The sequence below is a fragment of the Mytilus galloprovincialis genome, chromosome 8 (genome assembly GCF_965363235.1).
Source record: "Mytilus galloprovincialis chromosome 8, xbMytGall1.hap1.1, whole genome shotgun sequence".
Classification (NCBI taxonomy): Eukaryota; Metazoa; Mollusca; class Bivalvia; order Mytilida; family Mytilidae; genus Mytilus; species Mytilus galloprovincialis.
The window spans coordinates 32,018,951-32,151,007 of record NC_134845.1 but is presented as its reverse complement, the minus strand read 5'-3'; the positions used below and the strand labels follow the sequence as shown (position 1 = coordinate 32,151,007).

The following is a 132,057-nucleotide window of genomic DNA, read 5'->3' as shown; positions in this document are numbered from 1 at the left end:
TCGTTGTGTTGATATCTATCGTAGTAAACTATTCTTTAGCTTTGTAAAGAAACCATACTTTATTATCCAATAAAATTAGTTTACACATGCGTATATTGACTACGGCAGAAAAATTAATTTTATTAAATTGATATATACGCATTTAATGTATTTCATTAACTTGGGACACTTTCAAACACTAAAATATGATACACATTTTGTTACTTATACTTTTACAATGACAACAATGTGTTACAATTCAAAATTGACATATTTGACCTAGATACCGCAACGTTCATGTTGGCTGTTCTAACTTCAAAACCCCTCCCACTGAAAAACACGTTTCATCTATCTTGTTAAAAGGCATGTATATAATAATTTCATTGAAACATATGATCTGACGATAAAATATAAAATAAAGTATAGGTTAATTATAACTGTTGTACTGAAATGACAAAATTGTTTCATATTTATGATAAAATGGATTGACCCTAGCAGGGAATCGAACCCCATTCTCCTATAATATAAACAAAAATAGACGTAATTACCAATATACCACCAAGGTTTCCAATCCATTTTACAAATGCAACAAGATTGTCTCTCAGTATTAATTTTAATCATCATGTAATACAGAATTTGAAATCTTCAGATGCACAAAGGCGTACGTGCCCTTTTATCAACTTTACAGGGTGTAGCTACCGCAAGTTTAGTCCAAATAGTTATGACGTCTGGCAAGGCGTCCCAGAAAATATTAAAATAGCCTTGTCAGACGTCGTAATTATTTGGACTACCGCAAGTATAAATGAATCTCTGTCAAAGAGCCCCTCCTGACAAGTCTCGAATGACAGCACAACTTTATCAAGGAATCCTCTATCAGATATGAACATATTTACCAATGTTACAATAACCGGCGGAACATTTACAAAATTAATTTAGTAAATAAAGATCGACCTATCCGATTCTCCTTGTGCGTCCACCGCCATTGACAACTGACTTGAAAATGTGCGTGTCAGAAATCGACCTCAAGGAAAAAGACGTTGAATTATAACTGTTCTGTTATTTTGTGACTCAAATATTGTTTAAGTTAATAAATTTGTTAATTTCTGTTTCAATTTTAAATTTTAGAAATACACAACTTTGCGAAATTAAACTGGTTTAAACTAGTTGGATAAAAATCGACAGGGAGGTTGATGGAAGAGCCTACACAAATATTGTACCCTTGTACACAGCGAACATAGAAATTACCCTAATTGTCCTAATCAGAATCGAAATAATTAATGCCAGCTATACTTTATTTTAGTTTTAACATGGGTAGGCATTATATTCGTGTTATTTTAGCCCTCGCTATCGCTCTGGCAAAAATAATCACGAATATAATGCCTACCCATGTTAAAACTACAATAAAGTATAGCTGGCATCAATTATTTCTTAATTCATTGTCCTATAGCGTGACTAAACACATGTTTAAACGGACATTAAAGTGTCAGCAAATCCACCCCATTAACATTTATTTAGTATTTTGAAAAAGAACCCAGACATATTGTTATTCCTTTATGTAGATTAAGAACGGTTAATGATAAAATTGAGAATGAAAATGGGGAATGTGTCAAAGAGACAACAACCCGACCAAATAAAAAACAACAACAGCAGAGGGTCACCAACAGGTCTTCAATGTAGCGAGAAATTCCCGCACCCGGAGGCGTCCTTCAGCTGGCCCCTAAACAAATATATACTAGTCCAGTGATAATGAACGCCATACTAATTTCCAAATTGTACACAAGAAAATAAAATTAAAATAATACAAGACTAACAAAGGCCAGAGGCTCCTGACTTGGGACAGGCGCAAAAATGCGGCGGGGTTAAACATGTTTGTGAGATCTCAACCCTCCCCCTATACCTCTAACCAATGTAGTAAAGTAAACGCATACCAATACGCACATTAAAATTCAGTTCAAGAGAAATCCGAGTCTGATGTCAGAAGATGTAACCAAAGAAAATAAACAAAATGACAATAATACATAAATAACAACAGACTACTAGCAGTTAACTGACATGCCAGCTCCAGACTTCAATTAAACTGACTGAAAGATTATGATTTCATCATATGAACATCAGGCACAATCCTTCCCGTTAGGGGTTTAGTATCATACCATCATAACATATATGAGAAGAACATAACCCGTGTCATGCCAACAACTGTATTTTAGAATAAATGTGTTTAGTTCCGATGCAAAGACCTTATCAGTGACTCAATATTAACGCCAAAATATGCAATCTTTAATGACTTGACAACAGTATCGTAATTATATCCCTTCTTAATAAGTCTATTCAAAGGTTTTGTAAGTTTCTGAGGTGAATACTGACACCTTTGTGCTTTATAAAGAATGTTACCATAAAAAATTGGATGTGAAATACCTGAACGTATTAGAAGTCTGCATGTTGAGCTATATTTACGAATGATGTCTTTATACCGATGATAAAATTTAGTAAATGTTTTGACTAGTTTGTGATATCGAAAACCCTGGTGTAATAATTTTTCAGTAATACATAAATTTCTTTCGTTAAAATCGAAAACATTGTTATAAACGTATAACTGGTAGGTGGCAAATCATTGGAGAGATTTCTTTTAATGTTTTGTTTTACTCAAGATGGAAACATCGGATAATAATTTAATTATAAAATTATTATTGTTTGCATGTTAGGTATTTAAACATGGCCGTTAACACGGACACTCTATGTATATAGCCTAATATTTTCCCCATACGAATGTTTAAATCCGCGGATTTGTATTGACACAGTGACATAGTTCAAATTCAGTAGGAGTTGTTCATAATCATACATGGATTAGAATAGCCCATTTTATTAAATATAATCATGATCGGATTACATTTGAAAATTTTCTCGGGATTTTCCAACATTTGGAAAATACACGTGATCATGAAGGACCACGTGATCATTTAATAGACCAGCAGAATTAAAATTTCACGAGGCACATAAGTATAACCGGAATTGATTGTCTTCTTGCGCATGAGTAAAACATGTAAGTGTAGGCGTAGAAATTATTGGTCTCAAAATTATATTATAATTATAGGCAGTACTCGAGCTAGCCAACAACATGTATGTATTACGGAGGCTCGAGGGTATAAAATTTCAGAAAATAAAAAAAAACTTCCTTTTTCATTTCAAATTTTATTTATTACTTTATAAGTTGTTACTTTATCATATGGTACACAAATGACCGTTTTGGCACCAGATGACTTTTAAAATGTAAATATCATTGAAAAAGCTCATAATAATCTCCATTGTAAAAATGCCATTTTTGGCATTAAAATTGAAATATCGTTTTTAAATCATCGGTAAACTATATTTTTTATTATTATTTTCAAAAAAGCTGTACTTAAACTAAACATTTGTAAAATTTGAGTGATTTCTGTAATTTAGTTCTTTTTTTATTTCGATATTACCTCTATTTCTCCTATTTACTAATAGTTCAACAGAAAAAAGTACCTTTACAAAAATGTATGCTTTTTTCGTAGGCAGATTGTGAGAGTAAATGATCGATGACCCCGTTTTTTTTTAATTTTATTTTTATATTAAGTATATTAAGATAAAGTTTATTTATAGAAAAATATAGCGAAATCCTATATTAAGAAAAAAAAAATGATTTAGACCCACGAGCCCCCTTAAGTGGAAAGAGGACAGGTAGTATACATCGATAAACTTCGACGGCATTACCTTGCAAAATTGTCAATTATAGTTCAATGGACAAACTGGAGTAGAAAATACTATTAGATAATGTTAAGAGAAAAAAAATACATAATCAACTGGTAAAATATTTATTAAATTTCTAGAAAGCAAAACTATGAACAAATTAAAAACAAAAACAAAAGAAAAAGAAAAAGCCAAAAAAAGCAGTGGAACATATTTTTAATTGTTTGACCATGTATATCTAACCTCAGTTAGTCTACATTGAAGCGACATGTTTACCACACGTAACTTAATTCTATTTAAATCTCATAAGGTGTTGTATAAGTAACCTTTAAAAGAAAGATAATCCTGGTTGACCTCATGGTACGAAACTATTCAAACACTTCAGAAATAGAACGATGTAACGACATTTGGGAATTTTTACAGTTAAATCTATAAAGGACAATATCAGTTAGTCAAAATCAGTTTCCCAAAGATATTTGGTGAGTACTATTACAATTATAATAAGGTACTATGTCGTAAAGTGCAAAGGGCGACAGGTAACCTATTGCAAGTTCTACAATAATTGGAAGTAAATACATCATCAACCTTAACTATCATCATCATAATAATACTGGTGACATATTATATTTTGTGTGCTATATAACATTCAGTTATTCCAATGACTTGTCTGTTCACTAAAATGCAATTGTTTGATCTTTAAAATGTTATATGTAAAAACTTAAAAGAAAAGGGAAATTTTAGTTATAGAAAAGAAAAATTAAAGTTTAAATCATGTTATGAGGTAAATATTATTAATATAGCTTTTGTGATACTTTTTTCAGGAATATCTGACGATAAACAAAGCATACTCATGTTTCATTCATTGAAGTTAGTTTGTGGAGAACAAAAATGTTACAGCCACTATTTGTTCAGACATTCTAGAAATAAACTATCTTTACCTGGTTTCATATTTTAAATAATTATATGACAGGAAAAAGGTAATTGTTTTGAAAAATCATATGGTGGTACACTTCCTTTTTTGCTATGGTCATTTGAAAGTTCACAATTCTGATGAATTTGTTTCACAGATTTAAGTTTGATTATAATTTTTCAACGAGACTGAAACGGCAGAAGAATACTTCCTTAAGTCAGTCTAGGGTATCGGTGTCTTTAAAAACCAATTGCAATATATTTGTATGAGGAATGGGGTGAGGAAGGAGAAGGTCTAAAACATCTTTTTGAACTTAATTCTTTTTGGCACTTTCTGTTTGAACTTAAGATAAAATGCGCATCAGCGTTCAGGATAGATGTTATTTTCTGTAACATTAAATGCTTTTAAGTTTTGTTTATGTTGATCTGTCCATCTCTGTTACATCTTCCAAAGTCATAGGCATGTTTGTAATAAGATTACACTTTGGTCTTAAACGACCAAGTAAGGAGTCTGTAATTCAGTGGTTATCTCAGGTGGTTGTCACTAATGTTATTGTGTTACACGTTTGTTTTTCCCGCCATTTTTAACACGAAGAAATGCCTGTACCAAATCCGCAATATGACTGTTATTTTAAAATCGTTTGATGTTATCGAGCCATTTGTTTTATAGGGATTTTCTGGTAACTTAACAGAAAACCCTTGCCGTTTTTGGCACAACCTTTTTGATCTTTTGGTCCTCGATGCTGTTCAACTTTGTACTCGTTTCGGCTTTCAAACTTTTGTATCTGTGCGTCACACATAGGTCTTGTGTGGACAAAATACACTTCTGGCGTATTAAAATTTTGAACTTGTTGCCTTTTGTTGGCTGTTGTTCGTGTGATTCTTTGTCAATTGTGTTCTCCAATTTATTTATATGGTAGTCCTGTGTTGTCATGTTGATGTTATATTTCATATGGCCATAAAAGTGCGAGGTTTGGCATGCCACAAAACCAGGTTCAACCCACCATTTTTTCCTTTAAAAATGCCCTGTACCAAGTCAGGAATATGGTCATTGTTATATTATAGTTCGTTTCTGTGTGTATTACATTATAACGTTGTGTCGTTTGTTTTCTCTTATTTTTTAGTGTAAATTCACATTGCGATAAGACGTGTCACGGTACTTGTCTATCCCAAATTCATGTACTTGGTTTTGATGTTATATATATATGTTATATTTGTTATTCTCGTGGGATTTTGTCTATGTGTGTTACATTTTAGTGTTATGTCGTTGTTCTCCTCTTATATTTAATGCGTTTCCCTCGGGTTTAGTTTGTTATCCCGATTTTGTTTTTTGTCCATGGATTTATGAGTTTTGAACAGCGGTATACTACTGTTGCCTTTATTTAGGAATTTCTGTATTGAATTTACCTTGGAGTCCGATTATTTTGTTATTTTACTTTTTGTCAAAGAATGACATTGACTTACAATCATGGATTCGGTAAAGATGTGTTATAATCTTAATTATTATAAAAACAAACAACCTTGGCAACAAAGACAACCAAAATGACATGTAGACAGTCTATAGACAAAGCACATAAGAAAAAATGAAAGACAGGAACAAAAAAAAAGATAAATAACACAAGGGTAACACAAGGGTCTCGCCAAAAGCGTTTTGTCAAAAATGGACTAAACAGTAAATGTTAAAAATATACAAAGACAAATTAAAAGAATACAAAAAAGAGTAATTCAGATGATAAACAACGTCAATACATATATTCTATACTTTAAGACCATCATCTATTGTATGTTAAGGGCATACGATACAGAGGGGAGGTAATGACGTTGCTGAGTTAATAAACGTAAATTGATATTTTCGCGACGTCAAACTATGACTTATCGGGAAAAGATTCAGCTTTCGACTGTTTTTTTTATCATTCAAACTTATCGAACTTGAAAACGAGTTCATTCACCCCTCAATTTTCATGAAAACGTAAATAGTGCAATTTTTTTTTAATTTGATAAAACATGCAGCAAAAATGACGTTTTTTTTTTAATTTTTACTACATTCGTGAACATTTGATAAATATGAGTTATTTGAAAAACAAACTGCACAAATTTAAGACATGTATATAAACTAGGAATTTACAAATAATCAAACAAAAAAACAGCTTGTATTTATCTTTTAAAACAAAAAAGTTAAGTATTTCTGTCGAAAGGAAAGTACGTCTACAAATCTGAATTTTGAAAAAATATATAAAATTTGGACTTCAATTACTCAAAAGTAGCACATGAAGGTATATTTTTTTATTACATATTTGATTTTATTGGGCAAAAAAATAGCCTCTATGCAAATTGTCAGCAAAATTTCAATATGGAATCAAAACAGTATCATATACCCTTTAGTTGAGACGCAGTATTAATCAATAAGGTCTTATAGTATATTTCGATAAACTTCTTTTAAGAAAAAGGACGAGACGTGAAACTATTAGTCGTATTACAGAGACACTCAAGTGTTTACTTTTGTATGCCACTGATGCTACAAATCAAAGACAATGACAAGCAAAACCAAGGAGTAAACAAAGACTCGAAAAAAACAAATGACATTTACATCAACATTTAAAAATTATAAATAAGAAACAACACGAACCCCACTAAAATCCGGGAGTGAAATGTCTACACATGTTAACGATTGAAATAATAATCAATTCATCTAACTTATTATTTGTCTTACTGTTGACTTTATGAAATGCCATTCCCTCAATAAAAAATCACAATTAGAATATCTATTCCATCGTTGGTGCACTAGACAATCGAAAAGAACAACATTTCAAACTAAAGGTAGTCTGAACACAACAAAAAAATAAAGGTATTGATTTATATCATGCAATAAAGCGTATCATGATACTTCGATAAAATCAATGATGTGTATAAATCGAATATAAGTCTCTAGATAAAAACCTTTAATATCTTTTGGCGAATCAGATATAATTACACACATATATATATATAAAATTATATTCATTAAATAAAATAATAAGATAAGTAAAAAGTTAACAGTTCCATTCTATCGATTTCATCCTTCCATTCGGACTCTTCGGGATGACTGATGTTGTGTCGCTATAGGCGACGTCTTTAAGGAGGTTTATAAAATTATGTATATATTTGTATAGTGGTGTATATACACCCTTGATTTATGTATGGTTAACCCATCAACCCATTTAAATTATAATTTATTATAATAATAGACATATTTTAGCGCTGATGCAATATAGAATATATACCCTAGTACGTGTTTTATAAATACATGCTATTGAATATGAAGGTTAAAAAGAATATTTGTACCAACATAGTCAATGCAAGCAACATTTAGTTATATTATTTTTGCATATCATATAATATTGTTTTTTTTTTGTTCCATTCTTGCGTAAAATGAACGAGCTTTTTTTGTGTTTTCTAATAACATTAACGGTACCATTTTTTTGTGTGCACCAGATGCGCATTTCGACAATACATGTCTCTTCAGTGATGCTCGTGGCCAAAATATGTATAATCCAAAGCATATAATTATTATATAAAAGATGAAGGGATTTTCCAAAAGTTCCAAACAGTATAGTCAAATCCGTGAAAAGGAATCAGAGCTTTGCATGAGGCAGATACATTCCTTAATTTATAATAATTTTTAAAATGTTGTAACAGCAAATTTAATAACACAAAAGAATCCGTATTTTCATGCCAGTACCGGAATACTGGCTTGGCTGGTGATACCGTCGGGGACTAACAGTCCACCAGTAGAGGCATCGACCCAATGGTAGTAATAACATTCTAATCAGCATGGATGATCAAATCCGTGTTTTACCTTAAACTTAATGAGCAATATTTTTATGAAAATAATAATAGTAACGGAAAGTGTCAACTACATCTACCCAGTTCCATTCTTTTAGTATGTAACCTAAAATGAAACTCATATATTATAGCTTAAAAAAGTGTGCAGGACAATTCGCCGTCCAGAATGGGCGAATCTGACTTTGCTATTTTACAAGATAACGAAAACATTTTTTTAAGCTCAGTGATAGATAATTCAAGATATCCCATATTTTTCAACTTGTCACTATCGTCAATGATACCACCACAGCTCATTATAAAAATTGAGAAAGGAAATGAGGAATGTGTCAAATCGACAACAACCCAAACATAGAGCAGACACAAGTATATTTCCCATTAGAATATTTGAAGTTCCCATGGGAAAATATAAAGGTCCATACTTGTCAACCGATGACAATAAAAATGCAGGTCATGTTTACCTGTATTGAAGAATGCAATCTCAGGTTATAGGGCGTACAAACGTTTTCGAGATGAATTTCAGTATTTAGGGGACATTTTTCTTATAATTTAAATCAAGTATTTTCCAACACATATGCAATTTCAAACTGTAGATATAATAATTTCATCGCACTTGAATTCCATTGATAGATTTGTGTTACACTGCCTTAATTCCTTTTCTTATTCCTTTTATGATATATATACAATGTGAATTTGATTTTTTTAACAAAATTGTTTATTTTTTAATCAACTTTCAACAATTTTTTACAGTAAAACTAGTTCACTGTTTTTTTTGTTTTTTTTTTATCTTTATTACTTTTCAACAATTTTTTACAGAAAATCAACTTATTCACTGTTGTCATTTTTTTTATCATTATCTAATTCACTGTTTTGTGTGAGACTCAATCAACAAGGTTTTAGTATCAATCGATAAATATTTTAAGAAAAAAAAAGGACTAGACGTGAAACTACTAGTCTTTTTGCAAGAGACACACAAATGTATTTTGTGTTTGCCACTGATGCTACAAATCAAACAACACATGTTGACGAAAAATAATTATCAGGTCGCAAAACTTATTATTTATCTTACTGTATTATTTACGAAATGCCATTCCCTCAATAAAAATCATTAATAGAATAACTATTTCCGCGTTGATTCACTAAGACCACCGAAGTGAACAAAGTTCCTTCCTTAGTTAATCTCTGAAAAAAAGAATTGATCTCTATTTTTCAATTTAAGCGTGTAGTGACACGTCACATAAATCAATGATTTATATAAATCGAATACAAGTCTTGAGAAAACCTTTAAAATAATTTTTGTTGAGTCAGATATAGTTGCACACATCTATATATATATATATATATTTGTATAGTTGTGTATTTATTGAATGGTTTATGGTTAACCCACAGACCCATTTAAATTATAATTTCAGATAGACATATTTTAGCGCTGATGCAATATATCTATATAGAATATATACCCTAGTACGTGGTTCTATAAATAAATGCTACTGAGTAAATAAGTTAAATACATCATGGTCAATACGAGCAACATTTAGCAATATTATGTTTGCATACATGCAATATACAACTTTAATTTTTTCCTTTTTTCCATTCTTGCTTAAAATGAAGGAGTTTTTGTGTTTTTGTGTTGTTACAAATCTGCATGAATGATTGAGTCAGTGTTTCACCTTATACTTGACAAGCCCCCTTTTTTTTATGAAAATAATAGTAACGGAAAGTTTTAACTAAATCTACTCAGTTTCATTCGATTATGATGTAACCTCAGATTACAATAACACTCATGTATTACAGATTAAGATTTTGTGCGTCCGCGTTTTCGACGTGCTGTTCTTGCCTTTTATCTTCATAACGAACGCTCACGCACACACACAGTTAAGACAAAGCTAATATCCCAATCACTAATATTTAAGATATGCACCTAACAATACCCGAGACAGAGAAGAAAAAAAAAACAAAGACATTTCGGACCGCAAAACTATTTATTGATTTGGTGGTCCAGACATATATTATCTTTAAGATATAAAAAGGGTCCCTTTTTGGGGAGTATCTTTTAAAGAATTCTTATGTAACATTCAAAAGCCTGGGGCTTCATAATCATTAAATTGATAGTATTTATGAAATGACAAAAAACAAGGACATTCCAGACACAAAACTATTGATTAATTTGGTGGTCCAGACATGCATTAAGTTTAAAATATAAAATAGGTCCCTTTTTGTGGTATTTTTTAAAGAATTTTTATGTTTAATTCAGAAGCGTGAGGCTTCATAATAATTGATTAAATAGTATTAATGAAATGACAAAAAAAATGATTGAAATGGAAAGTGGCGGATCCAGAACTTTTCCTAAGGGGTGCGCCATGCTTCAATGATTCCCAATATAATAAACCAAATTTTCCCATGAAAAGGGGGAGGTGCCAGCCCCAAGGTCCCCCTGGGTCCGCCTATAGAAGCAGAAGGAAAATCAAAAATATCTAGGGAGAGGGCCTATGTATAACACGTTGTTAGAGTTCCGGTGCCGACGGGAGAGCCAGTCGCTTTGATATAAACTCTACATGTATTTTTGATATTCTGGAACAACAGTCAGCCATCAACGATTAATTAAAGTATCAGTACTTGAAAATTCATAGTCGTTAGTTATATTGGATTTGGATGGCGAGGCTATTGAAAAATAATAACAACAAAAAAAACCCCCAAAATTTGGAGATTTTTTAGTATATCGCAATTTGAAAGAAGTAAACGCAGATATCTACATGTTTATTGAATTACTGTGGAAATACGGGAACCACGAATTTAAATGTATCACGAAATACATATTTTCTATTGAATGTATGTAAACTTTTTCATAAACAACGAATTAAAAATTCCACGAATATGCTATTTTTCAGCAATCCACGAAAATTGATACCCACGAAAATAAATGAATCCACAATAACGAATTTTGAAAAAAAACAAAAATACCAAACAAAGCTTGCGCGCCATAAAATCTACCTTCATATCCCAATGCATTTTATTATTTATGATAAGACGTGCTATCACAAAAAAGTTTTTTTTAAAGAAATGAATAATAAAAATTTTCATTACCTTAGCATGAAATGTAATTATAAGTATTGGATGCTTCTTTTAAATTAGTAATTTCATTAAGTTGTAAAAGCGTTGAACGCGCTTCATACAAAATGAACTTCGGTCAACGCTTTTATACCCCAATGAATTTACAAAAAGAATCATTCAGTTCTTAAATATAGACTGTCATTAACTAGTTAGAGCATAGTAATTTTCTTTTTGATTTGCAGATAACAACGTTAACTATACGTAACAACTTTATATAAAAGGGAAGAAAAAGAGAAGAACAGAGATTCAATAAAGTATATACATTTTAGAATAAGCCAATAACACTTTAACCAGAGCATAATCTTCAGGTCTTCTACACAAGCATGAGTCTTAGGAAATTTATTAGGAAACGCCGTAAGAAAGATGTAGAGGATTGGTATACTGGTGATTCTGAAACTGAAGATCAGTCTTGTTTTGTCCGGAATGGAACCCTGAGAAGATCATACGGAACACATACGGAGTTTATACGTAATGGTACTACAAGAAGAAGTTTGGACAATTACCAAGGTATGCTCCATTTAAATACTTTACAAAGAGGAGAATTAAAGGATTTAAGACAACAAAACGAGTTCCAAACAAAAAGAGCAAATATGTTAGAAGCTTTTAAAGAAAACCAGCCAAATGTTTTAGGACGCGATAGAGAAGACGAACACCAGAAAGAGCGGAGAAAGTTAGAAATATTATACATGAGTCAGGAGAAAGAAAACAAGAAACTCGAAAAAGAATTGGAAAAGTATAAAAAACTATGTCATGCCTCGGAAAAAAATCTCAAGGAACAATGTGAGCGGTCCAATAATTTTGAGAAACAGGCAAGTATAATATATCCATAATAAAGGACACTTAAGAATAACAATAATATATATGATATTTTTATTAATATAAAAAAGAAGATGTGGTATGATTGCCAATGAGACAACTATCCACAAAAGACCAAAATGACACAAAAATTAACAACTATAGGTCACCGTACGGCCTTCAACAATGAGCTATTAGGAATAATTGTCCTGTAAACATTTGTACAAATATCTTCATCATATACATCATAAAAGTTAAATTGTTCAATATAATGACTACAAATTATCTTCGAACATTCTAAGAGGGTTTTAAAGCCAAACCCATTTTTTAAAATCAAAGCCAAAACAACAGTCCACAATTGCAATAAAGTACATAGAAAATGAAAATTGAGCTATTCGAATTGTACTGAATATCGATAAAACATAAGCTTACAGATGAACATTAAGCAGTCCCTTCTGCACTTGCGATACCCAGTGACATCTTCCTTTCAAAACTTGTCTATAAGTCATAATCGATGATAAGCCACCACCATGCAGAGTTTTGTTAAATGTATTTTGTTTAAGAAATTACATTCTCTTATGTTGTTAGATGGTTGTTGTACTTGGCCATATTTCAAAGTTGGATACAACTACATTAGTAAAAGAAGACATAGAACAAGTGATTCAAGGTGTAACTTCTCAGTTAAACCAGCATTCCAAACTATTATCAACGATTGATGAGAGAACGTTGGAGACAAGCAACGATGTCAAAAGTTTGAAGATACTTGCTCAACTTAGACCTGAAATCATCAAAAAGAAAAAAATGAAATCACTGCCAGAAGATGTAAAGTCGGCTTTACAGAGACTTGCAAGTCTTATTGGTAATTATTACTCTGTGTCATTAATAAAGATTTAACAAGTTAAAGCATTAATCTTGATTTAAAAAAAGCCTTAAGTATTCAAAAGTACTAATATAATTAATGCCATGTTTGTGTATATCAAAATAAGTACGGAAATTAAAATATACATCTATGCAATGCTTAAACACTAATTTTATAACCGAGTTAAACAAAACCTTGTAAAAGTTATACCTCGGTAGTTCTTTTCTGGATAAATATTCCTTAAAAAAAAACGCTCAAAGCAGAATACTTGAAACCCAAGCGTATGAAAGGAGACACAATTGAAGACATTTATTTCCATTAGCTTTACAGAATGATACTTATTTTCTTCTAATTACATAATTTTGATTCAGGACCTCGATGGCAAGAACTAATACCTGCTCTTGGTCTCTCCCCAAGTTGTAATGAGCTAGGAAATAGTTCTCGTACATCATCGGAGAAGTTTTGGAGAATAATTCAATACTGGTATAATTCCGACCAAGAGGTGTCGCTGACTAGCCTAATCACAGCATGTAGGAAGATCGGCATCGACATAGTTCGAGGTAAGGTATTTAAAGATTGATATCGACACCTACGTACCATAAATGCGCCATGTGTGTGTTTTGAGCATTACAAATCTGAATACTGCAATACAGAATGTTTTACTTAACGTTTCTTCAATAAAGATAGTTCGAAAAAGTTAAATGGTTATCTGCCCCTTAAAAGTTGCCTTTAGTTGGTATTTTTATTGGCTCTGTAGGTTGCATTTCTGTTAATATTGACAATGCAATTTCCCATGGGAACTCCTTTTACAGCTTAAACTGTACCACTTTTACTAAGAAGTTTTGATTTTTTTTTTATCCTAGAATTGAAAGTTTATATGCACCATATTTTTTTCAAAGGGTAAAATATAGGGCTGTGCGGCATATTTTCAACGTTTATATGCCCTGAACTTGTCAGAGTTTAAACCAACACTAATTTTCGTAACTACCCCTACCTCAAATGAAAGGTTACCACAGATTTAAATGTAAACAATATGCACATGTTTATTTACTGGTAACATTTCCAAGTTATGTTTCTGTGAGATGGAACACAGAGAGCATAACTGGGAACCACTATGAAAACAAAATTAATTTTCTATGAATATTCAAGAGTTCATCTCCCAAAAGAGGCGTGTATTGAGAAACAGCTGTATTTACAAAGTACAACATGTAGTAGCCGATGCGCATTTAACTCAAACAATTCGACATGATAAGCAACAACAGAACACTATTGTCCTAAACCAGATAGCGATAAAAAGTATTTCAACTAAACAATTGTATTATTTATCTTATTGTCCTGGGATATGATCATGAAAACAATGAAAATTGTTTGTTTTAGTATTCCTTTTTTTACCAAGATACCAGTCAAAGTTTATCAAATTGACGTATTTGTTATTTTCGCCTGAATTAAACCGACTGAATTGACTAAATGATTGATTCAAGACGTTTTCAAGTATTCTTTCTTTTTGATTTTATATACCCAAAAAAGTGTCACTCTAACTTTACAAATAAAAATATTCTAAGTCGGATATAATTCTATTGAGAAGTGTGTACAGTAGATCCTAAATTCTAATGTATATTTACAGATAAGCCAATGCCGGAATACCACCAACGAATCCTTCAGAGACAAACACAAGGACTTATCAATGATATCATAGACGTTCATCATGTAGTTCCATACCTACAGACAGATTTGGTTATGTCAATAACCATGATAGAATATATTTACTCAGGTGCTGACAGAAGTACTCGAATACTCAGAATGTTAGATTCTCTAACTGTTCTTGGTGAGAACGCTCTTCCCGTCTTTGTGAAAGCCCTTAGAGAATCTGGCCATGATCATCTGGCAGAAAACTTTAAAGGTAATTGATATGTAAATAAATAATCACAGCTTTCAGTTTTTGAACAGTTTTCGATACCTCGTAACACTGTCTTACCATCAAATTTTAATTGTAAACATGAAATATAAATAAAAAAAATGTGTTATGAGTGATCATAAGACAACTCTACACGAGAGATTAATAGACACAGACATCAATAACCATAGGTCACCATAAAGCCTTCAACAATAAACAAAACACATACCGCATAGTTAGATATGAAAGGCCATGAAATGACAAATGTAAAACAGTGCAAACTAGAAAAATTGTAAGCCTAATGTTGTTAATTGTGAATGGAAAAATTTTATAATTCACAGCCGAAAATAACAACCACAGACTTACATGGAACAAGCACATACATAATGTAGCAAGGTTTAACTAGATTAAAGGCGCCTATTCAAGCCCACTAGACTTGGACAGTGGTGTAACAGTACATCATAAGACCAAACTATAAAAATCAGTTGTAAAAGGCTCAACTCCTAAGAAGGATGCAATTAGAAATCCACATAGTGGGCGTGACAGGATATTTATACATCCCCACATCAAGACACTAAGTAATAATTTTACTATAACAACGTTGTTACAGTAAAATTATGAAATGCCAAAGACAAAATTTTAATATCACATATACAACACTTCGTATAAATTGATACCTTTTTTATATTATTATTGTTGGACAGTTTAGTTTCCTCATCTGAAGTGCGAACCTGAAGGGAAAAATCTCTGATAAGAGATCCAATTTGTTTCTCGGGGAAATAAAAGTTAGCCTCTTTATCTAGTTATTTTGTTTTAAACTATTTCTTTTATTAAGCAAGTGTTCTACATCTTTTTTTATAGTTTCGATATCTTCAAATGGTCCGTTTTTTTTAAAATACATTCAAACCATTCGACCAATAACACTCATTTCGATACAAAAAAAAAATTAACTCTTTATTTCATACTTATTACAGATTGCCTTGAGAATGGGGCGGCAGATGAAAAAATGGCTTTACCAATAATAGATAAAGTCCAGTGTTTTGAAAAAGATTCACAGTGCATAACAGTCCCTATAAACATAAAGGAATTTGCAACAATGAAAACCAAACTTGAGTTATGCTATGCAGAGATTTGTAAAAATGAACATATGAAGACAAATAACATTAAATTTGAAGAGAGATGAATTAATATCATCCAGTTGTTGAAACGTTATTTGATTTATTTTAAAATTGTAAATATAAAATTGTAAGTCATATTGCATTCAAGATATTTGTAATTTTGTATATATTTGTTAGAATTCTGTTAATTAAGATTGTCATCAATTTCACCCAGGTTTTTCATTTTCATCTTCATTAAAAAAATATCAAAATACCAGACTTATAATATTGTGTGCCAGAAACCAGACTCACCAGATGTGCTCGACTAAAAACAGTTAAACTGCAAAATAAAGTACCAACACTTAGCCCATTGAAAATTACAGAAATGAAGGAAGACTTTCATTTATGTTTAAATATACTTTGTAACTTTTTTGGTCTTTTGGAAAATGTTGTTTTTGCTGTTTTTATACCCTTCTTCAACGAAAGTTGTTTTACTTGCACACGTATAAAAAATGCAGTTTTAATCCAACGCAAACACAGGCTTGAAAGAAGTTTCAATTTAGACTCGTATATCTATAACTCGTCTAAACATCAACCCAACAATGTTAGATCTGTAAATTTTTGGTTCTTCCCTCGCCGGGATTCGAACCCATGCTACTGTGATATCGTGACACCAAATCGCCTGCACTACAGCCGTCCCGCTATACCACACGACCACCTGGGCCCTACATATGTATATTGAAGTTGGAAGCACTGCAAATTTTGGTGTTTTATTTTTCAAACTTCTAACCGGATTAAGACAAAAAGTAGAACAAACAAAATATTTCTTTATCAAATAGCAAAATGAAAAATCTAACGCATCTAACGAATCTAACGAACCTATGCGGTATGGACTTTACTCATTGTTGAAGGTCGTACGGTGACCTATAGTTGTTGATGTTTGTGTCATTTTGGTCTTTTGTGGATAATTGTCTCATTGGCAATCATACCACATCTTCTTTTTTATACTTCAGAATATACTAAACATTTTTTGTCGAAGTTATTTAGAACTTGTTTTCCCCCTACGATACAGGATAAAATGTTGTGCCCGATAACACCCATTTTCATTTCCATAGAAGCCTAAGACTTCAATAGTTTTCAAAAAGAAAGAAAAGACATCTGTATGAATGTCTATGTAATTGCCTTGGGTTTTTAAGATTAAGATTTACGTTAGATGTTGGTACTATTTTTCAGAAAAAAATGAACCAATACACACAACCAGACTTAAAAATGAACATGTCATCACAAAGTTTTAGTTATTCATTTCAAAGTCTTCCACTGATATAAAATGAGAATAGCAATGGGAAATGTGTCAAAGATACAGTATCCAAACTAAGACCACGGATGGGTTTTCGAAAGAGCGAGAAAACCTAAGTCAGGAGCTTCTGAATTTTGTTAGTTTTGTATGATTTCTAATATTAGTTTATTTATATGTTTTGGAGTTTAGTATGACGTCCATTACCACTGAACAAGTACACAAATTTGTTTAGAGGCATGCTGCTGCACGCTTCCGGGAACGAGATCGCTGTGTTGAAGAATCAATGGTTGCCTTCGGCTGCTTTCTGATCATAGGTCGGGTTGTTGTCTCATTGACACATTCACGATTTCTATTCTCATCTTTATTAGTCTTTATGCCTTTTTGTGTTTCTATGTTATATTTTTTTTATAGTGATTAAGATAAAACACAATGTTGACTGCTGTACTCATATTTTTGACATGTTTACCTATATCGTCTGTTTGTGTTGTTCATACATCGTTGCCAATATAATGGAATTGTATGCAACTTTCAAACAAGGGATAGGTTTAGCTAGCTATAAGACCAGGGTTTAACCACCATTTCCTATATAAGAAAATGCCTATACTAAGTCATCCTTTATAGGTAGATTTCACATCGATAAATAAAATCGTAGAATATAAGCAAAATGAAGTGGTTGTTAAATTTGATGTTTGCCTTTTTGTGCTCCTTCTTTACATTTGTTGTTTTTATAGTGATTAAGATGATAACACAATGTTGACTGTTGTACCCCTATTTTTGACATTTTTACTTATTGTGTCTGTTTGTTTTGTTCACACATCGTTCACAATGTAATGGAATTTGATGCGACTGTCATACCCATACAAGTGAGAGGTTTAGCTAGCTATAAAACCAGGTTCAATCCACCATTTTCTACATAAGAAAATGCCTGAACTAAGTCAGGAATATGACAGTTGTCATCCATTAGTTTGATGTGTTTGAACTATTGATTATGCCATTTGATTTGGGACTTTCCTTTTTTTTAATTTTTCTCGGAGTTCAGTATTTTTGTGTTTTTAATTTTCAAAGGCCTAAATATCGACTGGTAATTTGTCCTGTAATATACTGTCTACATTCTGTACAACTAATACAAACAATGACATTATGCCAAAGCGTTTTTCTGGCTTAACCTTTATCAAAAACACGCAAAGCTGAATATTTGAAAGCCTTAGAAGTATAAAAACCAAAAATTCGTAAGGGTTCCGTGGAACCCAGTGTCTCGCCTACTCTTGCTGTTAATCCCAGGCTCAACAAAAATGAGGAAAAAAATCAATAAAATGATTCCTGTTGATACTATCTTTTGATCGTAAAAAGCTTCTGTCCAGGTTTGGTAAAAATCCAAGATAGTTTATGAATCTAATAAATGTTTTAAAACTTTAACTGCAGACTGTATGTAATGTTAACTGGAAGAAAAACTAAGTCCATTTATGAGTAAAATACAGAAACACAGGTACAAAATTTTAACAAAATTTCCTTCTCGATACTAGCTTTTGATCATAAAAAAGCTTCTGTCCAAGTTTGGTACAAATCCAAAATGGTATAGGAAAGAAGAAAGTTATTAAAAAAATTCAAACTACAAAGTGCATGTGTTGTTTCCTAGCAGAAAATCTAAGTCCATTTAAAAGTAAAATACTGAAAAAACTGAAATTTATTTTTAAAAAATTTACTTCTGGATACTATCTTATGATCATAAACAAGCTTCTGTCCAAGTTTGGTAGTAATCAAGTATAGTTTAAGAAAGTTATTTAAATTTCAAAAACTTTAACCACAGAGTGAATGTAATTTTTCCCGGCAGAAAAACTAAGTCCATTTATAAGTAAAATACGGAAAAAAATGGAAATTTATTTAAAAAAAATTAACTTCTGGATACAGTCTTATGATCATAAAGAAGCTTCTGTCCAAGTTTGGTACAAACCCAGGATAGTTTACGAAAGTTATTCAAATTTTAAAAACTTTAACCACAGAGTGAATGTAATGTTTACCGGCAGAAAAACTAAGTCCATTTATAAGTAAAATACTGAAAAAATGGAATTTTATTTTTACAAAATTTTCTTCTGGATACTATCTTATGATCATAAACCAGCTTCTGTCCAAGTTTGGTAGAAATCCAGTATAGTTTAAGAAAGTTATTAAAATTTTAAAAACTTTAACCACAGAGTGAATATTTGTGGACGCCGCCGACGACGACGCCGACACCGACGGAAAGTAGGATCGCTATGTCTCGCTTTTTCGACTTAAGTCGAAGGCTCGACAAAAACAGTGAAATAGCCTTATAACAAAATTAATTACTTAAGATGACCACATTTATATTAAATAGTCGAAATAAAAATTCGTTAATGACATTACTTGTGCAATCAACCATATTAAAATTCTACCAACATTACAAAATATATTTCATTTATGCAGGAATGGCACACGATTTCCATGTGACATTATTTAGGGCGTATACTTCATCAAATAATTCATCAATATCCATCAACAGATACATTCTATTTATATATCAGGAAAGCATTATTTCAAAATGAACGTTGATAAATATCCTTTAATACCGTTTATATGTAGAACATCACAAAATGTGTCTTTTTCTTCATCGCTGCAACTGCTTCATAAACAACGCAATTAGATTTTTCTGTTTCCCATCTATTTAAAAAAAGACGTTTTATGTGAAGAAATCGCAAACATAGTTTCACTTTTAAACACAAATTATCAAAGGGTTTATACTTTCTTATGTCTGGTGGAATGCCATTGACGATAATTGATTTTTGTCAAAATTTTATTTTTTATATAAATTTTATGCTTATAATTTCGTAAAATATATAAAATATGAAAAAGTGAATAGTAAATGAACTGGAGTGAAAACAATTTACTACCCAGTTATTCCATAAACAGCTCATTTGTGATCATTTTTAATTTTGGTTGAGAATGTGTCGATGTACCGTTAGTTCTGTGGACTCACTAATTTGGTTTATCAATGTTTTAGTCATAAGCGCCAACTTTTGGGGGTTGATTTTGTTTGCCCTGATTATGTGTCAAAAACGTATGTATGGAAGAGGGGGACATTTCAAAGGGAAGTTTTAACTAAGACGAAAATAAACTGAGAATGCCATGGCTAAAAAAGATAAAAATATCAACAGAATAACAATAGTACACAAGACAACATAGAAAACGAAAGAAATAGCAACACAAACCCAACCGTTAACTGTGGGTGATCAAAGGTGCTCTGAAAGAGTAAGCAGATCCTCCTCTACATTTTACCGGTTATATTGTTCATGTTAGTACAAACTTGTACAACATTGATATAATCCGTCGATGAAAGATTCATACTCTTCTAATTTTTGTTTGTACCATTTGTTCTGAAACTTTTGAGCTACTGTTAAAGCGAAGTTTTTAAATATTATTTCGGATTTTATCAAAAGAATTAATGATATCATTTATGCGTAACATTAATATGAAATAACAATGTCCGTATATTTTAAAGGTCTTATGATTCTTTAATTAAAAAAGATTTAGAGTTTCGAATATTTCTGATATGATGTATAAAATTGAGAATGGAAATGGGGAATGTGTCAAAGAGACAACAACCCGACCATATACAAAAACAACAGCAGAAGGTCACCAACAGGTCTTCAATGTAGCGAGAAATTCCCGCATCCGGAGGCGTCCTTCAACTGGCCCCTAAACAAATGCATGTAGTGTTATTTTTACTTTCTTTAGTTAAAAAAATATTATCTAATTCGCAGACTGTTTTCGATTCATCTATTTTTCGCTTTCGCTCATGCTCAGTCGAAAGTACTGCCTACGAAATTCAAAAAGACTTTGTTTCAACACTTGCCAAATTGTACGTCGATTTTACAGACATCGTCTAGTATTGTCAAAATCTTCATAAAAACATGTACACTTCTGTTGAAATATTGTCTTCCTGTACATTAACTCGAAGATATTTTGCTATACAATCACTGAATGAAATATTTGTTTTCAATAATACCTTTTCAATTGCGATATAAATAAAAGAATAAAAAAACGTGCATACTGATATTAGTTGTGTATAAATATATGCATTCATTGGTTCAATAATTTTTATCAAAAATAAAAATTTACGAAAAAATATATGACTTTAATTTTGTAGTTTGAGTCGATTTCAAGCGATATTCCATTATCACTTATTATGAAACCTTTAATAAGTTCTGTAGTAAATATTTTTGTTGCAAACATTCACTATTTTTTTTTATCTACAACAGTTACACAAATTCTATAAACACATTAATCTATAGTCTCGTCGTATTCTAGATACATTATCTTAATTGTCATTAACTTCTACGACTCCACTGACTTTGATCACTTCGACTTCGATTTCTTCAATGACTTTGATTACTTCGACTACGACTTTTTCGATGACTTTGACTACTTTGACTACTCCGATGACTTCGACTACTTTGAGTTCTTCGACTTTGACTACTTCGACTGTGACTTCTGCGATGACTTCGACGACTTGAATGACTTGGACGACTACGACGACGATGAATTCGACTACTTTGACTACTTCGATGACTTCGACTACTTTGACTACTTCGACTGTGACTTCTGCGATGAGTTCGACGACTTGAATGACTTGGACGACTACGACGACGATGACTTCGACTACTTTGACTACTTCGACTGTGACTTCTGCGATGACTTCGACGACTTGAATGACTTGGACGACTACGATGACGATGAATTCGACTACTTTGACTTCTTCGATGACTTCGACTGCTTTGACTACTTCGACTGTGACTTCTGCGATGAGTTCGACGACTTGAATGACTTGGACGACTACGACGACGATGACTTCGACTACTTTGACTACTTCGACTGTGACTTCTGCGATGACTTCGACGACTTGAATGACTTGGACGACTACGACGACGATGACTTCGACTACTTTGACTACTTCGACTGTGACTTCTGCGATGACTTCGACGACTTGAATGACTTGGACGACTACGATGACGATGAATTCGACTACTTTGACTACTTCGATGACTTCGACTACTTTGACTACTTCGACTGTGACTTCTGCGATGAGTTCGACGACTTGAATGACTTGGACGACTACGACGACGATGACTTCGACGACGATGATTTCGATGATCTCGACAACAGTCATAACAATAACCATGGCCATAACCTGTTAAAAGAGAGTAAAAAAACCTTGAGTAATACCAACTATGTAGGTTAAAGTTTTTGAGTTGAAATAGATATACTCTGGTCACGACTGTACGGTAGAAATAGCATTTTGTGATGTAATCCAAATCACCAGCTTTTCGCAATAGTAAGCGAAAATATGCAAGAGTAATTCAACGATGATCTAATCTCGTTGAACCATTAAGAGGAACCAAATTATTAACAGACACACTTAGGCCATGTTCACCTTGAAATATACTCGGTGATGTAAATGTCTTTTAACGGGTCTTTTATTCAACACGAACATTATTTTCACAAAGAAATGCTTACATATTTGTAGTAAAAAAAATTCATTTGCATTATTTCTTTAATCGAATTGGACGTGTACCATTCCTGACTATTCCTTTCCAAAATCATTCCATCTGTGGCTTAGAATATAAAAAGTGTCACTCAAATCTTCTTTCGATAGCACGTATACACATGCCAAAGAAGGGCTTCGGTTTGTCTGTGCGGGATGTACAAGTACTCAGCCATGTCCATGTTCAACTCTAACGGGGTTTTAAACAGGACATCCCTACAGAACTATCGTGCATTTGTTTTCGTGCTGAACATGCATTCAATATTTTCCATTGAACATTGATCATCAATCAATCAATCAATCAATCAATCATTATTTTCGTATTCCCTGTTTGCCCATTGCGCTGTTTTAGCAAGCATATTATAATCGTGATATACATGGAACTCTCTAGGTTAAAGATACTACCCTGTTTAGTCCGACTTTAGAATTGTTCTTAGATGCGCATTTCGATAATTATTATCTCTTCATTGATGCTCGTCACTAAATTCTAAAAACATAATTCAACCATCGAAGAGTTGGTAAAACTAAAATGGTTTCTACAAGATGTTTACGAAAAGCAGCTTTTAATGTGAAAGAAAATATATATAGAAAAATATCTATATATGTAAGACAGTTTACTAGTTCAAAACATATACACTCCATCAACAACCACTATTTATGCATACTCCTTTTTTTGTTGGGGAAAAGGAGGTGATGCTGCATGGTATCGTTTTAATTTAAAACTAAAGAAAACAAACTTTTAAAGTCTTTTAATATAAAAAAAAAATCCATGAACTTAGGACATTTTGTAATACAACTGTAATTTTTAAAACTACAATACAATACAAATTCTAATAATAACTACAAGAGTTGTAAAAAGTACTTACTCTTCTTACAAATAGGAGGATGATTATTCCAGGTTCCATCAGCTTTACAAGTTCGAGTTAAATGACTATCATGCTTTGGTTTATAGCCTTTGGCACACGCGTACGTTATTGTGTCCTTGAAGTTTTTACCAGTCTGGGACGTTATTCTAGCGAAGTTAACTTTTGCAAGGCCTCGACAAGCTACTATCTCTGTAAAAGTATACAACTTCAAAGTTAAATTTTTAGATTTATCAATTATGAGTTATTGTGATAAATAAACTCATCAAAGATACCAGGATTAAATTTTGTATTTACTTCAGACGCGCGTTTTGTATACGAAAAACGTTTTTGCGACTCTCGAATATAAAAAAGTAAAATTATTTAAAACAATCATAAATGATTGGCCTTAGCAAAAACTCACAAAATCTCTTTAAACAGAGAGTGAATAATGGAAAATATAGTACACTGAAGACAGTTTAAAACTCCGGAACATACAAAAAGTAGACAAAAAGTAAACAATCAAGCACTGCTAGAGAACGATGCTTAAATTTATTTTCTCGCCTAAATTTTTGCACGATCTTTGATAAAACCAATTGATAGTTTTATAATTCGAAAAATTTAAATAAAAACTTCACATAACAGAAAAAATGTATTTTACACATGTTTTCCATAATTTAAGCACAATGGCATGCTCTTTCTAATTTGATCATTTAATTTGACAAAAAAAAAACACTACATGTAATTACAAATTGCTAGAGAATGATCCCTGATAAATCATTGTTACCTTTCAGTTAATTATTCATAATGAGCCGTATAGCGTTTTTTTTCTTTTTTAAATAAAGGTAATCTTCTATTTTAGGTGGTACCTTATACTACAGGGAGATAACTATGTAAAGTCAGCTAAACGTTGTAATTGCGTTGTGTTGTAAAAGGAATGTTAAGCTTCTCAATGATAACAATTGGTGTTTGTCAAACTGCTATATAACTAGTGTAATTTTTCTGACAAAACAGTTGGTTCAAAATTTTTGAAATTTTTACTTTGACAAAATTTTATGAAAATTAAACGAGCCAAATTAATTTTAGTGAAAGTGTTGGGTACCACCTTAATTTGAAAGACATTTGACTGATTAAATTTGGAATCTACCTCAAAAATAAGAAATCTGCCACAACAGATTTTTAATGACTTTAGGCATAACATGCTTTACACGATGTGCTTCATAAGTGGGTTTCGTTTACTTCCCCGTATAAACGGTTTTACGTATCATTCATTGGGCCCTTAATAGCTTGCTGTTCGGTGTGAGCCAAGGCTCCCTGTAAAATACCGTGCTGTACCCTATGATTATTTTCTTTTACAAATGATAACTCGGATGGATAGTTGTCTCATTGGCACCCCTACCATGTCTTCTTTTAAAGGATAACATATCATTATTGATCATAATGATAAAACTTTTTGAATTTTTTTTTTACCGCAGACTGGATGACTTCCATCCCAGGTTCCATCGGCCATACATTGACGAGTCAAGCTACCAGACGTCAATTCATACCCAGTGATACAAGCATACGTCATGATGTCTTGGAAATTTGAACCAGTCTGAGTAGTTATTTTAGCGAACTTCACGTCTGCAAGGCCTGGACAAGTTACTATCTCTACAAAAGAACAGTAAAAGTTTGAGTTTTTTATTAATAAGTTAGTGATATATTTCGGAATATAACTATAAATGTTGGGCCATTAAGTTAAATTCAACTCACATAAGCACTTCAAATATAGAATGAACAATGGAAAACAAAGAACACTCAAGACAGTACACAATTTTGGTAGATATATTGTATTTTATTTTTTTAGCAAAACGTTGCCATACTGAAAAATCACAAGTTGCTACAGATTATCTCTGAAAAATAATTAATTCTTTGCACAGAGTTATGCAAAATATAAAATATAGATGTTTGTATACAAACCAATTAAAACGTTTTATAGTCAACTAAACTAATCAAGCATTTGATTATATATGGACAATCGCATTGTTGATAATCTGTATTTACTAATATTCATTATTTTAAGCACAAACGGATAACGTGTCTACTTGTATCATAAAATTTGTCAAAATCCATAAAATTGAGAACGGAAATGGGGAATGTGTCAGAGAGACAACAACCCGACCAAAGAGCAGACAACAGCCGAAGGCCACTAATTAGTCGTCAATGTATCGAGAAAATCCCGCATCTGGAGCCGTCCTTTAGCTGGTCCATAAACATATGTTTACTAGTTCAGTGATAATGGACGTCATACTAAACTCCGAATTATACACCAGAAAATAAATTAAAAATCATACAAGACTTACAAAAGGCAGGAGACTCCTGACTTGGGACAGGCGCAAAATTTCGGCGGGGTTGAACATATTTTTAGACTTTTTTTTAACGATAACAAATATTGTATTCAATCATTTCCACATACATAAATACCTAAGTAGCCAAGGTTGCATACTTAGGGGCCCCTGTATTTTAACAGCCTCATTTGACCAGGGAAAATATCAAATGCGTTTATACAATAATTTAACATACATAATTCTATTTTAAATAACCAATACAATTGATTTTCACACCTGATACGCATCGCTATATTAAATCACTTTCGCATTAAAATAAAGTCTGGAGGTAGGTATTGCTTTTTCTTTTTCTGTTGCATTATTCGCACATTTACTGATTTCAGCAAGTCAACACGGCGGCTCCGTGTTTACAAAATGTCAACATTGAATTTGACAAAAGCTTTCGAGAGAAAAATGAAAACTATAATTTTCAATTGATACATTTAGGAATTTAAAGAATCGATCATATTTTTTCTAGCGGTTATTTAATAATTGATTATGCAAGCTACAGGTTGCATTTCTGTAAATATACACAATTTCCCATAGACACTCCCTTTGCGTCTAAATGTGTGACACTTTGACTATGAAGTTTCGTGAAAAATAATATCCCAGAACGGTAAGTTGATATGCACTACTATTTTATTCAAATGTCAAAATATTTTTAACATTTATATGCCCTGAACTTTTAAAAAATTTAAACATATACTAAAATTTTAAACTGGGACAACATCCCTTATGCGCCTCGCAATGAAGACCTCAAAAGTCACGTGTAAAGAAGAAATCTCTGTGTAGTGATATTGGACATGTTTCTATTTTTAACAAATGACTGAATTTAATTATTTGTGGTGATTAGGAAAGTAGAGGAACATAGAATAAAAAGGGGGTATTTTACCACAAGGAGCCGCATCACAAAAGGATGTTCGGTGTTAAACGAGCCAAATTAATTTTAGTGAAAGTGTTGGGTACCACCTTAATTTGAAAGACATTTGACTGATTAAATTTGGAATCTACCTCAAAAATAAGAAATCTGCCACAACAGATTTTTAATGACTTTAGGCATAACATGCTTTACACGATGTGATTCATAAGTGGGTTTCGTTTACTTCCCCGTATAAACGGTTTTACGTATCATTCATTGGGCCCTTAATAGCTAGCTGTTCGGTGTGAGCCAAGGCTCCCTGTAAAATACCGTGCTGTACCCTAAGATGATTTTCTTTTACAAATTATAACTTGGATGGATAGTTGTCTCATTGGCACCCCTACCATGTCTTCTTAAAGGATAACATATCTTTATTGATCATAATGATAAAACTTTTGATTTTTTTTTACCGCAGACTGGATGACTTCCATCCCAGGTTCCATCGGCCATACATTGACGAGTCAAGCTACCAGACGTCAATTCATACCCAGTGATACAAGCATACGTCATGATGTCTTGGAAATTTGAACCAGTCTGAGTAGTTATTTTGGCGAACTTCACGTCTGCAAGGCCTGGACAAGTTACTATCTCTACAAAAGAGCAGTAAAAGTTAGAGTTTTTTATTAATAAGTTAGTGATATATTTTGGAATATAATTATAAATGTTGGGCCATTAAATTAAATTCAACTCACATAAGCACTTCAAATATAGAATGAACAATGGAAAACAAAGAACACTCAAGACAGTACACAATTTTGGTAGATATATTGTATTTTATTTTTTTTAGCAAAACGTTGCCATACTGAAAAATCACAAGTTGCTACAGATTATCTCTGAAAAATAATTAATTCTTTGCACAGAGTTATGCAAAATATAAAATATAGATGTTTGTATACAAACCAATTAAAACGTTTTATAGTCAACTAAACTAATCAAGCATTTGATTATATATGGACAATCGCATTGTTGATAATCTGTATTTACTAATATTCATTATTTTAAGCACAAACGGATAACGTGTCTACTTGTATCATAAAATTTGTCAAAATCCATAAAATTGAGAACGGAAATGGGGAATGTGTCAGAGAGACAACAACCCGACCAAAGAGCAGACAACAGCCGAAGGCCACTAATTAGTCGTCAATGTATCGAGAAAATCCCGCATCTGGAGCCGTCCTTTAGCTGGTCCATAAACATATGTTTACTAGTTCAGTGATAATGGACGTCATACTAAACTCCGAATTATACACCAGAAAATAAATTAAAAATCATACAAGACTTACAAAAGGCAGGAGACTCCTGACTTGGGACAGGCGCAAAATTTCGGCGGGGTTGAACATATTTTTAGACTTTTTTTTAACGATAACAAATATTGTATTCAATCATTTCCACATACATAAATACCTAAGTAGCCAAGGTTGCATACTTAGGGGCCCCTGTATTTTAACAGCCTCATTTGACCAGGGAAAATATCAAATGCGTTTATAAAATAATTTAACATACATAATTCTATTTTAAATAACCAATACAATTGATTTTCACACCTGATACGCATCGCTATATTAAATCACTTTCGCATTAAAATAAAGTCTGGAGGTAGGTATTGCTTTTTCTTTTTCTGTTGCATTATTCGCACATTTACTGATTTCAGCAAGTCAACACGGCGGCTCCGTGTTTACAAAATGTCAACATTGAATTTGACAAAAGCTTTCGAGAGAAAAATGAAAACTATAATTTTCAATTGATACATTTAGGAATTTAAAGAATCGATCATATTTTTTCTAGCGAATATTTAATAATTGATTATGCAAGTTACAGGTTGCATTTCTGTAAATATACACAATTTCCCATAGGCACTCCCTTTGCGTCTAAATGTGTGACACTTTGACTATGAAGTTTCGTGAAAAATAATATCCCAGAACGGTAAGTTGATATGCACTACTATTTTATTCAAATGTCAAAATATTTTTAACATTTATATGCCCTGAACTTTTAAAAAATTTAAACATATACTAAAATTTTAAACTGGGACAACATCCCTTATGCGCCTCGCAATGAAGACCTCAAAAGTCACGTGTAAAGAAGAAATCTCTGTGTAGTGATATTGGACATGTTTCTATTTTTAACAAATGACTGAATTTAATTATTTGTGGTGATTAGGAAAGTAGAGGAACATAGAATAAAAAGGGGGTATTTTACCACAAGGAGCCGCATCACAAAAGGATGTTCGGTGTTTGCTTATTTACGGAAAAAGTAATCCCACTTCGTACCCCGAAATACCCTTACCTCCATTTTTGGACTTCCTTGACATCCTAAGAATTAAAATTTAGGCGCTACCATGTTTTTTCCTAAACTGGTTACATTCACAAGTGATTAAGAAAGTATAGGAACATAGAATATATGTGTTAAAACTATGCAGCTATTGAATGTGTTCAAAGTATTAAATTTTCAAAGAATTTATTGTCTTAAAAAGGGGATATTTTATCACAAGGAGCCGCATCACAAAAGGACGTTCGGGGTTTGCTAATTTACAGAAAAAGTAATCCCACTTCGTACCCCGAAAATTTAACCACATATGTGAAAATGTCACAGCTTCGAAACGAGCTATCACATACCCAACTATATCAGTCCTATTCAGGACCGATAACTCTGTCGATATCATAGATAATATTGGATACATACAAAATTGTTAAAACCAAACAAATCGTATTATACGTCTCTGTTGGAATGTATACAATAACTATATTTTTACACAATTTAAACTTTATATCGATTCATTGCTTGGATTTAGCTTTAAATATTGAATTAAAAAATAAATAACTATAAAATGATATTCAATGATCGAAATTCATTTAAATTAAAATTTGAATCGGATTATTTCTTTGAAATAATTATAGAAACATAAAAATATTAGAATGACTTGTAAGCAAAAAATATTTTTTTGAAGAAATTTTATTAATATTCATATTTTCCTAAAGTTTATTATGAAACATACTTCTTCTGATTTGACACGGGAAGGAGAAGATATTTATTTGTACATTTATGAAAACTTTTGTATATCACAAAATTTAAACTCTGGTAATACATGTATACACACTGACAGGATGTTGAATGTCACCTGGTTGCTTTTGGTTTGCACGTTTACCTGACAATATATTATGATGTAACATTATAAGATTTGATTTCACCTGTCCGGTCAAGGAATGATATTTTTAAGGTATAGAATATTTATCTATTATAATTGGACATTGTTTTATAATCTCTTAGGATGAAAACATTTTTTGTTTGTTTTAAAAGGAATGTATTAATATATTTCTAAAGAAAGATAAAATATATAGAAAACTTGAAAACACCTTTAAAAAAAAGGAGAGATTTTTTTTTATTGAAGATATTGTAAACTTTTTTCTGGTAACAGTATCTCCTGGATGAATATCTGTCAAAATAAATGTGTCACACTTAAAATAATTTTTTTTCTTTAGAAATTTTGAAATCAATGATATCGAAATACATCACTATAGGAAAATAACAGAAACATCAGAGATTATTTATAGAATATAAAATATAATCTAGGAAAGTCTTACTATAGAAATCATTGATTTGATGCAACATTTCCATATGATACATCAGCCGCCATTTTGAAAAATCTCGGAAAATTCCCTTTTTTAAATCGATGTTTGACCGAATTTGCCCTGAAATTAAACTGTTTTAAGTAGTAATTTTCGCCAGCTATATGTTTGAATATACTTAATCGATTTGCAAAGTTTGTGTTTTATTTACATAATTTCTTTATTTGTTGTAAACGTAGACATGGGTATCGGTAATTTAACATTGAGTCAACGGAGAAATGACGAGAAAAAGTGCATATTTTACGATTCCGTTTTGACCGAATTTAATCAAAAATTAAACTGTTAGGTCCAACATTGTTTGATAGAAATATGTATGAATATCAAGGATTGATTTGCAAAAGTAAGAACACGGATCAGGTTTATGAGAAAATTAAACTTTATTGAAGCATATATGCATTTTATATGGGGAAATATAATACAAAATGGCGGCTATTATACGTCACAAAAGTCACGTGATGTCTAACTTAGTTGGATATGTGCATATCCAAGTTAACGATATGGACTGAGCTACAGAAAAAAAACGTTACCATTACCGCCAATTAAAGATTTTGACCGAAATACCCTTACCTCCACCTTTAGACTTTCTTGACTTCCTAAGAATTGAAATTTACGCGCTACCATGTTTTTTTCTAAACTGGTTACATTCACAAGTGATGTGTCTATGAGATGAATTACAGAGATCATATATGGGAACCACTTAGTTAACAAATTAACATAACATTAATATTACAATCCCCCTCCAAAAAGAGGCGTGGTCTGTTAAAGTTGAGAAACAGCTGTTCAGCCTACAGATTTTTATTTTTTTTGGCATTTATATTACAGTTGGTAAAAAAGAAGATCCCCACACACGGCATACTCACCCTCGCTTCAAATTTCTAATGACCATATTTGTCCTATTTGAATCAGACAAATTCATGGAAGCCATAAATTTTGGCCGTGATATTCCAATTTTATCCTGAGCGTTAGTATTGATTTCCAACAAATCTATGTCTTCCATGAATTATTACTTAATCATCCTATTTGTTCATACAAATTAAAACTAATAAAAAATATCTTTACTGCAGACTGACAGACCCCCACTCCAGATTTTATCCTTCATACATTGTCGAGTCAGACTACCAGACGTCAATTCATAGCCAGTGTTACATGTGTAAGTTATTGTGTCTTTGTAGTTTGTACCAGTCTGGTTTGTTATCGTAGCAAAATTTACTGGAGTAAGGTCCGGACAAACAATGAACTCTGCAATGGTATGACAGTTGTAGGTGTTTATTAATAGGAATAGGGAATTGTAAATAAATATAAATGATAGAGATAAAAAAAATCATATAAACAATTTAGATAAAAAAAAGATTAATAGAACATAAAACATCTGGATAATACAAACAGAAATTGTTTTGTGTTTGTTTACATAAAGTTGATAAATCCAACCATTGATGCTGGAAGATTATTGTTGATTTGCACAGAATTGTTTATGATATTTTTTTTTTTAATCATCGATCGTTTTTTTTTAGTTTTCAATATAAAATATTGGAGCATTTATTACAATTATTTTCAAGGTTAATTAATGTTCGAGTTTATTGTTTTAGGTGTTGGATTATTACCACCTCGTTAAAATCAGGAGTTGAAGCTCATTTTCAAGTCTATCTCAAGAATTATATTCAACTTACGTTCCTCACATGGACTTTCACAAGGCGTACACAAACGTGCATCATTTGGCATGACATCGGTTGTACCTGGAATAGATACAGTAATATCACATACGAATATATCAAATTGCGAGATTTCATTTGCCCGCTAAATGTTAAAATATAAATAATGTCTGTCTGTTTAACATATGATCAATGTCTTTTTTATAATTTCATAGTCATTAACAATAAAAAGCGGCCGTTCCAACAAAAAAAGGATAATTATTCTAAAAATATCTGAACCATAATTGTTAACAGTATACAATTTCATCTAATCTCTTCTTTATTTCCTTTCATTGCTTCTTACAAAATTTTAACTTTACGTCGAATGACAACTGTTTCTTATGCTAACATCGATAAACATCACACACAATACATTCCAGAGAACAAATAATCCGCATGCAACCACTGTAACTAAAAGTTTATATAAAAGGCCCCAATGTCACAAAAAGATGTTTCGCACTTTTCAGTTGCTAAATTGTTGTGAAAAGCATCTAACTTTTCAGATGTTTCTCTTTTCGTGAAAATTAATGTCATTGATAACTTCAAGTATGAATTGTTTTTTTGGCAAATGCACGTTATGAGTTATACACACTTGTATGCACAATGGTTATTAAGAATAAACAGAAGATCTTTACTATATTCGATGGACACAGCTGTAATTTACTCAGTGTAATAGTTTGATACATAACATAATATGAATGCAAGACAATGTCTGTTTGGGTATATATCTTTTTGCTTTTATGACAATAAAGGAATCACGGGTTTTTAGCAGATCTCTGCCCTACTAATATTTTATTTTATTTATAAGTTTTCTTTTTAAATATTGTTTTATTGCTATCATATTGGTTTGTTCCATTGATAATTTGCTTTTATAAATGTTAAATTTTGTTAAAAGAATTATAAAGTTTCTTATGTCATTTTTATCTGTTTTTGTTAAAAAAACAAATAGAACCAAATCATTGCTTAAAGTTAATTTTTATTTATATCTTCTCAAATATCCAGGATTAAAGGTCTCCCCATACTTTTGATATATACGGAAAAAACCTCACATAGCTTTGATATAACATTCCATTTGTGAATTTCATTTCTATCATTACACTTTGACTCATACAACTGTCTATCAAAACACAAAGCTTTAATATTATATATGAAGAGGATATATAAATCTACATCCATGCATTAATAAACCAATAGGTTGGTGCAGCATTGTGCAAACAATAATTGTACTAAATAAAAAAAGGCAAGAGTAACAAAAATCATGATTGTCATATTATAATATGTTGTCTGTTATATTATAAATAAAAATAAAATTTGAATTACCTGTTTCCAATTAAAACGGTTCAGGGAGAAAAACCCAACAAATGTATACCCACTCAACTTAATTTCAACTATCAAAGAGAGACAATTCAAATTCAAATATATTATCTTTCCTTAATTGTAGGATAACAAAACATTTGTTATAGTCAGTATAGCATCTGTTCATATGATTAATGAAACCCTCTAGGTAGTATTAAAACTTATTGAACTTGCGAGTTGTGTTTTGTTCAAAATTGAGAAGTCCGTTTCATCATACTGAGGTTTACTATATAGGAACTACATATACATATACATGTATATATACATATTTAACTTTCAGTAATGGTTATTATCTTAAATGCAATGACATGTTTTGTAAAATGTTGTCTGTAGTACTGGACAGGGACATATTTATTCGATCAAAGAATTTTTCAAATTGAAACAATGATAAATTATGAACATGGCTTAAAATAAAATTTCTTTTATTTTGCATTGCGACCCGACCCACTGAAAAAGTTGCCGCCAACATTTTTTCATTTGCATTTCAGATTTTGTTTTTGTATTAAAAAAAAATGGGAATCGTGCCGGAATTTTAATTGTATCCGTGGAGTTTGATCCGGGCTTTACTTATTTCAAATCGCAATCTGTAAACTGTTGTGAGAACCAACGTTTAAATGACACAGAACAGAAACACGACTGCCAAAAGTAATAATGTCCAAGAGGCCGGCAGTAGAAAGCATCCCCCTATGCTGCAATGCATCAGGTTAAGAGAGCTCAACATTTTATCAAAATTAAGATTTTCAGCTATTCTTTGGACGAAACATGGGAGGATGTTCTGTCTTTGGTAAAGCAGACACTGTTGATGTCTCTTTGACGTCGTCGCTTAATAAGGGCATACGATACAGTTACAGGGGAGTTAATGACGTTGCTAACGTAATTTGTTATTTTCGCGACGTCAAACTGTGACATATCGGGAAAAGATGCATTTGTTGACTGATTTTTATCATTCAAACTGATTTAATTTGAAAACGAGTTCATGGACCCCTATTTTTCAAAACGGCATTTTGTTTCATTTTGCAGGGAGATTATGTGACCCAAATTTTATAAAACTGTAAATAGAGGATTTTTTTTTAATTTTGATTAACATGCAGTAAAAAATGACGTTTTTTCCTCTATTCATGAACATTTGATAAATTTGAGTTATTTCTGAATAAAATATTGCATATATTTTTAGGATATTTATAAAATACAGAAATTACCGATTATTTAACAACAAACAATTTGTGATTATCTTTTATAACAAAAAAGTTATGTCTTTCTTTCGAAAAAGAAATTACGGCCACAAATCTGAAATTTGAGCAAATATACAAAATTTCGACCTAATTTTACTCAAAAAGTAGCTCATGAAGGTATATTTTTTATTACATATTTGATTTAATCAAGTAAAAAATAGCCTATATGCAAATTTTCACGAACTTGTAAATACAGGATCAAAACTGTAACGTATGCCCTTAATGGGATAGAAGCTTTTCACCCGCACATGACAGAACAAATATCTGTGGTTTCAACTTTTGATAAATCTCTTAAATATGTGAAATTTATTATTGACAAATTTTGCCCTGAACCAGAGAACAAAGCATCTACTAGTCAAAACCAAAACGATGCATTCAAGATGATGATAGCTAAAAGGATTAGCTTCACGAAAGCATCAAAGCTAAAAGACCAAAATGTTCCCAGATTTACAGGAGCGCCTTTTTGGTATTATTGAATGTTGACAAAACGTACTACACAATGGGTCTGTATTAGCTTGTACACTATTTGCTGGTGGATTTAATATCCTCTCGTTGAATACAGTTTTATCCACATCTGAAAATTCCAAATTAAATTACAAACGAAGATTTGTAATTAAAATTTACTATAAATATTGTTATGTTTAAGAATGTTTAAAACATGAAAGATATCTGACAGCAGCATATTTATAAATGTATCTAGTGTACCACCGATGCATAAATCCCCACCTCCCCAATTGTTAAGAGCTCATGAATCAATCTGTATTCATGTCATGTATGTCCAGAACCCTGTTTATCAAACAAGCATTACAACCCAAAATTTATTTATCTGTAAAAATGTTCTGTCCTGCGGCATATTGTTACGCCCCTGTGATTTGAAAGCTAACATAGTTTTTACCGTGTTCTCCGTTCCACACTTGATACACGCAGATGTCCGTTGTAGTTTTCTGATTTGTATTTTACAGAGAAATAGCATAATTTGACCTTAAATTGTATACTGACTTCTTTAAATCTATATATCTACTTTATTTATATGTGTAATTGTTCTTTTTGTATTTGGTTATGCTTAGTTTTGATATAACGCGCCAAATGTAACGTTACGTGTTCTTGTTTACGAAGAACTTGTGTATTACGTCACACATGGTATACAATAAGGTACGCATGTTCCTACGTTGAGCGTCTCTTCCAAAACCTCCATGCAGTTAGCTGTCTCTCTTAAACTAGAATTAGCTGCACCAAGTAAGAGAACTTGGTGATAATGCAGTGCACCAAGTAGATTTGCTGCACCAAGTAAAGTTGCTTGGTGAAAGTATATAAATTCAGTGCACCAACTAGATTTTCCTGCACCAAGTAGATTTGCTGTACCAAGTAAAGTTGCTTGGTGAAAGTATATAAATGCAGTGCACCAAGTAGATTTTCCTGCACCAAGTAATGCAGTGCAACAAGTAGATTTGCTGCACCGAGTACGCTGAGTATTTGAATGCCGTGCACCAAGTAGATATTCTTGCACCTAGCAACTGTTTTATTAATCTTAGTGCAAGTAAGGGAGCTCCGATTTGATTTTTATTGGGTGGGGGGAGGAGGGGGGGGGGGGCTAGGATGAAATTTGAAAAAAATAGGCAGGACAGGAGTTTTGAGTAAAAAAAAGGCAGGATGAGACACTTGCAAAAAAAAAAAAAATTCAGGATGACATTTTTCCATCCTAGCCCTCCCATCAAAATCAAATGGTAGCTCCCTAATGCACCTTGCCGTATTTCTTATTGTATATAGTTATTAACTTATTTTGATTCTTGAATCGCTGTATTTGATGTTTTGTTTAAATAGAAATAATACAATGTATGAACTTCCATTGTGATTTTTATTATTACTTCCTTCACCAGAGGCCCACAAAAGTAATTACGGGTGTAATATCCTGACAAGAAAACCCCGGAACGTTACAATATTCCCATTTTGAATTTAGCATACGTGCTCATTTAACACAGTCATTGAATGACTACATTCAAAAGCTTTTTATAATATTGCATGACGGTTGACAATCTTCCTGAACATCAAATTTGAGACACTGAAAGTAAAGCTTTTAAATTCCTAAGCATGGAACACATCTGACTTTTACCCCATTTTCATGGTTTAGTAAATTCGTGTTTAATAAGTTATCATGTTTTTCAGATAGCTTTGTCATACCAACTTTTTTATTTTGTTTATAAGAGATACATGGCAAGGCTTAGTGTTTGTCAGACTCCAACTTAGTTGCACCTCACTAATAGAATTTCCCTACTATTCTGCTAACAACACACGAAAGGACATATGTATATGCTGCCATTGTGCTGCAGAAAGAAAACAGAAAGATCAAGAACTTGTCAAAAAAATAGGGTTCTGTTGCCCGTGTGTATGCAGTGCTAGGCAGCTGGAGGTGAAATCCAAAAGCGAAATCCAATAAAAAAAAAAATAACTTTTGAAAAATTAAATAGTTTGAAATGTGGAAAACATACTGCTCTTTGAAGACTCTGTCAAAAGTGTCAGAAACTTGGTATACATATACATATATGTTTTTTGTACCAAAAATAAACATATGGCAGAGTTTAAAATGTTTAGTTTAAGTATAATAGTTTTATTTTATTTTTAAACAAGTGTATATTATAGATATACATCATATGAAGGAAAAATGCAAGCATAACCTCTAGTCACTATTATTTAACTACTAGTCTGCAGTGAAGTACTGTATTTTGTTTGAACATTATAATTGTTAAATGTTAGGCACTTTGAATGTTTTATTTCTAACACTGTCAGATGCTTCATTAATGTGTGGTGTTTAATACACAATATAATCATATTTGCTTTTCAATCAGTGTCAGATTGCCAGGTTTAATAGATAGGGGTTTGATTTCAAAAATCAACTATCTAACAGACAGACAGAAAATGTTTTTTCATGAAAATAGAATTTAATTTTTGCTGTTCCCTAATATGTTGCATTAAATTTAAATCGGTAATGTCATATCTTCCTCCTTTTTCCTGTGAAAAAAACAGTCTGAAAATATAAAGCTTTTGAATGTAAAAAGAACATAAAATTTCCCTACCTATCGACCCACCTGCTGATAGTGTGGGTCGGTAATGCCAAACAAACATTTTATAAGGGTGGCCCATTTGTTTTGAAAACCGCGATTTTATGAAGAGTAGTAGGGGCAAACAATTGTATTATTACTCCTTGCAGATGTTGCACATGTGTCTTGCTTTTTTCCATTCAAGTATGTCAAAGTCTATTACAGAAAACTATAGTATGTGATTGAGGAAAAAAAATCATGAAAAATATTACCTTTCTTTCGTAGTGTGCGCCTTTTTGGTATTGTTGAATGTTGACAAAAGGTAGTACACAATGGGTCTGTATTAGCTGGTACACTATTTGCTTTTGGATTGAATACCCTCTCGTTCGGAAATACAGTTTTGTCCACATCTAAATATTCCAATTTGAATTACAAACAAAACTTTGTAATTAGAATTTACCATTATAAGGGTATTGATGATGTATACATTTACTTCTTTCGTAATAGACAAAGAATAATAAATTTGTCGTAAAAAGATGTAGGTTTATTTAGTTACAAAATGTAATAATGTCGATAAGAACCATAGTTTTAGCAATTGTACTATTTTATTAGTGTATATGGTAAATAAAGAAATAAAGCAAACAATCTACAAAATATATTTTCGCAGTTCTGTTATCGTGATTAATACAATTGAAACAAGTAATCCATTCTCAATTTCAGTATTACCGAGAAACGCAAAAGGTTACCCAGGAACAGTTGTTTCACTAAGATACACATAATTGTTTTCAGAAACAACTAGTATTACTCAGAGACACAAAGAGTATTCAAAAACACATAGCATTATTCAGCCGTTGAATTTTCAACATTGAGAAATTTCATGGTATACCTGAATTTTGAAAGGTTTTGAAAGATTTGTGATAAACAGATAGGTTAACATCCACAATTATTTGTTTTCCCTGACAAACAGAATTTTGATAACATTGGTCCAGTATATTTGTTGAGCACGTTGTCTTATTAACTCACGTCTGTCTTTTGATTCTTTTATTACTTTTTGAAAATTTGTTCGACTAAAAAAAAAACTTTTTTAAAAATCACTTTTCAATATAAAAATGATCATCTGTTTTTAAAAAAAATTCTCTGCTTTTTGGTATATATCGCTTCAAGATAAAATCAAAGACAGCTTTTAATCTATAGAAAGATAAAAATCCCTAAACGAAGATAAATGACAGTTTTGGATATAAAAAATATACCTGACAATAAGTAGAAGTAAAACAAGTTGTCTGTGACCTTTGTGAGTTTCATACAAAGATATAACCATCTTTGTGCCGAAAAGGGCCCAGCTGAATGACTAGTATCGCTTCTAAAACAGAAAAGAAAAATTGACAAAAAGAAATATCTGAATGACCTTACCTTCGTCCAAGCATATGTCATCGACTTAATGTGATTTGCTGATTGTATCATATAAACTGTGTAAAGTTTAGTAACTTAACAATGCATTCTTTAGAAAGAAATGTATTGTGTGATTACTTTATTATTTAGTTCCAAATGGTGAAGTTGAAATCATACCTTCGTAAATTTTACGGACGCCATCACGAGTTGGTTGACCGTTATAGAATAACCGTATCACAAATGATATCGGATATGTTCCTTACGTCGTAACTACAATCCCCTTCCCTTTCATGAATGTGACCTACCGAATTAGACTATTTACCAGATTTGTAATCACATAATCAACACGACGGGTGCCACATGTGGAGCAGGATCTGTTTACACTTCCGGAGCACCTGAGATCACCCTTAGTTTTTGGTGGGGTTCGTGTTGTTTATTCTTTAGTTTTCTATGTTGTGTCATGTGTACTATTGTTTTTCTGTTTGTCTTTTTCATTTTTAGCCATGGCGTTGTCAGTTTGTTTTAGATTAATGAGTTTGACTGTCCCTTTGGTATCTTTCGTCCCTCTTTTATTCTTAACCAAGTTTTTTACATGCTTTCGTCTTTTTATTTGTCGCTTTGGAAGAAGTCTGTATAACTCAGACTTTGCTTTTCTTTCATTTGTCTATCAAGTTATTAGAGGAACTTTCGTTATGTTTGTTCTTATTGTGCCATGCTCTTCGATTTTTTTCGTTGTAGGATTTCGATCGTCCTTTTTTGGTTCTTTTGAATCTTAAAATCAAGCACTTTCCCTAGCTATAACAAAATCGATGGACATTGGGAATGTGTTATAGAGACAACAACCCAACCTTAGAAAAAAACAACAGCAGAAGGTCACCAACAGGTCTTCAATGTAGCGAGAAATTCCCGCACACGGAGGCATCCTTCAGCTGGCCCCTAAACAAATATATACTAGTTCAGTGATAATGAACGCCATACTTAACTCCAAATTGTACACAAGAAACTAAAATTAAAATAATACAAGACTGAGGCTCCCGACTTGAGACAGGCGCTAAAAATGCTAGTGAGATCTCAACCCTCCCCCTATACCTCTAGCCAATGTAGAAAAGTAACAATACGAACATTAAAATCAGTTTAAGAGAAGTCCGAGTCTGATGTCAGAAGATGTAACCAAAGAAAATGAACAAAATGACAATATTACATAAATAACAACAGACTACTATCAGTTAACTGACATGTCAACTCCAGACTTTTATTAAAATGATTGAAAGATTATGATTTCATCATATGAATCAGACTTGGGGTAATTGTAATTGTAATTGTTAATCAGTTGTAATTGATTACAATTTTTCAAGTAATAATAATTGTAATCATTAATCAGCTAAAAATCTTATAATATGTAATTTAATTTAATCAATTACTTCTCAAAATGCCCTGTAATCCTGATTACTTTATGATTACAATCTGATTACAGTGAAAAAAATCTTAAACAGTATTTATGTTCAATTTTGTTATTCTTCTTTAATAATTATACAATATGTTAAGATAGTTTTATTTACTTTACAAATCATGGTAATTGTTGTGTATACCTCTGTAAAGAATAAACTGTTACAGTATTGAAAAGTCATCATTAGCACAAGAAGAGACATACAATACAATTATATGCCTCTCTTATTAAAAGATATTGTACATATATTCACAATTTAAAGATGTTCATACATCTATTTGATAATAACTTTTATTTTCAAGTTCTACTTTTCTCTAAACCTGAATGATAATCTTTTGCTAATTTTGTGATTTTTGTCAACTTTGAATTGACAGGTATAGAAAACAATAAATGTTTGTTTTTATTGCAATTACCAAATGAGTATAGCTGTAGGACAATATACATGATAAAAGATTAATTAGACAACTGAGTGAAAACTTATGTAATTAGCACAAACTAAATCAAAAGTTGGACACATATCTTGTTTAAAATAAGCAGATGTTTGTATGTATTTGGACTGGACATGTAAAATGCAACGATTTTTAGTACTTGTATTTTTTTTAAATGTATATCACAATTCCATTAAAATTTTACATAGTTTTTAACTGATAACTTTATTTCATGATATTGTAACCTCCATAACCTGCATCTTGAAAGACATATAAAACCTGGAATAGGTTTGAGGACAAACAGCATACTTTTTATATTTAATTGAATTCAAAATAATTCAGAGATCATTGATGATAATGTGTAATGGGTGATTACCAGTGACACAATGTTCATGTATTTATGTACAGGGAAATGTTGTGGTTTATTAAATAGATGAGTTTGCAGTTAACATTTTATAATATATCAAACAAAATCCTTTCTAAAAAATGCTATAGTTACAATGTATATTAAACGTTTATTCATTCACATCATTTAAAATGTGTGTTTAAAAAATATATCATTGTAATCATATGTAATCATGATTACTTTGCCAATGTAATCATTAATTTAATCAGACACTTTCAGAAATGATGTAATCATTAGTTTAATTTAATTTAATCGTACAAATAACAAAGGTATTGTAATTTAATCAATTACATTGAAAGTAATTGGACCCATCTCTGATATGAATATCAGGCACAATCCGTCCAGTTAGGGGTTTAGTATCGATAATACCATCATAACATATATGAGAAGAACTTAACCCGTATCATGCCAAAAACTGTTTTTTTTAATAAATGTGTTTAGTTCCGATGCAAAGAAGTAAATTAATAATAACGCTAAAATATGCAATCTTTATTGACCTGACAACAGTATCGTAACTATATCGCTTCTAAATAAGTCTATTTAAGGTTTTGTTAGTTTCGGAGGTGAATACTGACACTACATGATGGCGACCTTTCGCTATTGTGTGTAGACAAAAATATGAGGCTTGTACTGATTCCGTTTTGCTTTTACTGGAGGTTATAACTTCCAGTTGCATGTGTATAATAAAAATGTCCAAATGTCAAGCGCAATTAGCAACTTGAGTAAATATTTTTCAGAACAGTTTTTTTTCTGTCTTATCTAAAACAAGTATCCAGATTTACATACTTATTTGAAAAAAATTATGCATACAATACAAGAATTAAAAATAGTACAGAGTATGAGATATTTGTTTCTAGGTACTATGCATTTGACACATTCTTAAATCTGATATTTTGATTACTAAAAAACGGACACTTATCTGAAACACTATCAAATATAAAATCATGGTCTGTTTGACTAGCATGTCTAGTGTGTATATAATTTAATGAAAAGAAACCTCGAAAACAGAAATGTATTATATACTCACTTAAAAACAACAACAGAATCTGTATCTGATATTGTTAAGTTAGATATGCAAGTCCATGCGTCCATTATCGTTCCTAAAGCATTTACACTCATGGATGACTGTTTTGGTAGAATTGTATTCAGAAACTGAAGTGTAGTTGTTACCGGTTGGTTATTATCTGGTTTGGTATACTCATAAATCCATTCCGTATTCCTAAGTTCTGGAGGTAGCGTACAAATTCCATCTATAAAAAAGGTAAATGTATTAAGCACTATTTATGTTGCACATGAAAGTAACCTACCGATGTCAAAATTTCTCAAAATCTATACATAAAACAGTAGTACTAGTATTAAGATAGAGTTAACAAAGATCAAAATGTAATGATGTTAGGTTCCGGGACAAGATACACATATTATGACGCACCTTGCGATAAACAGACATATTTCGTAGATGTGCTCCATGCAAGTGGTTCATATTTAAAATGGATACGTTAAAGTGATTCCTCAATATTTTGTTTTAGTAATCTTTTTCATCAATGGTTTCCTTAAATGTGTGTTAATAATAACCTACAAATTTATTCGTTCTTTGTGTAATCATACGTTTTTTGATTGAGTTAAGTCTGCTAATTGATATTTTATCGTATGTTTTTATATGTTGTGATGTTATGCTATTGTTTCAGAAAAAGGGAGAAGGTTTGGGCCCATTAAAACGTTTAATCCCGCTGCAAATGTTTGCACCTGTCCTAAGTCAGGAATCTGATGTACAGTAGTTGTCGTTTGTTTATGTAATACATGTATATACGTGTTTCTCGTTTCTCGTTTTGTTTATATAGATTAGACCGTTGGTTTTCCCGTTTGAATGGTTTTACACTAGTAATTTTGGGGCCCTTTATAGCTTGTTGTTCGGTGTGAGCCAAGGCTCCGTGTTGAAGGCCGTACTTTAACCTATAATGGTTTAATTTTTAAATTGTTATTTGGATGGAGAGTTGTCTCATTGGCACTCACACCACATCTTCCTATATCTATTAGAACTGGACAACGTTTTATCTCAAATTGTACATCGAATCTATCTTATGATAATTCTTAAATGATTTGCCTATCTATAAATTCTTCACCCGGTTTGATGAATTATAACTGTTTCCATTGGTTTATATTCCGATACACCATGTTTTCAAAACTAGTTTCGTTACATTCACTGTGATCTATTCATGCGCGATAGACATGCATACAGCGATCGATCCTTGGATTTTCATTAAATGGAGATTGAAAAACAGAAGTATAAGAGTAGTTTGTATTTTAATATAAATATATACTAGAACACACCCGCGAAATCGCGGGCATTCAGAGCGTATTTGAGAGGATGTAAAGTGTTGTAGGCAGAATTTTGTAAAAGATTTATAATGACTTCAGAATTTCAGGAAAAGTATCAAAAGTCATAGGTACTTGGGGACAGGAAAATGTTTTTTTAATTAACCCTCGTCCTTTATTTCCAAAATTCCTATTTTTTGTTTTCTATTAATGTCATTATTAACATACACTTAGTGTACACGTATTATGAACATTCCAGTCAGGAGCCTGTAATTCAGTGGTTCAGTGATATTTGTTTTTCGTTAATTTTTTTTACATAAATAAGGCTGTTAATTTTCTCATTTAAATTGTTTAAATTGTCATAAGACTATGCAGTATCGGCTTTTGCTTATTGTTGAAGGCCGTAAGGTGACCTTTAAATGTTAATTTGTGTCATTTTGGTCTCTTGTGGAGAGCTGTCTCATTGGCATTCATAATACCACATCTTCTTTTTTTGTAAAACATTTAGCGACTTGAGAATTTCAGAAAAGGTATCAAAAGTCATAGGTAATTTGGGAAAGGATAATTGTTTTTCTAGCCCGGCTCCTCCTTCTTCAAACAAACATTTTTTTTTGTTCTCTATTAATTTTAATGACACATGAATAATTTTAGCGCTTATTTGTATATTATGAACATTCATTAATGGGGGATCGGGGCAGAGGCGGATTTAGGGAGCCCGCCCCCCCTTTCTGAAAAATAATTGGTTGATTATAGAGGGCATAACTGAAGCATGACCGGAGCGGACCCCTTCTTAGGCAGTCAACGGGCCCCTGCGTATGAACATTTCTGGATCCGCCACTTCGGAGGGGCCCTGATCCCAATATCCCGGGCTTAAAAACATGAAATCCCGAGGTTCTGAATTTATTATACAAATTAAATATCTCGACATCCCGAAATTCGAAAAAAGAAATCCCGGATCCCGAAATGGTCAATCCTGAAATTTCGATCTTAAAAACACCCGCTCCAGACGTCCTGAAAGTGTATTTTCTTTTTACAGTCAATTCTCAGTTTAATAATTGATCCACAGCGGTCATTGATATATTATTCAGACCCTCCCTATTAAATAAACCCTGTGACTGCCGTGGATAGTAAACTTGAAAATGATATCAGACAGAAAATACACTTTATTCGTAGTATATGTATTTGTTTCAAAGTAAAAAGAAAAACGCAAACCGGTGGTCTAATCTGACTTAAATTTCGTCCAATGACGGATATAGATAAGACAGAACATACACTGTATTCGTAGTATTAATGTATGTTCAAAGTATACAGAAAAACGCAAACCGGAAGTATAATCTGACTTAAAATTTCGCCCAATGACGGAAACATATCCGGAAGTCTTTTTTCTCGTTTTTCACCCAAAATAACTCAATCTGAATAATCATATGAATGGATGACAAATGCGATTATGCACTGAACCCATAGGACACAGAGGCATGATGATTAATTTATTGTGGAAAGAAGAGAAGCGACACCCAAAATGAGGTCTTCTCGTTTAATAGTATAGATAGCGGATATGGTGGAGTGGTCTATAGAGCTGAACATGAGGCTAAGCTATTGGTGATGTAGTGTAGTGAGTTTGAATCGCGCAGAGGGACGGACAAAAATGTGTCAACAGAAAAATCTAAGTCTAGTAATTTGCAGACTTATATGTATATTATTTCTAGGGGTAATTGGTGTGTAAACTGGGGAGATTAACTCACAAAATGAATAGAAGTCTTCGATTTACACATCAATAACCTCTAGAAAAAAATGTGTTTAATCCTATGATATTTTACCAATTTCAGTTACCGCAATCCTCAGTATTGCATTTACAGTTTAAGATGCATTTAAGTAAGTAACATATTATATCAGCTTATGACAGGAGAAGGTTATATGTGTTTATTTTTTTAAGTGTTTTTTTTTTCGTAAAAACAGATTACTTTTCAATGATTTTTTACGAACTGTTCAGTATAGTTGTTTCGCCTCTTTCGAATGGCTATACAATTATTAGTTTACACTCAGAATACAAATGATAAAATGTTATACCTTCTCGACCTCTAAATATAAGAAGGGCGAACACTCCCATCAATGTCAATTTACCCTCTAAATTTTTAGTAATCATTTCTTCGAAGAAAATTAAATACAAGCAATAGCATCTCAAGCATTCAGAAAAATAATTCAACAGAATAAGGCTAAAAACCTAAATCAGAAAGTCCCATGTCTTTAACATGTATTTACATGAAGATAAAGTTAGAGCGAAGGTAACAATCTAAAATGTAAACATACAAAAACTGAACATATCAAAATAGTACACATCATTAACAAAGAAGAGATTCAGCTGATGCTTGATAACGCTGTTTTATTTATACATTTCTTTGGTAAGGAGGAAAGGGGGCAAAATACTCGCTACATTTCCTCATTTCCTATAGACATTAGCAGTCCTCCTTCAAACGTTCATTTTTAAAACTATGTTAATAATTCTATAATATTTTTATTATACTGAAAATTTTTTATTTTACCCTCATTGCTATGTTAAACACTTAATTTATCGTTTGGTTAACACTTTGAGAAGCACATTAAGAATTCCTATTGATTATTAAGAAGAAGTGTTTCTATTAAGAATGTTGTGTAATCATTATCATCTTGTCAAGTATAGCTGGTTTACTAGTTCTTATATCGCCGCGAAATAGCCTTTTTGTGCTAAATAATCAACTAGTTCTTATTATTGTTTTGAATATGAGTTCGAATTACATGTTCTGATTGGAATTTCATATTACCAGATTTAAATTTAAAAATAAATATAAAATTATAAGGATCTTAGTCTATTTATATTCACCATTCTGATTAACAAAAACGGTTAAGGTCTTCCATAATATTGTCCATTTGACTTCTATATATTTGCAGAAAAAAATTCTTAAAAATTCATTTTTAAAAATTATTAATCTTTTTCTTGATGTATGTTAATATATGATACATACGAACTCTGACTATTAATTTCATAATTTTTGGTCAATAAATAAAAAAGTTTCCCATTGGGTCTCTATGTTAATTTTATTTTTTGAAGTGTTGATTACCTGATGGAGTAAGTATAAGTGGTGTAACGGCCTTCCAACCAAAACAAAAACAACATACATGTGCTTTTAAAGTTTGTTTATTTGTACCATGTGACTTTGTATATTTGAATATAAAGATGACCTGTACTGACCAACGAACAACATAAGATTTCATGTCATGTGATTGTTATAATTGTTCTATATATGACATGTATGATAGATTCTGTATTTTCCATTTTCTGTTTTCAAAAATTTAGATAAAACTTTTCAGAGCCTTTGTCTTTTTATGCAACTCACCATGCTAAAAGCATGAAAAGTTTGTGTATAGTTAGTCAACTTATATAATGATATAAAATCAATAATCTGAAGGTTTTTTTTTGTTTTGGTTGGAAGGCCATTACACCACTTATACTTACTCCATCAGGTAATCAACACTTCAAAAAATAAAATTAACATAGAGACCTAATGGGAAACTTTTTTATTTATTGACCAAAATTAATGAAATTAATAGTCAGAGTTCGTATGTATCATATATTAACATACATCAAGAAAAAAAATATTAATTTTTAAAAATGAATTTTTTTCTGCAAATATATAGAAGTCAAATGGACAATACTAAATAAGTAAATTCTGGATATTTTTTTTACTTGTTTCAAAATACATTTTGAAATCTTCCCTGATAAAGTAAAGCTATTCATGTCAATTTTGGACTGGTCGGTAACAAGTTACGAACTGGTCAGCATGACCTAACTATTCAAGTTTTCAGAGTACTTCATGACAGAAATATTATTTAAAGTTGTTGCATTCAATGTCAAATTAAGTTGTTGATTAGTTCAGAATGGATATAGATGATGTTTGGTTGAACAATAGTCCATCTTTTTCAAGATTTAGCAAAGTTAAAAGAAGGAAGGATTAGTTAACCATACAAGTTTAAAGTACATTCATCTTCTTAAAGATTTAGAATATATTTTAAAGAATGATAGCCTAAAATTTGTGGAAAACAGAAAATCAGAACATGCAAATATAACTGTGCAAAAAGTTGATGAAACCATAAACGTTAAAACGACTGCAGTTCCTTTGAAAATTGCACACCTTGTTTTAGATAAATACTAAATAAAAGAGCATTGCTGGATTTAGAAATATTATCTACGAACATGTGAAAACAGGTGTAGTAACCGTTACCTTGTAGTAGTAGATCTGTTAGATGTTCAAACTGTCATATATTTCATCACATGGCAGAGGAGAACATGCTGAAACCTTGCCTAAATCCCCATGGTACTAACTATTTCAGACGTGGACAGAAGAAAAGCCTTGCCGACTACATACTTAAAACAATATAAGTAGAGAAAGAGCTCAAACAAGTGATAAGGGATATTTAGAATATATTTAAAGATTGATGACTTAAAATTTGATGAAAAAAATACAATTGGAACATGCCAATATAACTCTCCAAAAAGTTTATGAAACTATAATAGTTAAAACTTATGAAGTTCTTTGTCCATTGGACCGCCTTTTCTTTATAAATAGAAGTTTTTATCTACCTTGACTGTCGATTATGCTCATGTTATTCCTTGCTAACAACTTAACATAGTCAACTATGATTAGTACATTGAAGTCCAAGTAATAAATAATCATAAGCTGGCCATATCCGTTGCAATGTATGATTTTAAGATATATATACAACAGGAGAACAATAGAATAACAAAATATCACTATACAGATACTCATGTTCTACACTTCCTAATACATGTAAAGCTATTGCAACAAGTCTAGAAATTGACAATGAAGGTCTCTTGAAAAAAAAACTGAATGACAAAAGAGATAATTTCAGGTTGGAAACCCCCCCCCTTTTTTTTGGACGATCAATGCATTTGAATGGGGACATGTAATTGGACTCTCCCCCTTTTGTCCTGGTTTAGGAACCCCTACCCCTTTTTAAAATGTCTGGATCCGCCCCTGACTCCTGCATTCAGAGTAAATATCTCCACCTAAAAAGATATTCAAGGGCTTGTTTATCCTATCATAATTTTCTTCATAGAGGGTTGCTGCTCAGAAAGCAGCTTTTTTTCAATGTTTATATAATAAACCAAGAGTTCAAAATCCTGATTTTTTTCAATTTAACACTTACAAGTTGGTTGACTGTTACGGTATCATGGTTATTGAATATCCATTTCACAGTGAATACAATACTGTTATCTTTTCCATGAATTTGACCTTTAAATTACTCAGTTAAACCAAAGTATAATTGAACTAACTTATGAATTGATATATACTTACTTGGATTTGGAATGCCTGTAAATAGAAATCTTACAGTACAAAATCCTTATTTGAATGTGAACACAAAATGGGAATCAGGCGAAATACCTTTGCAATTATTTATGATGCAACGCTATGACACATCCCCTAACTTAAGTATTTTGTTATGTGGTAGATTGATTCCTTCCTGTCATATTAAAAAAATCATTGGTAGGTAAAAAAAAGTCCATCATTTAGCTCGGACTGTCGTCAGATAGTTCTCTTTAAAATAAATTATAAACTTTTCCAATCGAGATTTTCACCAGTTTGTCAGCTTTTTTGTTATTATATATTACTCTTACAGACAGCCAGATTTTTGGTAGTTTGGTTTATTACTTACAAATGTAAGGATTTAATTAAAAGTAAAAAAAGCTAGAATGTTTAGTTTGAACAAGATTTTAATAGTCACCTTTAAATCCCTTTTTTTAACTTAATCACTTAATCAATTTGAATTTTATTGGAAGTCCAGGTTAATTTGAAAAAAAGTTATATAACAATTTAAAGATAACTGTCTTAATACAGGTTAGAGACCCACACTATTCCGTAGTAAATTTCTTTTAGACAATAAATACAAATTGCGCTTTCTCAACAAAATTTGGACAGTGTGCTGTTCTACTTTTGGACCAATATGATAAAATTATAGAAAACTTCACCGGCTCTGCCTTAAATTAAAATATGGACAATTTTATGTTGAAGGAGTCTTGAAATCTTTTGACAACCTCCAATGTGCTGATTATTAACCTTTGTCTACTGGACCAAATCACTACTTAACTCTAAAACTCATGACCCAAATATTTTGACAGTGTCATTTGATCCCAGACTTGCTATTTGAGGCATAAACATGGATAATTACATTTAAAAGGGGCATAAAAAAGATGGCAAGTACCACACTGTCAACACTTGGGACTATATTCAACAACAAAATCAAGGGACGACAATTGAGTGTTTGGACCTATAGTCCGGGCTTAAAATTCTATCGTTTTTTACTTATATTAATTAAATCCGTAGACTTGACAGCAATGAAACAAACTATATTACAACCTGTAATTCAGTAAGTTTAATATATAACTTAGTTGGCAGTATAGTTTGATGGTTGATTTAAAAAAAAATTAATGCAAAAAGTAAAGTGTGACTATTTGAATTCGATCCCAACTGATATTCAAGCTTTCAAAACCTACTTAACAATTTTAAATCCTTGAATTTGATTTCAATAAACCTCACTAAAGTATTATGTTTTGTTAGCTCAATACATGATTTATTTTGATGAGCTGATTAATACAAGAGTAGACAAAATGTAAAGGTCAATACGGAGTCTAAGGTGGTCGACACTGGTCAAGACAGGTAAAGACCAGTAAAGACAGGTAAAGACATGTCAAGATTGAGTAAAGACTGGTCGAAACTGGTGGAACTGAACAGAGACTGGTAAGACTGAAACGAGACTGGTCGAGCATTTGTACACAGCATTTCGATTTCATCAATATTATCAAGTACTGAGTCAGACTTATCAAGTAAAGTGTAGCCCAGAGCCGATTATAGTAAAATAAGACTTAAGTTCTGTCGAGATAATTTCGAGTCTTGTAAAGTAAAATTCTTTAAGTAGGATAATTTGCATACTGTGTATCTAATAATATTTATTATGAATGTTGGAATATAAGCCAATCGATTTTTCTTTTTATTTTAACCTGAAATAAACATGAATGTAAAAACAACTTCATACAATAGAAATATGTATGCACATGTTTGCCATAACGGCTGCTTAATGAAAAATAAAATTAGTATGCTCCTTATAAACAAAATGTACAAAGTGTTCGTACCACAGACCGGAGGACTTCCACTCCAGGTTTCATCCTTCATACATTGACGAGTCAGGTCACCAGACTTCAATACATTATCACTATCACAAGCATACGTAATATTGTCGTTTTCGTTTATACCAGTCTTATTCGTTATAGTAGCGAAATTTACTTCTGCAAGGTCAGGACATTCTATTAACTCTACAATTTAAAACAAAATCAATGTACATACATTTGTAGTTATGAATGATTGATCTTAGATAAATTACCTAAGCATTTCAGATAAAGGAAGAATGATATAAAATAAAACAACGGCCAAGACAGTACAACATTACTTTTTTTTAATAAATGTTGATAAATCCAATAGCATCAAATCGTACCCTGCCACAGGGTGGATCCAGAAAGATAAATGTTTATTTGAAAAATATAATTACATTTTACATACTTTAGCAAAACCACAAAACTAAATATCCACGAACATGTAAGTTTTCCTCAATACGCGAAAATTGGTACCCACGAACATAAATGAATCCACTATATTTGGTCTTTATATAAGGATTTTAATACTTCTCAAAAGTACCTGGATTATAATTTTAAAAAGGGGGCGGAAGATACCTGAGGGATTTTGAAACTGACACCGCCATGACTGCAAAGGAAAAAGTCGAACAGACAATTATAAGTTCCTTTAAAGCGACGATGAAAATTACAGACTAAACAAGACAAACTATATCAAAAACTTGGGACGATAAAAGGTGCTCCAGAAGAGAGAGCGGATCCTGCTCAACTGGCTGCACCGGTTGTGTTGCTTATGTTATTATGTTTACCAGATAAATAGTATAATTCGATAGGTTACATTCGAAGACAACATAACAGTCAAATCTTACCACAAGTAGAAAGTTCTACACTGTCTAAACGAATACTACTGCTGCCGGATTGTTTTGTGACTGTTATTCTTATAACGTTGTACTTTCTCGATTCCAATGGGATTTCTTCACCCGGCTGTACATTTGGGGCCTGAAATATTGTAGAAAGAAACTAAAATATATAGGTGGTTCTTTTGCGACATCTAATCAAAAGCATGTATGAATTTATTTCATTTCAAAATATTTTTTTTTTAAATTTGCCTGTTTTTTAATTACTTTCTTATTGAATAAGTATAATAAAATGAACTTTAATAATATACATATAGCTATTGACTGATAATGAGATTGATACGATCAACCAAAGAGATATGTATTTATTCAGTTTATTGAAGATCCTTGTTTTTATATACTGAATATGTATTCTGTTAACTGTAATGAATTGATAAAATCGATTAAATTTCCTAATAAAACTCCTACAATTAATCCCGTAATATATCATCATATAAACTTCTAATGTTAACATAACATAACATTAAGGAGATGAGGTGTGCATCCAAATGAGACAACTGTCCAATGAAGGACAATCGACGAAGATACACGAAAGTAAAGGTTACCATACGGCTTCAATAATGAAAATAAATGTGATAATATATAAAAACTCAAAAGGGAAATCTCACTACCTAATTTGTATATTCAAAATGCATGTTACATATCATAAATTAGTTTGATCTTATTTGGAGCCGAGACGATCATAACAATCATTTACCTGAACAGTTATAAACTCTGGATTATCTGGAAGATTATACTTCACGGTAATAGTAGCAATGCCATCACCAGAAACTGTTACACCATTTACTTCTTCGTCTAAACCGTCAATCAACAGAACCATAATAGATTCATTTGTCTCAACAAACTTGTTATCGTCTTTCTCTTGAAGTGCATCTTTGTCGCTTGTGGACAAGGGTGCCAACGGGTTATTTGTATCAATATTAGACTCGCCTAGTACAACTTTTTCTTTAACACATTCTGTAGCTGTTGTAACCTCTATAGTAGATGGTTGTGTAGTTGTTCCCATTGAAACTGTTGTAAGTTCACCTATTATAATAAACAATGCATTAAAAAACGAAAGCAGCAATTACAAGTATTTTTTTTTTCAAATTTGACATTTAATACAGAGTTAATCATTGTTTGCTGTCCAATAAAATGTTATGACAACTCATTCGTTACCATTCTTTACATAGAGAATAATACATGGCAAAATCCGTATCATATGTCGTATCATCCCGAGACATCAATATCAGCCCAAGGGCCTTTAGGCCCGAGGGATGATATTGGTCGAGGGTGATACGGCATGTGATACGGATTTTGCCATGTATTATACGCTTTATCATATATTTCAACAGAAGAGTATAATATTTTATGAACTGTTTTCTGATCCATAGCACTGGATTACCTTCAGTTCTACTTGTTTCAAAGGCCTAAAAGAACTGCTCAATTATTCGACGCACCATAATTACCTTAATTAGTTACAAATGAGGGACGAAAGATACCAAAGGGACAGTCAAACTCGTAAATCTAAAAAAAAAGACAAACAGAAACACAGAAAAACAATAGTACACATGACACAACATAGAAAACTAAAGAATAAACAACACGAACCCCACGAAAAACCAGGGGTGATCTCAGGTGCTCCGGAAGGGTAAGCAGATCCTGCTCCACATGCGGCACCCGTCGTGTTGCTTATGTGATTACAAATCATGTAAATAGTCTAATTCGGTATGTCAAATTCATGAAAGGGAAGGGGATTGTAGTTACGACGTAAGGAACATATTCGATATTATTTGTGAAACGGTTATTCCATAACGGTCAACCAACAGGAGGAGTGCCACATGTGTCTTTTTAATCATGGCTTTGTCACATACTTTTTTACTTATGAGTTAGAATGGACCTTTGAGAGCTTGTCCCTCTTATGATAGTACAAATGTATGCATTGTCAATTTTTCATACTTGTAAATGGCAGAAAAAAAGATTCTATCTATACATGTATACATGATAGATATAAAAACTAAAAACAGGTTCATACCAATAAAACATGAATACTTTAAAAGCACAAGGCAAAGGCTGGGTAAAAAAATACTCGAGTCAAAAGAAATAAATATAATGAATATTTGGTGTTCAGAAATTTGTGGTTTTGCTTTGCAAAGATTTATAGCGCTAGACAACATAACAGTCAAATCTTACCACAAGTAGAAAGTTCTACACTGTCTAAACGAATACTACTGCTGCCGGATTGTTTTGTGACTGTTATTCTTATAACGTTGTACTTTCTCGATTCCAATGGGATTTCTTCACCCGGCTGTACATTTGGGGCCTGAAATATTGTAGAAAGAAACTAAAATATATAGGTGGTTCTTTTGCGACATCTAATCAAAAGCATGTATGAATTTATTTCATTTCAAATTAATTTTTTTTAAATTTGCCTGTTTTTTAATTACTTTCTTATTGAATAAGTATAATAAAATGAACTTTAATAATATACATATAGCTATTGACTGATAATGAGATTGATACGATCAACCAAAGAGATATGTATTTATTCAGTTTATTGAAGATCCTTGTTTTTATATACTGAATATGTATTCTGTTAACTGTAATGAATTGATAAAATCGATTAAATTTCCTAATAAAACTCCTACAATTAATCCCGTAATATATCATCATATAGACTTCTAATGTTAACATAACATAACATTAAGGAGATGAGGTGTGCATCCAAATGAGACAACTGTCCAATGAAGGACAATCGACGAAGATACACGAAAGTAAAGGTTACCATACGGCTTCAATAATGAAAATAAATGTGATAATATATAAAAACTCAAAAGGGAAATCTCACTACCTAATTTGTATATTCAAAATGCATGTTACATATCATAAATTAGTTTGATCTTATTTGGAGCCGAGACGATCATAACAATCATTTACCTGAACAGTTATAAACTCTGGATTATCTGGAAGATTATACTTCACGGTAATAGTAGCAATGCCATCACCAGAAACTGTTACACCATTTACTTCTTCGTCTAAACCGTCAATCAACAGAACCATAATAGATTCATTTGTCTCAACAAACTTGTTATCGTCTTTCTCTTGAAGTGCATCTTTGTCGCTTGTGGACAAGGGTGCCAACGGGTTATTTGTATCAATATTAGACTCGCCTAGTACAACTTTTTCTTTAACACATTCTGTAGCTGTTGTAACCTCTATAGTAGATGGTTGTGTAGTTGTTCCCATTGAAACTGTTGTAAGTTCACCTATTATAATAAACAATGCATTAAAAAACGAAAGCAGCAATTACAAGTATTTTTTTTTTCAAATTTGACATTTAATACAGAGTTAATCATTGTTTGCTGTCCAATAAAATGTTATGACAACTCATTCGTTACCATTCTTTACATAGAGAATAATACATGGCAAAATCCGTATCATATGTCGTATCATCCCGAGACATCAATATCAGCCCAAGGGCCTTTAGGCCCGAGGGATGATATTGGTCGAGGGTGATACGGCATGTGATACGGATTTTGCCATGTATTATACGCTTTATCATATATTTCAACAGAAGAGTATAATATTTTATGAACTGTTTTCTGATCCATAGCACTGGATTACCTTCAGTTCTACTTGTTTCAAAGGCCTAAAAGAACTGCTCAATTATTCGACGCACCATAATTACCTTAATTAGTTACAAATGAGGGACGAAAGATACCAAAGGGACAGTCAAACTCGTAAATCTAAAAAAAAAGACAAACAGAAACACAGAAAAACAATAGTACACATGACACAACATAGAAAACTAAAGAATAAACAACACGAACCCCACGAAAAACCAGGGGTGATCTCAGGTGCTCTGGAAGGGTAAGCAGATCCTGCTCCACATGCGGCACCCGTCGTGTTGCTTATGTGATTACAAATCATGTAAATAGTCTAATTCGGTATGTCAAATTCATGAAAGCGAAGGGGATTGTAGTTACGACGTAAGGAACATATTCGATATTATTTGTGAAACGGTTATTCCATAACGGTCAACCAACAGGAGGGGTGCCACATGTGTCTTTTTAATCATGGCTTTGTCACATACTTTTTTACTTATGAGTTAGAATGGACCTTTGAGAGCTTGTCCCTCTTATGATAGTACAAATGTATGCATTGTCAATTTTTCATACTTGTAAATGGCAGAAAAAAAGATTCTATCTATACATGTATACATGATAGATATAAAAACTAAAAACAGGTTCATACCAATAAAACATGAATACTTTAAAAGCACAAGGCAAAGGCTGGGTAAAAAAATACTCGAGTCAAAAGAAATAAATATAATGAATATTTGGTGTTCAGAAATTTGTGGTTTTGTTTTTGCAAAGATTTATAGCGCTAGACAACATAACAGTCAAATCTTACCACAAGTAGAAAGTTCTACACTGTCTAAACGAATACTACTGCTGCCGGATTGTTTTGTGACTGTTATTCTTATAACGTTGTACTTTCTCGATTCCAATGGGATTTCTTCACCCGGCTGTACATTTGGGGCCTGAAATATTGTAGAAAGAAACTAAAATATATAGGTGGTTCTTTTGCGACATCTAATCAAAAGCATGTATGAATTTATTTCATTTCAAATTAATTTTTTTTAAATTTGCCTGTTTTTTAATTACTTTCTTATTGAATAAGTATAATAAAATGAACTTTAATAATATACATATAGCTATTGACTGATAATGAGATTGATACGATCAACCAAAGAGATATGTATTTATTCAGTTTATTGAAGATCCTTGTTTTTATATACTGAATATGTATTCTGTTAACTGTAATGAATTGATAAAATCGATTAAATTTCCTAATAAAACTCCTACAATTAATCCCGTAATATATCATCATATAGACTTCTAATGTTAACATAACATAACATTAAGGAGATGAGGTGTGCATCCAAATGAGACAACTGTCCAATGAAGGACAATCGACGAAGATACACGAAAGTAAAGGTTACCATACGGCTTCAATAATGAAAATAAATGTGATAATATATAAAAACTCAAAAGGGAAATCTCACTACCTAATTTGTATATTCAAAATGCATGTTACATATCATAAATTAGTTTTATCTTATTTGGAGCCGAGGCGATCATAACAATCATTTACCTGAACAGTTATAAACTCTGGATTATCTGGAAGATTATACTTCACGGTAATAGTAGCAATGCCATCACCAGAAACTGTTACACCATTTACTTCTTCGTCTAAACCGTCAATCAACAGAACCATAATAGATTCATTTGTCTCAACAAACTTGTTATCGTCTTTCTCTTGAAGTGCATCTTTGTCGCTTGTGGACAAGGGTGCCAACGGGTTATTTGTATCAATATTAGACTCGCCTAGTACAACTTTTTCTTTAACACATTCTGTAGCTGTTGTAACCTCTATAGTAGATGGTTGTGTAGTTGTTCCCATTGAAACTGTTGTAAGTTCACCTATTATAATAAACAATGCATTAAAAAACGAAAGCAGCAATTACAAGTATTTTTTTCTTTCAAATTTGACATTTAATACAGAGTTAATCATTGTTTGCTGTCCAATAAAATGTTATGACAACTCATTCGTTACCATTCTTTACATAGAGAATAATACATGGCAAAATCCGTATCATATGTCGTATCATCCCGAGACATCAATATCAGCCCAAGGGCCTTTAGGCCCGAGGGATGATATTGGTCGAGGGTGATACGGCATGTGATACGGATTTTGCCATGTATTATACGCTTTATCATATATTTCAACAGAAGAGTATAATATTTTATGAACTGTTTTCTGATCCATAGCACTGGATTACCTTCAGTTCTACTTGTTTCAAAGGCCTAAAAGAACTGCTCAATTATTCGACGCACCATAATTACCTTAATTAGTTACAAATGAGGGACGAAAGATACCAAAGGGACAGTCAAACTCGTAAATCTAAAAAAAAAGACAAACAGAAACACAGAAAAACAATAGTACACATGACACAACATAGAAAACTAAAGAATAAACAACACGAACCCCACGAAAAACCAGGGGTGATCTCAGGTGCTCCGGAAGGGTAAGCAGATCCTGCTCCACATGCGGCACCCGTCGTGTTGCTTATGTGATTACAAATCATGTAAATAGTCTAATTCGGTATGTCAAATTCATGAAAGGGAAGGGGATTGTAGTTACGACGTAAGGAACATATTCGATATTATTTGTGAAACGGTTATTCCATAACGGTCAACCAACAGGAGGGGTGCCACATGTGTCTTTTTAATCATGGCTTTGTCACATACTTTTTTACTTATGAGTTAGAATGGACCTTTGAGAGCTTGTCCCTCTTATGATAGTACAAATGTATGCATTGTCAATTTTTCATACTTGTAAATGGCAGAAAAAAAGATTCTATCTATACATGTATACATGATAGATATAAAAACTAAAAACAGGTTCATACCAATAAAACATGAATACTTTAAAAGCACAAGGCAAAGGCTGGGTAAAAAAATACTCGAGTCAAAAGAAATAAATATAATGAATATTTGGTGTTCAGAAATTTGTGGTTTTGTTTTTGCAAAGATTTATAGCGCTAGACAACATAACAGTCAAATCTTACCACAAGTAGAAAGTTCTACACTGTCTAAACGAATACTACTGCTGCCGGATTGTTTTGTGACTGTTATTCTTATAACGTTGTACTTTCTCGATTCCAATGGGATTTCTTCACCCGGCTGTACATTTGGGGCCTGAAATATTGTAGAAAGAAACTAAAATATATAGGTGGTTCTTTTGCGACATCTAATCAAAAGCATGTATGAATTTATTTCATTTCAAATTATTTTTTTTTAAATTTGCCTGTTTTTTAATTACTTTCTTATTGAATAAGTATAATAAAATGAACTTTAATAATATACATATAGCTATTGACTGATAATGAGATTGATACGATCAACCAAAGAGATATGTATTTATTCAGTTTATTGAAGATCCTTGTTTTTATATACTGAATATGTATTCTGTTAACTGTAATGAATTGATAAAATCGATTAAATTTCCTAATAAAACTCCTACAATTAATCCCGTAATATATCATCATATAGACTTCTAATGTTAACATAACATAACATTAAGGAGATGAGGTGTGCATCCAAATGAGACAACTGTCCAATGAAGGACAATCGACGAAGATACACGAAAGTAAAGGTTACCATACGGCTTCAATAATGAAAATAAATGTGATAATATATAAAAACTCAAAAGGGAAATCTCACTACCTAATTTGTATATTCAAAATGCATGTTACATATCATAAATTAGTTTGATCTTATTTGGAGCCGAGACGATCATAACAATCATTTACCTGAACAGTTATAAACTCTGGATTATCTGGAAGATTATACTTCACGGTAATAGTAGCAATGCCATCACCAGAAACTGTTACACCATTTACTTCTTCGTCTAAACCGTCAATCAACAGAACCATAATAGATTCATTTGTCTCAACAAACTTGTTATCGTCTTTCTCTTGAAGTGCATCTTTGTCGCTTGTGGACAAGGGTGCCAACGGGTTATTTGTATCAATATTAGACTCGCCTAGTACAACTTTTTCTTTAACACATTCTGTAGCTGTTGTAACCTCTATAGTAGATGGTTGTGTAGTTGTTCCCATTGAAACTGTTGTAAGTTCACCTATTTTAATAAACAATGCATTAAAAAACGAAAGCAGCAATTACAAGTATTTTTTTTTTCAAATTTGACATTTAATACAGAGTTAATCATTGTTTGCTGTCCAATAAAATGTTATGACAACTCATTCGTTACCATTCTTTACATAGAGAATAATACATGGCAAAATCCGTATCATATGTCGTATCATCCCGAGACATCAATATCAGCCCAAGGGCCTTTAGGCCCGAGGGATGATATTGGTCGAGGGTGATACGGCATGTGATACGGATTTTGCCATGTATTATACGCTTTATCATATATTTCAACAGAAGAGTATAATATTTTATGAACTGTTTTCTGATCCATAGCACTGGATTACCTTCAGTTCTACTTGTTTCAAAGGCCTAAAAGAACTGCTCAATTATTCGACGCACCATAATTACCTTAATTAGTTACAAATGAGGGACGAAAGATACCAAAGGGACAGTCAAACTCGTAAATCTAAAAAAAAAAGACAAACAGAAACACAGAAAAACAATAGTACACATGACACAACATAGAAAACTAAAGAATAAACAACACGAACCCCACGAAAAACCAGGGGTGATCTCAGGTGCTCCGGAAGGGTAAGCAGATCCTGCTCCACATGCGGCACCCGTCGTGTTGCTTATGTGATTACAAATCATGTAAATAGTCTAATTCGGTATGTCAAATTCATGAAAGGGAAGGGGATTGTAGTTACGACGTAAGGAACATATTCGATATTATTTGTGAAACGGTTATTCCATAACGGTCAACCAACAGGAGGGGTGCCACATGTGTCTTTTTAATCATGGCTTTGTCACATACTTTTTTACTTATGAGTTAGAATGGACCTTTGAGAGCTTGTCCCTCTTATGATAGTACAAATGTATGCATTGTCAATTTTTCATACTTGTAAATGGCAAAAAAAAAGATTCTATCTATACATGTATACATGATAGATATAAAAACTAAAAACAGGTTCATACCAATAAAACATGAATACTTTAAAAGCACAAGGCAAAGGCTGGGTAAAAAAATACTCGAGTCAAAAGAAATAAATATAATGAATATTTGGTGTTCAGAAATTTGTGGTTTTGTTTTTGCAAAGATTTATAGACAACATAACAGTCAAATCTTACCACAAGTAGAAAGTTCTACACTGTCTAAACGAATACTACTGCTGCCGGATTGTTTTGTGACTGTTATTCTTATAACGTTGTACTTTCTCGATTCCAATGGGATTTCTTCACCCGGCTGTACATTTGGGGCCTGAAATATTGTAGAAAGAAACTAAAATATATAGGTGGTTCTTTTGCGACATCTAATCAAAAGCATGTATGAATTTATTTCATTTCAAATTAATTTTTTTTAAATTTGCCTGTTTTTTAATTACTTTCTTATTGAATAAGTATAATAAAATGAACTTTAATAATATACATATAGCTATTGACTGATAATGAGATTGATACGATCAACCAAAGAGATATGTATTTATTCAGTTTATTGAAGATCCTTGTTTTTATATACTGAATATGTATTCTGTTAACTGTAATGAATTGATAAAATCGATTAAATTTCCTAATAAAACTCCTACAATTAATCCCGTAATATATCATCATATAGACTTCTAATGTTAACATAACATAACATTAAGGAGATGAGGTGTGCATCCAAATGAGACAACTGTCCAATGAAGGACAATCGACGAAGATACACGAAAGTAAAGGTTACCATACGGCTTCAATAATGAAAATAAATGTGATAATATATAAAAACTCAAAAGGGAAATCTCACTACCTAATTTGTATATTCAAAATGCATGTTACATATCATAAATTAGTTTTATCTTATTTGGAGCCGAGACGATCATAACAATCATTTACCTGAACAGTTATAAACTCTGGATTATCTGGAAGATTATACTTCACGGTAATAGTAGCAATGCCATCACCAGAAACTGTTACACCATTTACTTCTTCGTCTAAACCGTCAATCAACAGAACCATAATAGATTCATTTGTCTCAACAAACTTGTTATCGTCTTTCTCTTGAAGTGCATCTTTGTCGCTTGTGGACAAGGGTGCCAACGGGTTATTTGTATCAATATTAGACTCGCCTAGTACAACTTTTTCTTTAACACATTCTGTAGCTGTTGTAACCTCTATAGTAGATGGTTGTGTAGTTGTTCCCATTGAAACTGTTGTAAGTTCACCTATTATAATAAACAATGCATTAAAAAACGAAAGCAGCAATTACAAGTATTTTTTTTTTCAAATTTGACATTTAATACAGAGTTAATCATTGTTTGCTGTCCAATAAAATGTTATGACAACTCATTCGTTACCATTCTTTACATAGAGAATAATACATGGCAAAATCCGTATCATATGTCGTATCATCCCGAGACATCAATATCAGCCCAAGGGCCTTTAGGCCCGAGGGATGATATTGGTCGAGGGTGATACGGCATGTGATACGGATTTTGCCATGTATTATACGCTTTATCATATATTTCAACAGAAGAGTATAATATTTTATGAACTGTTTTCTGATCCATAGCACTGGATTACCTTCAGTTCTACTTGTTTCAAAGGCCTAAAAGAACTGCTCAATTATTCGACGCACCATAATTACCTTAATTAGTTACAAATGAGGGACGAAAGATACCAAAGGGACAGTCAAACTCGTAAATCTAAAAAAAAAGACAAACAGAAACACAGAAAAACAATAGTACACATGACACAACATAGAAAACTAAAGAATAAACAACACGAACCCCACGAAAAACCAGGGGTGATCTCAGGTGCTCCGGAAGGGTAAGCAGATCCTGCTCCACATGCGGCACCCGTCGTGTTGCTTATGTGATTACAAATCATGTAAATAGTCTAATTCGGTATGTCAAATTCATGAAAGGGAAGGGGATTGTAGTTACGACGTAAGGAACATATTCGATATTATTTGTGAAACGGTTATTCCATAACGGTCAACCAACAGGAGGGGTGCCACATGTGTCTTTTTAATCATGGCTTTGTCACATACTTTTTTACTTATGGGTTAGAATGGACCTTTGAGAGCTTGTCCCTCTTATGATAGTACAAATGTATGCATTGTCAATTTTTCATACTTGTAAATGGCAGAAAAAAAGATTCTATCTATACATGTATACATGATAGATATAAAAACTAAAAACAGGTTCATACCAATAAAACATGAATACTTTAAAAGCACAAGGCAAAGGCTGGGTAAAAAAATACTCGAGTCAAAAGAAATAAATATAATGAATATTTGGTGTTCAGAAATTTGTGGTTTTGTTTTTGCAAAGATTTATAGCGCTAGACAACATAACAGTCAAATCTTACCACAAGTAGAAAGTTCTACACTGTCTAAACGAATACTACTGCTGCCGGATTGTTTTGTGACTGTTATTCTTATAACGTTGTACTTTCTCGATTCCAATGGGATTTCTTCACCCGGCTGTACATTTGGGGCCTGAAATATTGTAGAAAGAAACTAAAATATATAGGTGGTTCTTTTGCGACATCTAATCAAAAGCATGTATGAATTTATTTCATTTCAAATTAATTTTTTTTAAATTTGCCTGTTTTTTAATTACTTTCTTATTGAATAAGTATAATAAAATGAACTTTAATAATATACATATAGCTATTGACTGATAATGAGATTGATACGATCAACCAAAGAGATATGTATTTATTCAGTTTATTGAAGATCCTTGTTTTTATATACTGAATATGTATTCTGTTAACTGTAATGAATTGATAAAATCGATTAAATTTCCTAATAAAACTCCTACAATATATCATCATATAGACTTCTAATGTTAACATAACATAACATTAAGGAGATGAGGTGTGCATCCAAATGAGACAACTGTCCAATGAAGGACAATCGACGAAGATACACGAAAGTAAAGGTTACCATACGGCTTCAATAATGAAAATAAATGTGATAATATATAAAAACTCAAAAGGGAAATCTCACTACCTAATTTGTATATTCAAAATGCATGTTACATATCATAAATTAGTTTTATCTTATTTGGAGCCGAGACGATCATAACAATCATTTACCTGAACAGTTATAAACTCTGGATTATCTGGAAGATTATACTTCACGGTAATAGTAGCAATGCCATCACCAGAAACTGTTACACCATTTACTTCTTCGTCTAAACCGTCAATCAACAGAACCATAATAGATTCATTTGTCTCAACAAACTTGTTATCGTCTTTCTCTTGAAGTGCATCTTTGTCGCTTGTGGACAAGGGTGCCAACGGGTTATTTGTATCAATATTAGACTCGCCTAGTACAACTTTTTCTTTAACACATTCTGTAGCTGTTGTAACCTCTATAGTAGATGGTTGTGTAGTTGTTCCCATTGAAACTGTTGTAAGTTCACCTATTATAATAAACAATGCATTAAAAAACGAAAGCAGCAATTACAAGTATTTTTTTTTTTCAAATTTGACATTTAATACAGAGTTAATCATTGTTTGCTGTCCAATAAAATGTTATGACAACTCATTCGTTACCATTCTTTACATAGAGAATAATACATGGCAAAATCCGTATCATATGTCGTATCATCCCGAGACATCAATATCAGCCCAAGGGCCTTTAGGCCCGAGGGATGATATTGGTCGAGGGTGATACGGCATGTGATACGGATTTTGCCATGTATTATACGCTTTATCATATATTTCAACAGAAGAGTATAATATTTTATGAACTGTTTTCTGATCCATAGCACTGGATTACCTTCAGTTCTACTTGTTTCAAAGGCCTAAAAGAACTGCTCAATTATTCGACGCACCATAATTACCTTAATTAGTTACAAATGAGGGACGAAAGATACCAAAGGGACAGTCAAACTCGTAAATCTAAAAAAAAAGACAAACAGAAACACAGAAAAACAATAGTACACATGACACAACATAGAAAACTAAAGAATAAACAACACGAACCCCACGAAAAACCAGGGGTGATCTCAGGTGCTCTGGAAGGGTAAGCAGATCCTGCTCCACATGCGGCACCCGTCGTGTTGCTTATGTGATTACAAATCATGTAAATAGTCTAATTCGGTATGTCAAATTCATGAAAGGGAAGGGGATTGTAGTTACGACGTAAGGAACATATTCGATATTATTTGTGAAACGGTTATTCCATAACGGTCAACCAACAGGAGGGGTGCCACATGTGTCTTTTTAATCATGGCTTTGTCACATACTTTTTTACTTATGAGTTAGAATGGACCTTTGAGAGCTTGTCCCTCTTATGATAGTACAAATGTATGCATTGTCAATTTTTCATACTTGTAAATGGCAGAAAAAAAGATTCTATCTATACATGTATACATGATAGATATAAAAACTAAAAACAGGTTCATACCAATAAAACATGAATACTTTAAAAGCACAAGGCAAAGGCTGGGTAAAAAAATACTCGAGTCAAAAGAAATAAATATAATGAATATTTGGTGTTCAGAAATTTGTGGTTTTGTTTTTGCAAAGATTTATAGCGCTAGACAACATAACAGTCAAATCTTACCACAAGTAGAAAGTTCTACACTGTCTAAACGAATACTACTGCTGCCGGATTGTTTTGTGACTGTTATTCTTATAACGTTGTACTTTCTCGATTCCAATGGGATTTCTTCACCCGGCTGTACATTTGGGGCCTGAAATATTGTAGAAAGAAACTAAAATATATAGGTGGTTCTTTTGCGACATCTAATCAAAAGCATGTATGAATTTATTTCATTTCAAATTAATTTTTTTTAAATTTGCCTGTTTTTTAATTACTTTTTTATTGAATAAGTATAATAACATGAACTTTAATAATATACATATAGCTATTGACTGATAATGAGATTGATACGATCAACCAAAGAGATATGTATTTATTCAGTTTATTGAAGATCCTTGTTTTTATATACTGAATATGTATTCTGTTAACTGTAATGAATTGATAAAATCGATTAAATTTCCTAATAAAACTCCTACAATTAATCCCGTAATATATCATCATATAGACTTCTAATGTTAACATAACATAACATTAAGGAGATGAGGTGTGCATCCAAATGAGACAACTGTCCAATGAAGGACAATCGACGAAGATACACGAAAGTAAAGGTTACCATACGGCTTCAATAATGAAAATAAATGTGATAATATATAAAAACTCAAAAGGGAAATCTCACTACCTAATTTGTATATTCAAAATGCATGTTACATATCATAAATTAGTTTTATCTTATTTGGAGCCGAGACGATCATAACAATCATTTACCTGAACAGTTATAAACTCTGGATTATCTGGAAGATTATACTTCACGGTAATAGTAGCAATGCCATCACCAGAAACTGTTACACCATTTACTTCTTCGTCTAAACCGTCAATCAACAGAACCATAATAGATTCATTTGTCTCAACAAACTTGTTATCGTCTTTCTCTTGAAGTGCATCTTTGTCGCTTGTGGACAAGGGTGCCAACGGGTTATTTGTATCAATATTAGACTCGCCTAGTACAACTTTTTCTTTAACACATTCTGTAGCTGTTGTAACCTCTATAGTAGATGGTTGTGTAGTTGTTCCCATTGAAACTGTTGTAAGTTCACCTATTATAATAAACAATGCATTAAAAAACGAAAGCAGCAATTACAAGTATTTTTTTTTCAAATTTGACATTTAATACAGAGTTAATCATTGTTTGCTGTCCAATAAAATGTTATGACAACTCATTCGTTACCATTCTTTACATAGAGAATAATACATGGCAAAATCCGTATCATATGTCGTATCATCCCGAGACATCAATATCAGCCCAAGGGCCTTTAGGCCCGAGGGATGATATTGGTCGAGGGTGATACGGCATGTGATACGGATTTTGCCATGTATTATACGCTTTATCATATATTTCAACAGAAGAGTATAATATTTTATGAACTGTTTTCTGATCCATAGCACTGGATTACCTTCAGTTCTACTTGTTTCAAAGGCCTAAAAGAACTGCTCAATTATTCGACGCACCATAATTACATGTACCTTAATTAGTTACAAATGAGGGACGAAAGATACCAAAGGGACAGTCAAACTCGTAAATCTAAAAAAAAAGACAAACAGAAACACAGAAAAACAATAGTACACATGACACAACATAGAAAACTAAAGAATAAACAACACGAACCCCACGAAAAACCAGGGGTGATCTCAGGTGCTCCGGAAGGGTAAGCAGATCCTGCTCCACATGCGGCACCCGTCGTGTTGCTTATGTGATTACAAATCATGTAAATAGTCTAATTCGGTATGTCAAATTCATGAAAGGGAAGGGGATTGTAGTTACGACGTAAGGAACATATTCGATATTATTTGTGAAACGGTTATTCCATAACGGTCAACCAACAGGAGGGGTGCCACATGTGTCTTTTTAATCATGTATATTTTTTTATTTTTTTTTAGGTGTACCATCAATTAGTGTCATTTGTAATGGGGGGGGGGTCTAAAAGATCACATAAGCATACCTACATGCATAAGGGGGAATTGCAATCATCATTGGAGTGGAAACCAAAAAATTAGAGTTAGGAATAAGTTTTGTTATATTTGTAATAGGGCAAAAACTTTGAAACTTGATGTTGCAGAACATGAATGTTTTAAGAACTGGGATAAATCTAGCCAGGCAATGGAGGCGGATATAGCTGTGGAAGGCTTTCTTAAAGCAGACAAACATGGAATAAGATATATGCACTTAATTGGTGATGGTGACTCCTCTGTGTATTCCCAAATACAGCAAAAGGTTCTAGTATGGGGAAAGCATGTTAAAAAAATAGAGTGTGCGAATCACACCTGTAAATGTCTCAGATCAAATCTGGAAAAGCTGGTGGTGGAGACACCAACTTATAAAGGCAAAGAAAAACTTTTTAAACGAACAAGAATTAGAATAACAAGTGCTGTTAGATGTGCAATTCGCATGAGATCGAAAGAGAAAGATAAATTAAAGGCTGCAAAACAACTAGAATTTAATATAAGAAACACATTATCACATGTATACGGTGACCATACTAGGTGTAGTGAATTCTGCAAAGCTGGGAAAGCAAGTAAGACAAATGCTGGTCAGCATATAGATTTAGACAATGATGACACTGATGATAATGCTTTTACTGATCAGGCATCTATGTGGTCCGATGGAACCCAATTAGAGCCACAAGAAGAATATCGGTTTGATTATGATTAATTCCCATCAGACTTGGACAGTGCAATGCGTCAGGACATATCATTGATATTAAAGAACGTGGCTAAGAAAAGCATCAGTTTGATAGGTAACTTTACAACAAACCGAATGCTGGATGCATATGAGATCCAAGTTTGATGGGGGTAAAATGTTTAAAATGTGTAGATCATGGCATACCAGATGTTTTTGTATCTGCGTCTGTTACATCTACAACTTATACTTTTGTAACAAGTCAAAGTCAATTTGACATGCAAACCCACTCAGGTCATGACAATCAGAACTTACTTTTTGTACATTTATTTTGTTTCCAATTAAATTAAAGCTATGCATTTCAATTTTGAACTGGCCAAAACAAGTTATGAACTGTTTAGCGTGAGCTACTCAAGTTTTCAGAGTACCCAATGGCAATTATGTTATGTAAATGTGTTGCATTCAATGTCAATTTTAGTTATTGATAAGTTCAGAATGGATAAAGATGATGTTCGGCTAAACATTAGTCCATCTTTTTCAAGATCTAGCAACAATTTTAAGAAGATTGCATTTGTTGACAATGATAGTTTCAAGTGCCTTCATCTTCCTGAAGATTTAGAATATATTTAAAGATTGATGGCTTAAAATTTGCTGGAAAAAAATACAATTGGAACATGCCAATATAACTCTGCAAAAAGTTGATGATACAATAATAGTTAATACTTATAAAGTTCTTTGGAAAATTGTGCAACCTGCTTTAGACAAAATACTAAACAATAACACTTCAAAGCTTGAAAAGAAGAAAAACAAGAATTGCTGGATTTAAAAAAAATTAATTAAGAAAATGTGCAAACAGGTACAGGAACCTTTACTATTAGATGTTCAAACTGCCATACACATTTGTACTTGACCACAAGGCACAGTGTACACAGGCGGAAACCTTGCTCCAATCCCAAATGTACTAACTATTTCAGATGTGGACAGAAGAAAAGCCTTGCCGACTACAGACTTGAAAAAATATAAGTAGAGGAAGAGCTCAACCAAGTGATAAGGGATATGAAAGCTTAGAACTTGAAAATGGCACTGTTGTAAGTTACAGTTAGTATGCTCATTCCTTTAAACCGGTTATGAGATATAGCTTGTCTCATCAAGGATCTCATCACTTTGAAGAAATATTATCAAAATAAAGTTCCTTGAACATAACAAAACGATAAGAAAGTGTTCACCAATATCTTGAAAGACTTTGATAATGTGTGCCATTAGTTATATTAGAAAGAAACTAAACAAGTGGTTATATGCCTAATTCAACCTGCTTTAGACAAAATACTAAACAACAACACTTCAAAGCTTGAAAAGAAGAAAAACAAGAACTGCTGGATTAAAAAAAATTAATTAAGAAAATGTGTAAACAGGTACAGGAACCTTTACTATTAGATGTTCAAACTGCCATACACAATTGTATTTGGCCACAAGGCACAGGGAACACAGGCGGAAACCTTGCTCCAATCTCCAATGTACTAACTATTTCAGATGTGAATAGGAGAAATTGCATGCCAACTACAGATTTGAAAAAAAATAATTTAGGAAGAGCTTAACAATTGAAAAATTATATTTAAAAAAGATTAGAACTTGAAAATGACACTATTGTAAGTTACAGGTATTATGCTCATTCCTTTAAACCGGTTATGAGACATTGACTTAAAGAAACCAACCCCTACAAATATTCAAACTCAGCTTGTCTCATGAACAACCTCATCACTTTAAAGATATATTATCAAAATAAAGATCCTAGTACAGAACAAAACGATTAAAAAATGTTTATTAATATCTGGAAAAACTTTGATTATGTGTGCTATTAGTTATATAAGGGAGAAATTAAGACCTCCAACGATAGTGATGATAACTTTGTTAGCCCCTAAGAAAACAAAAGGAGTGGTTATACGCCTAATTCTGCTCCAGGTATGTTTCACTGAATGTATCATCCGTTTAATAAGGGAGTGCCAGTAAATCCCTATTTATATGGATTTACCAATGGAACATATGCATCATCCTAGCATGTTTTCTAACATTTGTTCACCAGTTAAACAACCAGTTTTTGTCACTACTACTGTTACATCTTCAACTGATACTGAATCAAATCAAAGTCAATCTGACATGCAAAATCAATCAGGTTTAATTAAATTACTTTTTGTACATTTATTTTTGTTCCTAATTAAAGTTAAACTATGCATGTAAATTTTGAACTGGTCATAAACAAGTTATGAACTGTTTAGCATGAGCTACTCAAGTATTCAGAGTACCTCGTGCCAATAATGCTATATAAAAGTGTTGCGTTCAATGTCAAATTTAGTTGTTTATTAGTTCAGAATGGATATAGATGATGTTTGGCAAAGCATTAGTCCATCTTTTTCAAGATCTAGCAATAGTTTTCAGGAGGAAGGATTTGTTGACAATAAAAGTTTCCTCCTGAAAATTTAGAATATGTAAGATTGATAGCTTAAAATCTGATGAAAAAAATACAATTGGAACATGCCAATATAACTCTGCAAAAAGTTGATAATACTATAAAAGTGAATACTTATGAAGTTCTTTGGAAAATTGTGCAACCTGCTTTAGACAAAATACTAAACAATAACACTTCAAAACTTGAAAAGAAGAAAAACAAGAATTGCTGGATTTAAAAAAATTAATTAAGAAAATGTGCAAACAGGTACAAGAACCTTTACTATTAGATGTTCAAACTGCCATACACATTTGTACTTGACTACAAGGCACAGGGAACACAGGCGGAAATCTTGGTCTAATTCCCAATGTACTAACTATTTCAGATGTGAATAGGAGAAATTGCATGCCGACAACAGATTTGAAAATAAAAAAATTTAGGAAGAGCTTTACAATTGAAAAATTATATTTACAGATTAGAACTTGAAAATGACACTATTGTAAGTTACAGGTATTATGCTCATTCCTTTAAACCGGTTATGAGACATTGACTTAAAGCAACCAACCCCTTCAAATATTCAAACTCAGCTTGTCTCATGAACAACCTCATCACTTTAAAGATATATTATCAAAATAAAGATCCTAGTACAGAACAAAACGATAAAAAAGTGTTTCCCATTATCTTGAAAAACTTTTATAATGTGTGAAATTAGTTATATTACAAAGAAATTAAGACTTCCGACGAAAGTGATGATAACTTTGTTAGCCCCTAGGAAAACAAAAGAAGTGGTCATAGGCCTAATTCTGCTTCAGGTATGTTTCAGAAAAGGAATCATCCGTTTGATTATGGACTGCCTGTAAATCCTTTTTCATTTGGATTCCCACAATGCATCATCCTAATATGTATTCTAACATAAGTTAACCAATGAAAAAACCAGTTTCTGTCTATGTTAATCCCCAACTGATACTTCTGTAACTATTCAAAGTGACATGCACACTCACTCAGGTCATGACCATTTAAACCTACTTTATGTACATTTATTTTTGTTCTAATTAAAGTAAAGCTATGCATATCAATTTTGAACTGGTCAGAAACAAGTTATGAACTGTTTAGCACCCGCTACTTAAGTTTTAAGATTACCTCATGCCAATTATGTTATGTAAAAGTGTTGCATTCAATGTCATTAGTTCAGACAGGATATATATGATGTTTGGCCAAACATAAGTCCTTCTTTTTCATGATCTAGCAACAGTTTTAAGGAGATAGGAGTTGTTCACAATACAAGTTTCAAGTGCCTTCATCGTCCTGAAGATTTAGAATATATTTAAGATTGATAGCTTAAAATTTATGACTAAAAAGACAACATGCAAATATAACTCTGCAAAAAGTTGATGATACTATAATAGTTAAAACTTATGAAGTTCTTTGGAAAATTGTGCAACCTGGCTTAGACAAAATATTAAATAATAACACTTCAAAGCTGGAAAAGAAGAACAACAAGAATTGCTAAATTTAGAAAACAAATTAAGAAAATGTGCAAACAGGTACAGGAAACTTTTCCTTTTGTTAGTAGATCTATTAGATTTCAAACTTTTATATACATTTGTTCTTGAACATAAGGCACCGGGAACACAGGCGGAAACCTTGCTTCAATCCCCAATGTACTAACTATTTCAGATGTGAACAGGAGAAATTGCATGCATGCTGACAACTATTAACAGACCTGAGAAAAAATAAATTAGGAATAGCTTAAACAAGTGAAAAAGGATATTAAGAGCTTAGAACCTGAAAAATGAAACTGTTATAAGTTACTGAAATTATGCTCATTCCTTTAAACCAGTTATGAGACATAGAAATAATAGACTTAAAGAAAAAAACCACAAATGTTCAAACTCAGCAAGAACCTCATCATTTTGAAGATATATTATCGATATGTGATTTAAACTGTAATTTAATGCACTATATATATAGTTTCATACGGTTGAACGTAGTAAATAAAGTGATGTTATTTTTTCTTGTCTTTTTATGATGTATAGGCGTACCTATCGTGTGATCAGTTTCCAAACGAACGGAGGATTCGGTCGTGCATCACGACAGCACCAAAGCGAGCGATTCTATTTAATCACTTGGTAAATTAATTTGTTGGTTAGGTCTGAAAATGAGGAGTTACATGTTCATGACCGTTTCGCATAGTGATGTGATGCAAGTTGTAAAAACGCAAGGTGAATTTAACGCTAGTTTAAGGAAAGATATTTCTAAGAAGTTCACGGGGCTACTGTTTCTGGTGCTTCGCCAGTCAAAAAGTTTAAAGCTGAATCCCAGTGCAATTGGAAATACGAGGGGAATACAGTTCAATTCCTTCTTAACACTGAATTTTTAGAAGATCTTTCACAATCCATTTGGGCAATTGATAAATCAAAAGTTGATTACGCACGAGATACTATCAAAGAAGTTATTGATAAGATCAAAAGGCGATATAAATTTATCAAAATCGCCGATTTCAGCAAAGGGGGGTAGGAGACTGTTTGACAGTATGAAATTAACCCAGTAGCAATATTAATTGACTCTGACGATGATAACTAAATTTATAAAGCAAAAAACAAGGCGTATGTAAACGCATTTCTAAAGGGAAGAATGCTGATGCTTAGCCTAACTTTAATTATTTATCGAGTGCTCCTTCTCAATTTAATGCTACTTTTCAGCACAAAAATCAGCGTGATGGAAAAACGGAGAAGTCTTGTACCATGGTAAAGCCAGCACGAGTGTAAATCAGCGAGAAAATCAACAAAGCCAAGGAGCTGATTATGGATATTAAAAATTTTGTCTGTACGAAGAATATTTTTTTCGGTGCATAATACGACATATTTGTCCATTTGTTATGAAAAATCTCAAAAATGAAAGTATGTCAGCTCTCATTTAAACTATTTTGCAATGAAAGAAATAACCATCAGATTTTATTGTAAACAAGACAAGTGTAATAAAAAACCTGCAAGCATAGTCTATTTCTATAACAGGCAAGCAGATAACATTTTATTATATAATAAAAAAAAATACCATGTAAATGAATATGCTATTAAAAGGCCTAAAATAACCCAAACAATTCAACATGAACAGATTTTGAACAAGTAACTCAAGATGCACAAAGTGTAAGTATACATGTAGGTTCTTCTGTATTTTAACAATATCACAACAATAGTGACCTTATTTTTGGACAAGGTAAACGGCATTAAGCCAAAATTTATCAAATCCCTTTGTTCAATAGGTTAACCTGACCTTTCAATTCTCCAGGCTAAATATGTATTTTCTAGGCTATTACAAGGTAGAATTGTAATCAGAGTGATATTGATGAAACTCAAGTCACTATAACATCCGAAAATGTTTGATCTGCACTTCGACGAAGTATTGAAAGAGAATTTTCTGAGTGTTTTTTTAAAACCTTGGGAAATTCCCTCCGACAAAGTTACAAGATTAGACACCAGTTTTATGTTGACATAGCAGATACATTTGATATACAAGTGTGATGCAATATTCAAAATGAACGGCTTTCAGAGGCAATTAAGGTAGAAGTAGTATACTGCTGTTCGAAAGTTATCATTCGATTGGAAAAACACATCCGGAAAACTAAAACCGAGGGAACTAATATGTTAACAAATTAAAGATAACTCTTATACCTTAATTGCAAAAGCATCATCTTATCGAACTGAGTTCACATTTGAAATTCTTGACATGCAACTATGAATTGAAAGTATGTTTTAACATGTGAAATCAACTATTCACTTTTAAAAAAAATGGATAAACAATAAGTTACCTGTGATGTTCGAAAACGACAAAAGATGAATGATTACTGTCATCAAATTAAAAAGAAAAATCTTGAACTTCATACTGGATCTCTCTGTTGAACAATCTCATCTGACTTCTAAATGAAAGCAGAAAATATCATTTATCTCGGGCTGATATTGAACCATGTGCTGATGATACAGGTGATATGAAAATTGTCATGTAATAATCTGATATTATTATATACTTATAATAAAGTAGATAACTTATATTTTTTACAGTACGTAAAGAATATCTTCTGCAGGCTGGAACAAAAATGCACATCAAAATCCTGGTTTGTTCTTCTTGAAACCTAGACGACTAGATATAACTTTTATATATCTAGGTCCTGCCATGCATTTAAACGTTTCTAGATGCATCAGTTTGTTTGCACTCACAGTAAATCTTGGTAGTGTAAACACTGCCATGTTTTTTTAATTCCTTTTGATGAACCTTTTATCAAATATTAATATGGACAAATTCAAGAACACACACCCTCTAGGGTGCACCCTACTTAAGTGACTCAGCACAACGTTTTTTTTTTAAATTTAAAGATTGTTTTTTGAAAGTATGTGCGTTTTCTACAAACATTTCGGTTTTATTTGCCACAAAATCCTTTTATCTATTAGATGCAATAAAGCAATTAATAATAATGCTTTGCACGGATTTTCCCCTTGGAATATGTACAAAATGGTCCATCTTTATTATTCATTATTTATAATGTATTGCTACTATTGTCGTTTGAAAATGTCGTAATTCACATGGCTACAGAAGGGGTTACAAACCTTAAACTATTATTTTTCTCCATTATTGAATCGTAGATAAAAAGATCATAAAGAGATTTTTGTTATAAAATTTAAAAACATAGATTACTCTCTTGATTTTCTATAATCAGCTAGCGTTTATTGTTTACTAAAAGTCCTATACAACCTTTAAATTCCAAAACACATAGTACTGAGTCACCAAAGTCGAGCGCTCCCTACAAGGTGTACTTGAGTTGGTCCATATTTATATTTGTTTTAACCAATATCTAAATTTATAAATTTGTTTTAACCAATATCTAAATTTATAAATTTGTTTTAAGTAAATCATTGCTAGCACTGCATGCAATAATCATCTATCTATCAAGCATCGAATCTCTAAATATGAGAGTACAAGGGGTAAGGCTGAAGATTTTCTATAGAATTTCCATATCGTGTTTAGCATTGGATCAACACAAGGGTACATAATCCTTAACAGTAAGAATACATTGAATCCTACCTAAGAAATATATGCCATACTGCAAACTAATTTTAAACATACATACACCTACCAAACCTTTACTTGTTGATATGTTGTTACCCAGCGTATCACAAACAGGTAGCACGTTACACTCAACCCGTTCGACGGGTTAACAGGGAAATTCCCAAGAAAAAGTGGAAATCACCTAATTAATTATGATATATAAATAGGTAAATAAAGTCACCGTGTGACACTCTTATCAACTGTTTTTAAGATATTCTGACTATTTGGAAATCGTATTCATGTCTTGTACCTTAAGTTTGAAGCGTCGTATCTTTCTCCTTTGTTTTCTTTCGGCGGTACAGATGAATTGACAATTCTCAATGCCAACCTTGTGGAATTGCCTTTTTTTTCAAGCAGGTTATTAAAATACTATTGTCATTTTTTCTGAACACTAATTGACAGAGGTCGAAACATTTCTTCTTCTGCGAGTTTGTTTGCCGCTTTCGATTGTATAAAACGCATTTTCTAAATATGAAAGGGTTTGAATGATGGAATATTTCACGACGACTGAAAAGATCACAGAAAGCGCGGGTACTAATTATAATAATGAGAATTGTTTTACTTTAAGTTAACGATATATATACATGTAGCAATAACTAATAAAATAATTTAAATATTAATGTATTTAACTTCTATGTCAGTTGGTTTCTGGAGAAGAGTTGTCTCTTTGGCAATCAGGTCACGTCTTCTTATTCTGCTTATTATACACGTAATGTGTAACAGGGCGGGGACGTTTTACTAGTTTTATCCTCGGAATCATTCCCATTTCCTTGGATTTGAAGAGAAATCCAAAATTTCGAAGGTAAAAAAAAATCTTCTTTTTACCTGTAACTAGAACCTTCGACTTAGCGTTTATTGTTTACCAAAAGTTCTATACAACCTTTATTTTCTAAAACACATAGTACTGAGTCATGAAAGTCGAGTGCTCCCTAAAAGGTGTACTTGAATTTGTCCATATTTATGTTTGTTTTAACCAATATCTAAATTCATAAATATGTTTAAAGTAAATCATTGCTATCATTGATAGCACTACATGCAATAATCCTATATCAAGCAAGCATCGAATCGCTAAATATGAGAGTACAAGGGGGAAGGCTGTAGATTTTCTATAAAATTTTCATATCATATGTCGAGCATTGGATCAACACAAGGGTACATAATCCTTAACCATTACCGGAATAAATTGAATCCTACCCAAGAAATCTATGCCACACTGCAATCTAATTTTAAACATACATACACCTACCAAACCTTTACTTGTTGATATGTTGTTACCCAGCGTATCACGAACAGGTAGCACGTTACACTCAATTACAGGGAAATTCCCAAGAAAAAGTGGAAATCACCTAATTAATTATGATACATAAATAGGTAAATAAAGTCACCATGTGACACTCTATCAACTGTTTTTAAGATATTCTAACTATTTGGAAATCGTATTCATGTCAGTGGCGGATCGAGAAAAAGGGGGGGGGGGGTCCGGAGTTGGATCCCCCCCTTTTTTGACCGATCAATACATTTGAATGGGGACATATAGTTGGACCCCCCTCCTTTGTCCTGGGTTGGGAACCCCTTTTTAAAATGGCTGGATCCTCCCCGGCATGTGTTGTACCTTAAATTTGACGCGTCGTTTCTTTCTTCTTTATTTTCTTTAGGCAGTACAGATCAATTGATTTTCTCAATGCCAACCTTGTCGAATTGCCTTTTTATTTTTCAAGCAGATTTTTAAAATATTATGGTCATTTTATCTGAACGCTTATTGACAGAGGTCGAAACATTTATTTTTGTGCGAGTTTTTTGCCCCTTTTAATTGTATAATACGCATTTTCTAATGAAAAGTTTTGAATGATGGAATAATTCACAATAATGGCCTTATCTTGCGGCAAATATCGCATACTAGTAATCAAAATAACTTTTTGGGAATCTAAGCGTAGTCAAAATACTTCACTGTTTGGGAATATGTGCATGGGCAAAATAGCTGTTTGTGAATGTTCGCATGGGCAAAATTAATGCATGGGAATATGTACATGGGCAAAATAGCTGTTTGTGAATGATCGCATGGGCAAAATAAATACAAGGGAATGACATTTGCAATTCTTTGAGACATCAAAACTCAAAGAACTTAGCAAGCTACACAAATTGTGTTGATGTGCTTGAGTGAATACGTACAGATCTTTAATGTTACATCTTGATTTTTCTAGTTACAGTAGAGAGAAAATTTTATGTTCATTCATGGACAACTACAAATGTACATGTGTGTATAGCTTTGTCTTGAGTATAACAGTTACATGTATTGCCTACGAACTACGATGTAAATAACCGTTCAAGTAGGCCATTCTTTTATAGTACTATAAAATTATCTAAAATATGTACTTGGATTCAAAAATGCGGCATAAATACCGCCTCAGAATTTTTTTATGACAATTTTAAGTCAGACATGTTTAGAAATTCCAGGGGAAAGTATTAGATATTACGACACCTATACCCCCGAAGAACAAACTGCACTGATAAACTTACGACCCAACAATATCATCCTCGTTAAACCCACAGTTGATGCCGGTGAAGTGGTTTACTTGAATAAATCTGATTATATTCAAGCTGCCAACTGGATGATGGTAGTAGGTTCTACAAAAAACTAAACTATAAAAGATGAAAAGAGAAATCAATGCTTTATGTTATAGGGCATACATGCCACACAATGGTCTTGCATGAACTTAGAAACGCATGTGTCACAGGTGTTTCACATGCGTGACACGCATGTTTCCTGCATGTGATCGCATTTGTCTGAAAATAATCATCTTCGACTTCACAAACGTGACACTACATACGCATTTGAGCTTTTATGAATATTAGTATATAAACACACATGCATGTGAATGGCATGTGTGTTCTATAAAATGTATGTACAATACACGTGTCTGAAAATACATTTACAGTTGAAAGAAGGTGTGGTATGATTGTCTAAAGAGTCAAAACAAACAGAAATATAAATAGGTAAAAATGACAAAAAAATGGGTAAAGCAGTCAACATTGTGTTACATGTATAGTCTTAATCATTATTCAATAAACAATTATGTAAGAAAAGAGCACAAAAAGGCATACCACATCTTCCTTTTTTCAAATATAAAGACAAATCACATTAGCACAATAACGGGATGCATAAGTACAGACCACGTCCTATGTGTAAAAAACCCCACAAAAAGGCTTAACAATAAATTTAAAGACAAAAATACAACAAAAATGTATAGAACAATAACAATATAACGGTATGTATATGAACAAAGCGACGTACTATGTATCAAAGAACCACAAAAAGTCATATAGACAAAGCAACTTAGCAAAAAAAAAAAAAAAAAAGAGAATACCAAAAAAAGCATAGAACAATAACACACTTACCGGATGTAAACGTACAAAATCACGTCAAATGGATAACAAAAAAGACTAAACAGACTGATAAACATCAGCTATAATATAAGATAATATTATCAATGTTTTGTACAGAGGAAACAACGGAACTGAGGAGAAACAAGGTATAAATTGCAGTGTATGAGACAGACCCCGCTTTTAACACTGTCGAAGAAGCAGTTAATCTTATTGCACCCAGACAGATTATTACAGAACAAAAGTTCTTTTTAGAGCCACGAAATTTTTCAAAAAGAGTCTGACTATTGTTGACACATGTATATAAAAAAACAAAACACAAAATCAATAGAGAAGGAGTGTTTTTTTCTTCTTCTTTAATGTTTCTCTTCATTTATTTTTCTTTTATTTGAATTGATCTCCAAAAATTTAGAAATATTTACATGAAGCGTACATGTAAATATGTCTGTGCTAATTTCACAACAAGATTTGTGTGTATATTCTTTTAGTATACTAGTAGAATCACTAAGAATTCGGACCTGCTGACAAAAGAACGTATAAGAAAGTATTACACATTTAAACAACGTTAACATAGTTCCTACGGATGGGTGTTTCTATAGAACTATTTAGAATATAATTTATTTATGAATGTATCAAATGAAAGGTGGAAGACTGCGGGTCCATCTACAACACATATTGACTGACAATTCTGAATGACACACAAATGTATGAATGCATTCTAAAATTGATCAAGAGTGCATATTTTGCCTGTTTTTCAGATATGAAGTACCTGGTTTGGTAAATCCAAAGTTGCGGTAACCAGTGTACGTTTGTCTGTTGTTCAAATAACGATATGTTTATTCCGCCCCAATATAACTTTTGCAAGAAAAAAAATCAACCTGGTTAGGAATAAGTTCCAAGAAAAATGGCTCGCCTGTCCCATGTCAGGAGCTTTCAATTCAGCGGGTGGTGTTTAATGCTGTATATCATATATGTTATTCATTTTTTGTTTTTACATGTATTTATAATCAGGCCGTGAATTTTTCTCATTTGAATTGGTTTGCATTTGTCATTTCGGGGCCTTTCGATGCTAACTATTGGGTATGGTTTTTGCTGAGTGTTGAAACTTGTACGGCGAACTGTAGTTGTTATTAACGTCTATGACAGTTGGTCTCTGAAGAAGAGTTGTCTCATTGGCAATCAGGTCACGTCTTCTTATTCTACTTATTATATACGTAAAAGAGGGACGAAAGATACCAAAGGGACAGTCAAACTCATAAATCTAAAATAAACTGACAACGCCATGGCTAACAATGAAAAAGAAAACAAACAAACAAACAATAGTAAACAGGACAAAACATAGAAAACTAAAGAATAAACAATACGAACCCCACCAAAAACTAGCGGTGATCTCAGGTGCTCCGGAAGGGTAAGTGTTACAGTGCGGGGTCGTTTTACTAGTTTTATCCTCTAGTTTGTACTAGTTTCCTGGGATTTGAATAGCAATCCAAAATTTCGAAAGTAAACAAAAAAATATAAAAAAGAAGATATGGTATGATTGCCAATGAGACAGCTATCCACAAAAGACCAAAATGACACAGACATTAACAACTATAGGTCACCGTACGGTCTTCAAAAATGAGCAAAGCCCATACCGCATAGTCAGCTATAAAAGGCCCCGATTATACAATGTAAAACAATTCAAACGAGAAAACTAACGGCCTTATGTATGTAAAAAAAAATAATGAAAAAAATATGTAACACATAAACAAACGACAACCACTGAATTACAGGCTCTTGACTTGGGACAGGTACATACATAAATAATGTGTCGGGGTTAAATATGTTAGCGGGATCCCAACCCTCCCCCTAACCTGGAAAAACGTCGAAAAAACAAACAAACGCTTTTTTTTCGACGTTACATGTGCAAAATTTGTTCCATTGCATATTCCCGATACTTAAAACGAATCGTTTGGTGAAATTTAAAAAAATAATTGCTAGTTGCCGAAAAAACCCACGGTGCATGTTGTGCATGAAACGGAGGTAACTGAAAGACTTATCGGAAACAGCGACAAAAACAGTTTCATTGAATTGATGCAACCCCGTATTATACGAACGATTCAGGAGAAGATTAGTACATTTTGAAAGAAAGCAACTTCAAATGACTGGGAAAATATTTTCAAGATCGGGTTATGATAATTTATTTAATGGTTGTATTGCGACAAGTTATGTGTCAAGCAATTTTCTAATACAGATCAATTAAAATTAATCAAGGGTAAATATGTTTTTATTTACTTGAAGAGTGTCGGATATATATATGTATATATATTTGTATAAGGTTGAATCAAGATATGAAAAATTTACATGACATATGATATTCACCATGCAATCTTAGCAGTCTGCGAGTGAAGTTTTGTTATAATTCATTTATTGAAAACCGTATACTTCTGTCCCATTTTCCCTTCCTTCAAGTTCATTACTTACGACAATACAACATTTTAAGGTTAATTATTGGTAAAATTATTTAATCGATTTCCACAACATGATATAAATAAATTCATGGTAAATAGACATCACAAATTTGATAGAGACAGATTTAGAATCAACCAACTACACGAAAAAAGCAAATGAAACTTGCAAATTGAATAAACGTGCGTCAAAAGTTTCAGAAAACTCTCTTTGACGTCGTGGTGGTGTAACGTCTTGTTGTAGGAACATCGTGCACAACGTTGGGACCGTGATATAACAGTACAACATAAGAACGAACTATAAGAATCAGTTGATAAAGGCTTAACTCATCAGATGGACAAAAATACAAGTGGACGTGGAAAAAGTCTTCATTTTACCTGAAACCAGGACCTCCGACTTTGATGAATTAAACGTTAAGCTCTATTTGAGACACATTTGTGTGCTATGTTTAAAAGAATTTGCAGCTCATCTTCAGTGTTTTCTAACAGGACAATGTCATCAGCGAATAGAAGGAACATGAAATATATATTTCTCAACTTATTCGGTATTTTTTTTCTGCGTCTTTCTTTTTACATGTAACCAGAACCCCCAACCTGGATCAATTAAACTTTAAGTTCCATTTTGAGAGAAATTCATGCGCTATGTTTAAGAGAATTTGTAGCTCATCTTCAGCGTTTCCTAACAGGACAATGTTATCAGCGAATAGAAGGCAGTTAATTAACTCAGCGATGCTTGTAACTAAATTTGCCTCCCTCAGCATATCGCACATGTCAGTCATTAAGACATTTTTAAGACCAAATTCTTCATCGAACCATTCAGACTCGTGATTACCAAAAAGGACTTTATTGCTAACATTCTTATATAGTGCCCGTAGCATCTTCCAGCATTTAAATACCCTGGATACCCTTTTTCCATAGCAGATAGAACAGTCCATCCCGCCAAACTTTATCGAAAGCCGATGAAAGATAAAAGAAGGCAAGCAAAGTTTTTTTTCCTTCCTTGACGTTTTCTTTGAACAAATTCCATTAAGTGTAAAAATGTGATCCTTCACCCTTCTATCTTTTCGGAAAACACCTTGGGTTTCCCCAAGTATCCCTTTATCTTCAATATAGCCCATGAGATTACATTCAATTACAGTATACCTTATATACATTGGATGTGAGAGTCATGCTTTTCCAGATTTGAGACTTTTCAAATTATGTGAAATTTCATTTTCGTCGAAAGTAACCGATAGGGGAGAAACTGAAATTAATATATTTTCGTCAATATTTGTTTTAAGGTTTTTAACATCTTTTTCAAGTTCATCATTTTCATTTTAAAAGGAATACTTTTAAAGGGCATTATTTATCTCATCTGTATACTTTAATATTTTATCCGGATCATGTGGATCGTTAAGCTCTATAAGACCTGTATCGTTTCGTTTTATTTTAAGAAAATTCCAAAACCCTTTCATTTTATTTTTTGCAATTATACATTTACCATTTACTGTCGGATTTTGGCTGAGCGTTCTTTTTGTTTGATGGCCTCTTGTACTTGTGTTTTCCGATTAATATAATTTCTTAAAAGTCTTTTGCCAATTTCGTCATCATGCGGATGACATTTGTTATGGGTGCCGCTTAATCTATTGGCGTTACGGCGTTGTATAAAAAGATAATTAAGTTCTTTATCCCAAAAGTCTTTGTATTTTATTACGGGTTTGGCTTTACCGATTGCAGATTTTTCTACCGCATATTTCAATAAATCCCTAAGTCGGTGTTCATCGTTTATTTTGTCGCTTTCTTTAGTAAATGGCTCATATTTTCATAAAGTTTCTTCTGGAAGAGGGTCCAGTCTGTTTGATCGTTTATTTTCTAAACGGATTTATTATTTTGTGTCTTATTCTGTACAATAGATTTACAAGTTAATCTTATCAAACAATGGTCACTGTGCAAGTCGAACCTGCCTGAATCGTCTATGAAAACACTAGAGACATTTTTTGACAAGCTTTTTGTAAAAAATACGTAATCCATTGCCGACCTCTGATTATTAAGAATGCGCGTGAAATGTCCCGTACAGCATTTTTTTTTTCTTTTTTTTTTTTGGAAAAAATTGTTGAAATAAGGCATTTGAAAATATGGATTAATTACTTTGGTAGAGTCTGCACTCTGCAGTATACCACTTTGCCTCATGTATAATGACAAAACATTTTTTTGTATTACTAAAAACATTATTACAGCAGGCTTTTCGAGATCACACACATTTACACAATGTTTCCATCACTGATAGTATTGCTTTTTAAAAAGATCTTAAGATGGAAAACTAGAAAAGCGATCCAAAGGCATGAACTAGATATAGGAAGATGTGGTGTGAGTGCCAATGAGACAACTCTCCATCCAAATAAAAATTTAAAAAGTAAACCATTATAGGTTAAAGTACGGCCTTCAACATGGAGCCTTGGCTGTTTTTGTTTTTATTTTTCACTCAAAACCAGTTGTAAGCATGATACGGATCATTTTCTACTCGTATATTTAAAGAGAGTGTGAAATTTAATTACGAACAGGAAGGATTGAGCTAAATATTAAATGAGGTCTGGAGCTTGCATGTCAGTGTATAGTAGTCTTTTATTCATTATCACTTACCTAGTATACATATTTGTTTAGGGACCATTGCAGCTGAAGGACGCCTCCGGGTGCGGGAGTTTCTCGCTGCATTGAAGACCCATTGGTGGCCTTCGGCTGTTGTCTGTTATATTGTCGGGTTATTGTCTATTTGGCACGTTACCCATATCTTTTTCAAATTTTATTTGTTAATCTATGTATCATTTCCATTTTGCTTACTCTTTCTGTTACCTATTTTGACAGCAGACTCGGACTTCTTTTGAACTATTTTTTTCGGTATTTATTGCTGTGTGTTTTCCAATTTTCATTTGGTTAGAGATATAAAAGGAGGGTTCCGATCTCATAAAACATTTTAACCCCGATACATTGTTGAGCCTGTCCCAACTCATGAACATTTGGCTTTTGTCAGTCTTGTGTGGTTTTTTTTTCTAATATTGGTTCATTTATATGTTTCAAAATTTAGTGTGACCTTCATTTTCTCTGAAATAGATAATAATTTCTTGAAGGGCCTGCGGAAGCCCGCATCTGTTTTCGGAATTTTCTCGCACTTTCGAAGACCCATAATGCTGGCTACATGCATGTTCACAGTAGCTTTGAGATGTTTCTCTATGCTGCTCTTTGTTCGTGCAGTTGTTCCTTTAATTGTCATATTCTCAATTTCATATCGCAAATAATTGAAATATTCAACTAGAAATGCGTGCTGACATGTTCATTTTAAAGTTATGCTTTGTGTATCACAAGTTGGCGCCTTTATTTAGAGAAATGCACTTTTGTATCCAAAAAAAAGTACCGACTTTTAAATTTTAAATCACAAATTCAGAACTATTGAATGCAGCATTCTTGTGTCTTTTCTTCTAGTGAAGACGTGAAAATGGACCACTTTATATTCGTTCCTCTTGATGAAGATTTATTTATGTTTCTTTTTTCTGTGATCAGAATCAAATTTTTACATTCATCAATATTTAAGATTTTGCATATTTGTCGTGAGAGGCATATGGCCTTGTAACATTCGATGCATTTTAGGACAAAATATATACGATTGCTTGCTTAGTTGATTTGTGCTTAAAATCCAGGTGAAAATATTTCATGCATATTCTGGTAGAGTACAAGTTAAAAAAAGACATTCCTTGTAAAATGTATCGTCCGAAATGAATGTCGGGAAATTTTTATTGCCTCTGGAAAAGAAGATAAGTTGGTTAGGGACAAATTTTTCCCTCATTAAGTCATCTGCTGACTCTACAAAGAGTTGCTGTAAAGATGTTTAACGTTTATTTTAGTTAAGTTTTTAAAACATATTAAAATGCCCGGAAATTTAGAATTGGGGTTCGTGTTGTTTTTTCTGTAGTTTTCTAAGTTGTGTCATGTGTACTATTGTTTTTCTGTTTGTCTTTTACATTTTTAGCCATGGCGTTGTCAGTGTGTTTTAGATTTATGAGTTTGACTGTCCCTTTGGTATCTTTCGTTCCTCTTTTAGAAACGATCCTGGTAAACTTAACGATCCTTTAAATAGACTTATTCTAAAAGGTTACCAATTTAACACTGTAATAAGATCATTGCATACTGTTTTTATTGGTACTCATATTGATTTTGTTATCATTAAATTAAAAGCAAACTAAATATAACTGGTATGTTATATACACAAATGTATGTATTACTAAAAAAAAATTACACCAGGGTTTTCGATATCATAAACTAGTTAAAAAACATTTACTTAATGTTATCATCGGTACAAGGACACCATTCGTAAATATAACTCAACATGCAGACTTCTTATACGTTCAGGTATTTCACTTCCAATCTTTTATGGTAATATTCTTTATCAAGAACCATCAAAAAAGTTACTAGAGAATAGAAATGTGGACACCCTTGGTCTTCTTTATTTTGTTTGCTGTTCGGGATGTCTAAATACGTAGCCACGTCTGGTCAGCTTGAGGACGTTTTATTCGATGACTTGTATAAAGGGAATACCATGCCCTTTCCACGTTAACCCATTGTCTTTTTTTAACAATAAATACAAAAAAGGAAATGTGTTATGATTGCCAATAAGACAACTCTCCGCAAAAGAAAAACCAAATGACACAGAAATAAACAACTATATTTCAATATAGGCCTTCCTTGCAACAATGAATAAAGCCCATACCGCATAGTCAGCGATCCAATTGGTCTTCAATTGTTGCCGTTTGTTTATGTGCTTCATATTTGTTTTTTGTACATACATTAGACCGTAAATTTTTTGGGTTTGAATTGTTTTACATTTTGAAATCGGGGCCTTTAATCGCTGTTGTGTCAAACTAATTAGCCATGCCCCCGTTAAACGAAATCAAACTGATGTTAAGTCCATTTAAACTTTATAACCGCCTTTTTGTAAGGTGAATCATTCAAGCAGAACAACATCCTCGTGCATCTTTCATTAATCCGCGGCCAGCGTTATCGATAATTAACTGATAGATAGTTTAATATACAATATGTTTTATATATAATCTGAATATATACACTAGTAAACGACATGCTTCACAATAAAGATAAAAGAATGAACAATACATATATAGTAAATTTAACCTATAGCTGTACAATGTAACCTATGGGAATGCAACAAGAGTATAAATCTCAATAACCGAAAATTATACCATAGCTATCTATGGTATAATTTTCACAATTATACCATGGTTTTGTTTTGTATGATTTTCGAAAAGATGGCAAGACCTAAACGAGGCCGCCTGAATTTTTAGATTGACATATGAACAACAGAGTCAATGTGGGGCCACTAAGCTAAACTGCCCGCTTTGCACCAGCCGATATAAATGAATGCCTAGGGTGGGAATCGAACCCACGTACACCAACTCCGTTGTCCCTATATTTTTAAATGAAAAAACAAAATTGACAAGAACAAATTTAAAAAAAGGTACAAATGAGTTAAAATTTAATTATAAAATTATACATGAAAATATAAGTTGATTTTCGGTGATTCAGAATCTGATGTGTACTTAGATTGTACTCCCATAGCCTCCACTGTACAGCTACATGTACTTGAATATATTGGGTAAAAGGGTTTAAAATTGCCGAGGCAGATTTTTTGGGGGGAGAAGGGAGCGGAAGGCACGCCCTTTTCAAGGTGCTTCATGTATGGTAGATGCGTAGTCCTTTTTTAAATATAGTTTTACCTTAATGTTGACTTGCTAGACCCCTCCCCCTTTAAAAATCCTGGATTCTCATCCGATTTGATATAAATCTAAACTGTTAACGAGGTTGCTTAAGTAATTAATAACAATTATGTTTGAGAATTAAAAATAGATAGGTTCCTTTGAATGAAGCTGGACATAGGTTTCTTTAAATGAAGCTGAACATTTTGTTTAAATCATCTAGAATATACATCACATGCGATTTTAATCGTGGATATTTTGAATTCCCTGTTAATTAATACGTGACTTGGGCTTCTGGTACAAATCAAAACGTAGAATTATTCATCCAAACTCACTAAAAGATTCTTGAGATTCAAAATTTCCACAGAATTATAAAACTAATTAACAATAAAAATTTACACATTTCGAACATTTAACATTTTGATAAAATAAAAAAATACACTAACCCTTTGCAGTTCAACTTTTAATCTGGGGTTCCGGAAAACTTTTTAAAATATCTCTTGCAGCCATATACATGTATGCAGAACATCCAATTTCTTTTGTCTGTAACGTTACCCGTAACCAATGTAGATGTGCATCCATCGCTGTCGAAAAATCTTGTCTAACTGATATTCCCGCTGTTTCAGAAGCCCGTGCTTATTTCAGAAAGAAGGCGGACCTTAATGTGTAAGGTCCAAAAAGGGTAATTTGACTGATTCTTATTAAAGTATTTTTAAAGTAAACTAACAAAAATATATGAAATACACATTTTTAAACAGCAATATATGCGATAGGTTAAAACAGATATTTCATATCTTTTGGATAGTTTTGTGGTGTTTCGTAAATTATACCATAGCTTTTGTTGAAACCCCTCGGCAACCTCACTCGACTTCGTCTCGTGAGGTTATTGCCGGGGGTTTCAACAAAAGCTATGGTATAATTTACGAAACACCACAAAACTATCCAAAAGATATGAAATATCTATAACTTATAAATATTGATGCACGATTTAAATATATTTATCGTTCCTCTTTTTCTGTATTCTTTTATTGACGTACTCGTATCTTTTTTAAATAGACACGCCCGTAAAAGGAAAAGAAATTATTCAGTGTGTATACATAGTTTTAATAGATATATCTTATATTTTCAGTGTAAAAAAAAACCCAACATTAACAATTATACCGACATTTGAAATAGCTAGTACTTAAAAACATTTGTTTGTGGAATAATAAAATTGATATAGATGAGATTGACATTTGTTGAATTCATTTAGTGAACAGTTTTGTCTTGCTAAAACTTGTAATTAAAGTAACAGCTCAACGAACTTTTAAACCTGTGTAAACTGTAAAACCGGTCACTGGTCACACATGTTTGTTATTTGTGTAAAAGCAGCAAATGATAAATGAAAATTGAAATAGGATAACGAAGGGACTATCTTTATGTCTGCATGTAGAATGATTCTTGTAATAAATTAACAATCGCACGGTCGGTCTGATCCAAAAGGAATATTTAAAAAAATATATCTTTATATTTTCGGTATTAAAAAAACGTTTTTGAGATCTACAGGTAACTTAAACATTGCAAAGCTCGTCGGATAATAATAAAAAATGTCCGCAATGTTTCTGTCATATATAATTGTATAATGCATATTTTAGCAGTAATTACTAGATAACAAAATGGCCTTTCTAACTTCACAACTTTAATCTAGATGCTCTCGTTGCAGTCCACGTTAAATATTCAAATAAATTTCATTGGTGGGGATTTCATAATATGGATGGTTTGTTCTATAATATTTTTTTTTGAACATAATTGCGGAAAAGGGCCGTTTAAGTGCGAGAAGGAAACACGTTTTCTTTTTACGGAAACGTGAACGAAGGAACGAGCTACAAATAGCTCGAATTTACAAAATAGTGAAATATATATAACCGATGACCAATGTCAAATTTATTGGAAAGTTTTGTGATCATGACACCGTCTATGTTATGTACTATAAGTACTTGAATTTGTCAATTATACCATATCTTCTTATTTGTAAACTAATCATATCAAAATGCGAAAATGAAACGAAAAGTGAAGTATGTGTCCATGCATGGCGCGATTTTTATGACGATATCAAAGTCGCGTACATATATACGAAAAGAAGATGTGATAGAGACGTAAAAGGGACAGCAATTCAACAACACAAAATACCAGAATGTGAACTGTTAGCTCTTGTGTGCTTTCTTTCCTTTGGATTATACATAAAATATTTTTGATGGATCCTTTCGTCGTATTCCAAAGTATTTGTCGTGCAAGTACTTTTGCAGATGAGCAACTGTGTCAGGTGAGAAATATTCTCCTCCAAAATTTACGAACATTTTTGTTGAAAACACCAATGGATCATCAAGAAATTGTTGATGACGTTCAAACTGTGGTCCAACCGAATTTGTATCAGCAGACAGCATTTCGTGTACAAATATATCGAGTTCATTGCTTAACATTGCTTCCATTGTACCAAATTCCTGTTTCTGGTTAAAATAGCCAAATTCCAGAATTTCCCATAATATGTATTGTCACAAAGTCATTTCTTCCTTCCAGAAATCGAAGTGAACCTCTGTTTGTATATTGATTTGTCTTATGTAGAGACAAACATAGACACCACAACTAGAACCGTCTGGTTGAAGCGGTATACAGGATTTAGACGGGATGTGCAGCTGCCATTCATCTTCTTTCAGTTTACTCTGAGTCGTCATGTAGACATACATCTGCAGATATTTCTTAACATTTTGAAAGACTTTCTTGTCGAAGTTTCCTACAGAAAAGAATTATGATTAAATATAATATTTATTTTGCTGATGAGGATAAAACTGTCATTACATTTCCACACTATTGACGACATGTACCTTTGATCCTTTGATGTTTAACAGTCTGCCTCTCTACACCATTATAACCTTTCATGAAATTTACCAATGCAGCTCTTACATGTAAACATATTGTCAACGTACTATTCAATTGGGTTAACTTATTGTCTGTAACATTCATCTTACCCAGAGGCGGTATTAAGGGGGGCACAGGGGGCCCGCCCCCCATTTTTGCTTATATAGAGAATCGTTGTAGAGTGACTGGAGCGGCCCCTCTTAGGTCAGTCAGTGGGCACCCCCACTTATGAAAATTTCCTGATCCGCCACTGTTACCTTATGTATTTCCGATTTCGACTATATGCCCGAGAACATGCAGTTATTTCGTAGTGCATTTCTTTTAGACAATACATTAAAATTAAATAAATCGCACTCGCTCTTTCTCTGCAACTAACATTTTATAGTGCAATGTGGTACTAGTGGAACAAATAATATCAAATTGATAGAAATTTCTACCACCTCTTACTAAAAATATTGACAATTCTGTGTTAAGAAGGTCTAAAAGTTAGTTTGACAGATTTAGACGTAATAAAATTTGATCATTTTTTAACTGGACCAAATCATTACTTAACATCAGGATTCAGCACCCATTTTTTTAACCTGTTATTACACGTCTACTTAATACGTCACTTATGTTAAATGTCAAGAAATAAATTGGGAAGGTATATCAAATAAAAAATGCAAGTTATACACAGTTCACACTATGGACTATATTAGTAGAGCGGAAACCAAAGGACGATAACTGTGTCCTTGGACCAAATATTGCACAACTTTGTTTTAAATCTTAAAGATTAGTTCACAATTACTCCAGTTCGATATCTAGTGTATAAAATTAATTTGTATGATTGTACGTGGTCAGTTATTCGTGAATAGTTCCTTTGTAGTTTGCTTCTGCAGTATTTGAGAACATAACGATGTGTAGTATGTTAAAAGAGTATAAATAACTTTAACTGAATCGGTTCTTATGGACTTAATTTACGACAATTAGCATGCGGAATATTGCTACCAGGAACCAGTCTACGATTGACAAAGGGAAGTAATTCATTTAATATGTGTTTTATTTATAACATAATCGAATTGGTTATCGGCAAATGAATGAAGAAAAATAAGTCTTCAAAGGATTGCTGTTGTAAAAAATTGTTAAGCTGTTTTAATAAATGATGAAGCAGACTACACCAGAAAGGGAATATGAGGCTTTTTTCTTTATCAAGCGTTTTCAGACGGAAATAGCATTGCATTAAAAAGGAAAACATGGACATGTTATTCTAAAAAAACACATGTGTTTTTCTTCATACTTACGTCAAATAAATTCATTTGAATTCGCATCTTCCTTATTCTATTATAATTTACTGTCTTATACACAATACTTACCAAGAGGATCCATATAAACTATTCGTTTTTCAGTTGGCAATATTGACAGCAGTACCCAATGTTGGTCATCTATATTAACAGGTATCAAAAGACAAGATTTCTCCATTACTTTATCGTACTGCTCCATCGTGTGATGTAGAGAAATCTTTTCTTTAAACTAGGCAGCCGGAAGAACTTTAATGTCTTTCCTTTGATATTGTTCCATAATTGAAGCTTCATAGATGTCAATATGTTTGTCCGTCAACCATCCATTCAGAAATCTCTTCATTTCAAGTTTATCCAACTTTAATCCTTTGAACTCCACTTCCCCGGGAAACATTGTTAGTTTGTCAAATTCTCGAGGAGATAATACGGGAGAAAAGGTTTGTTCAAGATTTTCCAACAAAAACATTTGGAAAGAATATCTTCGTGCTTGTTGACTTGTTCTGTTGGGATTGTCTTTTCTTTATCGCAGTAAATGATTACTCTCTTTCCTTTGATGTACTGTTTAATATCTGTGTTTTGCAACTCTTGTACGACGCTTGAGTCCTCTACAAATAAAAGGTTTCCTTTTGCACATATAATTGCATTCATGTTTGTTGGGAAGTAGCAAGCAATTATCTTGTATATAACTGATTCATAAGAATGAATAACGTTTAAAGAACTGCTAATTTCAATCTGTCCATTTGTCTTCCTCGTTGATTTCAATCATCAGTAAATTACCAACGGACGTGATGGTCTCTTTGGCTTCCACGGATGTCTGACAATTCTGACAAAATGTTTGAATTGCAACTCCCTCATTTGCTAATAATAGAGCTAGACCAATCATAGGTTCATGCGCCTGAATTTGGGTAGATATGTCACAATTATTACAACAGGCAACACGGATAGTACCTACTCCGTATATACGTCTTTGCTCACTGGGAAATTGTTTGAGTAAGTACTGTAGTAATTCACTAACAAACAGGTTACCACCAGATGTGGGGACATTGCGCAGTAGATACACCAACTCGTCCTCATTGTTGTCACTAAATTTCATAATTCCATATGCTTGCAGTCGTTCGATGATATTTCTCTTTTGTGGTGACATGAAATTTGAGTTTTCTGCTATAAGGGCCAGTGTGTCAAGGCAGGATGAATTCGACAGACATAAACATGGTATTCTGGTTTCTACACTCTGTAAGGTAGTAGATCGATAAACTAATACATATCCCTCTGTATTCAATTTAGTTGGTATATTTGGTTTAATTGTAGTGTCATCAATAGATATGAATCTATTTCCAACTTTGATGACAGACGTGTAATGCCCAGCATGAGGTGAATAGCCATGATGCAGAATGGCAGATCTAAATGTATATTCTTCAGCTTTGGTCTTTTCTGGGTGGAAGTGTATTGGGTTATCCGTGTTGATATGTGTTCCGGTTTTTACAATACGCTGAAATTGGTTGAGATGGTATCTTTTTATTGAGATGACTAATGTTGTTGGAAGTGTAATTGGAATATTCTTCTTGTATTTCTTTGTTGTGCCGCAGTATTCACATAGAGCATCCCCCAGTTCCTCGTCCTCATAAAAGCAGTCAATTAAGTCCTGCGGAATGTAAATGTTAAGTTTGTAAATTGGTTATACATGTATGCCTGAACGATTCTTTTTTGTGAAATTAAACTTTACTATGACATGTTTTATATTGAAGCCTTAACATCCATTTGAATGCCTTGAAAAAAATTGCCCGGTGACCCCCATTTTTCTTTTTGTAAATCTTTTACATGTACAATGATAAGCCATCTGTAAAAGTCTGATAAAATTTTAAATACTTTTTAACAGTTTTTGAGAACTTCAACTTGTCAATGATAAAGCTATGAAAGGTCAAGAGAGAATATTTTCCCGCCAAAATTTAAATGGCTAATTTCTCGAAAACAAGCACGGTGACCTATTTTTTTTTTGTAAGTGTTTTGAAAAGTTGATTACTTTGAAACTGAGAATCCAACTCCCTTAAGGGTCCTGTTGATTTATTTTTTTTAAAAATTGATATTCAAATAATTAATTTGATATAGCATATTATCAAATTGATAAAACAGGTTACATATTATAAAAGCCAGGCATGTTGCTTTATTAATGCATATATATATGAACATAACAGGATTATTTAAATCCTTCAATTCATCATTGCGTTTGTCTTAAATAAATTTGTTTAAATTTATATTTTTGTTTTGGAAATTTGTTATTAAGAATAAAGAAACAGGTGGTGTGATATTTTGAATTATTGTGAACTTTTGATTACTGTTGAACAGATCACCTGTGTATAATCTAAGCAGCTTAAATTCAGGTCGATATCTTAAAAAAATGAGAATGGAAATGGGGAATGTGACAAAGGGGGAAGAACCCGACCATAGAATAGACAACAGCAGAACGTTTAGGTCACAAATAGTTTAAGCGTTTCACTTAAGTCTAATATATCCTTTATGTCAAAAAGAGAAAGATGAAACTCATAAATCTTCACGCATAAGCTTCAAATTCAATACATTTATCTCTAAATTCGAAATATAAAATTTCCATTTCTATACGACCGCAAAAAGATGAAAAAAGTTTAGTAGTATATTGGTATCACGTTGGCGTCGTCGTCGTCGTCCGAATACTTTAAGTTTTCGCACTCTAATTTTAGTTTAAGTCAATAGAAATCTGTGACATTTAAACACAAGGTTAATGACCATAAAAGGAAGGTTGAAATTGATTTTTGAAATTTTGTTCCCAACAGTTAAGGAATAGGGGACCGAAAAGGCCCAAATAAGCATTTTCTTGGTTTTCGCACTATAACTTTAGTTTAAGTCAAAAGAAAACTACGAAATTTTGACACACGGTTTATGAACACAAAAAGAAGGTTGGGATTGATTTTGGGAGTTTTGGTCCCAACAAGGTTTAGGAATAAGGGGCCTTAATGGTCCAAAATTAAACTTTATTGGAATTCATCAACAGTTGAATTATTGTGGTTCTTTAATATGCCGAATCTAACTGTTTATGTAGATTCTGAATTATCGGTCCAGTTTTCAAATTGGTCTGCATTAACGTCCAAATGGTCAAAAATTAACTTAGTTTGATTTTATAAAAATATTAATCCTAGGGGTTCTTTGATATGCTGAATCTAAAAATGTACTTAGATTTTTTATTATTGGCCCAGTTTTCAAGTTGGTCCAAATCGGGGTCCTTAATTATTATATTTTAAAAGTATTTTGCAACAGCAAGAAATTTTCAATTGCACAGTTTTCTGAAATATCAAGAAATCTTGAATTGCACAGTATTGTGCAATAGCAAGAAACTTTCAATTGCACAGTATTGCACAATATCAAGAAATCTTCAATTGCACAGTATTGACAGTATTGTGCAATAACAAATATTTTCAATTGCACAATATTGCGCAATAGCAAGAAATTGTAATTGCACAAATTGTGCAATAGCATGAAATTTTCAATTGGAGTTATCTTTCTTTGTCCAGAATAGTAGTTGAATCAACTTAAAACATTGCTTTATACAATATACAATGTATAAAACAACATTCACTTTTACTACCAACTGATAAATTAAAACAATCTTTACCTTTCAATGATAACACTTTTTTTTACATTTTAATATTCTATGATGTATTTAAATGAGTAGTTATTGTTGCAAACTCCATTAGAAATTTGAATTAAGATCAGTTTTGGAATAAGGGAAAGGGGATGTGAAAAAAAATTAGAGGGGGGAGAGTCCTTTTTTTTCATTTCAGATTTTATAAATAAAAAGTAAATTTCTTCAAAAATTTTTTTGAGGATTAATTTTCAACAGCATATAGTGAATTGCTCAAAGGCAAACAAAAAAATAAGTTCATTCGACCACATTCATTCTGTGTCAGAAACCTATGCCTTGTCAACTATTTAATCACAATCCAAATTTAGAGCAGAATACAGCTTGAATGCTGTGTCCATACTTGTCCCAACCGTTCAGGGTTCAACCTCTGCGGTCGTATAAATTAAAGCTGCACCCTGCGGAGAATCTGGTTGTTATATCAAATAAATATATTGTTATATATCATAGCAACACTATCCTGTTGACATATAACATACTGGAAAGAAGTGCATGCTAAAACAAAATAGTTCCTATTTGTAAATAGAAAACTAAGTAGAACATATTTTACTTATTTATGAATTCGAACGATCTCATCGAAACTGTAAATAAATATATATATTTAGGCGTATATTTTTTAAGTCCCCTTAAATCTACATACCGTATCAAGCAGTAGCTGAAAGAAAATTTCAACGGAACATAAATTCATATTTTAGGTAAACATGGGGATTTTAATCATATAAATTTTGGACTTTCTCTGTGGATATCGGCTATTCGACCATCACTGACGCCAAGTGACGTCATATTTGAAATTGTAAAAAATGACCAAAAAAATGACGTCACATTTGAATTTGTAAAAAAGATCGTCAAAAAGGAAAAAATAACGTCACATTTGAATGAATAAGATAGAATTAGGATTTATTTAAGATTATATTTGAACTAAATACTGATATTACATTTAATAACAATGCACATTTCAATACTTATTAATAGCAATCTAAGGTAGCAATTAACTATATTATATATTAGGTTTGTTTTGAATCCAACTTTAAACGTAAAAAATCGTACAGAGCACGTTGAAAAAAATTAAATCTAATAAATTAAGGCGGTGATTAATTTAAAATAAAATGTGCGCTCCTAGCTGAATTTGGATGGGAGTCAATAAACAGATTTATAGATAGACAAAGATTGCATACTACGCTAGATTAAAAACCTGCCCAATAAAGGCAACAGTAGTATACCGCAGTTCAAAACTCATAAATCCATGGACAAAAAACAAAATCCGGGTAACAAACTAAAACCGAAGGAAACGCATTAAATATAAGAGGAGAACATATTAGACAAAGAAAAACATGATTAATAGATAACAAAAAGCATCAGGTTTAAAATTCAATACGCAAAAAACGCGCATTGTCCACACAAGACTCACCAGTGACGCCCAGATATAAAAGATCGAAAGTGAAAAAGTACAAAGTTGTACAGCACTGAAGATCAAAAGTTGAAAAGGTTTCGCCAAATACGGCATTGTTCTTATGCCCGGGAAAAGAACATTCTTATTATATAGAACAATTCATGCTATTGCAAACGGTAAATTTTATCAAATGAATATGAAAGAGATATACACAAAGAAACTGAAGTATTAACTAATTACAGAAAACTAAACCCGAATACATAACGCCCAGATATAAAAGATCGAAAGTGAAAAAGGTACAAAGTTGTACAGCACTGAAGATCAAAAGTTGAAAAGGTTTTGCCAAAAACGGCATTATTCCCAATAATCGGCTGTCTAAAATCATCCTAGATGACATTATACCTGTTAAATTTAATGAATGGAAATATATAGAAAATACCGAAACTATTCTACAGACTGCAGGACTTGACCATTATGCAAATGGAAAAAAAAAAACAACGCGTTAACATCTTTAATAAACTTTATGGTAACGGAACGACCAATACTCAACTATTTAATATTGTAGGAAAGAATAGCCTTAACTTGTACCAATCATTTGTGGTTGTTAATCATAAGCAACCGTATCTATCAAATGTTGACGACTTCGAATTGTCTGTCTATAAATGCAACGCTTCAACGAATGAATCTGACATCAAATAATGAGTGTCAGTTATGTTCCTCAAATGCGACTGAGAATGTCTTTCATGTTATGTAAGATTGTCTTTCTTTCTCGGTTATCAAAAAAAAAGAACAAGTACTGACATACAAGCATGGTTCGTGAGTGTAAAAATGGATATCTGTTTTTCAGAGTTGCCACCCTTACAAATACAGTTCATGATAGGTGATATGGGTTACTTGTATCCCTCAGACTTGGCTAAAAGTTTAGATAAGATCGTAAAAAATACCTTGTGGACGTTATGAATGAACGTTCTTTTCTACTTGATAACATTTTCAATGAATAATATCTTGAACTGAGTGCGAAGGTTTTAAGTTTCAAGATTGTTTTTAAACTTTTATGGACGAAATATTTCAAAGTATATATATGCATATGAAATGGTCAGGGTGATGCACTTTTACGATATAACCAATGTTTTATGATATTTTAGCGTTAATCTATTTTTTAAAAGCTTTTTGAAAGTATCTTGTACTATTTTTATTACAATCATATAATGTTGTTTGCAAATACTATGATGTGTACTTTTGATGACGCAGCTTGCCCACGTTGTAAAGTGGTAGTTTTGCAATAAAAAATATATATAGTTTTCCAGGTTTTTGATTGTACAAATTGTACTATAAGTAGCATAGTGAGTTTATTTACATGTATTAGTGGATCAATGGCTTGAAAACGTCATACATCTACATTGGTAAGGTGTTTTTGCAGCCTTGGAATCATTAAACTATTTTAAAAGAGACCATGACAAAACTTTGTGAATGAGTTTATCTGCTTAGGGTAGACATCAAATATATGGAAATAATCTTTTTTTAGAATATTGATTATTTAAACAACTGTATAATGGAAGGTGTATAGCGTTTATGCATACCTGTAGGTTTATTCTTTTCTAATTATAAAGGAGTTTTAATTCAAAGATCTGAAGAGAAAACTGAAAAGGAATTGATTAAACAAAGTCGTCTTTTGATGAAAAAGCCAATATAGAAATACGAAGATTCTGTTTGTTTGAGACAAATATCAAATGATATCACATGTGTTCATACGTTTAAACTTCAGATGATGTGGTATGATTGGCAAAGAACAACTCTCCACCAGAGACCGATCGCGAAATATATTGAAAGCAGCAACTATAGGTCACAAAACGGCCTTCAACAATTTACACGACTCTTCCAATAAGTAAGTTATAAAAAGTCCCGCGATGAAAAACGTACAATAATTCAAACGAGAAAGATAACTGCCTAATTTATGTACAAAACAATAAATGAAAATCATTTCATAACAGGCGTCTGATAAACATGCATACACAAAATAGGGGGAGGTTTAACATGTCTCTGGTAGCTTATCAAGTCTCCCTCAACCGCAGTCATGTTACCATGACACAGGTTTTGGTGGGGTTCGTGTAACTATTTATGAGTTTGAATTTACCTTTGTTAGCTTTTGGTATCGCTTCTACACTAATATCACAATCATAAGCCTATTCAATCATAGCAACGACTCTTTGGTAGTGAACGGAATTGAGCTGTTAGTGATAATGAAAGTTTTGCAGACAACACTACGTCTTGATACACTTCTTAAATCGTCGAAACCACCATCAAATAGAGATTTGCGTTTGTGCCTATTGATAATATTGGTGCAAACAACCATATTTTCTTGCTAGATGCAATGAATAAAAACTTGCACCCCAACTCCATTTCAAACAAATGTAGGGCGGACATTAAAACCAATACCTATGACAGCATGAACATTTTCATCGATATATATTTATACATTTTATTTTGTTTTAAGACAAACTAACCTAAACTTTTCAGTGTAGGAAAAAACGTTTAATATCTGATTGACTAAAAATATTTTTTCGCCGCAATTATCATATGCATTTACACTAGGGAAAATGCCACAATTGGTTTTTTTCTTTTCTGTTTTACCACTCTAGGTTAATGAAGGCTTTTATATAAAGAAACTGAACATTTGGCGCAAATGAAGTACTACGTTTAAAAAATGCCAAAAGACTGTGATCCTATCAAACACTGGGCATTTTAGATTTTCATATGTATGATGGACATCCACGCATTTATAATTCATTGCTTGTGAAGAGGAGAACGATCTTCACTAAGCTCCTTTTCACCACACACACACATCATCTGTGTTAATCCATGATTTTTGTGGAGAGTGTCGCTAAACAGTTAATTTTGTGGACTCGTTATGTATTTGACTTATCATTTTAAAGTTATAAGCGCCAACTGATTGAGGTAGCCAGTGTCATGTACATGTTTAAAACGTACATATATCTACATTTACAAGATGGGATCCGAAGAAAGATACAAAAATGGACATTAAAACCAAAAATAAACTGGCAACACTATGAATGAAAAAGATAAACAGACAAACAGAATAACGTCTATGCACAAACCACAACATCATCATAGAAAAACTAAAGACAAAACCAATCCCACCAAAAAATGATGATGGTGATGGATGAGGTAGGGGATGGGGATATCAGGTTCTGTGGGAGGGTAAGCTACTTCACAGGGTGTACCCGTTGTTACAAGAATATTTGTTTGTACCATGTGTCCTGAAACTATTTATCTAAATGTATATATATGTTCATACGATGTTTTTCAGAGAAAAGTTGTCAATTTTTCCCGATAATTGATAATTAAAATTAAATAAAAGAAGTTTAATACAAAAAAATATTTTACAACTGTAAAGTTAGAATATTTAAAGACAAGAATACCATGTCTCTTTCAGCCTATTTATATGTCACGTTGTCCACTGGCTCTGTGTTGATTGTTTATCAATGTCACGATCCAGAAAACTGCAGCAACAAACGCGAAAGCTAATTAGCTTTAAATCAACAATCACTGAATAGAATATTGTTTGCTTATATTTATAAAAAGTCAATTTCAGCAGATACACAACTACTATATACATATTAATCCACAGTGTAACTATATTCAAGAGAATTTATCCCCACCATCTGTGACTTGGACGACCTCGACGACCACGACGATGTCGATGATTTCTACGACCATAACCATAACGATGATCTGTTAAAGGAGAAAAAACTTAAGTAACAACGAATACATATGCAACAGTTGATAATTTGAAACAGATACATGCTGTGTTCCTACTGTAGGGTAGACATTTGCTTCCATCATCTAATCCAAACCACTAGCTTCAATTTTTGCTACAGTTTGCTTCAATAAAGAAATAGTAATTTACCATTGATTTTATCTAGTAAAACGATCGTTTAAAGTGTAAAACAAATAAATGTAGTAGATAAACACTAAATCTGTGTTTACTATGAGGTGTTGTAAGTGTACTCTACAATATCTAAATGTAGTTTGAAATAGGGTTTACCTAACCACGTCTACTTTACGTTTATGTTATATGTATTTCGTTTTGATTCCATCTGGAGGGTTACGGGCTAACAATCATGTTTAACACCGCCACATTCTGTAAGTGCAGTCATGGAGCCGGTAATTCATGTGGTTGGCGTTTGCTGCTGTGTTACGTATTATTTTCGTTTATTTGATTATTATTTTAAAATAAATTAGGCTGTTTAATTTTTCGTTTGAACTGTTTTACATTTTTCAATTCATTGATAGGTGACTATGTAGCATGGTCTTTGCTCATCGCTGAAGGTCTTATAGTGATATATAGTTGTTAATTTTTGTGTCATATGGTGTCCTGAGAAGAGTCGTCTCATTGGCAATCATACCAAATCTACTCTTAAATTTGAGGATATGCAATTCTTCCTCCTTTACACATAACAACTTATATTGCTAAAGGATGATCCCTGTTACGATATTGTCACATTACAGTTAATGATTCAGAATGCTAGAGAATGATCCCTTTTAAATCATTGTTCCCTTACAGGTAAAGGTTCATCTTGCTAGGTGGTGATCCTTGTGAAATCATTGTTCCCTAAGAGATATAGATTCATAATGCAAGCGGGTGATCTCTAGCATTATGAGTCGTTAACTGTTCGGTAGCCTTAAATAGTAATATTTATTATTCATCACGTCAAAATAGTTAAAAAAACGAAACCTAATAATAAGTGGTACTATGGATTGTAATAATAAAAACACAATTAATCTATTCTATTTTCATTGGGACGAGTTAAAATTTGATTACATTTGGAAACGCCATCATACTGTAAATAATCTGCATACACATATTGTTTTAAAACTTAACGTGCTTACAAAATTAAAAGTATATATATATTTTAAGATTATAATAAAAAAAAATAAAAAAAATATGTTACCGCAGACTGGAGGACTACCGTTCCAGGTTTTATCAACCATACATTGACGAGTCAGGCTACCAGACGTCAATTTATATCCAGTGATACAAGCGTAAGATATTGTGTCTTGGTAGTTTGAACCAGTCTGACAAGTTATTTTAGCGAAATCAACATCTGCAGGGCATGGACAAGCTACTATCTCTGCAAAAAAATAATTCGTTAAAAGTTTGAGTTGTTGGATTTATTAGCTATATATAGTGTGTAAAAAACCCGACTTAAACACTTCAGATATAGAATGAATAATCGAAAGCAAAGAACACTCAAACCAGTACACAATTCAGGTACTAGTATATATTTTGTTCTTTATTGTCGGCGAACCGTTGACAAGACCGAAAACCATAAATTGCTAGATGATGAGCGTTATATAATTATCGCTTCCTTGCACCATAATTTACATGATACTATTTATGAATGTTTGGATATGAAACAATTCACAATTTTTATTTCCGAATAAAAATGAAACATGAAATTGATTGTAAACGAAATCCGTACACACTACTGCATATCCATTTACACATATTTTCTATAATTTATGCATTAAGGAATTGTACCTGGAAATCAAATTATTTGTAATGAGTTGGATCACGGATTTGTTATTATAAGACAATACATAGTTTCTACTTCTTTTTAGTGTTACATGAATGTATTCTTATTTTGAAACCACACAAAACCATCAAACATCCGCATATACATATGTTTTACTAGAGGGACGATATATGCAAGATAAATTTTCAACTTCGTAAGTCGAAACAAACTGACAACGCCTTGGCTGAAAAAAACCAATACAAAACACAAACAATAGTACTCAAACATAACACGACTACCACAAATATTTGGGCAGTTCTCAGTTTCACCGTTAGAGTAAGCAAATCCTACTCCACACGTGACACTCGTCATGTTGCACATGTTTGTACAAATAAGGTTATAAGTCTGATTAGGGAAAAGTGGAATGTAATTTAGTAACGACATTAATAAGAAACACATTCGACATCATCTTTGAAATGAATATTTCATTATGGTCAACCAACTCGTGACGGCGTTAGTACAATTTACGAAGACATGATTTTATTTCAGAAGCCATAAAATACGTAAAATAAAATATCTTATTTGATCACAATGATACAACGTTTGTAAAATGATTTTACAGCAGAACGAAATACTTGCATTCCATGTTTTATCATCTATACGTTGAAGAGTCAGGCTACCATACTTTAATTCATACCCAGTGTTACAAGCGTAAGTTATTGTTTTTAATAGTTTTTGTCAGTCTAGGTAGTTTTTGAAGTTCAATAAAATGGTGCGAAACCTTGACAAGCTACTATTTCTGAATACGTATAAAACATTTACATTTTGGATTTTATAGTGAGATATTTCGAGAAAGTAGTTGAATATAGATTTGTCTTTTAAACATTCACATATGCATTGAATATAGAGTATGTAAAATAAGAAATAAAGAATACTCAGGACAGTACAGAGTTCCGATATACATTTTGTTATTTTTGGACAAAAAGTTGACAAAACATTAAATTCACAAATTGAAAAGAATGGTGATTGGACAATCCTGGTTTCGTAGCTCTGTAATACAAAGTGAATATGGATGTGTTGAATTTAACCAATTGCTGTTTTTTAATTTCATTTGAAATAATTACAAATTTGATAATATTTGGAAACCATCTGCTCCTATCAAAATCTACTTATAACTTTGACCTTAACATTGTCACAAAACGAAATATCTAATTTGATTATAATACTGAAACTTTTGAAAAATGTTTACCACAGATTGGAGCACTTCCATTCCAGGTTTTATCATCCATACATTGCCGAGTCAGACAACCAGACGTCAATTCATAGCCAGTGTTACATGTGTAAGTTATTGTATCTTGGTAGTTTGTACCAGTTTCGTTAGTAGTGATAGAGAACTTCATATCTGCAAGGACTGGACAAGTTACTATCTCTGAAACAAACAAGAATGTGTCCATAGTACACGGATGCTTCACTCGCACTATCATTTTCTGTGTTCAGTGGACCGTGAAAATTGGGGTTAGAAATTTAATTTGGAATTAAAATTAAAAAAATCATATCATGGGGAACATGTGTACTAAGTTTCAAATTGATTGGACTTCAACTTCATCAAAAACTACCTCGACCAAAAACTTTAACCTAAAGCGGGACGAACGGACGCACAGACGGACGGACGAACGGACGAACGAACGGAAGCACAGACCAGAAAACATAATGCCCCTCTACTATCGTAGGTGGGGAATAAAAAAGTTCTAGTTGTTTGATGTAGAAGTGAAATATTTTGGTAACATAATATCATGAACTATGAAGCATAAAGGGATGAAAAGTCTAATTTGATCATAAAATTGACTAAATCCATCCGATACATGCTGCTAGACAATGGTCCCTAGAAATTATAAGTACCTTGCATATAATGAGTTGACTATCTTTTCATATATCAAAAAATTATTAATTTGTATTTTTGATTGAAAGGAACATCAATCTGATTACATTTTTTGAACATCCTTAAAATACCAAAAATCAAACATACACAGACTTTTCATAAGATAGATGTGTATGATACATGAGGAACCTAAAAACTAATAAGTGAAAACAGACTGACAACGCTATGCGTGGTTTAAAAACACCCAACAAACAAATAAATATACACAAAACAAAACATAGAATGTTAAACACTAAGCAACCCGAACCCCGTCCTAAACTTTATGGGATATCATGTGCTCTTAAAAGGGTATGCAGATCAAGATTTGCATGTGGCACCATTTGTTTGCACATTGTTTAGGAAACCCGGAATCAATCTTATTCGGTAGGTCATATTTGTGAAAGGGGATGGTTTTTTATGTACAACATTAGGAACACATCCGCTCTCATCTTTGAAACAAAACTATGCTATTTTATCTTGCAAATTTGTATCGTTCTGGTAGTTTTTATAGTGTGATTACAGCCCTTGGATGGTGTAAACATCACCAAAAAACGTGTATGGTGTGACACATTGTGCAATGGTAGAAGGTGTATGCTACTATGGTGTAAGGGAATGAACTGGCGTAATAGTGTAGCGTGCGAGCGTGAATGGTATTAATGAATGGTGTACTACATTTAAATCTTTGCTAAATATTAATAAAAACTGATTTTGAATTTTTACGTTGTTTGGCAATATTGTGATTAAAATTCGTTTTTAAATATAATTAAAAACCTTTGTAGTCGCATGCTTTAAAAAAAAATGAAATTGCATTATAGTGATATGTACGGAAGCGTATTAGGGACATAGAAAAAAATAAAATTGGCAGTGAACTTTATTTTCGAAATTTTGACATTTTAAATCTCGAAATTTTGACTACAACTTGAAATTTTGACTTTTCAAATCCCGAAATTTTGACTTCAACTGAAATTTTGACTTTCTAAAATCTTGAAATTTCGACCTTTTTTAAAGTCGAAATTTTGACTTTTTTAAAACTTGAAATTTCGACTTCATAAAAAGTCAAAATTTCAACTTTAAACTCAAAATTTCTACTTTTTCTAAACTCGAAATTCCATCTTTAAAATCTCGAAATTTTTATTTCAAAGTTAACATTTTGACTTTTGAAATCTCGAAATTTTGACTTTTTCTAATTACTTTGAAAACTTTGATGTTAGTATTCAAACACAGTCATTATAATTTTAGAAGGAGTAGACATGGACGCAAATTATTAAAGCGTCATCCACACATTTTTGCAATTTATATTCAGAAATTGGTTTTGTTCTTTAATTAAGATCAGTTAGTATTTAATATTGAAGAGTTTCTTTCGGAAAGAACCTGCATTTTGAAAGAACATTTTTTTTTCTCTCCATATTCCATGTTTTAGTTTCCACGTCACTGTCATAGGATCGACAATCTGATGATATTTAGCATCACAGTTTCAAAGGCCTGTTTGGATTCCAAATAGCAAGTCACTGACTTTGCCTTGTTTAAACAATGGTAAATCAAGTAGCAAAAAATGCCATGCATATTCAGAACAACCAATGAGCTGCTCAGTTTTCTAGGTTGGAAATTTTGAATTGTTGGTTCTTTTTTCTGGAACATTGATTAAACCGTACCAGTTGGCATTCTTATGACACAACTATTAACCCTAGTCTTTATATATTAGACTGTTGAATAAAAGTATGTCGTAATATAGGTGTGTCGGAATTACAAGGTTGTCTTGATACTCATATATCATGTATATGAAGTCCAGACTTGAAATATGTATTTGAACGAGAAACATATTTTATTTATTCTTCGGCAAAAAAAAGATTTTCTATCTAAAATAACCTCTTTAAAATGGATTAATTTATTAAAATATGCCTATCAAATTTATGATGTATATGGCTCTCCGCTTGTTGATATAAATGACTGTGAATGTGATAGACGCAAACGTTTAAATACTGAGGAAAATCGAAATTTTGAGTTTTAAAAAAGTCGAAATCTCGACTTTAAAATAAGTCGAAATTTCGAGTTTAAAATAAGTCGAAATTTTGAGTTTAAAATACGTTGAAATTTCGAGTTAAAAATAATTCGAAATTTCGAGTTTAAAACAAGTCGAAATTTTGAGTTTAAAATACCTTGAAATTTCGAGTTTGAAATAAGTCGAAATTTCGAGTTTAAAAAAGTCGAAATTTTGAGTTTAAAATTGAAATTTTGACTTTTTAGAAAGTCAAAATTTCAAGTTCAAGTCAAAATTTCGGGATTTGAAAAGTCAAAATTTCAAGTTGTAGTCAAAATTTCGAGATTTGAAATGTCAAAATTTCGACTATGAAAAAAAAGTTCACTGCAAATTTTATTTTTTTTATGTCCCTAATACGCTTCCGTAGATATGTGTAAGGTGTATGGTTTAAAGGTGTAACGTGTATGGTGTAATGTGACAGAGTGTGTGGTGTATTGCTGTATAGTGTTAGTGGGAGGTTTACACCATCAAAGGATTGTACATGCTGCGAAGCGCATTGGGGAAGCTACTATATCTTTAAACGTGTAAAACTTCAATAAATTAAGTTGTTTGATTTATTAGTGGGATATTTTGAGAGAGCTGTTAAAAATAAGCATGATTAATAGACTTTTAAAAACATTCACATAAACACTTCAAAATGTATAAAGAATCAACACTAGAAATATTGAAAACGGTGCAAAATTCCGGTAGATATTTTGAATTTTAAATTTTGAATTATTTATTGTTTTTACAAAACCCACACTTGTCAAAAAATGATGGCTGGAAAATGGATGTTTCCTAAAACATAAATATCCTGCTATAGGTTATTCGATTATAAACTTAAACCAGTTAAAGGTGTTTATTTTTGTTTATTTCATATGGATAGGATTGTATTATGAAACCACTCGGTCTTATAAAAATTCTAACAAACACTATTGTTGTACCGCAGACTGGAAGATTTCTATCCCAGGTTTTATCATCCATACATCGAAGAGCCAGGCTACCAGACGTCAATTCATAGCCAGTAATACAAGCATAAGTTATTGTGTCTTGGTAATTTGAACCAGTTTCGTTAGTAATGTTAGCGAACTTCACGTCAGCAAGGCCAGGACAAGTTACAATTTCTGCAAAAGAATACAGCGTTAATATTTTGAGAATTTGGATTTATTAGTGAGATATATATTACGGTAAATAATTATGAATCAATTGCCTTTGCGAAAACTGAAATAAACACCTCAAATAAAGTATCCTTAACAAAGTTTAAAGAACACTCATGATGTTTCGAAATTTCAGTACATACTTTGTTTTACAAACGTTTGACACAACCCACAACCACAATTGCTTGAAAATGATAGATCGAGTATCATTGATTTCTTCCAAAATGTATTCATTTTATTGATCATGAATGTTTGAATATCAATCAATTGATAGTTTTAATTGTAATGGAAAGTAACATGATTTGGTCGTTTTTGAAACCACATCCGACTATTGAATAGCTTAACACATAAACTGCACATATCTTAAATATATATCATATTTTTATAACTTAAGATTTTACATGTATGAAGGAAAAAAACCTATTTGAACATAATGACATAACTTTTGAAAAATGTTTCTTTTACCGCAGATCGGAACACTTCCATTCCAGGTTTTATCATCCATACATTGCCGAGTCAGACTACCAGACGTCAATTCATAGCCAGGGATACAAGCGTAACTTATTGTGTCTAGGAGGTTTGAACCAGTTTGAGCAGCAATAGAGAAGTTCACATTTGCAAGGCTCGGACAACTTACTATCTCTGCAAAAGTATAAAACGATAAGATTGAGATATTGTATTTACGATTAATTCAATTTTTTTCTTAGGTACAAATTTTCGTGGATTGCTGAAAACTTGCATTTTCGTGGTCATTAGATTTTGTGGTTTTGCCGAGGGTATCACTAGCCCAGTAGTCAACATTTCGGTGTTGACATTAATATCAATTATGTGGTCCTTTTTATAAATTTCCTGTTTACAAAACTTTGAATTTTTCGAAAAACTAAGGCTTTTCTTATGCCAGGCACAGATTACCATAGCCGTATTTGGCAAAACGTTTTGGAATTTTGTATGCTCAATGCTCTTTAACTTTGTAATTGTTTGGCTTAATAAAAAATTTGATATGAGCGTCACTGATGAGTCTTACGTAGACGAAACGCGCGTCTGGCGTACTAAATTATAATCCTGGTACCTTTGATTTGCCCATCTCTGTATATAAAGCCTATTCAAAATATGATATTCGTTGAACATTTGAATTCGTGGTTCACCTGTACCAACGCAACCTACGAAAATTGGTATCCAACGAATAATAATGAATCCAAAGTATAAGTGTAATATTAGGTGAAATAATTATAACTGTTTGGACTATGATGGTCGTTGGATTATCATTGATTCCTTAAACAAGTTCATGATATTATAAGGGATGTTTGGATATGAAACAATTGATAGTTGTAATTTTCAATTGAAATTTAAATGAATTTTATCTTATTTCGAAAGTCAAACCAACAAAATACAAATTGCTAGAAAATGGTCTCTTGGAAATCTTTATTACCTTACACAGAACTAATTTATCATGAGTTGGGTAAGGGATTTTGGTATATAAACCAATTAAATAGTAACTTTTTAACTAAAAGAAACATGAATTTGATTATATTTGAAAAAACCATCTGGTACAATCATAAATCCGCAAACAAACCTTTTTCATAACTCAAGCTTTTACATGTTTAACATACAAATACCCTATTTGACAATAATGATACAACTTTGAAAAATGTTTTTACCGCAGATTGGAGCACTTCCATTCCAGGTTTTATCATCCAGACATTGCCGAGTCAGGCTACCAGACGTCAAGATATAGCCAGTGATACAATCGTAAGTTATTGTGTCTTGGTAGTTTGAACCAGTCTGGATAGCAGTAGAGAACTCAACGTCTGCAAGGCGCGGACAACTTACCCTCTCTGCAAAAGTATAAACCGATAAAAGTTTGACATATTTTATTTACAAGTGATATATTTAGTTGTAAACTATGAATGTTGGGCATATGAAAAAAATCAAATCAGCTTTTATATATATAGAATAAATATAGGAAGTAAAAAACCCACAAGAAGGTACAAATTTCGGTACACAAATACTTTCTTTTTATATTTTTTTTTACATAATCCACAACCACTAATTGTTGGAGGAGGTTCATTGGATTATCATTGATTCCTGGGACAAATTATACATAATATTATTAGGTATGTGTCTTTATGAAACCATATATAGTCTTTCTTTTGAATGGAAATTTACTGGAATATAATTGTAAATCGAGACCACATCACACAATTGAACATTTGAACACAAGAAATTAGAATTATTTAAGCATTACGAGATAAAATATCTAAGTTGATTTTACAAATGACAAATCCCAAAAAACACAAGTTACTAGAGAAATTTCCTTTGAAAACTGTTGCTACCTTACACAAAAGTAATTCATAATGAGTTGGAACACGGATTTTCGAATATAAACCAATTAATCGTATCTATTTTTAGTTGAACGAAACCTGACTTTGATTATATTTGAAACCATCTGATACAATCGAAAATCGGAATACACATTTTTTTTATAAAATAAGCCTTGACATGTTGATGGAATTAAATATCTTTTTTGAAAATAATGAAGATAAATTTAAAAAAATGTTTTTTTACTGGAAAATGGAACACTTTCAAACCAGGATTTCAGACAAACATTTCTTTTTCTTAACATTAAAGATAGTTCATGAGTATAGAAAAAAGGACAGAATTTTCTTATACTTTGCCGAAATGAAGACTTTACTATGGCTTTTATTAAATGATAAAAGATATGGGTCACCGCGCTATTTTGCAAGGAACGAGTCGTTAGAAATTGCCAAAATCTGCTTACATTGTTCATGAAGAAACTCAATTTTGTGCATAGAAAGAAATCTATGAGAAAGAATTTTAAAATGGAATATGAGAAGATAGGTTTTATAATATAAGAAAATAAAAAGAAAAAATGGTGTCATGGAACTTGTTTTCTTGCTACAAGTGAATAATGAAAATTTCCCTATATGTCCAGTATAAATTTTGTACTGAAAGAGTTATGTCCCCTTAAATGGTTTATTTGAATGATTAATTCTTATAGCACAACTATTTGTTATTGTTAAAACATTGCAATGAATAAGTTTTCTTTATATAAATATACAGTGTAACCAATAAAATGCAAATTTGTCTCCTAATTGGCAGATTTGGGCAAAGAACTAGACCGATTTTTTACTGTGTACAATTCGAGATGAAGGTATATTCTTGAACTACCTTAACATGTTTTAGAAATGCGATATCGTAGTTGACAATAATGATACAACTTTGATTTTTTTTTACCGCAAATTGGAGCACTTCCATTCCAGGTCTTATCATCCAAACATTGACGAGTCAGACTACCAGAAGTCAATTCATAGCCAGTGATACAAGCGTAAGTTATTGTGTCTTGGTAGTTTGAACCAGTCTGGGCAGCAATAGCGAACCTCACGCCTGCAAGGCGTGGACAACTTATTATATCTGCAAAAGTATAAAACGATAAAAGTTGGAGTTATTTCATTTATAAGTAAAATATTTAGGTACAATAATTATGAATGTTGGGCTTATAATGAAAACTCGAATCTGCTCATATAAATAAAGTACGAATATAGAAAGTAAAATACACACAAGAAAGTACAAAAGAGGGGCGAAATATTCAAGAAAGACATTCAAACTCATAGATAAAAAATAATCTGAAAACGCATTGGGAAAAAAAAAGAAAAAAAGACAAACAGAAAACCGGTAAGTATTTCTCTTTTTACAAAACTTTGACAGAACCCACAACCACAAAATGCTAGAAGATGACTGTTGGATTATCATTGCTTCTTCGGACAAATTATTCATGACATGATAAGGGGTGTTTGCATATGACACAATATACAGACTTTATTGTTAATGGAAATAATAAATGAACACGATTGTATATAGAACTCACATCACACTTTTGCATATCTGAACACAAATATTTCCAATAATATAAGCATTACGGGATAAAGTTTTTAATTTGATCATCAAGTTGACTATATCAACAAAATACAAATTGCTAGAGAATGGTCCCTTGGAAATCTTTGTTACCTTATACAGAATTATTATACAGTAATTATACAGTTGAATTACGGATGTTCAAATATAAACCACTTAATGGTTTCTATGTATTTATTGAAAGAAAAATTAATTTAATTACTTTTGGAAACCATCTCATACAATGAAAAATTGGCATATACACATTTGTTCTTTAGCTTAACATGTTTAAGAAATGAAATATCCTATTTAAAGATAATGATAAAACTATTGTTTAATAATATTAACCGCAGACTGGAGTACTTCCGAACCAGGTTCCATCAGCCATACATTGACGAGTCAGGCTACCAGACGTCCATTCATAGCCAGTAATACAAGCGTAAGTTATTGTGTCTTGGTAGTTCCCAACAGTCTGTGTAGTTATGTTAGAGAACATCACGGGTGTAAGGCGTGAACATTCTACTATATCTGCAAAAAAATGAAACTTTAAAAGTTTGAGTTATTTCATGTTTTAGTAAAATATTTAGGTAAAATATTAGTGAATGTTAGGACTATGAAAAAACTCTAATAAACACGATAAAGCACTTAATAATATAATATGAAAAATAAAAAATAAAAAAAAAAAAACATTCAAGACAGAACAAAATTTCCAAACAATTTACTTTTTTACGAAAGTTTGACAAAATCAACCACAAACTGCTAGTGAATGATCGTTGGCGAATCACTTATTTCTTGCACAAGTTATTCCTGATAGTTGTTATAAATATTTGGATATAAATCAATTAATACTTTTTATGTGTAGTAGAAATGAACCTGAATATGAGGGAATAGCAAAAACACATGACACTGTTGAATATCTGAACATACATATTTGTAATAGTATAAGAATCACGATATAATATATCCAATTTGATAAGAAAAACTGACATAGAACACAAAACACAAGGTTTTAGAAAATGATTCCTTGACAATCGTTGTTACATTAAACAGAAACTATTCACAATGATTTAATTACTTTTTATCGAATTCAAGCTATTTTAATTCATAGTTAAGTGATACAAGCGTAAGTTATTGTGTCTTGGTAGTTCCAACCAGTCTGTGTAGTTATATTAGAGAACTTCACGTCTACAAGGCATGGGCAACTTACTATAACTGCAAAAGTATAACACTTCTTTTTTTAAAGTTTGAGCTATTTCATCTTTAAAAGAAATATTTTGGTAAAAAACTATAAATGTTTGGCCTATGATGAAATCTCAAATCAACACCTCAAATATAGTATGAAAATAGAATGTTAAAAATTCCACAAGAAAAATGTCAACGCCAAGGATAAAAAGGAAAAAGACAAACAGACAAAAATGTCGGTTAAAAATATTTTCTTTTTAAATCTTTGACATAACCCACCACCACAAATTGCCACAAGATTATCGTTTGATTATTGGCTAATATTTTGGAAACAAGCACACGGTTTTTGTATTACTCCCCAATCACTCTATACTAGTGTTAGAAACACTTTTATTATTTTGAAATTAAGTAGCGAACTTCCTTAAAAGTAGACAAAATTGACACAAAACAAACTACATTAACAGTTATACACTATTGACTATTGTACTGGGTAAATATATATGTATATATATATATATATATATATATATATATATATATATATATATATATATATAAGTACGTCTGAGTCAGTGACAACTCTACAACAGATGTATCCATCAGATCGCCATCAATGATGGTGATACATGGCTGTGTACATAATGTATATACAACTCGTCTAAACATCAACCCAACAATGTTAGATCTGTAAATTTGCTTTCGCAAATTTTTGGTTCTTCCATCGCCGGGATTCGAACCCATGCTACTGTGATATCGTGACACCAAATCGCCTGCACTGCAGCCGTCCCGCTAGACCACACGACCACCTGGGCTCTCAATAAAAGAGCTTTCGCTGGCCGTGTGTTACCTTTCCTCGTCAGTTTTAATCTAGCGGCGTACTACAGTACATGATATATAAGGCATGAAGATGTTATTTATACAGATCAGCTAAATTATCTATAGTAAAGGATCCTACAAATTAATGCAATATACAGTCACAGAAAATAATTATATTTATAAGTACGTCTGAGTCAGTGACAACTCTACAACAGATGTATCCATCGGATCGCCATCAATGATGGTGATACATGGCTGTGTACATAATGTATATACAACTCGTCTAAACATCAACCCAACAATGTTAGATCTGTAAATTTGCTTTCGCAAATTTTTGGTTCTTCCCTCGCCGGGATTCGAACCCATGCTACTGTGATATCGTGACACCAAATCGCCTGCACTGCAGCCGTCCCGCTAGACCACACGACCACCTGGGCTCTCAATAAAAGAGCTTTCGCTGGCCGTGTGTTACCTTTCCTCGTCAGTTTTAATCTAGCGGCGTACTACAGTACATGATATATAAGGCATGAAGATGAAAGGTAACACACGGCCAGCGAAAGCTCTTTTATTGAGAGCCCAGGTGGTCGTGTGGTCTAGCGGGACGGCTGCAGTGCAGGCGATTTGGTGTCACGATATCACAGTAGCATGGGTTCGAATCCCGGCGAGGGAAGAACCAAAAATTGCGAAAGCAAATTTACAGATCTAACATTGTTGGGTTGATGTTTAGACGAGTTGTATATATATATATATATATACATATGTAACAGTGAATTTGTAGAATCAGGGATTATGTGGACTCCCTGATTTTTCAGGGAATATGTAGAATTACTAAAATCATTTGTAATTATATATAGTCCCTGAAAATGACCAGTGATTTTACATGAAATAATTATTCTACAAATTCCCTAATATAATTTCAGGGATTATCAATAATTTAAGGATCCTTTGTTTGATATGTTTTTTTATTATAGACAAGTAATCATTGTTTTATTTCATTTTCCTTGCCAGATGAAATAATTTTGCTTTTAAAAAAAAGAGGATGATTTAAAAGATATAACCAACACAGGATTTCAAATAGTTGAACGCTTCAAAATTAATGATATTTACATTCCCTTTATAGTGATAACTTTACATGTAGAGGTTGTTTCTTAAAATCCAGCGTCATATGGATGTTCATGTTCTATTTGTAAATCACAGAGCTTGTTATTTGTGGTACGTTAAAACAAATGGTGAAGAAGATTATGGAACATCAGTTTTGTGGGTTTTTGTTGTTTTTATTTTTGTTCAAAATGAACATGAACTTCAAAATAAAAAAAACAGAAAAACAAGCAGAACTAAAGATTGAGAAGTAGAACAAAATTTTAGAGGAAGCTAGCATTTGGTGTAATATGTTCATAGCAATTCCATACAGTAAAAAAGGAAAGGGAAACCCAAAAAAACATAATGGCAATAGTTCTGTGCCTGGGTTGCTAATTCCCTTTTTTGTGGGGAGGGGGGGTACCTTCAGATATTTTTACTGAACACTTTATTTCTATAAGGCATGTCTGATTCGATATGTGAAGGAAAAGGTTTTTTTTTAATGTGAATATTGTTGTAAAAACAGATCTGAAGCATATTATTTTAATATATTGTGTTCAACATTTTAATATATTGTGCCTAAAATTTTAAAAATTATGATTTTGACATATTGTGCTTAACATTTTACAATATATGTTTAAAATGATGTCTTAGTATGCTTTTATAGAATAAAAAATTTGACTTTTATTTATTTTCTTTATTAATAAAACTATTTCTTCATTTCAGTTATAATGTATGATCCCTGACGTTTTTTTCTAGTGAATATACATAATCTCTGATAATTTTAGTGATCATATAGAACCCCTAAACTAGCCAGTGATTCTACATAATCCCTGAAAATTTCAAGGATTCTATCTATTCACTGATTGTACAAATTCACTGTAACACATACATGATATAGGAGACAAAATGCCATAATGTCAGTTGTTTTATTCCTGTACTTCATAATAAAATTATATTGCCTCTCATTATGAAACGAAATTTAAATCTGGTCATATTTAGATTGCGAAAAAACATAAATAAGTGGTCTCATTAAAATCTAGATATTGCATATTTGCTGTAACAACTTACTAAGTTTACAGCTTATAACTTAATATCCCTCATGATAGTTTATCTTATCTGTTTAAGGATAAGACAAGATGGATGTTATATAAACATTTTTACTTTAACAAAACTACACGACGTAAAAACTGTAAAACTTAATATTTTATATCAAATTGAATGTAGCTTTACATGTATAATAATGTTTTAAAATGACAGTGCTTCGTAAGCCTATAAGGCTGGCTGAAAATAACAATGTTCATATCATATGTATTATATAATGGCAATTCAGGTTGCACTTTAATAAATTATTTATTATTATTATTATTATAGTTTAGCGAATCACTATTTGGTAAGATATAACTTATTCATAATATTTGTATTTAATATGATTAATTTCACAAATGAATATATAGTGTGAATAAACACAAAGATCTTTGTTTTTTCTTTCCTTTTTTATACGTAACTTTCCTGAATCCTCTCCGTTATCGATATTATCTTATGACTCGTGTTCCATTTAACAATTTGGGCACAGTGCTGATTCAGCAAACATGTGCGTTATCTGATGAACTCGAATGTGTCTTAACATTCTTTATATAATAAGGATTTAACCATTTTGCTTTTCAACTTCAGCTTTTTTAACATTTTTTTATTCGTATGTCATTGCTGAGTCTTTTGTAGACGAAACATGCGTCTGGCGTATATATAAAATTTCAATCCTGGTATCTTTGATGAGCTCGAGTTTATTGATAAACTTTGGTAAGTTACACATAAAGCAATTGTTCTTATACGGAATTTATGAGATCAATGCAATTCTTTAATTAGGACAATTTGCACACTGTGTGATTTATTATATTTGTTATGAATGTTTGAATAGAAACCAGTTTGTATTTTGATATATTTCAATTGTTATACACATGAATATATGAAGACCACTTCATACTATAAAAAATGCACATTTTATATGAAAAAATTGACAAAATTTAACAAAAACCCTAAGTACGATCTTTATCGTACCACATACTGGAGAACTTCCAGTCCACGTATCCTTTATACATTGACGAGTCAGGTCGCCAGATATCAATTCATATCCACTATTACATTCGTACGTAGTTGTGTCGTTTTCGTTTATACCAGTCTGGTTAGTTATAGTAGCAAAATCTACTTCTGCAAGGTCTTGACATTCTATAACATCTGCAATGATAAAAAACAAATAAAAGGGGTTTTTGTTTAGTGATGAGATTATTAGAATAGAAAATGTACATAATTATGAATGATTGATCGTGGAAAAATCACGTGAAAACTTTAGATTAAGGAAGAATGATAGAAAATAAAACAACGACCAAAACAGTACAACATAACTTCTTTTTAACAGAAGATTGAAAATCAAATCGTACACTGCCACAGATTTGATCCTGAAAGATTAATGTTGATTTGCACAGAATTATCCATGATATTGGTAGTTGATATTTTTTGTTTAAACAAATTGACTTTTTTTCAAATATCAATAGAGTGACAAATGAATTTGACTATATTCATAAATTAAAAGGATATTTGTGATGATGAAGTGTAAGTTACGAATATCAGAAAATACAAACCAGAGGTTTTCCAATAATATGTCTTACTTTGCACTGCGTTATTCTTTGACATAATGGGACCAGTTATTGTAACCTTTAAATTTTATAAACGACGTTGTCCTCTAGATTTCAAAGACTATTTAAACCATAATCTAGATTTCTCGTTTATTTCAAATAATTTAAGTTGATAAAAATAACATAAATCATATATCTTTTATTGATAACGAAATTCTTCAGATTCCCATCTTTTTTCCGACCAGTTCAGATAAATCAAAATAAAGGGGGGTCGTCAGGTTCTTATTTAAATTTTACGAACTTGATTGAGATGCCATCAAAAATTGTTTTGTCGGGGTTTGTCACACAATATAATTAACTTGATTGAGATAACTCCAAACTTCCTTTTTTGCAAATTATGCACATAAAGAAAATTCCAGTTTTATAACTATAGCTTCCATTTAAGGGGATCTGGACTATTTAACTACGCATAATTTCACGTATAAATTACCATACACACGAATTTGTGTCGCAATTTCACTATTATTTTTTTCTTATTTTAATTGATTAAAATTTTTAAATGAATGTATTTTTGTCACTAAAAATATATTATCGTTATTATGTGTATCTGTGGAAGGCTCAAAATGACATTTCACCCAATTCTTCCTTAAAGGTGACCTACAAAATTTATATTTCACTTGCTTGTTGTTCAAAGCTATAGGTCAGCTTTTTATATTACAATTTTGGACCAAGAGTCACAGACAGTGTTTTTTTTAATATTTCGATAAAAATATGTCAACACCTCTTGTTTCCCTATCATTTCATTGGAAAATGGTCCCTTGTACATACTCGTTCAAAAGTAATATTTTAAGCTTAAATGGTCCAGGACACCCTATTTTTTTCGACCAATTTGATTAACTCTCTATAAAGATTAAAATAACAAAAAATACGGCACTTTTGACAGAAACTTCGAATAGGCCCGAGCCACCTTAATTTAAATTTTTAGAAACGTTTTAGGACTTAGATTTCCACTTAAATGCCTTCGATTTAAAGGATACGTACATTTAATGAAACGTAATGCATGGTAGGTAAGATGTCCGGCTGACATAATGCGTTGTTTTAGTTTTGAATAAATCGAGTGATATGACATGAGTATAGACCAATTTACTTCTATTTCGCAAGTATAATAACTTTATAAATTATACAGAAGCTTTTGTGTTTGGTCAGAGTTATTGTTTTATAAAGGGCGATTTATCTCTCCCTAAGACAAGATACTTTATCTGTGTTGGTCAAAGCAGAACCATCTCTTTAAATTTGTCTTTAAGTTTAGAAGGAGTAATACTTGTGAAAGTCTAAGAACGTCAAATGATTAAACTACGACATACATGTGTATAAACCATATGGTTTAATATTTTTTATTTGTAATGTTTGCCTTGTGCTTTTGTTTCATCTGCAATTGTTTTAAACAATCATTGTAATTATTGTAATCGTTGTATATAAATTTATTGAAGTAATCAGCTCAGCAGTGGGCGCATTAATTAGCATTCAAACAATTTAGTCAATTCTATTCTATTCCTTTTACGCTATGACATCGATATAAGTACCCTTACATAAATATTAATAGTGTTCGTTTGACATTCATTTACTGGAATCGACATAAGAATAAGTATGTGTGCATCGATTAAGCATGTTTACCAAGGCGATGACATGTTATAATTGAAGTTGACATTAGATCGATTGAAACATACGTGAAACTATATAGGTAGATTTCTCAGTGGACGTACACGCAAGGTGTAATGTTACAACAAGAAATTATTAAGTGTCTGTATATCAAAATATTCTATAATAAAATAGAGAATGAAATGGGAATTATGTCAGAGAAACAACAACCCGACAGAAGAAAAAGTAAAGCAGTGGGATAAATAAAGTTAAACAATGGAGAATTATTTTATGAATGCGAGTATTACCCTTATTGTTTTACTTCCATTCAAACAAAGACTAACCTATGCAAAAATCACGGCCCGTGACACCAGTTTTTCCTTCGGTCGTTCCGTTAAATGGACAAGGTTCACAGTAAGTTTGGTTCACCCAGTATTCATCTACTGGACATTCAACGCAGGTTTTCCCATCTTCACTAATAGTAGATCCATCCGGACATGCAGCTGAAACTAAAGGAACATAGTTTCATTGTTTCCCATTTGGCACACATTTTATCTATCAAAGAGCAATAACAAACACAAACATATTTTTTCTTCCTTTAAACGTATTACAAATATCTTGAATAAATGATGACCTGCAAGCAACTACAATGCAATTTCCAATATAACTAATATTTATATATAATATATTTAATTAATATATAAGGGCTTCTTTAAAACCAAATCTGTCTGACGTGACAAATCTCAATATTTGATCGCTGACAACCTTGAAATTAAAAGTATACTACTAGTGCTTCAATTATTTTTAACACAAAAGTTTGCTAATGTTCTTTATGGAACGTTCCAAAAAATAAATATAAAGTGTATGAAGCAAGAAAGACGTTATTGCATAAAACGAAACATGGAAATACGAAAACAACTGAAGGAACAAATAGCAACACGAACCACACGTCAAACATTTATAAATCCGTGAGCTTTCTACGTGTAAGCAGTTGTTTCTACTAGTGAAAATCGTTGTGCTACTTCAGGTATCTGACTTTTATCAATATACTCACCATTGTCTTAGATCTCTACATGATAACAGTTTTGTTTTGTTCCACTGGTATTTTGATGTCTCTACTATCAGACTTTGAGTTATATGTTAAAAAACTAACAGTTCTTAAAAAATCAACATTTTCTACACCAATAGAATAAGAAACATACAGAATTCTTAGGATATTCCAAATCGGGAAAACATTGATCGATTGGCAAAATGGCAAAATATAGACTCAAACGTAAAACGAATGTAAAAATATCTGACAGAATATATACGACGATAAAGAAATATAGTAATTTTTACAGAAATCATTTTTTTTATATACCTATGCACAAGAAACAAACATTTACTTGCAAGTATTCTTACAGTTTGTTTTTTTGATATTTTTATTTTCCACAGCTGACTTTCACAGTATGTTGTTTCACAGTTAGTCTGAAAGTCGCATTAGACAGATCCTGCAAATCAACAACTTTGGAAGGAAATTTATTAATTCTAAATATCCTTTACCGATAAGAAAGACCAAATTTGACTTCTTTAATTGAAAACTCAAAGGAACAATTTGAACAGCATTCTATCAGTTTGATTTTTAAACAGCATTCTGTTTCGAATTTAGTTCAGATTCAAAACTGAAGGAACAATAGTATTTAAAAAAATGGCAAATTAATTTTATGCATTAAATAATCTAAACACAATAAAGTACATGCAACTGTCAAAAACACTAAGAGATGTGTGACTACTTTCATCGATTTTTTAAGAACAATCTTGAAATACATTCTGAATTTCTCCATTAAAAATCTCATCTGGTTTACGAAAAATGTAACCAGAAAAGTATTGTATACTATATGTGACACTAAATATGATCGGAGTTGAAAGATGAATCTCACCATATGTTGACAGATGTCTAAATGTTTTTTATGTAGAAATATTTTTATCATTAATGTAAAATTAAAAATATGAAAAAGACTGATGATTTTTTTTTGCGAAGAAAACAAAAGAAACCAGAATTATTTCACATTGACAACTAAATATCTGAAGTCAATTCATCTTTGGAAAAAATCTGTTTGACGCAAAACAAATTGAAAATATTAGATCACGAACATCATTGATTCTCGAAATAAACTCTTAGTGATAAAATCATTTCTTGAAACCTTTGATACGAAATGTTCGAATTGCTTTCAAATGTAAAACAGGCATATGTATATGTATTTTGCAACATTTACAGAAAGAAGAGAATCAAAAACGAAAACATTGGAAGTACAAACAACAAAATACACAAAAAAAACTTTGTAGAAACAAAATCAATTAAAAACATGAATATGTACATGTATAATGCAATTTTTAAAGGAATAGGAGACTCATATTTTGCAAAATCAAAAACATTGAAAATACAAAAGTCCACAAAAACACTACAAAAAAACCCAAAGATTTAGCAACACAAACAACATTAAACAGCGGGTAAAGTCATGTGTAGTTGTTGTTCCAGAAGTGAAAATCGTCATACAGCCATAAATATTTATATACGTTGAATTGCCTAAAACCTCTTCAATATACAAATCTTATTTTGGTCCACTGTTATTTTGACTTCTCTACTATCAGACTTTGACATTCATAAGGTTAAATTAACATCAAATTTTACATTTTTTACTAAAAAAGTCAAATGCACATATTGAAGAGATTTAATTCAGGTTAGTCAAAATGAATTCCAATACCAAGCTGTATATAAAGAATACTCTATACAAATGTAAAGTCAGTTATAGTCAGTCAATAATGTATTCACAAAAAATACCTGATAATAGGTATCGACAGGTTGTAGGTCAATGAATGTGTATATGTATATAACATACAAGTAGTATTTAGTTTGTTTTAATTTACTGATAACAAAATCAATATTTATACCAATAAAAACAATATTCTACTGTCAAAGAAACCAACAAATGAATGACCACTGTTATCGAATTACAAAAGAAAATGTTATGATCATCTGGCTGATGAAATGTAACTAGAAAAGTATTAAAATTGAGAATGGAAATGGAGAATGTGTCAAAGAGACAACAACCTGACCATACAGAAGACAACAGCAAAAGGTCAACAACAGGTCTTCAATGCAGCGAGAAATTCCAGCACCCGGAGGCGTCCTTCAGCTGGCCCCATAACAAATATATATATAGTTCAGTAATAATGAACGCCATACTAAACTCCAAATTGTACACAAGAAACTAAAATTAAAAAGAATACAAGACTAACAAAGGCCACAGGCTCCTGATTTGGGACAGGCGCAAACATGTATACCATATGCCACATTCACTATGATCTGAGTTCAAATGTGAAAATCAGCATATGTTGACAGAACTGAACATGTGTTTTGAATGATAATTTTATCATTAGTGTGAAAGGAAAAATATGAATAAGACTAATAAATATTTTTTTCGAAGGAAACACAAGATAGAAAACAAGGATACACCAGAGATGAAAGATTTCTTGATGACTAAATGAGTAAGACGTTTTACACAAATGTTTTAAATGCTATTTGATAACTTTAACTACAAAAGAATGTACTCAACTTCGAATGAAACATCAATTCAGCTCATGAAAAAAATCGGTTTTAAGTGCCGGTTCTTAGTTTTGGTTCACTGCAATATCTGTATTTCAAAGATATTCTGAGTGCTGTAAAAATTTTCAAACGAAATTATATTTTAAATGACTTTTGCTCCATTGGTAATTTGGTGTCTTTACTATCAAACTGTGAGTTACATATTAAAACCGTTGACAAACTAAGCTGTACAGCAACGTTTTTATAATATCGCTTTAAGTATGATGATAGAAATATAGAAGATAAAAAAGAAAAATCCCGAATTAGGAAAATTATCGGAAAAAACATTGATCAAATGACAAAATCTAGAGTTGGACAAATTTGTTTGATGAGCAGAGAAATTTAATGTTTCTATACTTTTGCATGAGAAAAATACATTACGTTGTAAGTGCTCTTATAAATTCTTTTGAATATTTTAAGTTCTACGGCTGACTCTTACAGTATGTTGTTTCACAGTTAGTCTGAAGGTCGTTTTTGATTTGTGACTAGAAAAAGATGCTAACACCTTGGAATAATGTTTTGAATACAATTTGGCAGACCTAGCAATATAGCATTTTTGTAAGGAAAAAATATTGATTCTTTTACCATGAAAGACGAACCAAAATTTGACAATTATATACAATAAATAATATAGCACAATAAGTCACATATTAATGTCGAAAACACCAAGAGATAAATGACTACTGTCATCAAATTATAAAGGTAAATCTTAAAATTCATTCTGAATGTCTCTATTGATAAATCTCATTTGGCTTAAAGAATGTCATCAGGAAAGTATGGTATACCATATGTGACACTCACTATTATCGGAGTTCAAAGGTGAATCTCACCATATGTTGACAGACGTTAATATGTCTTTTTAAATAGAATAAATAAATAAGAATTGTAACACTCACTATCATCGAAGTTCAAGGATAAATCTCACCATATGTTGACAGATGTCTCTATAGTGTTTTTTTTTAAGAATAATGTAATCGAAAGTGTAAAATTAAAAATAGGAAGAATGTTGCATTTTATTGCGACGGAAAATAAAGAAGCGAAACATTCATTGAACTTTTAAAATATTATTTGATAACTTTGACTACTGAATTTTGAATAAACATCAAATCAATTCAGCTCAGGGAAAAATCGGTTTTAAGTGAATCTTTCCTATTTTGGGTTTCCTGGCATATTTGTAATTCCAAGATATTCTGACTCCTGTAAACATTTTCAAACGAATTTTTATTTTAATTTTGTTTTGTTCCATTGGCAATTTGATGTCTGTACTATCAGACTATAAGTTATATAATACAAACGTTGACAAACCAAGCAGTACAAAAGCCGTTTTATTATATCGCTCGAAGTATGATGGTAGATATATGAAGATTGTAGTATGAAAAGAAAATTCACGAACATTTAGTAAAATTCAAATCGGAAAAAACATTGATTAAATGTCAAAAACTAGACTTAGACATTTAACGAATAGAAACAGTTAGTCTGAAGGTCTCATTTTATTTGTGACAAGAACAAGATGTTAGCAACTTTAAAGGGGTTTTTGAAAACAATTGTACAGACCTAACAATATTGCATTTTTGTTAGGAACAATATTCATTTTTTTGCCGTGAAGGAACACCAAATTCGACATATGTAGTTGAAAATTCAAAGGAACGTATTGGAAATAAATCATTCGGTTAAAAAAGAAATAAAGTACTTTTTTCGAAATAAGTATAAATTTGAAACTGAATGAGATATTTTATTTAGAAACAAGAAATCAATTATATACAGTGAAATAATATAGCGCATTAAGTCACATTTTACTGTCGAAAACACCAAGACTGTCATCGAATTATAAAGGCTATAAAGGAAAATCTTGAATTTTTCTATTGATATATCTCATTTGGCTTAAAAAATGTCACCATGAAAGTATTGTATTCCATATGTGACACTCACTATAATCGGAGTTCAAAGGTGAATCTCACAATATTTTGACAGATGTTACCATGGTTTTTTTCAAGAATAAATCAAAATAAAAACTGTAATACTCACTATCATCGAAGTTCAAGGATGAATCTCGCCATATGTTGATAGATTTTTAAAGAGATTTTTCAAAATAAATTTTATCATTAATTAAGGAATGACTGTCATATTTTTTCTGTCTATGAAGAAATAACATAAAAAATTTGGTGCACACTGAATAACGCGCGTAGCGGGTTATTTAACAGTGTGCACCACATTTTTTATGTTATTTCTAGTCATTTCTTATAATTTAATTCTAAATCCATTTTAAACCGTAGAAAACCATGAAAAAACGTTGATGACGTCACGGTCACATGACTAAATTATGTATATGGGCTCATAACAAAATAACGTCAGCCAATCAGAAGACGCGTTACATCCAAAATTAAATTATTGTGATTTAAAATTATGAAGAATGAAGCGAAACATTTATAACACGATAAACATGATAGTTGATAACATTAGCAACTGAGTATTTAAAGAACTATCAATTTATCTAGTTAAAAAAAATCAGTTTGACACGAAAAGATGTCAATATTTGATCTCTGACATCATTGAAATTTCAATGTTACTCTCAGTGTTTTAAAAGATACTCAACTTCTGCAAAATCAAAAACATTAAGAAATACAAAAGAAAAAAACAATACAACGAAAAATTTAGATATAGCAACACGAATAACTCCTTAAACACTATATATACTCATGTGCTTTGCTTCTTGTAAGTAGGCGTTGCTCCACTGGTGAAAATCATCGTGCTACTCATACAGCTATATGATTTTTTAAATAATTGAATGCTTCTTTTTGAAATTTATTTGGGCGTAGAAGAGTTACCGAAGTACATTTTGTATGAAGTGCGGAAAAGCTTCCTTCTATTGAAAGACGCTTTTACAACCCTATAAAATCAATAAAAGACGCATTCAATAGTAATGACTACATTTGTTGCTACGTTCATTAAACACGAGTTCTATCAAGTTTTTCCCTTTATTTACTTTATTGCGGAAGCTTGTGTCACCATTACGTTTCATTTTGAAATAATTACATTGCATGTAGGTTTCATCATGATACGTTATTTCGATTGGCTAACAGCAATCTCTCGTCCTTCTGAAATTAACATTCATTACACAATGAAATATAAAATTTATGATGACACGAGCTCACACAATCAGGTAAATTAAAGAAAAACTTTATAAAAATGTGTTTTCATGATCCTAGCTAACAAATAAAATTATAAATATTGAATGCACCTTTTAGTAATATCAAAAGGTTGGAAAAGCGTTGAATGTGCACACATTTTATGAATTAAGCTCTATCGCGATCCATACAAAATGTACTTCGGTCATCGTTTTTACACCCCAACGAATTAACGAAAAGACACATTCAATTTTAAATTAAATGTTTATTTCAGAATGATGCGGTATTGTTGTTAGCCAATCAAAATAACATATCATAATGAATTCTGTACATTTCCTTGTCTTAAACTTCTTCATGAAATAAATGTATTTTAGTCCCCTGCTAATTTGATGTCTCTTCTATCAGACTTTGAGTTATATTTTAAAAAACGTTGACAAATTAAAAGTAACGTTTCAATATATAGCTCGAAGTATGATGGTAGGGATATCAAATTTGTAGTCTGTTGTAAAAAGTAAGTTAACACAACTTCCGAACTCGCAGTCAAATTCAAATCGGATAGTCCCTGGTTCAGTGGCACACCCTAAACTCAAATTTAAAACGATAGAAATATTATTCTGAGTATGTGCACGATCAGGATAAAAAATTCAAATTTCCATTTCTGCATGAAGACAAAGAAATCAATTAATTTTGATGAGCGGTGAAGTCGAATGTTTGAATACCACTGCATGAGAAAATAATAGTTGTGAGTACTATTACAGATTGTATTTATATTTAATTTCCATACCAGACTCTTACAATATGGTGTTACACAGTTATTCGGAAGGTTGTTTTTGATTTGTGCATAAAAAGATGCTTCCAACTTGGGAAAAGGTTGTGAATACCAATTGACAGACCCAGTAATATTGTTTTTTTGTAAGGACATGTATTTGGCTTCATATTCATTGGCTTAAAGGAAAATCAAATTCAACAGCTGAAAACCCAAAAGCACATGTTGAAGGGAATTCGCGCAGTTTAATTAAAAAATAAAACATTAATTTTTTCGAATTAAGTTCTAATACCAAACTGTTTAAAAGTAATGCTATACAAAATGTGAAATTAATGAACACTGTGAATAATGTATACACAAAATACCTGATACTGTCGAAGAAATCAAGAGATGAATGACCACTGTAATCGAATAACAAGAGAAAATCTTGAAATTCATTCTGAATATCTCAGTTGAGAAATCTCATCTGGCTGAAGAAATGTAATCAGAAAAAGTATTTTATACTATATGAGACACTCACTATGGTCGGAGTTCAAAGGTGAATCTCAACATATGTTGACAGAAATCAACATGTGTTTTAAATAACAATTTTAATGAAATAAAAATAAAATAAAATCGATTCTGGCGTATTAAAATTTTCAACTTGTTGCCTTTTGTTGGCTGTTGTTCGTGTGTTTCTTTGTCAATTGTATTCTCCAATTTATTTATATTGTAGTCCTGGGGTGTTGAGTTGTCATTTTAATGTTGTATTTCACATGGCTATAAAAGGGGAGGTTTGGCATGCCACAAAACCAGGTTCAACCCGCCATTTTTTCCTTTAAAAATGTCCTGTACCAAGTCAGGAATATGGCCATTGTTATATTATAGTTCGTTTCTGTATGTGTTACATTTTAACGTTGCGTCGTTTGTTTTCTCTTATTTTTTAGTGTAAATTCACATTGCGATAAGACGTGTCACGGTACTTGTCTATCCCAAATTCATGTATTTGGTTTTGATGTTATATTTCTTATTCTCGTGGGATTTTGTCTGATGCTTGGTCCGTTTCTGTGTGTGTTACATTGTAGTGTTGTGTCGTTGTTCTCCTCTTATATTTAATGCGTTTCCCTCAGTTTTAGTTTGTTACCCCGATTTTGTTTTTGTCCATGGATTTATGAGTTTGAACAGTGGTATACTACTGTTGCCATTTTTTATTGTAAGTGTGAAGGTAAAGTTATGAATAAGACTGATACATATTTTTTCGAAGGGAACTCAAGATAGAAAAAACAAGCATTAAACCATAGATGAAAGATTTCCTGATGACTGAATGAGTTAAACGATTTAAATGTTATTTGATAAATTTAACTACTGAATTTCGAATAAAACATCAATTCAGATCAGGAAAAAGTCTGTTTAAAGTGCAAATTTTTAATTTGGGTTCACTGACATCAGTATTTCAAAGATATTCTGAGTGCTGTAAAAAATTTCAAACGAAATTATATTTTAATTTTGTTTTGTTCCATTGTTAATTTGATGTCTCTACTATCAGACTTTGAGTTACATATTAAATCTTTTGACAGACTAAGCTGTACAGAAGCATTTTCATTATATCGCTCGAAGTATGATGATAGAAATATAAAAGATAAAAAAGAAAAATCCCGAACTCTTAGAAAAATTCAGATCGGAAAAAAACATTGATCAAATGGTAAAATCAAAACTTGGACAAATTTGTTTGATGAGCAGAGATTAAAATGTTTATATAATTTCGCATGATAAAAATACATTTAGTTGTAAAATAAAAGTGCTCTTACAGATTCTTTTAAATATTTTAGGTTCTACAGTTGACTCTTACAGTATGTTGTTTCACAGTTAGTCTGAAGGTCGCTTTTGATTTATGGTAAGAAAAAGATGCTAACAACTTCGAACGTGGTCTTGAATACAATTTTCCAGACCTAGCAATATACCATTTTTGTAAGAAAAAATATAAATTCTTTTACCGTGCAGGAACACCAACTTTTGACAGCTTTAGTTGAAAATTCAAAGGAACGTAGTTGACAAAATTCATTCGGTTAAATAAAAAAAAATATTACTTTTTTGGAAATTAAGTTTAAATTAAAAACTGTATGAAACATTTTATCTTAAAAACCGGAAATAAATTGTATACAGTAAATAATATAACTCAACAAGTATCTCAACTGTTTGTAAGGCAATTCAAAGGTCTTTCCTGTAAAAGTGATGTTTTTGTAATGTACTTTCTACGACTTTTCGATTGATATACGAGAAGCATAACTTCTGAAACATTTCATTTTTTACACCTAATGACCCCGTCCGCCTACATTTTCGAGATTGGAAGTATGATATATGTTATGTAGACTTGTTGATCTTTCATTTGATATGTGACAACACCGTTTTTTTTATAAAATTTGATTTTTGCACTAAATAACCCCAACGAACTAATTTTTGGAGGACAGGAATTTGATATTTGAATTATTCAGGTTAAGGTTGCTCGGGACTATTCGACTGCGCATAATTTCACGCATGCGCACGAAAAGTTTATGTTGTAAATTTACTATTATTTTTTTTAATTTTTGATCGATTAAAAATGTTCAATTATAGTACTTTTGTCCTTAACAAATTATTATCGTTATCATGGTTATATGTGAAAGACTCAAAATGACATTTTACCCAATTTCACCATTTTCCCGCCCAAATTTTGGGTTTAAGGCCAAATATTTTTTTTTATCGGTGACCTATGTTTTGTATTTGCTCATTCTTTGAAGCAATATTTCAGCTTTTTATATTACAGTTTTGGACCAAGTGTCATAGAACGTTTTTTTTTATATTTCGATAATTTACGTCAACACCTCTATTTTCCCTATCATTTCATTGAAGAAAGGTCCCTTTTACATACCTCTTTAAAAGTAATATTTTGAGCTTAAATGGTCCGGGACACCCTATTGTTTTCGACTAATTTGATTCACTCTCTATAAAGATTAAAATAACGAAAAAAAATCGGCACTTCTGATAGAAACTTCTAATAGGCCCAAGCCACCTTAAGACCTTTCATTTGATATAGAACAACCTTATCTTAAAAGAAAAAATGCACTCAATGACCCCACCAACCCCCATTTTTGATATTTGTAATGTTCGCTTCATGGACTTTCATTTGATATGCGACAACCTAAGCACCAGAGAAGTTTGTTTTTTTTGCACTAAATGACACCACCCTTCCCACAGGAAGGAAAAGTGGGTTTGAAATGTTCATTTTTGAGTAGAGCTTATTTAAACTTTTAATCTATTATACATAATGACCGCATTAAGCAATTTAAAAAAAATATGGCCATATGAATTATATAAAAAGAACTTATGAAACTTACAAAGTCCGTATAAAAGATGAAAATTTCAATTGATTTTATTTTTGAGTTTTCTTTGAATGTTTTTAGTAATAAGTCGAACATATACATATATTAAACTCTTCAACTTCTGAAAATTTCAGTAGGTTAGCTATTGTTTTTTCAGAAATACATGCCTCCGCTCGCCAAATTTCAAATTGCATTATCCCTAAATAGGTAATAGATAACTCAAATCTTTTAAATGATAAATAATCTACAGTTGAAGAACATCATTGTATACAATCATTTGGGACAATTCCGAAGTTCATCAAGGTCACAATGAATCATTAAATATATGATGCAATACAAAACTTAAGAACCGAAAGTCATAGATACATGGGACTACCACCATTCAACTCAGCACCACTTGACCTTTCAAATATCAAACGTCAGGATCATAGTTCACTTTAAAGGTAATATTTTATCATGACCTGAATTGAAGGTCTTAAACTGCATGTACTGATCATTTTTGCAGTATATAGTAGGTTGATATCTTTTACCATTAAAAAGATATACAAACAATTCTATACTTTTAAGAATCATCCCGTCGTAACTTTGAATTTCACATTTTTGTCTTATTGTATAAATGTAGAGCTCGTCGAGAGGAATATTTTATACGCTGTATATATGCAGCAAACTCTTATCGTTTTATTAATAATAGGTAAGATTGAAATTGCAGGTTAAATGTTTTTGCACTCAGTGACCTTTGACATTGGGTGCAAATTAAAGGTCACATGAACTAAAGATTATTGGTGAAAGTTCTAAATCTCTCACGACTTCCGGTCCCAGAATTAGAATTTTTTAAACATTATTTATAGTCTTTCAAGAGTAATAACTCCCTATGAGAGTTGATAACAAAATAATTGTTTATATCATTACCATTGCCATTTGTTCTTATATATGTTGCCGTTTTCAATTCGATTCTATCTGTAAAATGCAATTAAAAGAAATTGTTTCAAGGAGATACAACTCAAAAAGGGGATGATTAAATTCTATGCAGCCTCATATGGTAATACATCATGATGCGATCTACCTATTTATAAAGTCATGATATCTAAAAAAAAAACGAGGGCGGCCTTGTTGAAAAAAATCAATAAAAGGCAGATAACTTCTAAAGGGGATGATGAAATACTACAAAAGTTCATCTGGTAAAAGTGAATGATAAGGTCTATCGATGGTTCAAATTTGGTATTGATAACTCCAATAGAAGCAGAAGGAGGGCGTGTCAACAAATTGCTGGAAGAAAAAAAAAAACATAAGAAAAACAATAAGGTCTTTCCTCGCCTATAGGAATGACTTTAATAAGTCACATGTAACTGTCGAAAACACAAAGGGATGAATGACTACTGTCAACAAATTACAAACGTAAAACTTGAAATTCATTCTGAATGTCTCTTTTGATAAATCTGATCTGGCTTAAGAAATGTCACCAGGAAAGTATTGTTTTCCAGATGTGACACTCACTATGATTGGAGTTCAAAGGTGAATCTCACCATATGTTGACAGATGTTAACATGTTTTTTTTTAATATAATAAATAAATAATAATTGTAAAACTCACTATCATCGAAGTTCAAGGATGAATCTCACCATATGCTGACAGATGTCTCTATTTTTTTTAAGGATAATTTTATCATTAGTGTAAAATAAAAATATGAAGAATGACCCCACTATGGGCGACGGAAAAAAAAGCAAAACATTCATTAAATGATGAAAATGATATTTGATAACATATTGATTTATGAACAAAATGTAACCAGAAAAGTATTTTATACCATATGTAAAACTCACTATCGTCGGAGTTCAGAGGTGATTCTTACCATATGTAATAGAACTCAACATGCGTTTTGAATAATATTTTTGTTATAAGGATGAAGGTAAAAATATGAAAAAGACTGATACAAATTTCTCGAAGAAAACTCAGAAAAGAAAAAAAACAAGAATTAGACATAGGTGGAAGATTTCCCGATGAATACATGAGTTAAACGATTAAAATGTTATTAGATAACATAAACTACTGACTTCCGAAAGATATATCAATTCAGCTCAGAAAAAAATTCGGTTTGAAGTGCATATATCTTTATTTGGATTTACTGCCATATCTGTATTTTAGAGATAATCTTAGTGTTATAAAAAAATTCAAACAAAATGTTTGTAAATCTGTACTTCAAAATGTTTGAATTGATTTCAAATGTAGAACATGAATTTATACATATATCATGCAACTTTGAAAGAAATAATCAACAAAACTAGGCAAGTACAAAAAACAAATGTTGACAAATACACCACAAAGAATAACTAAGATTTAGTAACACGAACTGCACCATAGACAGTGGTTTAACTGATGTATGTTTAAGCACTTGTTTATCCACTAGTGACACCCACTGTGCCACTCATACAGCCATCTGACTCCTAGTAATATACATTGCATTACCTAACACTTTAAATTTCAAAATCATTAATTTTTCCTTCAAAACTGTATGGAAAATGTTATTAGAATTATGTGAAATCAATTATTTACTTTAAAATTAAGTATACTAAACAAGTTACCTGTTAATAAAACACCAAGAAATGAGTGACTAATATTCATTAAAGTTTTTGGTTCATGACATAGTAACGGCAAAAGGATTGTTTACTATAAACATATGCTTGTGTTTATACTAAGAACCTGATTTGTGTTTAAGTTCGTTATGATTAGACGGCATATTATCGTAATGTATGTTTACGGGTATATGTAGCTCATGAGAATCATGCAAAGCATGCTTAAAAGAGGGACAAAAGATACCAAAGGGACAGTCAAACTCATAAATCTAAAACAAACTGACAACGCCATGGCTAAAAATGAAAAAAGACAAGCAAACAACAGT

At 31.9% G+C, this 132,057-nt stretch overlaps 2 protein-coding genes and 1 long non-coding RNA gene across 3 annotated transcripts; 1 reads left to right on the top strand and 2 right to left on the bottom strand.

Moving 5' to 3' along the window:
* The first annotated feature begins 4,076 nt into the window (after positions 1-4,076).
* LOC143043233 (uncharacterized) lies at positions 4,077-16,430 on the top strand. The gene is made up of 6 exons (XM_076215638.1): positions 4,077-4,169; positions 11,712-12,338; positions 12,913-13,183; positions 13,555-13,743; positions 14,808-15,083; positions 16,052-16,430. The coding sequence occupies exons 2-6, from the start codon at positions 11,853-11,855 to the stop codon at positions 16,258-16,260; spliced, it is 1,431 nt and encodes a 476-aa protein (XP_076071753.1). The 5' UTR covers positions 4,077-4,169; positions 11,712-11,852; the 3' UTR covers positions 16,261-16,430.
* A 15,390-nt stretch (positions 16,431-31,820) lies between these two features.
* Positions 31,821-75,707, bottom strand: LOC143043007 (uncharacterized). The gene is made up of 23 exons (XM_076215503.1): positions 75,651-75,707; positions 74,331-74,438; positions 66,171-66,499; positions 65,427-65,556; positions 63,950-64,278; positions 63,218-63,347; positions 61,742-62,070; positions 60,998-61,127; positions 59,527-59,855; positions 58,783-58,912; positions 57,306-57,634; positions 56,562-56,691; positions 55,086-55,414; positions 54,342-54,471; positions 52,867-53,195; positions 52,122-52,251; positions 51,259-51,438; positions 49,427-49,441; positions 42,790-43,012; positions 39,343-39,452; positions 38,365-38,502; positions 32,449-32,514; positions 31,821-32,020 (listed from the first exon to the last, which is right to left on the bottom strand). The coding sequence occupies exons 2-23, from the start codon at positions 74,401-74,403 to the stop codon at positions 31,821-31,823; spliced, it is 4,218 nt and encodes a 1,405-aa protein (XP_076071618.1). The 5' UTR covers positions 74,404-74,438; positions 75,651-75,707.
* Positions 75,708-99,880: 24,173 nt separating this feature from the next.
* On the bottom strand, positions 99,881-107,007 carry LOC143043232 (uncharacterized). The gene is made up of 4 exons (XR_012968266.1): positions 106,837-107,007; positions 103,207-103,386; positions 101,394-101,573; positions 99,881-100,173 (listed from the first exon to the last, which is right to left on the bottom strand). It is a non-coding gene; the product is annotated as an uncharacterized LOC143043232 (long non-coding RNA).
* Between the last annotated feature and the right edge of the window lie 25,050 nt (positions 107,008-132,057).

Coding starts and splice junctions, on each gene's coding strand:
- LOC143043233 (XM_076215638.1), top strand. CDS start 11,853: ATGAGTCTTAGGAAATTTATTAGGAAACGCCGTAAGAAAGATGTAGAG. Junction 13,184..13,554: donor GAGACTTGCAAGTCTTATTG/GTAATTATTACT, acceptor ATTTTGATTCAG/GACCTCGATGGCAAGAACTA. Junction 13,744..14,807: donor CGGCATCGACATAGTTCGAG/GTAAGGTATTTA, acceptor GTATATTTACAG/ATAAGCCAATGCCGGAATAC.
- LOC143043007 (XM_076215503.1), bottom strand. CDS start 74,403: ATGAAGTTCAAGATTTTTCTTTTTAATTTGATGACAGTAATCATTCAT. Junction 57,635..58,782: donor TGTAGAACTTTCTACTTGTG/GTAAGATTTGAC, acceptor TTATTATAATAG/GTGAACTTACAACAGTTTCA. Junction 52,252..52,866: donor CAGAGTTTATAACTGTTCAG/GTAAATGATTGT, acceptor ACAATATTTCAG/GCCCCAAATGTACAGCCGGG.